We start from the raw sequence: 144,179 nt of genomic DNA, 5'->3' as shown, positions 1-144,179 counted from the left end.
TGCATTTTCCCCTAATTGCTCAATTTAATTTTGCATTTTATGCACTGAGTTAAAAAGCTTGTTTTTTTTTTTTAGTTCAATTTGTTCCCCCGCTGTATTGTATGTGGTTCAGTTTGTGATTCAAACATTTAAAAATTGACTTCTTCAAATGTGATATTACTTTTGCAGGGGGTATGAACATAAATCAAACATTTTCTAGGGGTGTGGGGCAGAAAAAAGGTTGGGAGCCACTGCATTAGAATTTTTAATACATCTCATCATACCATGGAAGACTGCAATCTGTGTGCCTTGCTCACGCTGCTGCCCAGGGGCTATTGATGAGTGACCTCAAGGCTGAGCTCTTTCTCCTAATTGTACTATTTCTCAATACTGGACTTGGACTGGGCAACCTTTCAAACATCAGACACCTTCAAAAGGGAATACACTGGCAGCTCGTCAAACAGAGGACTGTCCTGTGCAACTAGGCCTCCCAGAGGGAAACCCTGCCTATGCAGAATCATTTCAGACTGCAGGTGGACTCCCAAATGACTTCTGCTTGGTTGTGGGATTGGAGGGACAATCTGCACAGAGAAAGTTAGCATGTCATGAAGAAGACTTCTAAACCAGCTTCTCTAAACAGCAATTGAGTAATTAATGTATAGATTTTTTTTTTTTTTGGTGAGGTTTTTTTGTGGGGGATGCGGAGTGGGGGGATAGATTATGTAAATCTCTCACCTACAGCCAGGCAGTTAGGCTATTGTCAATGTATGGATGCAAAGAAATTATTCCACAACATATGGAATTATGCACTTCTCTTCAATCAGGCTTCTAGGAAGCAGTGCAAAGAGAGGGCAGAAGGATGGAGGTGGAGATTTTTCTCTGATAATTAAAGCGAACGTGTGAAGGTGGAAAGCACTGCACCCTAAATGGCACTGGGCTTCTCTACAAGTGGCATTTAGCCCAGCATGAAACCCAAATATCTTCTTTCATTTGCTTGTAGGAAGAAGCTCACTTCCATTAAACAGTGTGTTTCTCAGGGTTTCTCCTTCTTTGCCTTCCCATATGGTCCTATATATTTCATGACACAATCTGACATTGAACAGAATTGTAAATATACATTAGGCTTCAGAGAATCAATCATGGCAGACGGTACTGCTTTTTCTTTGCTCTAAAAAAAGGCCTGGAAATGGCTGGAAACCACCGGAGAGGCCCTGGAGGAGGGGGGCATCATGAGAGGCAGCAGCAAACATCTGAGAAAAAGGGACCACAATAGCGGCCTCTTGTAGAGAAGCCCTCCACAAAAACAGCTGTGGAAATGTTTTTGTGGAAATCCCTCAGTTATGGAGGGATAAAAGTATTTTACAGTCAGGCAGTAAAAGGAATGGGAGTCATGGCTGTCATTCCACCAGCAGAGGGAGGGCTTGAGGGGAAGGTTTTCTGCTTAGCACAGTCTTTATTTTGCTGGAGATTTTCGTGAGGAGAAACTAGAATCTGCCTGCCCCTGTTGTCTGCACAGAGTGGCAGCTGCAGAGCGCAGTTTTGGGGAAAGCCTTGCAACTTACCAGGGGAGCTTGAATGATCACGAACGGTTCCACTTTCCTTTGTATTGTCTGTAATTTGAGACACGCTGAGAGGTCAGAATGCCTCTCTGGGGCAGAAGGCCATGGATCTGAGCCAGCTGGGGCTTATGAGCTGCACTGGCTCTCACTGAGAGGGGAGTCTGAATACACCCACGTAGCATTAAGAACCGCATGAGATTTTGGCCATTTTTCATTCCCACTGTGAGGGTTTGCGGGGCCACACTCTTGTTGAAAGGGGCAGGCAAGCTTGTTCTGCGGGGCCTCCTCCACAGCAGTCCCAGAAAAAGGTGCCCCCCACTCCAGATGGTGAGGACTCTTCAGGAGGGGGGAGTGAAGGCAGCCCAGCCCCTACTTGCCATTCCCACATGCAAAGCAGGCAGAGCCACCCTCAGTCCCGCTTGTGAGGAGCCCTTGCAGGGCCGAGTGTGTGTGTGTGGGGGGGGTCCTGCCATGCAGCCCCTCCCCAAGCCTCCAGTGCCTCCCTGCCTTTTGCCACAAACAAAAAGCAACCTTGTGGCACCTTGCAAACAGTGTTTTGGAGGCACCTGACAATAATGGTGGTGCAGGTGTGGGAAGCAGCCTTGGCAGCAAAACCTTCAAGGGTCGTTGAGGTGGCCCTGGGCTGCCTTCTGCCCGGCGAGGGTAGAAACCCAGACCCAAGGATCCAGATGGGAGGTGTGTTTGGGGGGACAACCCCTCAGTTCCCCCACCCTTCCAAGCAGAATCCCTGGGGTATGGGCTTGATCACAGGTGATCCCTCCGATGGGCTGCTCTCTCTGAGCTCCTCATAGTTTGGGGAGTGGCAAAACCGGGGTGTGGGGGTCCACTGCAGGGCAGGCTTTTTGACAAACATCATACGAAGCCCTGCCTCCCGTCACTGGGATTGCACTCCAGTTTTGCAGGGGTCCTATCTCTGCTAGCAGGGGGGACCTGCAAAACTGGTGGGTAATTCAAGACACCTGATTCCCCCCCAACCAAAAAAAAAAAAAAATGAGATGAGTGCAGTGCAGAAGAGGTGAAAAAGGCCCCTTTTGGCCAAGCAGGATCACATGAAGCAGATGAGCCCTGACTTCGGGCAAAACAGGAGAGGGAGCAAATACTTGCCCACAGCCCACACTGCCAGGCCCTGCAGAGCATGGGTGACTGCTGGTTTTGGCCGATTACTACACCAAGGTCTCCTTTTTAAACCCAACTGCTCCACTCATGCAAACTGGGCATTTCAGGTGCACAAAAAATTACTCTGAGTGCAGCTATTTGCACACATAATTGCATGAAAGGGAAAAATAAATTAGCGAAGGAAGTGACCCTGGGCAGTTCCGCCAAAGTACTGCTGGGACTCCTCAGGAAGCAGCTTTGGCTGCCCAAAAAAGGGATTGTGAGAAGCAGCTTTGCTTTCTCAATGGAATAAAATATATAATGATAAGATAAAAATATAAAATATAATAAAATATATAATGATACAATAAAATAAAATGACAAGGCATGGCATGGCATGGCATGGCAAGACCAAGCAGCTTGTGACAGCTGGGGAGTTGAGGGGCCGGAATGGTCAGTGCTCCTGCAGGTTCTGCTGGGATACCTGTGGGAGGGTGGAGGGGGAACAAGAGGCAGAGGTGTCTGATGAGTATATCACGGTGCCTGGGGCAAACAAGTTGCATTGTTTTCTCATTCCAGGAAGAAAACACATTGCCTCCCAGAATGCCTCCAGGATGTCACTTCTGTTTTGCCATCCAATTTCCTTTTGAGAAGTCTTTGGCATGAGCCCCTGGTTGCCTCACAGCATCGACACCAAAGTATGTGCAACCAGTATGAGAGCATTTTCTTTATATTTATCTTGCCTCCATTTTCCTCCCTTCCTCAGCTCTCTCCTTTATATCTGTTTCCGGTCTGTAAGCTCCCCAGGGGGCACAGACCTCTTCCCTCATTCTTTAAAAGTGACAACACATTTGGATCATCACCAATGCTGCTGCCACTACCACCTGCAAGAGTTCCAAACATTAAAACATTACTGTAAGCTGCCCAGAGAATCTTCAGGTTATGGGGCAGCATAGAAATCTAATTAATTAATTAAAGGATTGGACAAAAAGGCTGAGTCTGTTTACTTGCTTTCCAGTGATTAAGCTCTAAAAACATAATGTTCTATAAAGCCAGAAATTTGCTTATAAAAATGATGCATGGTTCCACCTCACAATTTCAGCTTTATGGAAAAAGAAAACATTGCAAGGTTTCAGAAGGAAGGGAAGGGAAGGTGCTTCCTTTCCCCCACCTCCATATTTATTCCAGGAATGATGAACATGAAACAAAAGTGAGCAAGGAAAGTGGGGCATTGTATATTTTTCCCAGGGAGTATGGAATGATGGGGATGTTCAATGGCAGATGAAGTTTTGACTCATACTGGAAATCATAAGCATGCAAATATGGAGAGGTAGGAGGAACCATTCTTTTATTTGTAGGACACAAGGAACGATGGAGACATTGTAAGACAGGAAGCTAAATATCAAAGAATGGGAGGGATGCTGCACCCAACTCCATCTTTATGGAAAGGATGCCAAATCACAGCCTGTGGTTCTGGAAAGCCCTCTTTGGATCCTGCAATATTTTGAAAATGCAAACCACGCAAGAGAAATTAGCATTAGTCATTGCAGTGATTTCTGAGAAGTGTATTATCTCCACTGAGCAGACAACTGGCAGAAGAGGAAGGAAAAGGCAGAGGAAGCTAATCGCCTAATACCTCCCCCCCCCACTGGATTTTTTTATTTGCCCCATAAGTTTGTATGCTGTCCTTCTATGTAAAAAGGCAACAGCATTTCAATAACCGTTCCAATTTGATTCCAAGAAAATCAAAACTATAAACCAGAAGAAGAAGTATAAAAAGTAAATTATCACAACAGTGGCAAAATGAGGACTATCATGTCAAAGACCAAAAACCTGGGGAAATCCAAAGAGTTTTGCCAGGTGCCCCCAAGACACCGACTTCCTGCATTCGTACATGTAAAGGCCACACTGACCTTGTCAGACATGAATTATCTGATTCCTACTGATGATCACAAACGACTTGTGCAACTGTGGCTGCCTTAACAAAAGTACTTGACCTTGAAGGACCTCTCATCTTCAGGCCTCTCTCTCTTAGTGCCCAGCCAGGCCAGGATATGACCGCTGCTGCTGCTTTGTGATAAACATCTGTCCACATGTCCACCTCACTTTTTTAACTCTTCTTCCTTCCAGTCACCTTTGATATCTAGGAATGGAATCTCTAGAATAGGTACACACACACGCACACACAGAGGAGGAGTGGGGGGGGGGGGAGAGATTGATTTTATCCTCTCTGACTTTTTGATCTCCTCAATCTTGGCTGGAAGCTGAATGACCCCTAAAGTTTAGCCATCTAGCTCACTTCCTACCTCACTCCTATTCTGGAACTTTCTAGGTTTGACAAGTGGGCCTGCTCAGAACATCAAGACTTGAATGACATTGGTGCCCTTTCACTCACTGGACTGGCCATGACTGCCTTGGTTTTTGAGAGCACCTACAGAGAGCAACATTTCTTCTGGCAGTGCCCAGATGGAAGACTACCAGGGAAGCCTGTATTTATGCCCCCTCAAGTCCCACTATGGAGGAAAGCAGCACATTTTCAACAAATAAATACACCGCCCCATTCTGTTTGGAAGGGGTTGCAAAAGGGCCGGGCATCTTCAGGGCAGTGCGGATGGCAGGACTGTTGCGGGGCGCCTGCCACACATAGCTGATTGGGCACAGGCGTTGTCAGTGGATGACGTTGTCATGGGCATGTGGCAATTTAGTTTCTGGGGATTCTGGTGGGGGGGGCTGTCATGACTTACTTGGCGGCTGGGGCTACACAAGGTGCTGGTTTAGTTGCACCGCTGTGAGCCCTGCTGTAATGGGGAGCGGAGATGATCTTTGTTGAATGGGACCGGCTGACCCTGTTACAGTGCGAGTGGAGAAATTCCCATACTAATGCTGCTAGAAACAGTATCCTGTTAGAGGTTTATAAAAGTATGCATTGTGTGGAGAAAGTTGATAAAAAGAATATTTTCTCCCACAACATATTTGGACTCAAGTGTCAACAAATGAAATTTGAGGGGCTGGATATACAAAAAACAAAAACAAAACCCCTGCCATTGCACAAGATCCATAATAGATTCATGGGACTGATTGCCACACAGCGGTGAGGACCAGGGATCTAAGTGGCTTTAAAGAGGATTTCTTGAAGGATAAAGGCTATTTGTGACAACGGCTAGTCATGACGACCCCTCTACACACAGCTGCCTTCATGCCCTGCCTGAAGAGACCTCTGGACTAGATGATTTAATCAGACTCAGATCTTGTAGTCCTTGTAATCAGGACATATTTCTCAAAGTTTCAACAACTAGTTAGAAGCTGAAGGCTATTTAATGTGTCCACAGAACTATGAATTATGGTGGAATTTGATAAGGACTGTCCACTTCTGGGTTTGTGCCACCCTTCTCGGTATTGTGATTATTTGAGAAATGGAGATCTCATAATCTCTCACTGACCTAAGGGCATTTTCCAGTTTCTGCCCCTTAGAGGCACAAACTGTCCCCAGAAAACAGAGAACAAACATATTGACCCTCCTGCCCTCTTCATTCTTAAAGGCTGTGATCCTAAACATGCTTCCTGAGGAGTAAGTCCCACTGAAAGCAGTAGGTCAGAGTAGGCATCATCCTATAAATCTTTTAAAAGTTAATATGTATGCTGGTGAATATCGCAGGCTTGACACAAGCTGAAGATAGGCAGTTTCTGTTTATTACCAACAATTGAGGCCCACTGGGGCCTGATATTTAGACAGAACTCTACAGTTACCCAAATCAACTCCCAGGAACATGTCTATGATCTGACCTCAAAAGTGTCCATACCTGTTTGCTACTGGTGCCAATTTCTCCTGTTCTGCCTCTTGGTTCTTATATTTATGACATTCATATCCCACCTTGCTCCCACGGTGGAACTCAAGCTGAGCCCTCCAAGCACCAACAAAACCCAGACCTCCTTGGCTTAAATATGCCTGTAGACCATACCCTGGAACTAACAATACTTAATACTGGCCAGCCAGTATGTCCTACAGGTTGAGTACAAAAGACCCCAGATGGTTATGCGAATGAACCCACAAAGAATGACAAATTAACTCATATCACCTGTCAAGCCCAGAGCAGAATGGGTTTAGCTGTGCCGCTTGAGTCCTTTATGCCTCTCTGGAGTCTAGTTTAGCCATGCCAAGCATTCCCTGGCTAGACTGTCATAGACTACCACAGAGGAGTCGTTGAACAGCAAACCTGGCAGAGCCTACTGGTCCCCCAGCAGAGCTGTACAGGGACCATACACCGTGTGGAGAAAGGAAAGCACGAGCTGCAGAATTACAAAGGCATTTTTTAGCAGGCACTCATCCAATGCAGCGATGATCTTCTAGGCTGTTGCTGAGAATTGGGGTAGCTGCATCTGCAATGCAGAAGGAAATGAAAATGAAAGAATGAAGACAAAAGAGAGGAGGTCTTCTGATAGAACCTCTCCAAACTTGCAGCTATGCAAAACCAATTTAAAGGGTTGCCAAGTCCAAGGTTTCAGCTGCAAATGTCAAGGTTTTAGCCTTCTTTCCCCAAGGGGAAGCTGCCAGAAGTAACTGGAACCAGGAATTATGTATGGCTGTGACTATCCCTCAGACTTCAAGGAGGTCAAATTAAGTTCTAGGTTCAAATTATCTTATGATTTTTGCCAGGCTTTAAGGTGTGCGGCATTTGGGTGCTGAGGGTCCAGAAAGGTCTGGAATGCGTTGCTCTGAGTGTTGTTGTAATACACCAGGTCACGGAGCCTGCACGCCTCTCCTCTCTTGCTGCCCTTGTTCAGTCCACTTGTAAGTACAGCCTGAATGGAGATTGCAGCGCCAGACCACATCCTGCTGCAAGCAAAACATCTGCCTCTCCAGCTGCTGGTCCCGGATCAGATTCTAAAGATTAGCTCTTCAGAGTGATGGGAACTGTGGTAGGCCTTGCCTAATGGCAGGAGGAAGGAACACCCCAAGAGTCCTGTGAGCAGTGCCAGAGTTACAGCCCAGGTCCTTTTAATCTGGGGGGGGAGGGGGGCTTGGCCTCTTGCCAATTTATTTTTAGGATATCATGAATTTTCTTTCAGTTGAAACAATAAAAACTGTACCTTGGCAAATAATGATTTTCTAGATGCAAAAGAATAAAGAATTATCTGTGTTCAACAATGTCTCATGATTGGTTGTCTGATCTAAGCATTCTGTACATAGAAAATGATGTAACTTGCTGATTTTAACAATGTAATTCATAAGTTTGCTCCACAGAAACTGTTCTGACTTTGTATATAGGGTAATGTTAAAAACATAGCTATGATTCCTCTAAGAATGTTCTGTCTGAATGTGTTCATTAATTCCATACTTTTGTACACTTATTAAAGGTTATATATGTATACACAATCTTGTGATACTTGCATTGAGTAGATAAAGAAGAGAATGAGGTTCTGTTTCTCGTGATCAGATGCTATTGAATTTGGACCTCCCAAGGTCTCCTAGCCCAGCGGCTCCAGTTGCTTCAGTCCCGCACTGCCTTTGAAACACTTGAAGCCCCCTTTCCAGAGTAAGGCAGCCTGTGGGGGGATCCTCTCCTTCACACTTTAATGAGCATTCTCATGAACTACCACTTACGCTGAGCCTCTTATCTGGGCCTGAAAGTACACCAAGACATCACATATCTCACTATTATTTCTATATCACCACACATATCTGTGAAAGCTAGTTCATCGGTTGCATTGCAAGACAGAGCTCCAATTTCAATTTTTGCTAGCACCTGGGGTGAAAGGAGAAGGGAACAGAAAATATGTTAACAGGAAACATGTAACTTTCTTGTTGAACCAGCTGTACTTGTTACTGATTTGCTCCAGGAGCAAGTCAAGAGTTGGTAATGACCGATAAAGCCCCAGATGGTTTAGGATGGAGATACCTGTATAAGTTCACCTATTCAGATCCTCATCAGAGTCCATTTTGTATGTCCCAACAACAATCCCAGAGATACATTTAGCTGGGGTTAATAAGAGGCCATTTTTGGTGTTTTCCCCTGCCTCTGGATTTTCCCTCAAAGGGGGTGGGGCATTTCTCATGACATTCCAGAAACTGGTAAAGGCCTTCCTCTTGGACTTGGACTCAGGGTCACCACAAACTGGACCAGAGTGAGTCCAGGGAACTGAGGGCAGGGAATCCAACAGACTGCCTCCTCCAAAACAGATTCCTGACACATCCCTCATTTGTCTACCTTCTTGTGTAGGTTCCTATTTCTGTTGTCTTAGTGCATGTGTCATTTGGGTTCTAACTAAAGTTAATTGCAAACTTATCATGTCTGGTGTATGGATGCTACTTCCTTACCATGAGCATCAACCTATCTCTTAGGCTTCCTCCTCGATCCTATGATAAGCTTGCCTTGCTGGGCCACCCTTCCAGGCTGGCACAATAGGTCCAACAACTGGAAAAGAGGATTGCAGGGCCTCTGTTCTTTAGTACCTTGCAAGAGGGGGAATTCAGAAGAAATAAGAAAAGCTTTTCCTTTGTTGAAAGTTCCATTTCTACACAACTCACTTTCCAGTGGGCATTATAGCAGAGAAAGGGGCCATGTCCCAGCCAGATTCAGGTTTTGCTAGCATAGTCTCAAACCACAAAGGAGAGGAGTTCCTGCACTGTTCATAGTGGTTTAAAATAGCACCGAAGAGGGAAATGGAGAGAGTTCAGCAGTGCTCAGTGATGTTCATGCCTGTTCACTTGGAAGATACTCCTGCTGTGCTCAGTGGCACTTACTGCCCAGTAGTCCTGCACAAAGTTTGCACCTGAAATCACCAAACTGGGTGATGGATTTGTTCAACCCAAGGATAGCCTCTTTGTATTTCATTTCACTGATTAAAGCTGAAATGTTGCTGTACATTTGTATTCATTATTTTTTAAAAGCTCAAGGGTGGTTTCCAGTGCTATCGCATACATGTCTCCTCAGAAGTAAGTCCCAGGGTAAACGTGTATTGGAATGCAACCCTACCTAATCTCATAAAAATCTCATTTGCTGGTGTATCGTTACAATAAAAACACACTTGGGTGGATCTGATCTCATTTTGTATTTTCATTGCCTGTAACTGTATTTACGTTCAGTTACGTTGGTTATGGTTGATTAGGCTTTATGAGCAGCATCACCCAAGGGCACTGGCCCTCTGATGGGACCCAGTTCTGTATCCTGGAATCTAAGGGGTGGATGTGGCTTTTAGGGGTTCAGTTTTCTTTACTGCACCGACCACTGAAATAAGTTGATCTACAGTAATGTGCAGGTTAGCTCAAAGAAGAGAAATCTCTGGAGAATCTGTAGGATGTGGATGAGGTTATTTATACAGAGGGCATATGCCTAACCTCTTCTAAGTTGGGCACTATCCTCCCTGTGTGTTCTGTGTTTACTAAAAACAAGCAACTCATCAATCATAGCTTCAAGATGTTGTATAAACACGACACTAGCAAAATAAAAATGACCTGTTCCTCAGCCTATCTCCACCAGCCATTTTCTTGCTGTCCCTCTCATTCCTTTTCCCGTCCTTCCCTTTTCATTTATTTAGCTTAATCTGTACCTCCATCTTTCTCATTAATTCCACTAATTCCATCATCTTAAGACTATGCGTGCCATTGCTTGTGGAACCAAAACAACACCTCCCCCCACCCCCCAAACACATAGTGACGGGTGAGTATAGTGAATCTGTAGGCTTGGGGGAAGATTTGCAGACAAACACAACCTCTTTAGGGAGGGGAAAAGCAGGAGGGGCCAAAATTCTCTCTGATACAGCCCAATGAGCACCACATGTGCTCAGTGGCCACAAAATGCTGACCATTTAGAGGGATGTGGAAACTCAGAGATGACAACCGCGGAATGGAAAAAGAAGCTGAAAACATGAACTGCTGCACTCTGCACTTCAACCTTTTTTCACGGGTTTCACTTCAGAGTTCTGAAGAATTATTTTTTCATCTTTCATCAGTGCTTTTCTTTTAAATGCATTGCTTTGGCTCTGCCCTAGATCAGCTCATTAGATGGTATTCTTGCTCCCACTTTCACTCCCCCAGTCTTGAAGGTTGCAAGGTTTGTGGCTTTGGTCTGGAGACGACATGCTGGCCTCTCAGCCCAGAAGTCTGGCATCAGGTGTCATCACAGGTGGGCAGCAGGTGGGCTCAGGAGGGCTCATCCTTGCCGTTGATGCCATCCTCGTTGCCCTCATCCACCCAACCAGTCCCATCAGCACAAGAAAGTGCTGGACAGAGTCCACAGCGGCCAGGAAGGGCTATGTTGTTGTTTGTTGTTTCGGCTTTGACCCAGTCGCTTCATTTTTTTTGGCGCTACTAGTACCAGCCCTCTGCTCATCCTCAGTAGCACATTGGACACATTCCGACCTGAGGGGCTCATCTTCTGGCGTCATATCTTTTTGCCTTTTGGTACTGTCCATGGGGTTTTCATGGCAAAGATACTGGAGTGGGTTGCCATTTCCTTGTCCAGTGGATCCTGTTTTGTCAGAGCTCTCTGCTATGACCTGTCCATCTTGCGTGGCCCTGCACGGCATAGCTCATAGCTTCATTGAGCTACGCAAGCCCCTTCACCACGACAAGGCAGTGATCCATGAAGGGGAGGAACAGCTTATGCTAGGCTAAATCAGACTTTAAAACTCTTGCTGGTTTTGCTAAATGAAAACTGAGGGGGTAAGCTTTATCACGAGAAGATATTCTGAAGAAATATCTCTGTGGCAACAGTATGGGACACTTGTTAAGCTTATATGAGAGGAAAACTAATAGCCATAACTTCAAAGAAGAAAATAGAATAACTGGAACAAACTAAGAAAATACTTGAAAGAATTCAAATAATAGAAGAATATCATAAAAATTGTTAACTAAATCAATTTTAATCAAGCTTAGACAATTAAGAAATCAACTGGACATGCTTGAAATGGAAGAGGTTCATAAGAAATTAAGATTTTTAAAACAGAAACATTATGAATGTGCAAATAAACCCAGAAGATCCCTAGCAATGAAACCAAAAGGAGAATGATCACAGGAGTGAAGAATAATAATGGAATTACTCATATAGAAAAAGAAATGCATGAGCAGTTCGCCCTTTTCTTCTTAAATTTGTATAAAAAAGATCCAGTTCTAGAGGATGGGGTTAAGCAATATCTAGAAAAAGCACATGTTGAAAAATTTGCATCTGAACATAGAGTTCTATTGAATGGCACTATTACCGTTCAAGAAATATCACAGGCTATAAAGAAATTTTTAAAAGACAAAGCACCTCGCTCAGATGGTTTTACATCAGTGTATTATAAAGGTTTTGAAGAAAAATTAATGGTGCCACTTCAGACAGTAATGAATGAAATTAATAAAGAAAAATAATTGCTTTCATCGTGACAAGAAACTTGTATAATATTGTTACACAAAGAAGGCAATGACCCTACTTTGCCACAATCTTATTGATTTATTTCACTATTAAATGTGGACTAAAAATTCTTCACATTAACAATGTTGGAAAGACTAAGAAAATGCATAGTAAAACATTCATCCAGATCAGACAGGCTTCATGCCAAAGAGTTTTATAGAAGTAAGTGCCTGTTTTGTGATCAATGCAATTGAATTTGTCAGGAAGAAGAAATCCACATTTATGTTTTTAGATGCTGGAAAAGCATTTGTCAATGTATCTTGGACCTTTTTATTAAAACCCTTCAATTTTTAAATTGTGGTTCAAGATTCATGAACTGGATACATGCAATTTATACAAAAGAGCTGTCAAAGATTTTAATAAATGGAGTATTAATGGATGGTTTTCAAATGGAAAAGGGAACACACCAAGGATGTCCCTTACCACCGCTTTAATTCATTCCTATACTGGGAGTCGTAACAACAAAAATAAGAAAAGAGCCACAAAGGTTTGAAAGTAGATGGAGAAGAATATAAAATGAAGAGTTATGCTGACAATATAGTGCTGATGATTTTAAATCCACATCTATCCATGTAATATATAATAGATCAAATTGAAAATTATAGGCTGGCTTAAAAATTCTGATGAAAGATTAATAAAATTGGAGACAGAAGATTTGGAAGGCGTACATAATTATTTGTGGGCTAAGGAATCAATTAAAAAAGATTTACCACATGATAAAAACCATGTAGTCAGAAATGCAGAGGATTCTGAAATTTTTTTTTCCTATGAGTGCTAAGAATATGTTATTGAGTATTGTGCCAGAAACTCTTCCAAGAAATAGGGAAAATATTTAAATATATGATAACAGGAGATAGAGTTATAGTTGCAACAAAATGGAAAGCAGAAGATTCTTCAACTAGTGAAGGCTGGAAAAATAAATTAGTGGAATATGCAATAATGGTACAATTAACCAGCTATATAAATAGAAAAGTGGCCAAAGAACTTATTATACTAATTTTACCTAATAATTGAGAGAGAAAAGTAGAATATATGTAATGATGACCTAGCTGATACATTTACTAATTAAATTAGCTGATTCATTTACTAATTCTATATATAGAAGACAAGTTAAAGAATTTTATGTTAAATGGAAAGCCTACTATATGTACTTTATTTAGCAACTGAGAGAAAAAAACAGAACCTACAGACATGGTAATGAATTATAATTACCAGATAAATGCTTTTTTGCCACTTAAAATAAATCTAAAAAGAATGAAAAGTATGTTATTATTCAGTAATATATATACAATGATCAAATTAATTTATGAATCTAATTTTTATTATGATATTTTATCTGGGGAAAATCAATTAATAATTTCTAGTGGGTTTCTGGATATGTTATAAAGTGAATTACTACTGACTAGATACCCATGTTAATTTTTTCTTTTTAAATAATCAAGTATTATTAAATCAAAACTCTAGTTATAAAATTGATATAATAATAATTATTGACTTTTTGTGTAACTTCTCATGCTTAGTGTTATATGTAATTTTTGTGCAAGTATCTTTTTTCATTTTCATATTACTTTTTTCTTTTTTTCCTCTCTTTTATTTATAACAATAATTACATATACTGTATATAGAAAAAGGGTCATAGTCCTATGTACGTTTAGGCAAAAAAAGGTCTATGCTGGGGGCTGTAGGCCTTTCTCCATCTGAATATACATAAGATTACACCTTAAGTGCTGGAATTGAAAAATCCAAAAGGATACTGAGAAAAACTAGATTTTCAAGTGAAATAGGTACAACCAAACAATTTTGCTAGAGGGGTTGTACCAATGTTTAACTCATTTTGTACAGGGGTTGATAACTGAACGACATTTTGACAAGGACACAATGGCTTTGATCATCAGCCCCAATATAAAGTGTAAACTGTTCCCAGTGTCTAGCACAGGGATTAAGTGTAGCCACAGAAAATGGTTAGGCTTAGCTGCTGTGAGATACTTGTAGGGCCTCAGTGACAAGATAAGATCACCAGGGACCAGGTGTTGTGAACGCCTCATCTCATCCTTAAGATATGGATGTTCACACACCCTTTTGCTGTAGTTGGTTGGGTTCGCTGGGCATTCTCTTCTCTCTTCCCCCTTGTCTCCCAGGAAGAGAAGGTAGCGTGTATGTGGACAGCCTGAATCAGAGGGAGAGAGCATCTGTATAAAATCCATGACAAGGGGCATAAATCTATGACTTTCCACTGGGAATCAGGAACATGCACAATGTCCAAGTAACTAGTACCCGAGGAGCCCAAGGAGCAACATCTGTCTAATTGGGAATACCTGTGACTAAGCTTTTCTGTTGCTTGTGTACTGACAATCTGCACTCATATTTCGCCACTCTATGCATTCGATAAACTATTTAAACTTTGTTAAACAAAACAAAAAACAAAACAAAACAAAACAAGGTGGCAAGCCATTGCACATGCCTGCGTTTTTCTAATGCAGTTCTGACATGCCCATGAGCTATCAGACTGTTCTTGACTCAGAGGAATGTTGGGAGCCATGGAGGCAGGAGCCCAATTATGAGTGTCCAGGCAAAGGAGTAGAATAGCCTTTGGAATTTTCAAGATATTAAACTTCATCTGACACTCAGCGTTGATCTAATCCTATTTGCCATTGCTGATGGCACCAACTTTTTTTTTTAAAATACTTTTTATTTAAATACCATACAAGCCAGCACAGCATCATCCATCACAAATTTCCATTTTAAATGAATGGAATTCCTGACAGCTTTCCTTCACTCATATGCAAGTATAAAATAAAACCCAGACTTAAAGGAAGATAGCTGACACTCAACAAATGTTAAGTGAAAGAAAATCAAAATGTATCCCAAGAAATTCATATTGTTATTGCTCAAAAAGACAGTCAGATTTGTGTCATACATTTCTAGGTTCCCACATGGTAATGCTTTTCTTTGGGCTGTACCATGTCGGTGTGAAGATAGGTGATCTCCAGGCTGAATGTTCCTCCATACAAAGAACATGCCCCATTAAAAAAAAATCTGTGCACAGGCAACAGGAAGGCAAGAAACATAGCTTTCTGTGTGGAGCAAAGCACTGTAGCAGAGGAGTCTACAGCAGTTTATAAGAAAACTGTGTCCAGCGAGTCTCCACCTGAAGTCTGAAGTGGTGCAACATAGAGCACATAGTCAATCTGATTTCTGTGTTGACCGTCTGGTGATGTCCATGTGTAGACTCGTCTCTTGGGTTGTTGGAAAAGAGTTTGCTATGGCCATCGTATTGTCTTGACAAAATTCTACTAGCCTGTGCCCTGCTTCATTTTGTACTCCAAGGCCAAACTTGCCTGTTATTCTGGTTATCTTTTGGCTTCCTACTTTAGCATTCCAATCGCCCATGATAATAAGGACATCATTTTTTGGAGTTAATTCTAGAAGGTGTTGTAGGCCTTCATAGAACCGGTCAACTTCAGCCTCTTCAGTACCAGTGGTTGGGGCATAGACTTGGACTACTGTGATGTTGAATAGCTTGCTTTGGATTTGAACTGAGATCATTCTGCCATTTTGGAGATTGTATTCCAGTACTGCTTTTCCTACTCTTTTACTGACTATGAAGGCTACTCCATTTCTTCTGAGGGATTCTTGCCTGCAGTAGTATACCTGATGGTCATCTGAATTAAATTCACCCATTCCTGTCCATTTTAGTTCACTGATTCCTAAGATGTTGATGTTCAGTCTTGTCATCTCTTGTTTGACCACATCCAGCTTGCCTTGATTCATGGATCTTACATTCCAGGTTCCTATGGAGTATAGATCTTTGCAGCATTGGACTTTCCTTTCACCACAAGATACATCTGCAACTGAGTGTCCTTTCGGCTTTGACCCAGTCGCTTCATTCTTTCTGGCACTACTAGTACTAGCCCTCTGCTCTTCCCCAGTAGCATATTGGGCACCTTCCAACCTGAGGGACTCATCTTCCGGTGTCATATCTTTTTGCCTTTTGGTACTGTCCATGGGGTTTTCATGGCAAAGATACTGGAGTGGGTTGCCATTTCCTTCTCCAGTGGATCACATTTTGTCAGAGCTCTCTGCTATGACCTGTCCGTCTTGGGTGGCCCTGCATGGCATAGCTCATAGCTTCATTGAGCTACACAAGCCCCTTCGCCACGACAAGGCAGTGATCCATGAAGAAGATTACTTTATTATTGTATCACAAAAGAAGCTATTATTTCCTGCATCAGATGCCAGAACAGCTTGAGCTAGCCGTGTTTTGTTGTGGCTGTTCTTTCTGGCTTTCCTTTTTGAAATCTCTTTCAGAATCAGCTCACATTGTAATGCTGACATACCCATTGTTAACAACATCATTTCTTTCTCACTTTTAAGTCATGGATCCATCACACAGAAAGTCTTGGGTGTCTGAGGCTCAGGTCAGGAACTCTGAAGAGCACAGTGGCTCCCTGTGCCATGGGGCCTATTAGCTGATGGTAAGAACTGCAGGCAATTTGAACTGAACACCATTATGACATCCCGGAAAGGGCACTATGAGCAAGCTGCACTTGTGCTATTTCCTCTTGTAAACATCGGCCTCATAGCCTCAGTCTGGAGAGCCTGCTGAGTGAGATTGCTTGACTCGTTCTGTGTCCCAGATACTTGCCAACTATCTCAGGTATCTGCCAGCCTGTCTGAATCCCTGACAGGTGTGATAGATGAGTCTGATCAACCCCAGCTCTCCCAAAGGTCATGATATGGCCTAGAACCAGGATCAGGGATGGTTGATCTCTCACTTCTCCTAGGTCTGTTCCATCCCTTGGGAAAGTGGAAAAGTTAGTGCAATAAGGGCATGCTTTTTTCATTTGCCAGAAACTAAAGCATCATCCCACTAACTCCCTGTGCCCAATGAGGTTTTCTCAGACTGCACTACCGAGGCTTCATGGCAAATTGCTTTTGAAATGAAGGAAAGTGTCCAAAGCGTTGTGTGACAACTCAGGTGAAAAAACTGTTGTTCAAGGAAAAAGCACAATGTGAACATTCTGAGGATACCTAAAGTAGTTCTCCAGTTAACTTCTGATTCAGGGTACTTACTGCAAATGCTGATATGCAATTTTTGCAAAGCAGTTACAAACCAATATTCAGCCATTGCTTGCATGTATGTAACTGGCTCAGTTGCCAAACATTTACACCGTTCAAGCATATTGCCAGCACTGCAGTGCAGATCTGAATAACAGCTGAGCATTGCATGTGAAACAGTTGAATTGTACAGCAGCTTGGATGCAACCACGGTGCTTCTCAAACCCTGCCACACACCCCACCCTGTACCCCACATAGATGCCTCTGTAATATAATGTTAGATCTGCTGCCAGTGCAGGAGGCTTAACTATGTATAACCATCAATATGTGTGCTTTGCACCTTGATGTTTGTGGAAACCCTGAAGTTCTCTTCAATCACATCAAAAAGTCTGCACATGGCTTGCAGTACCTTGGGGGTTTCTTTTTCTTTCCTGCTTGAAAAACTGAGTGGTAAATATTTGCTGCAAAGTAGCACTTCTGTGTTTCTTTACCTGTTTGTCATGTGCAAAAAGTGTAGGCAGTTGACCTGTAATCATTTGAGTAAACTGAAGTCTGACCTGCAAAATTTTTATTAGTGGGAGGGTTGCATAAGATGGAAGATATTCTGTTTGTTTCTCATGTGTAAAACTGATTTGGTGCGGAGTGACGTACTGCATGGACTGGGATTGGGAGAAGAAAAGAGGTAAGTAAGTTCAACTCTCCCTCCAGTCACTGAGTTCACAAGAAACAGCTATTTGTTTTTTCCAAAGCAAAGCTCTCAAAATGAGCAACCCGAATCTCATCTCTAAATGCTGCAATGTATATCTGTGTCTAAATGCTGTGTTCAACAAGTTTTTAAAAATGTTTTAAACTACTGCTTACTGTATGATTTTATTTGATGTGTTGGATGTACGCTGCCCAGAGGGTCTCATTGGAGACCATTTCCTGTGGTTTTGTAAATCAAATAAAGCAAATCAAATCAAATTCCTGTCTAAAAATGCACAGCATCCCATCTTCATTTCCTACATAGAGCTTCTTAACTGTTTTGATGTACATGCAGAACATCTTCAGTTTGGGCCTGAAGATGGGACAGTTTCAGGTGCACAGCCCTACTGCAAGCGCAGATTGTTCCCTCCCTCCCCAAGGATCTTTTAGCTTGATCATAAATGTCCTGGAATGAGGAGTGGGTTTGCTAATGATACCAAACTATTTAGAGTGGTTAAAAGAAAGAGATAGTAAAGAACTCCAAAAAGATCCCACTAGCATGGGAAAGGGTGTATATGAAAGTATGTACAGTGTGGAAAGAATGGATGGGGGGAAAACCTCCCCTATCCTACTACAAGTATTTGGAGTCATCCAGTACAGTGACATTGTGGGGATTCATGGCAGATAAAAGCACATCTTTCTTCATATAGCTATCCTTAAACTGTGGAACTCCCTACCAAGATAGTACCAAACTGGATGGCTTTATTAAATACAATAAATAAACTGATGAAGCAACATGCTATCAGTGTGTAGTAGGCATGCTAGATATATCTCACCACCAGCATCACAGGCGGTCAGCTTCTCAAATTATGCATGTTCCTCGACAACTAGAGTGGTGCTCAAATCCTGCTTATGGGCTTCCCATAGGCATCTGTTTGGCCTCTGTGACTAGACCAAGTCTTTGTCATGGTTCATCAAAACTCTTCTTATGTGCTTATGCTCACTTTTGTACCATTTACCTTTTTTTTTTTGAGATTCTAATATCTAACATCCTCAAAATACAGTAGACTCTTAATTAACTAGAACTCAAGCAGCTGGCAAAAAAAAAAATCAAAGAACTAATACTTTAAATAAAAATTAAAATAAAATCAATTTCCAGCAGAAATTTAAGTTTAAACTTGGTTCATTGGGTGATGCACCGTGAGTAAGCCCATGGTTCATGCACCATGTTTGTCTCCCACTCCCTTCAGTTACCATGTGTAAACATACCAGTTGATTGGGATCTATTGTTATTCAAATTTTGTGCTCTCACCCAACCCCAAGTACACTGAAAAGGCCCCAAGTAAGTATAAACACATAGTGCTTACCTTCAAAGAGAAGATGGAAATATGTAAGAGGCTTGACAAAGGTGCAGTCCTAATGGAGGAATTTAATGACAGCTCATCAACGATCTATGACATTAAGGCTCAGTCTCAGAAGATAAAAGTTTGTCATTATTTGTCTTAATATGTTTTTAATTACTGTGTTTCAATATTAATATCAATACAGAGTTTATGATATGGTGGGGGTACAGTATTAGTTAGGCCTATTTTTAATAGCAACTCTCAAGCAACCAGAAACTACATTTATCTGACATCTACCAATCACCATGGGCACCAGTTAACTGAGAGTCTACTGTACTTGGCAGATATCAGACTTTTCTACACAAGACATTTAGCTTACCTTTCCCTGCTAACAAGTGTTTACAGGTTCTTTACACAAAGTTGTGATCTTCTAATTTCACTTCTGTGTTTACTCAGCACTTTTCACTTTTTAAAGAGTAGGGAAAGCACAGCATTTAATTGTGAAAGAGAAAGAAAGTGTTATTTCTTCTTGTGTATTTGTGCTTCTTGCTACACCACAGTGCCCCCTAGAGCTTCAGCAGCAGAAAGGCAGGAATGCAAATATTCATATTGTAGGATGAAACCTGTACTAGATACAGTGAATTAACAGCTGTACTAGAAAAGCTCATTAACTGGCTCTCACCCCAAAGTAAACAGTTGCAGCTGAATGATATCTATCACTGCTTAAAATGGTAGCAATCACTGCACTGGAAAGAAAAGGTTGATTCCTTGTTTAATGTGATGTTCATTCACCTTCAGCATTACAGGATAGTTTCCTGTTCCAAACGGGTTATGAGAAACATTGTGGCAGTTTTTCTTTGTGTGTGTTTTGTAGAAATAGGAAGGCAATCACCTGGTAATAGTTGCCAGTACTGAATATTTCTGAGTAGTGTTACGATACTTAATTTAGCAAATAAACAAACAGGGCCTGCCCTCCTTCCTCAGAGTTCACAGAGCAACACAGTTGGTAGACATTAAAATTATGTCTGCTTGACCAATTTTTGGTATCTCTTCACTGTCTCTCTATCATGACTACTACCAAGAAATAGCTTATGAAATGTGAGGTATTCTAAATTGCACTTGTATGTAGGCTGGAAGGGAGACTTAACAAACAACCTTGGTTTGCAAATTAAACATTAGCCTTGGAAGTAGGAATCCCCTCTTCTTTTTCCTCCACACTCTGGAGCCATGCTCCGTTCCCAGCACTAACCATAGGTATGCTACACGGTTCTCTCTTAAACAGACATTCAGGCAGACCTTTGGCATGTAACATGGTCTGTTGCTGAAGGGGGTTTAATAGGAATGTTGTCCGTGGGGTTGCGATGGGTCAGACAAAACTTCACGACTAACGACAACAACAATCTGTTTCTTTTAATGCTTTGTTTTAAGTATCTGTTTTTATGTTAAGTTTTAATCAGTAGGCGGGGAAGTTAACCTGAATTTTATCATTCTTAGATACTCTGAGCACCATTTTTGGCAGGAAGTTGGGCTGTAATTTAAATCAGTAATGCAGATGAAATTTTCACAGAACTATAGATTGCTCTTTCCAGGTGTGCCACTTCTCTTGAATTTGCATTTTCTTGATTTTGCTGCAGCTTCTTCTCTGTTCACCAGTATGAGGGCCATATGCCTGCCTTCACCACTTTAATATACCTTAATATACCTTTCTGCCCAACTCCTGTGCAGTGAAAGAGCTAAGTAATTTTCAGTTCAAGCAGATCATTTGTCCAAGAGTCATGATAGAGTATCAGGAGACTGACAAGCACCAAAAATGTGTGCATGGTTTATTACAGGTATGAGCAGTCAGCTTACAAAATGTTTGTTATTATGAAGAAGGGATAATGAGTTGCATCCTGCTAACAATTACTTTTGACTTTGGTTGAGGAAGTTTGTCCTGGGTGGTAACTAGCATGGAGAGAAAAGAGAAAAAGCACAGTGGGAGGAAAGAAAACTTTAATTGTGGCTGGAGAAAATTGATACCGGATTCTTTGGAAACACTGGAAATTCGTATGGATGAAGTGTTTTAGTGGAAGTTGACTGGTTTATATAGTGTTCTTGACTCAGAGGAAAGTTTAAATCAGGATTCTGGTCTGGCGATGGTAAGAAGTGGCTACTTTATAGGGAAATGCTGCTAGGTTACTTGGGATGACCTGCCTTAACTGGATGGTGTCCTCTGTAACCCTCTAAAGTCTACATTGTTTAGAGACTTAATGTTTTGTTCCTTGTGAAAGGACCCTTCAGACCAAGGCAAGAAAGGGGACAACAAGGTCTACTTCCTTTAACTTTGGCGCCTCCTACTGGAATGTGCTGATATTACTTGACAACACATGGACAGTCCATGCTGGCCAACCAAAAGCCCCTGTTGCTTGCCCTCAGCAATGAGCCACAAAAGGTACACTGCCTCTGTTAATGGAGGTCAACTGCTGTGGCCCATGGCCACGAATGGACTCATTTTCCATGACTTTGCTTAGGTACCACATGACCATCAAATGTCATCTGAGAAGTATGAACTACTTGGAATTAGCACTCTTCCTGGTTTGGGCTTACCTGAATCTATGTACGGCTAATCAGTTTCACTTATGGAACCTGTTCTTCTGTTTTTCCTCAGAAGAAAATCTCATAGTTTTCCCAAATTGCCATTTGGGAGATTTTGTTGTCATTGCCATTTTGCTCAGAGTATGATGGTAGAGGAAAGCAAAATTGGGATTGTCAGTTGCCAACATGCTGGAGTTGTTCTTTCTGTTGTTGAGTTATCTGAATGGGGCACAGCCAGTGCTGGCTCCAGGACTTGGGGACTGGTTCCTTCAGTGTTGGGAAGCATGCCATGCAAGCAGAAACTTTAGACTTCATGTACTCTTCTTGGATACTCTGTGCACAGTGGAAATGGTAGCACAGCTAGGACAGTGGGCCTGTGTTCAGTCCTAGTATCCATACTTCTGGAGCTGGCCAAGAGGGTCCTGGAAAGATCTCTCTCACTGAAAGTGAGATACTGTATCTCAGTTGGTCAGCATTCCTAGGCCAAGAAAGATTTGCTCAATGCTTCAAAACTTGACAGATCAAAATACATTACTATTTCACATTAAGAGTATTTTTATGTAATTCATACACCTTAAATTGGGCCAGGCCTGTTTTTGAGATTACCCATGCTGATTGAGTTTGGATATCACCATATAAGCTAAGCCAAGTTAAATCCTTGGCTTAACCTTTTTGGTTAAATCTTTTGGTTTATTAATTTTCTGCATACCCTGTCTTTCTATTAAAAATTGCACTGAAGGCAGGGTGATCTGTCACCCTGGCTGGTGACAGATCACAGTTGTTTTAGCAGTCCTGACCCTGACCCCACTCCCACTGAGATGGACAGAGACAGTCCAAGTTCAAAGAACACGAGCACATTATTACATTTCTGCTTCTGCTAAGTAGGCACTGCGGCTTTTAATATGGTTTCATACTCCCACAAACCTTGTTTGTTCATCAGAGCTGACCAAAACAAATGTGTGCAACTTGCGAAGTGCACAAACTATTTTCTTCCTGCCCTTTTAAAAATGGCCTGTCTCTAACCTCCAGTTGTTTGTAACAGGCTGTCTTTGGGCTTTGGGATAGCAAAATGTTTGGTAGGCACACTCATTGCACAATTCTGTGTTTCAAGTTTGAACAGTAGCTTAAACCACATACATTGCGTTATGTTAGGTGTGGGAGGACAGATGGCAAACCCACTGCAGTGTATGACTACTCTGAAGATGAATTGGTATGCAAATTTAGGACATAATTTTATGTTTTAGGTTTGTTCCCATTTGCCCCTGCATCCATTTTGAACCAGGGAGGAAAAGATGAAACACGTACTTTAATGTGCTGTCAGCCTTGAGTACTGAAGGCTGAATCCACTAAAATAGATGGGAATTAAAGGAAGGCATGCCTAACCTGTCTGATCCATTCCAATGAGATCTAAATTTTACTAGCAGTAGATCCAACCCTCTGTAATCTGTCTTCTAAAGGAGGACATCCTACACATTGTGATTTACTTGACATATTAATGTTAGTTTTGTGGTCTTATTACGGGCATAGGCTTTCAGGAACTCAAATGATACTGATATGCCTCTACATTAATATTGAGAAAATGTTTCCACAGAAAGATTCTTTAGCCAACACCCACAGAATAGCTGTTATCTCTTCCCCATCTCCTGAAAACAGAGGTTGTAGGCAACGGAACACCACAAATAACTCATTCGGTAGTATGGATGGCTTTCCATTTAATCTGCACCCACTCACCCTGTCATATGCCCAGAAATGAGAGGCAGTAACACTTTACACAGGGATGTATTTTCCAATCATTATCCCACTTATATGTTTGTACAAGTGCAGTTCTTACTGCCTTATTGGCCTTGGGAGGAAAAAGTGGCTTATGATTTCTGTCACCCTGAGCAATCATGCCTACCCTGGATAATAAACAAGACCAAAACGGCTTCTATGTAACAAAAACAAAAACCTGCTTCCATCTGCTGAACTCTATAAAATACACTTTATTATCCACAGAAGTTCACAGGGTTTATTTTGAGAGAAAGAACTGGAAAGCAGGAGGGGTGGTGGTGAGAATGCCTTGGGTTTTCAAGAATGTCTGCCACAGACAGGATAGCCCCCTTCATTCACAGGGATGGCTTAATTCTAATGGGGATGGTAAGCAACTCTCTGTGGAGATTTCTAGCATTGCCCTCTCCCCCATGAAAGAATTCCCCTCCCACAGAAGGCTAGCATGTCACAGCAACGCTGTAGGGAGGAAAAGAGAGGGACCGAAGTGGAGGAATTTCCAATGTCAGAAGCATTGTGTGCGTGTATGCTTTTGCTTGTTTTCAGCCATTTTCTTTCTCCCAGCATGCCCCGCCCTGGTGCTTCTGCTCCCAGGGATTTCAACATGAGAGAAATGAATGCCTGTTCCAGGGCTGGTGCAGCCTGAAGGTGTGCTGGTGACCCGGGAGGTCCCGGCACCCTCACAGAACCCCTCTTCTTTGTGTTGACTGATTCTGGTGTTTTGACATCAAGGTGGCACAACATGATGACTTTTGCAGCTTCACAGAAGAAGCGTGAAAGGCAGGGCTCTCTGTCTGATAGTGGACCTCTCTCTTTGGCCTCAGAGCTGAAAAATCCTATGGCCACTGGGATGCCACTTCAAGGGTCATAGGGATACAGCATTCATTTTCTATATGGGGGGACTTATTCGATTGTGTGTGTGTGTGTGTGTGTGTGTAGGGGGGTAAGGAACAGTATTCAGGCCTATGACATGAGCTTTCAACTGCAAGACTCAACATAAAATTTCTGCTTAGCAACATTCTTGCATCCCCAAGGCTCCAATTCCTGTGCTGCCTATTTATATGTCAGTGGCATGATACCCTCTCTCTCTCTCTCTCTGTGCATGTGTGTGAATGCGCTCTCTCTCTCTCTCTCTCTCTCTCTCTCTCTCTCTCTCACACACACACACACACACACACACACACACACACACAGAGGGAGAGAGGGAGAGAGTCAGTGGCATGACTGTATACATGCTAGGAACACCACTGCATTTCTGCAGCTTAGCTTGCTCTTAAAGGCAGGATAGGTAGAGTAATTAGCAGCCTACCAACAACTGACAGTCATGAAAATGGTAAGGAACGAATCAGTATGGAGTGCTAGAAGAACATTGTGAAGTATCTGACAACCAGTTAATCACACATTTATCATTAAACTTAGGCTTTTGCTATAATAGTCTGGGAGTTCCATCAGAACATGTAAGCCACTCTACAAACACTGGGAGTGTTTTCTGTAGTCACAGAAATCTCTGCAGTTACCCGAGTTTCAACATATTTTGTGCAGCCCTTTAATGCTGGCAGCCTTCTCAACATTTTGTGGCCATGAATTCCCGAGGCTAATTATGCATTGCACAAATGCCTGCTTTTTGGTTGTTCTGCCTGAACCTGCTGCCAGCCTGGTCCATGCAACTGTTTTTCCGAGTGCACGTTTGTGGAAAACAGGTGAAAAAAAAGCTTGAGGCCATGGCTGGACCACCCTTCAGACAGGATGATTATAATGAGACCTTTACACTCTATGCTTCCCTATCAATGATGAAATTACAATTTCATCTTACAACAAGCAGGCTTATAGAAAAATATCATGGGGTGGGGGCTTAAAATTATTCTCTTTTGACCCAGTTCATTTCCCACTCAATATGCCGCAACATTCCCACGTCTGTAAAAGCTCAGCTATTGGAATTGTCATCCCCAGCCCTCAGATAACTTGCCCAACAGTAATAAAATGAAAATCCCAGGACAACTGGGGGTGTGTGCATCGTGACCTTCCTTGCACGTTACTGGATGCAAATTTGAAAACTTGCTTCTGTTTGCAATGTTGATGAAAGCAAAGCCAGTTTTCTTCCATGTGAAATATTAGGCAGGCTGTGGATAGGGAGAAATACAGTGAAGTATACTTAAAAGCCTAAAGAAAGTACTGAAGGGGAAAGTGTGATTTCACATCCCTTAATTTCTCAAATGCTGGGAAATTCAGGCTAATCTCTTACAACATCCGTTTATCTGGATAAATTTGGTGGCTCAGGTATCAATGTGGCAGTGCAGAGATAAAACCAGGGAGATACCTAAATGTTTCCTATTCAATTTATTCTTAGTCCCAGTTTATTACATCAATATCAATATTACATCAATATATCACATCAATTTAGGACCTCCAACATGATGACCGTCAAGTAGGCATTAGGTTTTGTTCTGTTTTTGAACTAGGAAGGCTGGCATGTTGCAAAGTGACACCCTCCCCTACAGCTCTCTCTTTATCTACAGTAATACCATCAGTTCCCACGTGGGCCCCAGAGGCATTTTTAGAAATAGAAATGGTGGACAGCCGCAACCCTGCACTTCATTCCAAAACATGGCCAGAAAAAATACAGGTAAGCAGTGCGGGAGCATCCAGGGGAAGGGGGGGGGGGCTCCAGTGGTGGCAGGAAGCGAAATGGGGTGCTTTGTCTGAGGGTGGGTGTGCGTTCTTTTTTGTGGAATAGCACAAGCTGGTTTGTTTGCATGGTTACTTTAAGGGAGACATGTGCTTTGCTTGGTGTGGGTGTATGTTTTGTCTGCGGGTGTATTTCTCTGAGCATTATCAGTTTGCATGCAGTGAACAGGTATTTGGTTGTGCTTTGTGATTTGGGATCTGGGGCTCAGACCCCATTCCTGTCTTGTTTTCACATTCATCCTCAGGTTACTAGTCTCTGAACCTAACCCACTGCCTTCCTTAAAACGGGTGTTGAGCACAAAACAGTGGGTCCAAATGAATGGTTTTGTGTTATGGTCTCAGCTTCCACCTCTGCCTTATACTCAGGTCCTTGGTTGAGTTATTTTTCAGGGAAGTGGGTGACAGACTACACTCATTTTTAAAAAAAATTGAGTTGCACCTACTGGCCCAGAAAGACTGGGGACATGGATACACACAAGGCATTGCACAAATTGGATGCTCTTCATCTTGAAAGTAGGGATGTTCATCTGACACTATTTTAGAATTTAAAGTAAGTTACTTCTCAACTTATCTGCAAATCTTGACATTGAATTTTCTCCTGATAAATTCCTCCTGCCATGTGAATATATTTGATTTGGTATTTCACAATATCTGACAGTAGAAGTGCAATGGTACTTAGCATGTCATATCATCTGATAAATAACATAGAAAAAATTGAGAGATAAGAATTTGAATTTTGTAGGAAATATTTGTTTGGAAAGGAAGCATTCTCAGTGACATCTCACATTTAAAATATGAATAGCAAAATTAAGATGTGGGATAGATTTTTTTTTAGTATTTCTAGTTCTAAGCTGAAATGAATACTATGTGGGGGCGGGGGGGGAGAGCAGTTTCATGTAATATTCCTTCTATTTTTTATGGCTTGAGGGTTGTTTGCCAGAATTTGCCTGTACTGAAGCCTTGTTCCTATTTTGAATTGCTTATTTGCCTCAGGATGTCAATAGAAAACAAATTGAACTGGTTACATGCTGTTGTGATAGTTTTTCTCTTCTTTATGTGGTCCTCAACTGTTGTTCCAGGAAGCAGTGGCCTCATTTTCAGCCAGCTTCAGTCGTTTACCATGAGGGATGTCCCCACACAGCCAAATCTGATCTGCTTGGCTGTGTATTATGAATTTATGATGTCACCCGGTTCCTTGTGTGATCCTTGACAGGCTGAGATCACCCACAGAACATGCTGGAAGAACAGGAAGCTAGGTGATGATTATCTTTGCATTCCACCCTTTTTCCTCTCGAGAGGTACCCAAGGTGTCTTATACAGTCCTCCTCCACTCCATTTTGTGCTCTGCAGAAGTCAGTGAGACAGGTCAAGCTAACAAGCTATGACTGGCCCCAAGTCATCCAGTGAGCTTCATGACCAAGTAGAGACTAGAACCTGGATCTTCCGAGTCTCAGTCTAGCAGCCTAACCAGTATACCACTCTGCCATAAAACAAAACATGGCACTGAAGCAGCAGATTAGGGGTTGGTACATAAGAATAATAATTCACAACTGATAGGATTTGGAGGAAATATTTCTAATCCCTTATCCCAACATTTGAAAAATCAAACTGGAAGAAAGTTCCAGTTACTGTAATTTGCAGCAATAAACAGATAATTGTAACAATGCTATGCTTGTCTGCTTGGAACTCGGTGGGACTTACTTCTAGTAAGTTTGAGTGAAATTGCAGCTTGGCTGTGGCCTCACTTTCTGACCAATGGGCAATAATGTCCTCTACCAAGTAAACCCATGAAATAACATTGGTGTTTATTCTAGAATTATAGTTAACTAGAAGAGGGCATCCTCCAGGTGCCCTTGCCAAATAGCTCTACCTTTTCAATCCTGCTATCCTGGCTGTGGAACACCTTCCCCAGAGAGGCTCACCTGGCACCTTCATACGTCCGTTGTGACAATTTTCTCAGGAGCTGCTGAGGGACTTTTAATTCTCCTAGCCATTTTAGTTCTACAGTTTTGTTTTTCCAAGTGTTGTTGAGTTACTGCAGTATAATGGTTAATACTGGAACTCGGGAAATCTGGGTTTTGGTCTCCATGAAACCCACTGGGTGAATTTTGGCCAATCACTGCCTGTCAGCCTAACATTCCTCACAGGGTTGTTGCTGTCAGGATAAAATAGAACTTTGTAAGCTGCCTTAAGTTCCTTGCAAGAGGAATACTTTAGAGACTTAATTTGCTGCTGGCTTTTATTTTTGTTTTATATTTATTTATTTAAAACATTTCTATGCCGCCCCCATCGCAACAAAGCCTCGGGGTGGCTCACAAATTATAGTTTTAAATGCTTTATAGTAAATAGTTTCATATTTTGTTGTACTTTGGCTGGTTCACTACAGCTGAGAAAGTTATGGAGCTTTGGCTATTCTATTTCTATATGGTACAAATATGGAATAGATAAATGCGTAAATAAATATAATAATGTATTTTGCCATGTATTTCAGAGTGGAAAATGTTTTAAAATATTTTATCTCCTATGCAACTGCCTAAGCAGCTCAAAAGATTTATTTATTTACTTGATTCACATCTCACTTTTTTCTTACATAGAACTCAAAGCAGGGTGACTGGAGCTGCCACGCAAGGTCTAAATTTTCAAATCAACTTGTTTGCAAGCGAATATTTACCATTCATAGCAGGCCTGGATGCCATCTTAACATATTTTATTTACTACATTTGTTAAATTACATCACTGCAAGTGACCCAAGGAGACTTATATGATCCTCTTTTACATTTTATTTTCATTTTTTAAAATAATATCCCTGTTTTTGGTACAAGGGGGATATTTTTGGTACAGGTCTGTGCAAAATCCGGGAGGAAAAACTGCCCCTTGAACCTTCCCCCTGAATTAAGGTATTTTTATCCCACTTCTCAGGCAAAAAGTCTTCCAGAATTATGTACATGCAATCAGTAAAGCAAGCCAGCCCCTGCATGCAGGGCCTCCTAATCTAAAAAGATATTACACACAAGGAAAAGAGGATGGGAAGGGAAGAGGAAAAAGTACGTTCAGTAGGTCTGCTAGAATGATCCTGCATCATCTCTCTTCTATCTCTATATATACTAGAATAGATCACCTATGAAGGATTCAGGATCCATAGGGCTGCAGCTTCCAAGTTATGATTCCATTCCTTCACTGATCTGAAACCTTTCATAAATTAATGTATGCTTTTCCAACTATAGGCTTATCACTTTGTTGAGTTTGTAGCCATAAAGACTTCAGATATTTCCTTTTCTTTTCCTTCCCCTAGTTTATTGTCATCTGTTATACTACTGTAAAGCTGTTAGTTTTAAAATCTTCTCCTCCAGCAGTACCATCTCTCTGTTTGTGTGTGTTTCCATTCTTTCCTTTAGCTTTTGTAAATTTCTTAGATTCCCCAACACACATGGAAAGGCACAGATAACTGTAGCCCCATTCAGGCATTCAGGACCTGCATAGAATTATTTATGGAAGTAAACTGGACTAGCTCTGCCCCTGGGGCCATAATGTTGATTGCCGTCAGAGCTTGTGGAGAGCCTCCATGGAGTGCCTTACAGAAATCTTTGCTTGGGCTTTTCCACCCTTCCTTGTGTCACAAGATGCAATTGAAACGATACAATTGGCACAGTTACCACTTGAAGTACATGAGATACTCAACACTGGGAAGGTGCAAAAGATCTTTATGTGCATCCAGCATTAAGTAAATGAAAACTGGCACTGGCACCAGTGTTCACCCCTTTGTTGCAGCGTGCCTGAATAAGCTCTGGTGCAAGGTGCTGCCTCCAGAACTCACACAAGCTGTTGAATGTGCAAGTCCAGTGCCACATGTTCTCAGATAAATTACACCCATTTCTAGAAGGACCCAGAGTTTGCTGGAGAGCATATCTAAACAAACAGCATCATTAAAAACAAGGTATTAAAAAAAACAACAACTTTGGGCTAAAGTTCTATGGAAGCACCAATCCAGGCTGGCTTATAGGACAAGTCCCAAATGGAGAACATCCATTGTTCCAAAATGGAAAGAATATTGCTCAGCCTCAAATCTGAAGTAACAAAACTGAGACAAATCCAGTGTTAAAGCCCGAGTTTGCGAAAAGGCCCATGGGTGACAGCAGACACGGAGAAAAAGTTTATCTGGCTTGATGAGACCAAAACTGCAGTGTTATGTTTGGCGCAAAGGCAACCGTGTTCCTTGTCTGGAGAACACCATCCCAAGGGTGAAGCAGGGTGTAGCAGCCTCACACTGTGAGGGCGCTTTTCCTCAGCAGGACTGGGAAATACGTCAGGATTTAGGGCAAGGTGGTGCTAAATGCAAGGCTGTTCTAGAGGAAGACCAGTTTCAGTCTGTGAAGGGCTGAGTAGGTCAACCCTAAATACACAGTCATAGTGGCATTGGAGCACTGTAATATCTTAGAATTGTTCAGTCAAAACACAGATCTTAGTCTGACTGAGAACTGGTGGTAACAGTGCCCATGCCACCTGACAAAGCTGGAGCAGTTTTAGCAAGGAAAGATGGGCTAACAGTGCAGGATCCAGATATGCAACACTGAAAGAAACTTACCCAAAAAGACTTGCAGCTGTAATTGCTGCCAAAGGTGCTTCTAGCAGGTATTGACTCAGGCAGGTGAATACCGATGCAACTGACTGCTGCTGGATTGATTTATTTTGCTTAACCTTTGTGCCACAATAAAATGTTTGCACCTTCCCAGCACTGAGTATCCTAGGTGCATCAAGTTGAAACAAGGACAGTTAAATACATTTCAATTCCAGGTCGCTGGACAAAAAGAAATGTGGAAAAGCCCAAGGGGGGAAAACACTTCTGCACAATTCCTCTACATGCAGGGCTCCCAAGAAGGTTGCAGAAATACCTCTTGTTTGAGACCATAGGTAAAATGAGGGTTCCTTCATATGCGCTTCTCCTGCTGCTACCAATGAAAAAGCACCATGTGATATTCCATCTTTCCCTCAACTGATTTTTTTAAATAAAAGAAAGAAGACAAAATATGAGAAAACATAAGGTTCCAAGCAGATGATGACATTGCCTTGACTTCCTGTAAACTTCCATCAATGAGTCAGGTAAAATTCTTAGCTGAAAAACCACAAGACTGCTTTAAAGCAGTTTGCTGTGTGCACTTGCTCTTAATCTGTTTCCCTGGGCCAGGCTAGAAGATTGTTTCTAATGCCCAGAATTTACCACTGAAAAGAAAATACTAAAATATGCAGGGCAAGTTCTATATATCATTTTTAGAGGTTTAATTTTATGAAGTGCTTTGAAATCTTTCTTGTGCTTGTTCTCCTTCAAATCCTGTGAGTTCTGCTGCACAAATGAGTAACAGAATGAGACTTCCAGCTCAACAGCCTGGAACCTGGATACCTGAAGGAGTGCTTGCTTCCGTATTTGCCCTCTCGCCCCTTGAGATCGGCAGCAGAGGCTCTCCTCCAGGAACCCTCCATGAAAGACATTAGGAGGCAAAGTCCCCAGAAGAGGGCTTTCTCTGCGGTGGTGCACCGCCTGTGGAATGCGCTCCTTAGAGAGGTCTGCCTGGCGCCGTTATTTGTTTTTCGGTGCCAGGCCAAGAACTTTTTATTTAAACAATATTTTAACAACTTGTAATATTATCTCTTGGTTTTAATCCTACAGCCAGGGTGAATCTAGATTTTATGTATACTATTTTTATGTTTATTTATTGTATGGAAGCCGTCCCGAGGCTTATGCAAATGGGACGGCATACAAAAACTCCAAATAAATAAATAATAAATAAATAAACCCTCTGGATGTTTGGACAGAAAAAATGTTCTACAAATCCCAGCATTCCCCAAGTAGCTGCACAGGTAGGCCCAGCATATATGAATGACCTGCCTATGTAGAAGACATTATAGCATAGCTGCCTTTTCCTGCAAGGCTCTCTTAACAGGGCATGCAGAAAGCCTTCTGGGCTGAATTTCTACCAATCACACAGCTGTTAAAAAAGCTGACTAAAAATGTGTCAAATGTTCATGGAGAGCAAACATGCAAATATTTTTAAATTAAAGAAAAAAAGAAGGCAAATGCCCATGCTGGTTTAGCCAACCTCACTCCTTCATGCTATGCAATCAAGCAATTTACTAAAGGTATCCATCACAACTGTCTTACATGGAACTCAGTGGACTTCCTAGTAAACTCATTCATTTCCCCTGCAGGGCTCCTTTTCTGTGCCTTCAACAACCATAGGACAAATGGAAATTCAAGTGTAATCTGATGTTTTTATAACTGTATTTGGCTATGCAAATGAGCTGTGACCAAGGTGATTTTGGATTTTGCCTCCTTGCACAAGCCCACTGGGTGGCTTGAAGCAAGCCACCGCTCTTACATGGCCTTCTTTATGCAACATGGAAGTGGTTAAGGATATTTTCCTGGAGACCAAGGCCAATTTCATCCAAGCCAAACCATTGTATTCCCAATCATAATCTATGGGTGTTAAAACTGGACAGCAAAGAAAGCTGGCAGGGAGAAAATGGTGCCTTGGGAACATGGTGCTGGAGGAAGTGCTGTGATAAGGGCGAGAAATACTGTCTACTCAGATCCTAGCTTGGCTAGCCTGGCCTACAACAGGGATCCCAAAAGGTTGGTGGTGGGGGGGGGAGCCCGATTCCCCCAGGAAACCTCGCATGATAGAAGACATCTCTCCATACACCTCCCACGAATAAATGTAAAGTATGTTATCTCTGGCCTACATTACAGGGCTGCTCAGTAGATCGAACCATTTTTTTATGCTTGTCACGTAGCGCCTTAAAGGTGCAGGATACTTTTAAGTTTGTACGCGTGGCAACTCTAGGAGTGGCGGCGGATGAGCTCGCCTGCAGAAATGCAACTCTATTCAGAAAAAAGAAAGGAGCTAAGAAGGCTGCTAGGAAGGAGACGACCACCTCCCTGACCCCTCAAGACCTCCGAGCTCTTCGCTGTGTTTGCCCAAACTCCAGCGCTGCCACGCTTCGCCTCGCCTCGCCTCGCCTCTCCTCCGCGAGAGGCCTTCGCGGCCTGGTGGTGTCCCTTTAAATCAGCAGGTGCCCGGCGAGGCACCGGGGCGGATCTTCGCTGCGCCCGCCTCCTCCCGAGCAGGTTCTCCGATCCTGTTCCTGGGACTCCGCCAGGTACCGGCCTGGCTCAGCGGCCAGATGTTGCAACCGCCACCCCGCGCTGCTGGCTCGCGCGGCGGGCTCCTCCGTCTCCAGCCCAGAGCGGAGCGGGCTTCCAGCAGCCCGCGCGAAGGAGGACGGGCCCCTCGGGGATGCGCTGCTGAGGCCGGGCGAGGTGATGGGGATGCTGCTGCTGCCTGGGGATCGCGGCGTTCTCCGGGGACTCTGGACGGCGCTCCTGCGCAGGCTGCAGGGCGAGAAGTCCTGGGCTAGGAAGCTCGACGAGATCAACCTGTTGCAGCAGAAGAGGTGAGTGCCCGCTCCCGAAGCTTTGACTCGGCCCAGGAGAGGTGCTTGGAATGTGAGGCGAGGTGTCGCCGAGCATGTGCAGAGTGCCTTTATGTTAAAATTAGTCGCTACAGCTGCAAGCATTTGGAGACTTGGGGGACATCGTGTCCTGACCGCGGCATGTGACTGGCCGCTGCTGGAGACACTTAGCCGGCGAGGCAATTGGCAAGTTCTCAGTTTTTGACAGAATCCGCTGAACGAGCTCCTGCGTTCGCAGCCCGTTTCAGTTCCTTGACATGCCCAGGTGGGGGCTTGTGTGCCATCCCTGGAGCGCAGCACTAAGAGAGCCCTGTCCTCCGGGGCAGGGAGAGTGCCCCCCAGTTCGCGAGCTGTATCCAGATCCCTGGACGGGAGGGGCGAGCTGTTCACCTGCAGACACTGCTGTATTCTGTGCCGTTTGCTCTCCAGGCGCCCTGAAAAAGCGGGACTCTCCTCTGTCATGCGGGAGGATCGGAGCAGAGGGCAACCGAATGCCGAAACGCTGGGGATAGATAGAGCGTGTGCATGTGTGACTTTCTCTCCACTTCCTCTATTTCTTTTTGAGTTTGTAGCAACTAAAAGTCCTTAGGAATTACACATATTGACACCTGTAGCTTTATCCAAAGTTCCTTAAAAGGCTTAGGGTGCAATTCTGTACATGCCTAGAAAGAAAAAAAGGTCTGCATTGGAGTTGTGGAACTTTTTTTTTCTTGTCTAAATATAGATTGCACTTAGTGACTGAGCCCTGGAACCTAGTTTTGATGCCAAGTACTCAGGGCTGGCATGTGTGAATTAGTAATGAAGATATGCCTCTGAGCATGTGCAGGTTGCATAGCCCTCACCTTTGAGTCACCATAAATAATAGCTCTTCCACATCTGAGGTTGGGATGTGAAGTGTGGCCCAGGCAAGATAGCTTGCACAGTAGCCTAATAAACTACTGGTGTAGATCAGCAGTGGTTCAAGTTATACTATTACTGCAGGATCTAGTCACTCAAAGGCTTATTGAAAGAGATAGTACTACACAGAACATATCCTGATAACAGCACTTCTCACTGTCAGTGGGGTGAACAGCTGAAGTAAGTACCAAAACTGAGATAGAAAAGCAGGGATTCAATAGGAATTCTGCTTGCAGCTGTCTGGATCTTTCTGCCCCTGTGATATCCTTCACCTCTAGTCTTAGACTAGTGCAGACCAGTGAGGATGTGTGCGCTTAGTTATGGCCATGCATGGAGTGGGGTGAAGATTTGCTGCCTTTTTCTGGAAAGCACACCTGTCCCCTTTGGGACTGCCCTGAGAGACACATCTTTAGCAAGGCCATGGAAATGTCTCAGCTGATGGTGCAGATCATGCCTTGTGGGGTGATGCAGTAAGATGCTGCTCATTGTACGGGATAAGAAAGAAAATTAAGGAGAATCATGCACAGTGACTTGTGAGTGGAATGAGTTATAACTTGAAAAGGTGCAATTTTGCATTGACTTTGCTGGGCCAAGCCATGGTACCATTGTCAGCAAGACAGCATGAAAGCATGCGCTTGGCAGCATTGAAAGTGTTATTGCTAAAGTTTAGAAGTGTTGGTGGTAGATCCAGGAGCTGCCCCTATGGATTGAGTAGACATTTCAATGGGTGTAGGGTGGGAGGAGAAAGTACCAGAAACTGCAGCAGGGCCGGAATGGATCCTTTAACTGCTTCTTACAAAGTCCAGACTGAGGAGAGGCAAAAGAATGTGGGCTAATCTCTACATCAGCATGCCTGTTTCAGCTCCAGCCTGTCAGAGCCAGCTGCTGGAGTTGCCAGGTCTCCTGAGGCTCAGACTCTAGGATTAGAGTGTAGAACCTGGGAGTTAAACTGGAGTGTGCAGCAGATCAGGGGCAGCCCGGTCCAGCACTGATGGTGACACTTTGCACCTCAGGATGGAGCTTGGTGGCCACAGCAGTTAAAATAATGTTACTACCACTGCTACTACAACCATAACAACTCCTCTAATTCTGACACCTACAGCTACTCTAGCCGAAGAATGGCTGCTGACCATTCAAGGAAGGACTCTCTCCTTATTAGGGTAGGGCGGCTTGTGGCCCTCCAGGTGTTTTGGCCTGCCACTCCTGCACTCCTGGCTCTACTGACTGGGGCTGATGGGGATGGTAGCCCAAAGCATCTGGAAAGGCCACATGTAATCTACCCGCCCCCCCCCCCACTGCATTGGGAGGACTGTCCATTCCAAGCCCATTGAAGGGAAGAGGGGCAACTATGAAGTTCCCCAGTTATCCCCTGGGCAGCAAGTGGCTCAGTTGCTTGGATTCTTAATAATGTTTTCCTGTTTGAGTAACAGTAATTATGTCCACATTTGCATCTACAGGTACACATCAGCACGTGGAGATTTGATGCAAATATGTGCCATGTTTTGGTGATGTTCAAATGGCCGCCCTTGGCCTCGGCCTAATATACTTATTCAGGCTGTGCTCAGGTGTAGAGGCTTCAGCTTAAAGCAGGTGGAGCCAAAGCATTTATGCACACACACTGCCCCCATTTGTCACATTTGCACAGGATGGAGTGCCCTTTGAAATATCTCATGAAGAGACACAGAGGATATAAAACCTCAGTTTATTATATTTATATCCTGCCCTTTCCTTTCAGGGAACTTGAGGTGGCTTACATAATCCTCCCCTACTTCTCAGTCTTCTCCTCACAACAATCCTGTGAGGTGGCCAGGCTGAGAGTCTGTGACTGTCTCAAAGTGATGAGCTTCATTGCTGACGACGGGACTAGATGACAAGTCTCAGTCCCACGACACCACCCTAGCTCACTGAGACAGGGAGGCCATCTGTCTTCTTCCACAGAGGACAGTCCTCTATTTGAAGGGCTGCCCTTGAACAACTGAGTGAACAGGCAAGCACAGATTTCACCTAGTCATTTTTTACATTGTGGTGATATGTTGCTGTGTTTCCTGTTGCATATATTTTTTTCTAAATTTGTGTTTATACATAAGCATTAGTGTATGCAAAGTTTACACAAATCACTAGCCTCTTTGTCTCCTCTTCCTTCTTGTGTCATTTGTGACACTCCAACTGAAGGTCCATGAGCTGCCATGTTGTGGCTTCTTGGACACTGGCCACACCCCTCCACCATTTTTGCCCTCAGCAGACATGGCAACTCGGAAGACTGAGATCCTGGTGGGATATATTTGGCTTAGGGAGTTTCAGACTGTGTGGGTTATTACTTTTAGGAGCAGTTGCCAAAGCACCGTATTCTCTTTATTTTAAGAGTCACTGCCTACCTGCATTTATTGTGTGTGTTTTCACAGTTGGGGACTGTGTGATCGATGTGCATCGGGAGCTGGTTTGGTGAAGTAGGCAGAGTGTTGGCATTACACACAGAAACTTTAGTCATTAAGCTTATTGTATGGCCTTAGGCAATACCTAGTTTGCCACTTTGATTTATCTCACTTGCTTGCTCTTAATGAAACTCCAGCACCATCAATGCATTGTGACCAAGATTTATTCTGTGCATTTTGTGCAGCTGAGAATATGGAGTGAAATAAGGGACAAGGTTGTTTCTTAAAGAAAATTGCTAAGAAAATGAGATCTCCATAACTTTATACTAATCAAATATTACTAGGACCAACTGCTTGACTTCTTAGAGGTATTGGATAGCTAATGTTCATATCAATCTGGCTATACATATCAAACATATCAATTAATGTACTTACCAAACCTTGAAAGCTTTGACACCCCCCCCCCAAATAAATACTGCTCTTCAGTACCAATGGATCTGTTTTGCTCATATTTAGTACCAGTGGCTTTTCTATATGGAGAATGGTGACCCTGTTTCCTTTTAGCTGCTTCTAGTACCCACTGAAGACTGTAAAGACATCAGCCAGAAAGGACAGAAATAACTGCTTATCTTTTTACAAGGAGGATGCAAGAAACCCTTGTGCTGTCTTTCCTCAGACTTCTTAATAAAGAAAGCTGGGGAATGCTGAGACACTGGGACAGAATGCAGCAGCAGGAAGAAAAATTCTGTTCACCTGAGCTCAGAAAGTGTGGGGAGTGCAAAGAGACAGCAGCTGTTTGCTTCTGCAGTGCCCCCAAGTTCTTTGGGTCTGTGCCCAACTGTGTGGAAATACGTGCTCTTCCCTACAAGGTGCTAGAACATGTGTCTAACTTTACTAAGTCAGCTGAAGATTTCCATGCAAGATTTGGCCTGTGGACCCCACATCAGCACTTCAGCAGGGGGGCAGAAGCTTCTTGATTATCATCCCACATTTTGGACTGACAGAGAGTTCTCAAACCAGATTTCTTGCCTATGCTGACAGATGCTGTCTCTGTGGCCAGAGAGCTGCTGGCATCTTCAGCTGTGTTCAGTGCTCCTTTTGGGCCATAGCTGCAGGTTCACCAACACCTAGAAAGTACTGCTTTCATCCTCATAGTTTGCAAGACTTTGGCATACATTTTGTTAGTTCTGGTTGGGTCTATAATGCCATCTCATCTCAGGGTCAGCACTGCCAGCATGAGACATTTTCTGTCCCTTTCTACAATGCATTGCATCAAGTACATGTGTCTTTTGGACTGTGATTGATACATTTAGAATCTGGTTTCCTCACTCCCCATAACCTGACACTCCACCAGGTGCAGCTCTTTTGGCCACTCCAACAACATTGTGAGCTTCATGGATTTTCTCCTGATTGTTGGCAGGGTCAGAGGCATGGGAGAGTATTGCTGGTGCCTCAGGAAGCATCAGCAAACAAGTTCACCAGCAGACACACAGCTTAACTGTAAGTGATATGTTAGTAAGTGGTACGGCTAACAAAGTTGCTGTGCATGGTGGTGGCAGTGCTGCACTGTTGGACAATACAAGGCAGCTTTGCAGAGACCTTGGTTTTGCAGTCTCTGGTTTTGTACTAATAGCTTTCATTCTAGTACAACTGATTTCCCCCCAAAAATTGCCTATGCAGGAAGGAGATAAAGGGGATTAACAATTGCCAGATTGCATGGGCTAAAAGAAAGCCACATAAAAGCTTTTTGTCTTCTGTCTGAATCTTTTCCTACAGATATTTCCCTTGTGCCTATTCTAGCCAGCAAGACCCTCTTTCTAAAGGCAAAATAGTTTAATGAAGGCTGGGCTGCATTCTGGTGTGTGTTCCGACAATTGCCTCCTCCAGCTACAGTTCTCCTTCTCTTAGCTCTTGAACGGACTTCTTCCTGCTCAGCATTTCAGCAAAATGTAGCTTTGGCTGCGTTTGTGTAAGGTTTCTTGACCCCTTCCTCCAACTCCTTCTCTTTTATCTGCACTCAGGTATGCAAGACACACATTTCTACTCTAGTCTACAGGATCGTTGGGATTTTGTTTTTTCTGTTTGTCAGTATTAGTTTCTCACGCTTTTGAAGAACTCTGGAATCCTCAAGGAACACTCATATCACACAACTGTGCTTCCAGGAGGTTCAGTTCAACAAAGACTCTTCAGGAGGCAAGATTTCTTAGAAAAATTTTCAAACTGTGACAAGATTCTAGTGCATCCCAGCGGATTGCCAGGCCTTACAGACTGAGCTTGCCAAAAAGCTGGACAAATTTAAGACCAGTGTGTTTGCATATAATGAATATATTTGTGTCTTTCCAGAGAGCTTTGTGAATAAGACACAAGAGTTTTGGTGTACCACAGCAAGATTTGTCTTTTGTGTTCCTCTAACAGAAGAAATTAACTGGTCTTCTCAGAACACCTAACTCCCCATAACCTTGCTTTAATAGTAAATTTCTGGCTTCTCAAAGGTTCTCCACCAATTCCCAGATTTTTATCGTGTAACAGGACAGTTACATCTCTTTGTGTTACAACATGATCTGATTGTCCTGTTGCACCCATTGCTGCCAAGGTCTTACAACAGATGTGCAGGTTAAGTGTAGCTGTGCAGCTATGCAATTTTTGAGCTGCCATTTTGTGAAGAGTTTCATTCTGGGGCAACTTTAGAACTGGTTACTGCTAGTATCCTATGCATAACTTTCAACATAATTTGCAGGAAAACCACCAATCTTGTGAAAGGATAAATTTGAGTCATCACAGTAATAATCAGAGGAGTGGGTTCTCAGTCCCTCGAATATACTTTTTGTTGGGAGGGAGTCTCAGTCCTCTGTTATAGTTTAGGGAGAGAAGATAATCTCACCCATTCTTTGCAAGGGACCTTACTTTTCTCTTCTGTTATCATAGAATAGTAGAGTTCATTTCCTCCCTCCCTCCCTCTCTCTTTCTGTCTTTCTGTGTGTGTCTCTCTCTCTCTCTCAACTTTGCTAAGCGTTCTCATTTACTCTCCCCCTTTCACAATTTATATTTTCCCATTAGAATCATTTTGGAAGAGATGGAGTGGGGGCTGCCCCATCTCTTGTGGAGTTGCAAAAATACTCAGAATAAATCCTGCATTTGACTTGAAGAAAAGTTAATGTGACGAAAAGCACGCATGGCAGGAGTGCCAAATCCCTAGCTCTTATTTTTGTTCTAAAAATCACCCCCTTCCAATTATTGGGGCATATTCAAGTTTAAACAAAGAGGTCTGTGCATTTTCTATCTTATTTGGCTCTAAATTATTTTAGTATAAGTTTTTTCTCTTTAACTTTATTTTGGTAGGTTAATATGCTCTTCTATGCAAAAAAAAAATGTTCTTAGCATGAAGCTGACTTCTGCTGGCTGTGTGATGCTGCAACCTTTGGTATTTAATCAAAGTGAAGTGGGTAGCTCGCTGTTATGACAGATAATGTAAGGTCACTCATTTCTGAGTTACATTAATGTTAAAGATGTCAATGCATATAGAGCTATTTATTATTCATGTGAAAATTTGCTTTGAGTGCCTTGGCAGAAGCCATGACTGGTTCATCTTATAAATAATTGTAATGTATTGGGAGTGGGACTACATTCCGCTTCACTCACACACTTGCCTCAGGCTTTGTGCAGTGTCATGATGTGTCTACCCTCCTAAGCATGTTGCAGACATTCTGAGAATTCACAATACTTATAGAACTGGGCATGTTTTGTGTTACAGAGATAGTCTCAGAGAAAGGCCTTGTTGTGATCCTTTTTCACAGAGTCATAGAATAGAGTTGGAAGGGACCATGAAGGCCATCGGATCCAACCCCTTGCTGTTTTCTTCTCTCTTTCATTCTCTCTCTCTTGAAACTACTGGTGTCCAATTAAGCAGCTTCCTGCAGCTTCATGCCCTCCAGATGTGCTGAGCGAGACCCCCTATCATGCCCACCAACTTCTTGTGCTTTATCAGAACTTGCCCCAGACTGTCACTTGAGGGATAGCACTGTATGTCCAGCTGAAAACATTCCTTGCTTTGATGATAGCGTGATGACGTGGTAAATAGTGTGTGTTCTCAGATGCAGCAGTAGCAGCAGATTTACTGGTTTATGCTTAGTCTGCTGCTTCAAGCATGACACACTCACAAATAGGCTTGTCAGTGTGTGTGTGTGTGTGTGTGTGCGCGCGCGCGCGTGCGTGCGTGCATGCGTATGCAACAGGGAGCCACCGCCGGTTCCACCTCCATGTATGACACACCTGCCAGGAATAAATACATCCTTGCTATGTGCACCATTGTTTTTACAAGTGCCTGAAAGATGCTTGCAGGTTCCTATTAGACAACACTGTCACATGAGTTTTGCTCTAAGTGTCAGATTCCTGAAACCCTAGAGGTGTGAAAACATTTTGGTTTGATGGGGGATCAGTGGTTCCCCTGAGCCTCGGCAGCTGGTTGAACGTTCCCTAGACAGTACAGAAGACTGGTGAAAAATGCAGGGAAGTGATGCAAAATCCTAGGCTATATGGTGTTACCAGAGAGCTCCAATGTTTTTGCATGTTGTTTGCCTTCTCTCCATATGATTCACATGGAGCTCTCCAATGTCCTTTTTCCCCCTTAACTAGTGAGGTTCCCAGTTATGTGGGAAGAATTCATATGCCATAACTTGGATCTCATCCTTTTGGGATCTTAGAGAGGTTTGTTTGGGAAATTTCCTGCCTTATCCTTGTGGTATTGTTTAGGCCAAGAGGCAGTGACTCTCCAAACATCACAAAGTGAGCTTTGTGGCTGAGGCCTTTGCCCCTTCTCCCAGCCTTCCCTGACCTGGTTCCCTCCAGATGTTTGGACTGCAGCTCCCATTAGCCTCAGCCAGCGTAGCTAATCACCAGGAATTCAGGGGGAGGGGTGTACTTGAAAGCATCTGGAGCACATCAGCTGGGAGAAGGCTGCCTCACATGTGCTGGCCAATAGCACTGGAAGTACGTCAACAGTATCTGATCCTTTGGCCAGCTTTTAAAGTAAGGAACTGAATGCAGCAGCTCAGCTTCATCCCCACTTTCTTCTAGGAGGAGAGCCTTGTTGTTTCTGTAGGGATAATGGGGCAAAGGAGATGACGGGTGTGTGTTTATATGCAGGGTGTTGCCTTCTGTTACTGGTCTCTGCAGCATTATAAACGAGATGCTGGATTGAAGAGATAATTTCTATGATTGTGTTTGGCAGCTCAAGTAATAATTGCCATAATAATACTCCTACTTGAGGATATGGAAGAGTTTCATTAACACCCTGGGAGGTGTGTAAGTATCTGTCATTATATCCCATGATGGTTTGAGGAGACTGAAAGGAGGAATGGCAAGGCCAGGAACATGCCTCACAAGTTGTGTGACTTGGCTTGTATTTCTTTCTACAGCCAGTAAATAGTATTCCTTCATCCTGAACCTTCTTATAGAATTAAGGGAATTAAATTGGGTTTGGGTGAAGAAGAAAGGCTCATGTGAAACAGCTGGAGGACACAGCAAATGAAGCCAGCAAAGAATCCCTGGGCTCCTAGCTGAAGCGCCCTTTGCTCCAGCTTGACGTGGCAGAGAACCCCGCACAACCAAACACCCCATGTGTAGTTAGTCTTGCTCTATGCAGCACAGTTAGTTTCTTTTATGAACTTAGTGTTCTAAGTGCTACTTTTTAAAAAGCTCCATCGCTCCCCTGCTAGTTCGTGTATGGTCCTTTCACCAATGCAACTTTGTGGTTTATGTCCCTTTGTATGACTTACAAACATCTCTCTCTTTCAGACATTTCTACCAGTCAGCATGTCACAAATTGTGTGTTTGCCTAATTTAAGCTTCTGGGAGGTTCACTTTGATGCGCTGGCTTTGAAGGAGTCAAAAACATGCAATTTTTACAATCTATGTTTTTTAATCTCTGTCTCTGCCTCTAACACACACACACACACACACACACACACACACACACACACAATGACCAACACTTCACCTGTTGTATAAGAATGTAGGAAAAGCCATACTGGATCAGGCTGATGAGCCACTCAGTGCAGCACCCCAGAGTGAACTAGAGTGGCAAACCAGCTGCCCATAATATTAATATCGATACTGATATTTATTATAAAATTATAATATACATATTAAAAATATTAACAATATTAAAAACTATCAAAGTATTGCAGCACAACTTTAGCTAATGTTTTTTGGTTTTTTATTTCTCTGTCCTCTAAATGAATCTGTCTCTGGAAAGTTCAATTTAATCCTGTGGCTTATACTACCCACTGACACCTATAATACTTAAACTTGCTTCCTTAGATCGTTTGAAGAATTCATGGGATATTTTTATATCTCTAGTACAATCCCTTGCACTGGGGACATAAAATACCCAGAATTATTAGATTAGATACCACAATTAAGATTTTTTTCCAGAAAGAAAACAATAAGAAGTAAGAGATGGAAGTGTATATAAAGGTGATTTATTTATTTGTTTGCTTCAGGATAGAAGACATACTATAGTTTAGATTTCCTCCCGTCTGAATTGTATAAAGAAAAGTCCATTGGGATACTCTTTTAGGCCACTCTGTTTTAGAAGGGTTAATAACGATATATTTAAAATGCATATGTTGGTATAGCAATGTTTATTTTTTAATTTTTATGAGTTTCAGTAAAAAAACTCAATAAGAAAAATGAATGTGTTTACATAGATTTTAATGTATTAACTTTTACAAAGGGAGAGCAAATATCTATGCATGTGTGCACAGAGACACATACTCGTTTTTATGTGGTATTATTTGCCATCTGTTTAAATATTGAAAGCATTGTTAGGTCCTCAGTCCATATTAGTCTTTGAGTTGTCTGAAAGGCATGGAAAATCCATTTACATTAACCATGTATTAACTTCTATGAAGATGGTAGAAATTTTTAAAAAACATACACTGTAAACATTGACAAGTGTTCCAATATAATTTTTATCCATATTATAACTCCTCGCAAAGGAAGGTGACTACTGGATGCCACAAAAACATATACAGAAGGACCCCCATATCTACCACAGGAATCGGTTCCAGGTCCCTGAGCAGATATCAGAAACCGCTGGGGTTAGGGGTACAGAACCCCTGGAAAGTGGAAAAACTGCTAATATCTCTAGGGAAAAAAACTACGAATATCTCTAGAGTCTTCATGCCCACTGAGACACAAAACATTTGAGTGAGGCTGGCTCGAACCGAGACAAAGAGCATGAGGTCCCCAAACAGAGTGTGTAGTTCCTTAGAGATATTAGCATTTTTTCTCTAGAGGTACTTGCAGTTTTTCCACTTTTGCAGGGGACCTGCACCCTTAACCCCATGAATGTGAGGGCTGATGATCAACTGTGGTTAAGTGAAACCATGGTAACTGAGACAGTGGATATTTATTTATTTATTTATTTATTTATTTATTTATTTATTTATTTATTTATTTATTTATGGCTTGTATAGACCGTACATCAACTGGTGTCTCGGGATGGATATGGGGTCCTGATGTAATTAAAGGAAGCATTTGTTGTATTGCACTTCCAGCACTTAGTCAACTGAGGCAACACTTATTAAAGAGTGATTGTGGCATCCAATCAATACAAACATTTTTGCTGGGTAGGTTGCAACCTGAGATCCATTGAAACTGCAGCTATAGGTACTAAAGTGAAAAGATATTGCTTGGACTTAACAGGACATTTTGATTGCCTATTCTATTCCTGCTTTAAACCCTCTCTCTCACATTCATTCAGCAGTAACAGATATTTATAAACATGGATTATGGGGCAGTATAACTCAATAAGTGATTTCAGTAGTGAAGGAGACTCTTGAAGGTATAAAGACTGCAGGACCAAACCAAGATCCCCTACCAAATGTTGCAGCTGCAAGTACTGCCATTTAGTTGCAGCCAACAAATCCTATTTGGCATGTCGGGCCAAAAATGGCAGAAACTCATAATCGTGTCCTAATAATTGATCCAAAGTATAAATCAACTTATCTATCTGAATCTACCATAAAAACATTGTGATTGGTTTCTAAATATGGCTTTCACTGTATGATATAGCATGTAAAAATGTAATTGATGTGATATATTCCACAGCGCATCTCTGGCAACAGTGAGAGGAGTGGTATGTGTTTTATAGCCTTCCAGGTAAGTGATTTTAGCCCTGTCCTGGACGAGGCGGCCCTCCCCCTAAAGGACAGGTTGTGCAGTTTGGGAGCACTCCCTGACTAAGAGCTGGCCCTGGAACTCCAGGTGGCTGCCGTGGCGAGGAGTGCTTTCCTTCAGCTTCGGCTGCTTCATCAACTGCACCTTACCTGGATGAGCAGAGCCTAGCAATGGTGACCCATGCTCCGGTAACTTCCCAATCAGACTATATTAGCACACTCTGCATGGGGCTGCCCTTGAAGACGGTCTGGATACTTCAGTTGGTGCAGAACAGAGCAGCCATGATGTTAACAGCGACTGGCAGGTATGTTTAATGCCGGCCCTTCACCATCTACACTGGCTACCAACTGAAGTCCAGGCCCAATTTAAGGTGCTGGCGATGACCTATAAAGCCCTAACAGCTTAGGACCTGGTTATCTGAAGGAGTGTCCCCTATGTGCCTGCCGGCCTCCTAAGATCTGGGTTAGAGGTCCTTCTCCAGGAGGAGATTAGGAGGGTAGCTACCTGGAGAAGGGTCTTCTCTGTGGTGGTGCCCTAGTTATGGAATATGCTCCCCAGAGATTCTCCTAGCACTGATACTTTATTCTTCTCGACACCAGGCCAAAACCTTTTTATTTTCCCAGTATTTTATGGTTTAGATTGAGATTGAAAATTGTGTTTTATTGTATAGAATGGATGCTGTGCTCCACTTTGTTTTATTGGAAGACCATCCTGAGACCAGTTGGTAGTGGATGGTATAGGAACATTTTAATTAATTAATTAATTAATTAATAATAAATGCTAGGAGCCTAACGTTCATCCCTCTGAAAAGGGAATACTAGCAAGAAGATTATGTAAACTGTCCAGAATGCCAAAAGGCTATTGCGACAGTATATGAAAGTGTTAAATGACTAAGACTCTAGAATTGAGCAAGGTGGGAAATTTAATCTAAGTGAGATAGACCAAACTTTAGTATGAGTCAGCAAATAGCCCCAATGATAAAACAAAAGATCCAGAAAGTCAAATCCATCTTCCTTTTCAAAGATACCTGTGGCAGAGGAATTCCAGAAATTTTTACAAAACAGATAATTTAATGCGTTGGACATAGATAGAGAAATTCTATGTATAATATAGATAATTCAACGTATAGTATTAATCTTAACTGTATTAACATTACCCACACACTCAAGTGATGCCCATTTGTCCATATCGCATGAAATCTCATTAGTTAATTCATTTGAGCTTATTTTAGTGTCAGAGATATGTCACTGGAGATAACTGTTCTCCAGTAAGTGATGAAATCAAGGCACCACAGAAATTTGTAAACCGTTGCTTGTAAACCATCCTGAGATGCCTGTAGTGGATGGTATATAAGAACTTTAAATAAATAAATTGCCAGCTAATTAATACGCTATGTGATATATTGGCATTGGTTCTGACATTGATCCCTCTGTTGAACAGCCAGAAATTTCAATCAAAGTATTAACTGCATCAAAATTGGAATAGATGCCTGAAGTTGTTAAAAGATTGTCTGCATTAATGATAATTTTAAATTCTAACTTGTTGTACACAAAGCTGTTAGGTGCAGCTGTTCTGTCTCATAGCACTCACCAGGGGTATAATGTAACATTTATATACTGTGCAGTAAAAGGAGACTAGGATGCAGATGATAAAAAGAATGCAAGTATTTGCTCTAGAAAAGGAGACAGTAATGATGTTCATGGACAATTCAGTAAAAGTAGATAAGCAAAATCCAGGCCTGTATTTAATAATACACAGTTGTACTAGATAGATAAGTTTTACCTTCTGAATCTGTGTGTTTTATTATGCATGTGCATGCACATATATACACTCATAAATCTATTTATTTTTAGAAATTGCATGTTTTGTTTAGTTTTAATTGTTGTTTAACAATTAAGTACCACTGCCCTAAGTAGAACTTAATATAAGAAAAGTGGGACCCAAGTTTTATACATAGACTGTTTTTAAATGCCATGTACAAGATAATGAGGAACACTTGGAAGGTGTACAGGCAGCACACTGCTAAAAAGAAATAAATGTGTATAATTCAAATGCATTTTGTTCTTATTCAGTGTAGGAGAATACCTGTAGAGATGTCCCCATATTCACTACTGAGATCTAGAGAGCCACAACTAGAACCCGAGTTCATACAAACATGTTTTGAAGTGGAAGTATCCTGTGATCCTTGTCTTCATGTCAGTGGTCTCTGTATGAAATGTTCACATCATGCTCTGGCCACATCACAGCCAAACCAGTGGCCAGCAAGCACCTTGTTCTCGTGTGCTCTCTCCTCACTTTGCACACTTCTGTGTTTCTTGTTTCAGGACAACTATGTTGTGGTATCTGGAGTGATCAAATTGCAGCTACCACAAACTATTGTTTGCCTCCCTACCCCAACTGGAAACCACGTGGCAGCTAAACCAGGCCATTATCCTATGTACTAATAGTAAATTCATTCTTCAGGTGTGAATCATTATATAATTGAATGGCACTATCCATGCAGAAGAGGAAAGTATCAGCAGACATCGGCAAAGCCCAGGGTTTGTAGAAGCACAGGAAAGGGAGCCCAGCACATTCCAGTGAAATGTGTGTATGCTTTGTGGGCACAGAATGCTAATGGGCTGCTACGGGGGTCATAGCGCAGTGGGATGGGGGAAGTAAGCCAAGGTAGAGGGGGGTGGGGTGGGATAGAATATCCCGAGAGGGGACATGGCTGGTTGTACATAACGCCGAAGAACAGCCTACACAGCAACAGCTTGTTCCAGGTCCCACTGGTGCTGCTGTGTTGCACGGATGCTTTGGGGTTCAAATGAAACTGCCCTTTAGTAACCCCTTGAAGCTTTGAAGGAGTTCTTCTGTGTGCTCTTTGATCTTCAGAAGAGTCCCCATTCAGGATTGCCACATTTGTGGAGGCGCGAAGGAGAACAAGGCGTTCTCAGGACTTCTTTATGCCGATACCTCTGGAGCATTCTCCATGTTCTTGGCAGCCTTTCAGTTTGTAAAGGGACTTATGGTCTCTCCCCTTTTAATCAATATAACATTCTGTTTAATACTTTTGTATTTGCCATGCTTCAATATTTTGTATTCCTTTACTTACGTGAACAATTTCATTCATTTTAATGGCTTGTACTTGCCATGATTTTTGTACTTGCCATGTTTTAAGTTGCACCTTTTCGTAGTTGCTCTCTTTAATTTTGGAGGTGTTGTTGCTCCTTCTCTTCTCAGCATCACAGAACTATTCAAACTAAATATAAGTCCTTGCTAGAGAGGTGGAGGCTCCACCAGCTCCTCCTCAATGATGAGCTCCAGGGTCTGGCTCATGTCACTGCTGTGCTCCATCATTGCATGGCCAGTTGGTGCATTTTCATATTACTCCATTCAAACATATAAAGCAGGGTAATGTGGACCTGAATCATGGTTACTTCCCTGGAGTGTTCCTACCAGTCTAAAGTCATCATGCAGTTCTTCAATCTTTTCCTCCTTAATGAGGCAAGGAGAAGCTGTTGCTAGTCATGGGTGGGCAGAACTCCTTAGATACAGGAACAGGGTCAGTTAATGATGGAAGGCTTTATTCTAAAAAAAAAAAAAACCCTTAATGAGCTTCACTTCCTGGGCCTGATTGGAGCACCCAGGATTGTTCCACAACCTTCCACAGTGTGGTGCTGTCCTGATGTGTTGGACTACACCCCTCATCATCCCAGTCAGCATGGCCTTTGGTTAGGCATGATGGGACATGATCAAACTTCTGGAGGGTATCTGCTTGGGGGAAGGCTGGTTTTCAGGGAAAAGAGAGACTAGAAACACATGAATCAGAAACTCCCTCAGTGGCTGCTTGTACCTATTACAACAAGGCTTATAAAATGCAAATGGTATCACCTGTAACGTTCTGTGAATGAGGTTGGGTAATCATACAACAAAGGCATGGCCTGGAAGTAACCTAACAGCATTATCTTAATTGTGCATCATGTTTCCTGTTCAAAAGCCATGTTTCAGCAAAGTAATGCTGATAGGAACCCTCATGCATGTGCGCTGGACTTAATGGCTCAGCAATTTGTGTTTCTCCCCCTACCTCTGTTCTGAATATCTAATGTTGCTATTGGCACCCTTAGCATCTCTGTCCACTTTCTCAAATACCACCCACCTCCATCTCCATCTCCTTGATCCCTTGCTAACTCTTATGCCAGCACTGAAAACCAGTCTTTGATGTCTATCAAATTCTCTGCCCTGATTCTAGTTATTCAGACCATCAGACTGGTCACTATTTTTATCTTATGGGTGCGTAGCGATGAAGACAAACCTGCTAGTTCTCATCACCTTGTGACATTCTAGTTTTCTTGGCTGTGTTGACCTGGTCATCACTGGCCTGACTATTCAGCCAAAATGGGGTAGCTTCCTCTACAGATTTTGGGTGACTCAGAAAATGGCAAATGGTTACTTTTATTTATATATGTAATTATCTTACATATGTTTGTTATTTGTGGGGTTGAGAGAGCCAATGTGGCATACTGTTTATGAGAGCAGGACTAGGACTCAGGAGATCTGGGTTATAGTCTCCACTCAGCCATGGACCTCGCTGTGTGACTTTGGGCCAGGCAGACTCTCACCCCAACCTACCTCACAGGCTGTTGTGAGGATAAGACTGAGAGGAGGAGGAGAGTTATGTAAGCTGCCTTGTGTTCCTTGGAAGGAAAAAAAGTGAGATTCAAATATAATAAATAAATATGGGTGTTTTGCATTGAGTGCCAAAAAGTTCTCCTGATGATCCCGAAATCTCCTCTGCAGGTGCATGCCCCTGTCTGCATACCTTCCCTCCCCATGCCCTCTCCCACTGTCACTTATCTTTCCAAGCAGTTACCCTTCATGAGCCTGACTGCTACCTTGGCTGATGCATACAAGAAAATGGATATTTTGATAAGGTGCCTTTGAGTGAAGTAACTTCAGTATCAGTAGCAGGTCAATCAGTGTCTCAAATCATGCCAAGCTCAGGGGGCAGGAGGCATTCAGTTTTGACCAGAACCTGCTGCTGGCATGTTTACTGCAAACCGAATGCCGAGCTTTAAAACATGCTCACTGGTTTGCGCAATAATCTCACCACAGTACAGAGCAAAAAACTTCAGCAATCATTTGATGGTCTTGCTTTCTGTTAATGTTCTTAAATGCTATTTTTATAAAATGTCATAAGAATTAGATCCAGTAAGTACTCCAGTATATGTCAACTCAATTTCATCACATTGTCTTTCTAGGGTAGTATGATTTTTATTGTTTTTGTTTTATTATAATAAATATAATTTATTGATAGTATGATACCATGGTGAGAGTTTTCCCCAGGACATTTGACATTTAGATAACAGTCTCTATCTAAAGAAAGCAGTCTTTTTGGCAATATCATTTTCTTGGGTTTCTAGGTTTTTGGTTATTACTAAATAAACCAAAAACTCAGAGCCAAAGTACCCTTAGGGTTGAGAACGCACCTCTAGTCCACATGAACCTCAACCTTCTATTGGGATAGCCTGTGTTTCCCTGTGTTTCAAACCCTTGTTAGAAAGGGATCAAACTAAGAGCTGTAGTTCAGATGTAACCCTAAGTTTTAGTATCCTGGTTAGTTTCTTGTGAGTTTGGCCACTCCTGATGGTGAGAGAACCCAAGTGGGAGTAATTGTGCAGTGTGCACTAGCATAATACTTATACATTGTAAGCCAGAATTCTCTGTAATTCTGGCAACATGACGTGTGCATGTGGCTAGTGACTGGCTCAGGGTCACTCAGTGAACTTTACGGCTAACAAGGATAGGAGCCTAGTTATATTTGACCCCAGACCAACAGTTTAGCCATCACCATGCCACACTGACTTGTTTTGCATGACATGACAATGGATTGTGGGTTTGTAGCCATGATCGGTTTTCACATCGGCTAAATCAAGACAGCTTCCTGCAGGCTGGCTTTTCTTCTTCAGATAAGGCACCCTGACAACCCATGGGCCGTTGTATAGTTTGTTTTACTCATGGTGGGTTGTCATGTCATCTAAACCCAGACAGCTGATCCCACTGTAAGTAAAGGGAAGTGGAGAGCGAAGTGCAGAGCAAGAGTGGAAAATACCTTTGCCAGTCTTAACAATCTTGCTTTGCTACTACTAGTAACAGCCCCTCCAAAGTACCCACCTGACACACTGGAGGAGGTATCACTGGTAGGAGTCTCCTAGTGGGTTTGCTTTTTACTTTACTTTCCCCTGTCTGCTGTCAAACAGGTGAGTTGTGAAGGGAAAACTAAGCTGCAAGTGTTCTTTGGTCAGGAAAGGGTTTTGTGTGGCATCTTTCTTCACCCTTTGCAACAAGATGCTTGGGTCTTTAGTAGGGTAGTGGAAAAATGCAGCCCACTCCCTTTTTGCTGACATTTGACTGTGACACTGTTCAAAGTAGACCTTTTTCTTTCAAAAGCAGGGATTTAAGCAGGGCAAAACAGGTAGCTTGGAAAGGGAAGTATACATATAAAATATGTGTTCTGGTGATAGCCCCTACATTGTGTCCTTTGGACACTTTGGAGGGACTGTCACTGCCTGAGATCAAAGGAAGGAAGGAAGCCCGCCCAGGGGACTCCACGATGTGGGGGATTGAATTGTAAAATCCATCAGGAGCCTGGGATGGCTTACCTTCTAAAGTAAGGCCTCATAGCTGACAGGCCATGTGGAGACTCTCAAGGGATCATATATTATAAGGGTTTTGTAAGATCTGTCTTAGCTGAAATTGACATTTGACCATTTTAAATTCATATTTTATTTTTTACTGATTGTGTGTGGTGTTAAGAGTTGGTAGACGTTTATTCCTAAAATATTGCTGTTTGACACTGCTCTCGGAAAGTGCAAGTTCTAAATAGTGGAAGTCTATTTGAACAATCTCAAAGTAGAGCCCCTTGACTGCAGATCTAGAAAATATTTTGTCTAATTTTATTACTTTTAAAAATATTATTTAATGGAAATGCATGGAACTTTCCACAAATCGGAATAATAATTATTTGGTTGCTTCTAGACTATTTTTGAGAGCCATATAGAAATGGCCTAGCATTTACCATGAACCTCTCTGCCTTTTGCTTAACTTTCTCTGCACAGTGTGAGATATTCCCTTTCTTCTGCCATTTGTTATGATCAAACCAGCTTGGAACAAAGACTCTGCAGAAGGGTAATAGGTGCTGCTGAGCATTATTCATTTAATAAATGTCTGAGGTATTTATGGATCCATTGCTCAACTTTTCAGCCAGTAATTTATTATCTTAAATTCTTTGGATTGTATTTCTTTAATACATAGTTTTGAACATTCCTGATGTAAATGTGACTAAATGCCACTGCAAAGATGAATGTAGTTTATCTTAGATTGCAAAGGCAGGAATGTACCTTTTTAACTGGATACATTTCACAGGGCCCAACTTTATGCATATTTACTTAGAAGTAAGTCTTTTTCAGTTTGTTGGCCCTGCTCCCAAGTAACGGGTACATAGCTCAGCAGCCAAATTAACACTATTCTGTCTCAGAAGGCTTTTATAACGACATCTCCATTCTATTCTAAACTATTTAAAACTGAAAACCTTGACTTTCTATCATATCCCAATTCTATCATATCCACCATCCCAATTTTTGTTTTTGCCTTTTCTTATCCAGCTGAGTAGAATTTGGTAAAATGTATGGTAAATTGATCCAAACAAATTGATCTGTCAGGTAGGTGATAGCAATAAGGAGAGTTGGAGGTGGGGTGATACTGGGCAGAAAGGTGGGGGGGAACCCATCATTTTGCAACAGGTGCCAAACAAACTCATGTGAGCATCCTTCCCTGCGTTAAGTGTGGGTGAAGGTTGTTTTCTCAGCAGGCATAATACATTTATGCAGTGCTTTGTATATGTTGTATCAACAGAACTTCAAGGTGAGAGACTGCAGCTTGTGTCTGCCCCTAGCAGAGTTCATGCAAGAGGTGCAATTTGAACTGTGAACTTGCTCATTAGGCTAGGAGTTTGAACCCAAGCAAAATGATGGTCACAATGGTAGTGTTGGTCCTGACGTGGCGTCACAATATGTTTGTGCCTGGTTAATGGCTGGGGCAGCACTTCTGCATGTCCTCGGAGTGCCGCTTGTCACCACAGTCGGTTTTGGCCTGCCTTATGGATCTGTCCTTTTGGTGCTGTTTTCTCACAGGCCTGCTCAAGTGTTGATGGCTCACAGTAAGCTTGAAAAGCCGCCGGGCCAGTCGGCTTTCTTCTCTGCAGTTATGTTGAACGGTCTGTCGGCAGACGTGTTTTTTAGCCTGAAGTGCCCATTGCGGAATGCAACACTGTCTTCTCCATGTCTCAGCAGTGTTTACTGAGGGTTGACACAACAGTCCAACAACTGTGAATCGTTCAGACCATGGTCTGATGCTTTTATCTTCTCCTGTCATCTTCTTTTGATAAACATCTAGGGCTTAATTATAGAGCTGAAACAGCACAAAGCCGATGTATTTTAGGGAACAAACATTGCTGTTGGTGAAGCTGTTCAAACCCAATGACCTGAGGTTGTTTGAATGTTGAGTGCAAACACTGAGCAAAGAGGGAGACAAGACTATTTTCCAGATTTGCGTAATTTTGTGTTGTGCTGCATGTGGGTCAGTGCTGGGGGAAGGCAATCCGGTCCCTCACCACACCTTTGCCTCCTGCCTGTGTTATTCTGTGTACAAGATTATCCTATATCAGCCCCAGTCCCTCAGCCCACCTCTTGGATGCAGAGAGCCGTGCTTGAGCAGAGAAGGGACCTTACCCAAAGTTTTCGTTTTCATGCCTTCTAATGCCAAGCAGAGTCTAGCAAAGAAACTGGTGGCATCCATAGGCTGCACTGATGGGGTGGCCAGATCATTAGGCAAAGTGAAGCAGTAACCTCAAGTGGCATGTTGAACCACATGTTGGGGATTACATGAGTGAAGCCGGCGGGATCCAGGGGTCAGACTAGATGTCCTGGGTGGCCTCTTATGACTCACTTTTTTCCATGTTTCTATATGCTGGGAGATGGCAGCAAGGTGTTGGGGGAGGGACCTGTGTGTGCTCTGTAGCCTGCTCTGCACCCTCTAAGTTAGATCGGTGCCTTAGGTGGAGTGGCGGATGCAGACCCATCTTCAGTGCTGAAGACAGATTAATCTGCCAGAGCAGTCTGCTTCTGTAGACTGGGGGAGCTCATCAGCTTGTTCTGCACTTCTGGCTATGTGTACAGATTCTGGTGGCTTTGTGTTGCAAAGGTACCTGGGCTGTACGCACATACTGCTAGAAATATAACTGTGAAGCCATGGGGGCAAAACATTGGGGGTGGGGGTACAGAAAAAATGAGAAAATGGAAACATGTGCAATTCTTATTTTATCTAAATGTATCTTACAGCTATAGGACTATAGGTTGTACTATTCTGTGTACTTTAGCACTTAATTCTTACTGTGTGTTACATTAACTGCATTTAAAGGTATAAGCACCTTTAATTCAAAGCACTGCAAATTATTGCAGAATGTTAGTACAGAACGAAAGAGTTAGAAAGCTCAGCAGAGTATTGTACTTGTGTCAAATGACCCGCGTTGGCAGCCCATTAGCTTCGAAGCCCTGTTTAAGGATTTGTTGTTGACACACAAACCCCTAAGCAGCATGGGACCAAGATACCTAGCCGTCTGCTTTCTCCTATGTACAGTTTGCCCCGAGGCCTTCCAAAGCTGCATCACTTGTGGTTCCACAATCCGTTATCATGTCACTGGATAACACCATGGAGGCAGGCCTTCCCAACAGCAACACCCACCCTCCAACAAGAGTAGAAACTCTGCTTAGCTTTAAACACATATTGACAACATACTTGTTCACACATATGACTTGTAGCACATTATGATGATGCTCTGTTTCATTGTTTGAAACATGTTCTTGTAATTTTTATGCACATTTGTTATTTTATATCATTCTTATATTGCTTTTACATCAGTTCTATACTGTATTATATATGATTGCAAAAAGCTTAGAGATTGTAAGATACTAAGGGTACATGTTCAGACAGAAAAATGGTTTACGACTGGCTGAGGCATGCTGGAAAGTGTAGGCCTTTCAGCTGTCTAAATTTGCATAGGACTGTGCCTTGAGAAGTATAAAAATAGTATAAATGGATAAATAGATAAAACCAGTGTTGGAGATGCAGCAGGAAACCTCTGAACCAGAATGAACCAGAATGTTATACGTGTTGTCAGCTGGGAAAATAGGGGTGGGGTACAGTGAGGAATGAGAGTTGACAATTCATTCACTCAGCGCACACACAGGCAACATTGTAGTGAATAAAGCATTTTTTATTTCCTGAATCTAGAACAGAATCTCCTTGCCACACAATCAACATTGTCCAGAAATGAAACATAATCTACAGAAAAACCGCTGTACCTATTGACTAGAAAGGAAAGTGGAAGATATTTTTACACTATGGGTATCAAACCCTTGCTCTTCCAATTCTCAGAGGAGGGACCCCTACTATCTACCTCCAGTCCTACTGATCACACCAGTAACACTTATCAGTTGCTCACTATATTGAGAGAAATTTTATAACAACCCAGTCCTCTTGGACTAATAAGAGTACTCCTGTTCAAGCCAGCCAGCCAGCCAGCCAGCCAGCCAGGGCTTTCTCTAGAATATGATAAATGGTTAGGGGCTCAGTCAAGTTATTTCATTCTCTCATAATCTCCTCTTCCCACAGATTTTTATTAGTTTCTGCCCTTTTCCAACTGGCAGTCAGCATTCCATGGTTCCTGCTGATCACTGATTATGCTTAGTCTTGATCGCACTACTCAGAGTGGACTGTGTGTGTTATTTTTGGTACACTTAATAGATACTTTTGTGTGTAGTTCTGCAAACCTCCAGGTTTCTTACCACATGTTCTGCTGCAGCTGTTAGGTGAGAAATTAAAACAGCATGTAGCCAAAGCTGTAGGATGGGACCCAATACTAGCTCCCCCTGGAAAAAAAATATTGGAGGGGGTAAGGTGAGAGTGGCCTGACATGGATTGGTGCCGCAACATGATTCCTGCACGCTTTGCTCTTCTCCCCATGCTGATTTCCCATGTGCACCACAGTTCAGATCCCTGAAGTGATTTAACTTCCCAAGACTTGAAGGGAAGGATTGAAACCTGGAACTATCTAATCTACATCGACAGTATTTCAAAGGCATCTTCAAAATGTCTCCTTCAGAGAACTGAGGAACAAGGCAGGTTATGTCCCTGATGAATATGAAAAAATGGAGCCTATACAAAAGAAAACAAATAAGAATTATATAAATTTTGATAATTCAGGAGTTTTTAGTGACTCAGCTATTGCATAGTTTTCAACCAAACTGCTGGTAGCTCTTCATATGGATTTTTTTATGACTGGATTGGATAAACTACTATAATGAATGATATATTTTTATGGGCACATTGCCTCACTCCCACATTTATAGCCGCGGCAATAAGTTAGTATATCTATTTTTTCTTTATAGCTTCTCCTTGGAATGGCTATCAAATAAGAAAAAGGACTACAGAAAAGATGGGAGAACAGTCCAGATAACGAGGATATTTGCTTTGAATGTACAAGTATTACAAATCAAGTTAGAAAGTGGAACTCTTTTCCTCATGAGTATGACCAGACCAGTGCTTACCACACATCATTTTTTAGCTGTTGATTCTGTTGCCAGTGTTTGTGTGAACCACTGGGCCGCAAAAGTTGATGCCTGAGAGAGAAAGTCAAGTAGACACTTGTTCTGTATGTTGGGCATGATCTAATAACTAGGACATTTTCTGCACAAGCCCTGTTGACATTTCCCATTGATTGTGGCCTTAGGTGCTCTTAACCTTCTCTCATTATCCAGCCTATAATGTCATTCATATAATCAACTACATGAGGTCACATGAACTTTCCAACATTCTGGGCATTTAGAAATCAAATCTGGAAAGTCTGTGTTGAATTCTGTCAGATAATGTTGTGAGCCGCCCCGAGGCTTCGACGAATGGGGCGGCATAGAAATGTTTTAAATAAATGAATGAATGAATGAATGAATGAATGAATGAATGAATGTAGCATCATGGAGATTTTTCTAGATGACTTTTAAAATGCACAATCCCATGTTTTTTCAGCAATTGCATAATATATCCATATGGGCAGCCTTAACAGGGTTGCCAGGTTTCAGGAACTGACCTGATGTTTCAGGGATTTAACATTCTTCAGAGTCTCAAAAGGAAGAAGGAAATCCTGAAGGCGAGGTCAAGGTGCCAGAAGTAAGGCCAAGTTTTGTTTAAGAGTATCTCCTATTCAATACATCCTCTTTTCAAGTCTCTCAAGCCCATCCCTGAGGGACCAGGTGTAGCCAGCTTTTCTATTTGCTTCTCAGTAAGAACAATCCAGAAATAGTTGGATGTACACACAACTTCAGCTTATTTCTAAACCCTGCTTTCCTTCTCCCTCTCACTCTTTGTCTGTCCACCGCTTGTTCTTGTCGCTGCTCTACCAAGGCTCTCTAGAAACAAACATGGATCAAACCTTAACTCAAAACAGGAAGTACCAATAATTATTAGATTACAACACCAGCCCATTCCCATGGCCCTCCAGGCATTAACTTGTGCCCTTAAGCTCATTCCTTCCCCCTAGCAACTTTCAGTTCCCCTTACCTGTAATTCTGAAGCTCCACCTCTGAGTCCTACAATCTGACATTCAGGAGGACTGGAAATTTCACTATTCTGGGAACAGTACTTCTTGCAGTACTGTTGCAAGGGACAAGCACTCTTTTTCAGTGCTCAGGCAGTGTGTGTTTGTCTATTTTAAGTAACTTTGAAAATAGCCTTTCAATAATTGCAGTCATTACACTCATTTGTGTAATATGTCATTGCACACCTAAAGTGTTCATACTAACCAGTCCATTCAGCATTCAGATCTAAATCCTACAAAGCGAGACATTGATACTCAAATTGTGGGTGGCAGATTTTATTTTGGACTGACCCAGGCATTTAACTGTCTGTAATTTGCCCTGAAAATATTATTAGATGCATTCAAAATTTAATTCCTATTTATTTAAAACTTTTCTATACCATCCTTTACCAAAGTCTTGGGACGGTTTAACAATAAAAATATAAAATAAAACACAGCATCCTAAAAATTCAACTAACAATAAAACCCCAATTAAAACAATCAGATCTTAAAATATTGGGAAAATAAAAATGGTTAGCCTGGCACTGAAAAAAATAAAGTGAATTATTTTTTAATAAATCTATAAATAAGGGAGAAGTTAGTAAATCTAATCCCCTGAAGGGAGACATTTCTATCCCCTCTCTGTTTGCCAGTAGAGAGGTAAACATGGAATTGTGACGGACTGGCAAAACATCTTCCTCCTCTCCTAGGAAGAGAAGGAAAAGAGCTGTAGTTCTTGCTGTGCCTAGCATATTGTTCTTGCATTAGAAATGTAAAATAATAGTGGAAGATCTCTCACCCAGTAATACTTGGCACATATAGACTAATTTAGGGTGTCCAAAGCATGGTACATACTTTATTTCAGTAAGCATTACAAATAACTGATGAGAGAGGCAAGTTGTGTTATCCCCACATTGCAATTGGTGATATGGGGAGGCAGCTGTCATTTATTATCTTGCTTCAGAAATATCCATCTAGTGAGCTTTCCGCTGAGATGAAATTTGAACCAGGGACCTTCTGGCTCTTACTGCAAGATGGGATGCTTTCCCAACTTTTAAGCACATGCTGTGTTTCTGAGACACATTCAATGGAACAATTTGACCAGATCCTAACTTGGGGACTCAGGTACATCCTGTGCTTGGAACAAGGTGTGGCTGTGCCGAATGTTGTCGGGCATTTTCTGCAGATGTTTGCTTTTGCAGACACACACACACACTTCTTACTGCCTACTGCCACTGTGGCTTACCTTTCCTACTAGGAGCTGCTCTTAAAGATACACGAAGCATACATTTATTTTATTATATTGGTGTCCAAAATGGAGGCAAAATACATCAGGGAAGCTGACCCATTGAAAATTGTAGTTTGGTTCTGGTTCAGCATTGTTTTGAAATGGAAACTGTTATAGATTGGTTTGTAGTGCAAACTGTTGTTGTTGTTGTGTGCTGTCAAGTCATCTCCGACTTATGGCAACTTCATGATGAAAGCCCTCCAAATGTCCTGCTCATGACAGTCCCACTCAGCTATCCTAATTTCAAGGCTGTGGCTTCATTTACCGAATCAATTCATCTCATATTTGGTCTTCCCTTTTGTCTTCCTTCAGCCTTCCCTAGCAGCATTGTCTCCTCCAGTGAGTCTTTCCTTTTCATGATGTATCCGAAGGACGACAGCCTCAATTTTTTCATTGTTGTTTCTAAGGGAAGCTCTGGGATGATTTGATTTATGACCCCCTTGTTTATCCTTCTGTCCATCCAGCTCTCCTCCAGCATCATGTTTTGAATGCATCAATTTTCTTCCAGTCAACTTTCCTCACTGCCCAGTTTTCACACCCATACATTGGGATTGGGAATATGAGTATAGATTATCTTGGCCTTGGTCTCCAGTAAAAAAGTCCTTACACATGATGATCTTTTCTACTTCCTTTTTTGCTGCCCTTCCAAGTCTCAGTCTTCAAATTCCTTATCTGCAGTTTCCCATTGAATTGATGACTGAGTTGAGGTATGTGAAATCTTTCACAATTTCTATTTCTTCATTATTAACAGTAATGTTCTGTAATTCTTCTGTGGACATGGTTTTTATTTTCTTAATATTCAGCTGCAGTCCTGCTTTTGCACTTTTTTCTTTCATGAGTCCTTTCAATTCACTGCAGCTTCCTGCCAGTAGTATGGTGTTATTTGCCTGTCTTAAACTATTGATGTTTCATCTGCCAATTTTCACTCCTTCCTTTGATTCTGATCCAGTTTTCCTTATATGTTCTGTGTACAGATTGAACAGAGAAGGAGGTAAAATACACCCTTGTCTGACTGCTTTGCTTAAGGGGAAACCATTCTGTTTCTCTGTATTCCATCTTAACTGTAGCTTCTTGTCCATGATACAGGTTTCATATCAGGACAGTCAGGTGCTGAGACACACCCTTTTCTTTGAGGACCATCCATAGCTTCTCATGATCCACACAGTCAAAGGCTGTAGTCTATAAAGCATAGACCGATCTTTAAAAAATACATATAGTGCACTCTGGTAGCCAGTGTATATTTGCAATATGATCTTTAGTGCCTCTTACTTTTCAAAATCCAGCTTCAACATCAGGCATTTCTCACTCCATATAGGGTGTTCTGTTTGTATCACTTTGAGTATCACTTTGCTTACATGGGAAATTAATGTAATGGCCCTATGGTTGCTAGACTCTTTTGCCTCTCCTTTCTTTGGGATTGGAATGTTGAGTAGTTCACATTAGTAAAATTTAAATATCATTGCATTATGGTTTCAGTTTGCTTATGTGATAAGGCGATTAGAATCATTTCCTAATCATGACATGTATCACACAAGACAGAAAAGTGTGTAATACGTACAGGTAGTGGGAATGTAGGAACAGTAGAAAGGAAATGTAGTATTACAGGGCAATTACATCTTGATTCTAGATTACTGTTTGACAGTGAAAAATATGGCCCAAACACATGTAAAAGCTTGTCTTTTTAAAGTGCTGTTCTCTTCCTCCTCTCCTACAGCCCTTTTAAGCTACTTATCTGAGAATTTAGGTACAGGGGAGCAGCTTGTATGGCCCTGGGAACTTTTGTTTAATAAATGGTTGCATATATGCATCCCTTTAGGCCAAAGGTAAGAGGGCAGGGGACAGAGAAATTTTCTAAACAAACAAACAAAATGGAGAGCTGCAAGGACTACAGCTGGTGGAAGTGTTCTAGCATTTGCAAAGAAAACTGCCTGCTCCCAATTTCCTCAGCATACTGCTGGTCATGTCCCTGTCTAAAACAGCTGAAAATTCAGCCCACCCTTTCTGGCAGAAAAGGAGGGTCATGGATTGAACTGATAAATCAGAAAAAAGTATTTTCAAGGGACTGGGAGTTAAGCTTTACCCTACAATGCAGGCTTTCACGTGGCCCTTAAGGATCTCTTCAAGGTACTCTTTATGGAGCTGAATTTATGTGATTCTGAGCTCTTTATTTATTGGAATCCTTATGGCATCATTCATGATATAGAAGTTTTCTCATAGGGATAAATACCAATTTGATGTACCTAATATATCTGCAGCACTTTCTTTGTATATGCTCGTGTGTGTGTGTGTGTGTGTGTGTGTGTGTGTGTGTGTGGGGAGGGAGAGGGAGAGGGAGAGGGAGAGGGACTCTTACTGACTGAGACTTTTAGCATTTTCTGAGATGGGAGCACTGACTGCTGGAAAAACAGCAGCAGCTGCAACTTCCTTCTTTAAAAATAAATGCATAATAGCAACACGGTTGCAGGAGTTGATGATGCAGCAGCTCCATGCCCAGCCGCATTCCCTCTAGTCAAACAATTCTTGTGCAGTTAAGACCGCCATATTTTCTTCTTCTCTGATACATCCAGAATGTCACACAACACCATGTCTGACTCTTTTTCAGGCAGAGACAACATGCTGGACTCCGCTTGTAGTGTGAGACCAGGGATGGTTTAGTAACAAATAGAAGTCAGGGGAAAAAACCATTTTTCTCGTTGTCAGTCCATTAAAAGCCCTCTGCCATTTAAAAAATTACAGATTTCTTACACCTCTCCAAATATAAATAAATAAATATATATATATATATATATATATATATATACTTTCAAAGCTTGTTGAAGGGAACACAAAAGTGAAGCAAGGAAGCATTTTCAGTTCAGAAGATGGAAGACCAAAATATATTAAATGCCTTCCCATACCTTGGTTGGTATGTACTCAAGTTTAGTCTGCTTGCAGCCAGTGACTACATTTCAACACTTACCCCACTTTTTTAAAGTCAAAAGTAGAGCTGTTAAGGATGGAAGAAAAAGATTCCCCCCACCAAGCTGCTAAATTCTAGAATATTCATCATTTCCTATTCTTGTTTGTTGCCATTGTCTTCCTAACATATTTTCTCTGCCCATTAAACAATACGGGAGTATATGAAGAGGAGTATTCCTTTAGTCTGCAGAAGTCTTCCCTGCACTGGTTTCAGAAGCATGGCATGCTTAATGAACAGTTTCATTAGGGTTCAGCTACAACAGCTGCAACTCAATACATTCAGCAACATTTATTGGCTTTTTAAAATATTTTGGATTTACAATCATACCTTTTTTATATTCAAGGAACTCTAGGCAACCCCTCTTAATCTTATCTTCACAACAACCCTGTAAGGTATGTTAGACTGAGAGTCAGTGACAGGGCCAAAATCACCCAACAAGTTTGAATCACACAGCACTGAGAGATGATTGGAATCACTCTGCTAGTGCTTGTGGTTCACTTTCTTATCAAAGTATCACTGCATTTGTGCCAGACCTTTGTTTCACTCTTAACTCTTCCTATCTTTTAAATGAGATTGACATGCTACTTTTCACTGCCGTTTTAATTTTCACTTTTAATTAACTGTCTAAATGAAAGAAATCTGTTGTGAGAGTAGAAATCTGTAACTTCTCAGCCACAGTTCAGCATATCAATAGCTTTCTCCTAAAACAATTGACTGGATTCATAGCCAGATGAGTAACAGTAGTAGCATCTCACCGGAATAACTTGCTAATTAAAGAAAGGAAGAGAGAGAGGAGGAGGAGTTAAGCCCTAGATGTGGCCAAGCTTCTTTGCAAATTCCTTGTGACTCCTAACATCAGCACAAGAGATACACATCTGCAGGTGGCTGTACTTGATATACCCCCTTCCCAGCACACACAAGGCAGCAGTTCTTGCGCATCTTCCTCTGTGCATCTGATTCAAAGGTGAGGGCTGTGTGTCGCACTCACAAAAAGAGCACTGAAATAGACCCAAGGCCCTCCTTCAATTTTCCTGCTTTTGGTGTAATCCTCTGGGCTTACAGAAATGGCTGAGGGTGAATTCTCTCTCTGTGTGTGTGTCCTTGTTTTAAAGAAACACTTTGAAAACGTTGGGTATGTGGGCAGTTCTAAGAGGAATTGACGCTGCTGTTATATTTGGTTTCTGTTACTGATGGTTTCATTGGCTCACATTTTTAGGGTTTCACAGTAACTTACACCACATTTATGTCAGCTGCCTATTGAATCTCTGTGAGGAAGACAATGTATAAATATTTTAAACAAGTAAATGGATATCTGTTCTGTATGGATGGCAGGTGACACAGAAGACATTAAAGTCAAATATACTATCTATAAAATCACTTTGTATGCAAAAGACATGTTACTATTTTTAACAAACACCAGGACAAAACAGCATGCTTGTGCTTATTAGCTGAAGTTAGGGTAAAAAGATTAAAAGACAGGTGCAGCAACAGGTGCATACTTTTTGCTATACAGGTGTTGCTGATGCAAGAGCAACACCTGCCTACTCCTGAAAATCTGGAAAGGGAACATTTGGGGTTTTCTCCTTGACCTTAAAGCCTGCATTCATGACTCAGCTTCTTCAGCAATGATAGAAGCAGAGTGGTAGATAAATATATGTTGTAATGCTGGCTTAAATAAGTGGTTTTGATGGCAGTGCTGATGTTGTCTCTGGCAATGATTAACTGAGCTGTCCTAACATCATGCAGTGGATGGGTCAGGAAAATTCTCTGGCAACAGCTGACTGAGTAGGTGCTAGAGGGAGGGTAGGCAGAAGCATAGGTCCAAGAAGTCAACAAGAATGTTGAAAGAAAGGATGTGGGTAGAAAGAAGATGAGGGCTGGACTATGGAATGGTCCAAAGGAACTGGGTCAAGAAGAGAAGCCTAGAAAGCAGAAGAGAAAGGAAAAATGGAGTAAAGAACATGGTAAGGAACTGCAAGGGCCCGGAAGTATGAAGTTTATATATTGATCTGATATAAACAGTCACATATTTTAGGTGCAGGCATTAGTTTAGAATTTATGGAGCTGGAAGGAAACTCAGGGATAATAAAGCCTAAGGTACTGCTGGAAGCAATACTCAGATATCTGTCAAAGGTATCTGAGTACCCGAATTTCCACTGAGAGTTGCCTTTCAATGTACAGAAATAAGTGAATTTAAGAGATTCTTCTGTGCTGTGTTGCTGCGTGAAATCTGCCTAAATGCTTGTTTGATCCACTCATAAACACTGGGGAGACATCATGTGTGGGTCTGTGCCCAGGCAAGCCTTCTGGCAAGCTTTCTTTAGCCTTCTAAACCCTAACCATTATCGTGTTTAGAAATTCCTTCCTGTCTCCAGGCTCTATTAGCGTGTTCTGGAAGCACAAGCACATGCTGAAATAATGTCAGGAGGTACATGATAAGCTGTGCTCTGTTATGAAAATGTTGAATAGCATGGGGTGGAGAGGGCAGATGGCATTGGAAAGGGGGTGGAAACCTTTCACTGAATGCCACGGAGGGTGGAATTCGTTTCACTGGTCAGATGCCAGCCCTCACAGTGGGCAGGAGGGACGTCAGCAGCAGTAATTGTGAGGGAGGGGAGGTGGTTCCTTGGTCGGCCCACCACCTTGGCAGAATGCATGGGGTGGAGAGGGTACAGCTGGCTTCACTGCCTGTTCTGGGAACCTATTAATCAGCAACAGCATGTGGAACAGCTCACTGGTGGGTGCCCTTAGCTGTTGCTGTGGGGCGACTGCGAGGAGAAAGGCAAATCAGGCCCTTTAACCAGCAACTCTCAGGAAGAGGGAGTGGAAGTGGAGGCAGCTCATTCAGAGCTGTGCTGCTGGTTGGCTTTCCTGGGAAATGAGGACAGGAATCAGGCCATCAAGGGTCCATCTAGGCCAGCATTCTGTCACACAGTAGCCTATCAGCTGCCTGTGGGAAACCCACACTAGTGAAATAAGCTCCCTCCTGCTTGTGTTTGCAGCAACTGGGGTTCAGAGACACACTGTCCTTGTGGGCCTTGAAGGTCACTGCTGGCCCAGTCAGTAGCACTGTTTCCACAGAGCAGACTGAGCTGCCCTTTGCCTTTGCAGCCTCCAGCTCCTGCTTGCCGGTAAGGATCTGCATTCGGCCCACCCCTGTTCTGTAATGTTGCCTGGGAATCCCTGCACCACTGCTTCTATCTCACCTCACCCAAGGGACAAAATGTTACAGGACAGCATTACAGTTTCCTGGAAAGGAGAAAGTGCTGGAGGCTGGTAGTGTTCTTGCAAACTCTTTGTCCACAACGGCGTGGGTAGACTGGATGTGAGGTGGGGGGGGTGCATGTAGGCATGCAAGCAGCCCCATCCAGACCATCATTTCCCCACTCAGAGCAGTGACATACTCCTGCAGCTTCCCAAGGCTGCTTCTTGGGAATGTTTTCTTCTGTGTGCAAAGTCCAGACTGCCCCATCCTCAAATCAGCACCCAAATGTTTCTGCTTCATCTAGACAGGTGGGTGTGCCATCCCTGAAATTCCACTCATTGGCATTGGTGCCCAAGCCATGCCAAAGCTAAAGCGAGACTTTGAATGGGATTGCATCATGGCGTATAGCAATATTCACATGGGTTGTCTTTTGTTCTGTCAAGCAAGGAAACACTTCCCTCTGGTTCTGAGTTGACTAATTTCTAAAGAGGTTTTTTTTACTGGACATTAATAGGTGGAAGTGAGGTCAGCAATAGCTCTGGCTGGGGGCTTCTTGTTCCAGGAATTTCTGATGCACTCCCCCTGCTTGTGTGGGGGTTTGAGAGCATCAGGTATGTAAATAAATAATTAGGAAAGGAGATGGATGCTTGAATCTTGGCACCTGTGTGGACAGCTCTAAAGTCACATCGCTTGTTTTGGGGGAACTGCTGTTGCTGTGGAGACTAGCATGGGTCAAACTATATAGTATTATATAAGGAAATATTTCAGTAACTCCACAAGGCTCCAGTGTTCTCTTTTCACAGAAAATTTGCCTTCATTAAGAGCTGCTCCTCTCAAGCATCTTACTACATCAGAGACTTTGGGGTGTGCAACTCTGTACATATATACATACCCGTTTAATTATTTTCTTGGTGTGTTTTCAGTAACATCTTTTATGCCTTTCTGTAAACTTAATTTCTTTTTGTACGTGGCTTGCTTCTGGTGGAAACACTTGTACCTCCTGGCAGGGTTCATGCAGTGCTATTAGGTTTCCTCTGAGTGTGGCTTGTGTGAGACGTGATTGAAACATTACATGTGAACTACATCCTGTATTTCAAAGAGATGCAGCCGGAAGGTCAGTGTCGAGTTGGCTCTCTGAGTGGAGAGGGAACTGCAAAATGCTTGTCCTGAAAGGAAGAAGCAAAAAGCCTGTAACTTGATTGTTGCAAAAGGTATTAAATTGCTGGTGGATAGATTAACACTGTTCGGATTAGCTTTGTTTGTAAGATAGCGATCAATACAGTGTTTGGTATCTCATTGGCACAGATACATTGCTGCAGTCATGAATTATAGCACAACCTGGTAGGACTTCCTGAAAGAGAGTTAAAACATTTTGCTTTTGAGAAGTTCTCCTCTGTAAATGTTGATACCAGATCATTGGGTAATCTGTGAATACTTTGAAAGTTTGTCTAATATTATTCATCTGCATTTGACACCCAATGATATTTGACCTTGTAATTTGATTTTGGTATTTGACAGTTGGTATGCAATAGCATTTAGCATTTGAAAAATAGCCTGTAATGGTATTTTGTATTTAACATTGGGCAGGATGTTCATATTTAATACCTGCCTAAATCAAAGCATCAAGAGATCTCAGAATTTGGAGTTTTGAGAGAGAATTTCACAATCACATATGGATTTTAAAATTTGAAGTTTTGTTCAAATTCAGGTTTTGACAGTGAGGCTGTCTCGCATGCCTTTTCCGATATGAATCTCTCATCTCCTGAACTGGAGATCCTGAAGTAATACCATGAAATCCTACTTTGAAGCTCATGACTAGCATAACAGCTACAAGAACCTCCAAACCTTCATTTTCAAACTCGTTATGCAAAGAGGTCAGCCAAACAACTCATTTCTTTTTTTTAAAAAAAATCTTATCTGACCTTCTTTTTCCATTATAGGAAGCTAGCAAACAGCATAGAGATACAAATAATCAAGACGATAACCAATTAAGAATAAAATGCAAACAGATCATACTATTGAGTTTTCTGTCCTGTTAGGCCTCATGATAGAACCACTAGGACCTTTGCCAGGACCTGATGGGCATCTAGTAGAAGGTTTATGGGCTTCCTTAGGAAGGACATTCCCTGGCGTTGGCACAACAACCCTTGTTGTGTTAATTAGCTAACTGCCATGTTCTTATTTGGGAAAAAATGGGAGGCATTAAATCCTATGATCTTTTGGGATGTGACTGTTGGACTCTTTTTATAGTTTAATAGATTTCATGCTGATTTTATTGCTCATATGATCTTTACAAGCTGATTAGAAGACTTCTTTGATGAAAGAAGATGGAAGAAAGAGTGAATACACTGAACCAAGTTGAGTGTTTAGAGTCAGGTTGCAGGGGCTTTTGTCAAGAGGGAAAAACAAATGTTCCTTTAATTCTCAGTAGTCCTCTGCAACTTTAAAATCACTTTCACCGGTATAAATGGGCCTTTGTGAATTAATCAGCTAAAACTTTTGCTTGATTAACCTACTGATTTTTAACCTACTACTTTTTTATAGAGTCCCTGTGGTTGTCAGTGCAGAAGAAGGAAATTCAAGCTGCAATGTTAGGCACATCACTTTTTAATAAATCCCACGGAACTCACTGGAACTTACTTTGCAATTTCATGCTGTGGGTAAAACTCTATCTCAGTAAACTTTTTGTTTCAAGAGATGACTGTGCGGTAACTTTTTTTTACTTTACTGGCATTTCGAATGGTGTCTGAAGTGTCCTCGACTAAAGTAAAAAGCTCTCATTTCATTGTCAACTTTGCACTGGAGTTTTATCAAAAAGGAACACAAGGGACGACATGTTCACATAAAGTGTTCCACTCATGTCAAGGCATCTACAGGCTAAAACTATGACTGGGAATTGCTTACTACTGACCACATGCCTGACTGCTGAGAGCTGTCTGTAAATGCACAGAAGTAGCACTGTCAGGGGAAAAAAGTTGATGATGCCATCTGCCACTGATCCCCTGACATTTGGAAACAAGCAATCTGGTTTACATGGCATGAGGATGGTTAATAAGCCATGTGCCATTCACATTTTGGCTCATTTCCCTGATACGCTCACCAGGTATAGCTTGTCATTGGGTTTGTACCCAGTAAGGGTGAGTGGTTGGGATGGTTAATAATCTCCCGTGATCCATTCTCTGTTTCAGGCATCCTGAGTGGCTTATTAACCACCTTCCTCTCATGTGAATCAGGTCACTATAAATCACTCTGGAATGATCTCTCTGTGTTGGGGCTGCAGAGCGTGAGCATTTCAGACTTTGATTATGTCCAAAGGTGGCTAGTCTTTCCTGCCCCCAACCACTGGTGGGTCTTCATATGTAAAGAACAGGATGACCCAGTGCCAAGGATGGAAAGGGCTGACGTACCTTAATAGTCATCTAGTACAGTTATCCAACTGGATGCCAGCAATTGTGGCTCTTCTTATAACTGAATGTCAAATGGCACCAAGGAGATCTGGCAGCTCTGGATTCTTCATTAGGCTGGGAAAATTTGCTGTTGTTGTGGCTGGTAGTTCTGTTCAAAATGTCATCCAGTTCAAAATGCTGGGAGCAATTTTTTTTTTCAGATGGCATGTAATTCTCATGGTGAACCATTTTCACTGGCTTCCAGTCATTCAGAACTCAGTTCAATTGTTTAGTGCCCTGAAGCAGCCCTTCCTAATTCGACTACCTCCAGATAGAGATGTCAGAGGACTCTGCAGTGGATTCTAATGAGTTTGGTTTTCCAAGAGTTCAACTGAGGATTTCACAGCAAACCATCTTTTTCCAAGTTGCAAAGATTCTGAGGACTTGCAGACTAGTTTGTGTGGGGTGGGAATGCATGAAATGAGCACTTGATGCCTGACAGTCCACAAAACACAGACAGAAAGGATGAAATAAAATCCATATATCTCTACCTCCAGAGAAGTTAGATTATGCATTTTTATTATTTATTTCAGTTCTATACTGCCCAGTATTAAAGTTCCCTGGGCAGTTTACAACAGTACATAAAAACAACACAATAAAATATGATGAAAATGCGTAAAATCCGTGTAGCATTTGGAGGTCACCAGGCTGAGGGAAGCTGTTTCTGGTAAAAATTATCTGGCAACTTTGTGTGTGGGCATTTATATCTGGTTGTCTGGAGGAGTAGGGCAAACTGGAGTTGACTCTAGCAAGTACCACATTTTTTAGCTTCATTATAACTGGTGTTGAAATAAAGTTATAGTCATGTTGTAAATCAGGGCATGGAAGAGACAAGCTTGCTCAGAAGGGAAATATGTGAATCCATGTTTGCTTTTGTTTCTTAATTATATGTGCATCCTGCCTTTCCTTCAAGGTCTTCAGCCAGGTGCAAATAGAATATTTTGTTCTGGGCAAATATTCATTTATTAATTATCTGTTGAATCATGCCGAAAGGCTTGTGAATAGATGGGTAAACCACGTTCAGTTTTCACCCAAATCTGGAAATGCCTGATTTCTAAGCCAAATTTAACCACTGTTTTCATAGGAACTTGTGATTTTTAAAAATTCTGTACTGCAATTCACTTTTTTTGGTTAATTTTTTTCCATACATGTTTTAATGTGCATTTTTATTCATACACATTTTCCCAAATATTTACATTGATATAATTTTATTTTGCATGTCATGCATGTTTCTCACGTGTATGATTTTCATGTGAACTTTACCAAATATGCACTTTTTTGGTACCTGTTTTTGTCAAGTTGAGCTGCACTGGGAAGTTCGCAAACACACATAGTTTAGGATCACATAAAGGTTCAGAAGGATCTATACTTTTTAGGAGTGCAACAGAGTGATTTTCTAATCATTCTGCCCATTTGTGCTGCCCCATTTGACAATAAAGAATCTCTTGCTGATAAATCATTGCTTATTTTCAATTTATTTATTGAGAATATTTATATACTGCTTTTCAGTGCTTTTTTTATTTAAAAAAATGCCGGAACTCATGCCTTGTTAATCTTTTATTTAAAAAAAAATATTCAGTTTTAACATAAATTTAATTTATTGTATTTAAGTTTTGTCCAATTCTCATCCGACAAATCTTCTCGAGAAATTAGTAATTTTTTTCATTTTTAAATTTCGGGTCACACTTTTACACTAAAAAGGATTTTCAATTCACCAACCTTTTTTGAAATAAAGAACTTATTTACCTTTTGCACGTAGCCAGTCACTCTATGCACACATAAACATAATGGTCGCCGCCGGCAGTAAGCACTCAGCGCGCGACCACACGACCGATCCCAAGCCGAGCAGTGTCCCAAGCCGAGCAGCACCCTCACAATCAGCGCAGACACACAAGCAGCCCACAGGCACTATGTTAATGATTTTTGCCACCAACCTACTATGCCCGACAGGGCAATTCACAATCACTTGGAAAAATCTGTCAAAAAAAGGTGCCGGAACACCGTTCTATGACTAAAAAAGCCCTGCTGCTATTTCATTTGAAATAAATCCCCAGAATGACAGTTCTGTGCAGCCAAGAGAGGTTTCTCCTTGCCATGAAAATCATTTGAAATTGGCTGCATCCTGAAATGTCTCTAAGTGAGGGGAAACCTACCCACCCTTTGTGGTAAGGGTCCCCCTTTTTTTTCTGCCTCCCTTTCTCCCCTGGCTTTCATGCATGGAACTTCCTTAAATCTCTACCCTATCAATCTAATGGGGCAAATGGACTCCCATAGACTGAATACAGTGTGATTTAAAGAGGGTGCATGAAAGAGAACCACTGGTGATGGTGAAGGGAAGAAGGACCACTGTTGAAGATTCCAAGGACCACCTTCACTGGTTAGATTTCTCCCAACATCAGTGGAAATTTTTACAAATTCAGCTATTAGAGATCGATGGGCCAGGTGTGCTTGTGAACCTTTCCAGTTCTTGGTTACTTTTGGGAAACTCTGATGTAGGGCTAAGTAGCTTAAAAGTGTTTGTGCTGAGGATTTTTTCCTGGCTGAGATTTTAATTCAGAGTTTTGCAATGTTCACCTCTTCTTTGAAGCAATCGTTATGAGCTCTTGAAGCCGATATCTTGGTCCACACCTGGCGAGCGCTCTCGAGTGAACGTTTCTCAATGTCTGTTGGCTCTGCACATGCAATTAGCACCATTGTTTTTTGCATTTTGGAGTGGATGCTGAAAGGCCAGTAGAGGCTGAGGGAGAAGCTAGCAGGCGTGATTCTGGTTGCATATTTTTATCTCATCATATCAAATGAAAATCCACACGAGCTCACGAGCTGTAAGAGAAAAACTAAAAGCCATATATGCTTAGTGCTAGAAGGGATGTGGAACACGGAAGTCTGGGTTTTTTGTACCTGATGGGGCTTTGCAGCATTTCTAGCCTAGCATCAGAAATTTGTGGGGGAGGGAGTGTTCTGAAAATATGCACAAAATAGTTGTGCCACATGGAGAACTTAGATTTGTGTATTTGTAGCATCATTTGTACAAATCAGATCAGAATTGTTAAATTTGAGTAAAAGGCTTTGTGCTGTTAGATCATTTATTGGATTCACAAGTCCATTATGTAACATGAAGCACAGCACATTCCAATTTGTAAATATCCTTGCCAGTTTCATCCTCTCCCTACTTCCTCATTAGCTCATTATATTCCCTATTTCACAAAGAACTTGTCAGATGTGTCTACTTCAGCACTGGCACTGTGGTTTTCTGCTGGAGTTACAGGGTTTCCTTATATCAAGCAGGAACATTTTAAATTATTATTTTCAGCTGTTGTTTTTGAGCTCTCACATGCAAATGAGGTTGCAGTTCTTCAGTCTTTTTTCCAGCCCCTCATTCTTCCCACCAATTTTCTGCATACAGTGCTGTGTTTCTTTTGATAATATATTTGTTCTTCACTTGTTCATGGTTGTACTTGCAAAGGCCTGGATATGGGCGGCAGCTGAGACAGGCAGAACGCTGGGACCAGGGCACCTGTGCAAGGTGAGGTCTCACAACCAGCTAGGGGCCGGAGGCAAAGAGCAAGTTACCAATCAAGGTCAACGCCGGAGGAGACATTCATTTGGAGCAAGGCGGGAACAAACCAGGGTCAGGCAGGAACAAACTGGATTAGGGCAGGAGCCAGGCAGGAACAACTGGAGCAAAGCTGAGAAATGCAGGGACCAGAGCACAAGGAGTCACCAAGACAACTTGCATTGCTGTGGCAAAGAGGCCCTGTGAGATGCTCACACAGGAATAGCTTTCAGGCTCTACACAATGTGGAAATTTTTTGAACTTTAAAAAAATGTGCAAATTTCAGCCTGCTTTAAATCAGAAATCTGCATGTTGGCTCAATCCACATGAGATCAATTCAGTGCCACCATGAGAGAAATGGGACAGAATCTGGAGGGCCAAACTGGCAACTCCTGCAAGATTTTCACTTCCAAAACAGATTCCCCGCATATTCCAAAATGTTAGTTCCAATAGGTATATGCTGAGCATTTTGGTGCCACTCTGACTTAGTGTGGAGATTTCAAGGTTTCAGCTGAACTGGATTGGGAACTATTTGGGTGAAGTAGTCTTGAGTTTGGATATACTTAATTTACCAAGTGTGACTAAATTTTCTTGATCTCTCCAAAACAATAAACTTCACAATATGCCGGCATTTTCTAAGTGGCAGTTACAAACTGTGTTGAGCAGGTGTGCATTTCTCCTGTTTGCTGAGCAGAATTTGGCTGTGTATGTATTTATGGCCATACTGTATACCCAGTAATGGTGCCACTTGCCTAAATCCCTGAATGGAATTGCTTGTTGTGATGTCGCCACGAAAACAAATGACTTGCAATCATCTTTTTGGCTTAGCGTGTAAATATTAGCAAGACAAATCCCTTGTCTCACGGGATGGCACTGGTGATCCCTCAGCGTGTCCCTCTCTTTGTGCCCCTGGTATCTGTCCGTAGCCAAGGAGGAGTGCTGCCTGAACAGAGGAGCGGCACCAGGATCTGTGGGGCCTGGTGGTGGAGGCAGCATCCTGCAGAGAAAAGGTAGTCGCCCTCTCCAGCCATTGCTTCCCTCCACCCTACCCATGCCTTACATGGTTTCCGTGTGTAAATATGCTGCTGTGTGTTGGGTACATAGCTTTATCTGTGTGCAACATAAAATGTTTGTTACTTCGTTTGACCTAAGATAGCCACCACCCAATGGGTGGAATTTGTGTTGGGAGGGATGGAGAGAGACAGGAAGAGCATGCAGAATATTCTTGTTTGCCAAGCGCACCATGTTTAGTAAAATGAGGGCATCACATTCTCTACATCTTATCGATTTCATTCTGTTGAACTTGACCCAGAGCTGAGAGTGGGTAAATGTCATTCAACAGACTGATTCTCTGCTTCCTCAGGACCGGTCCAGATAAGCAGGCTGCTGCATTTCCTAGGCCAGGCCCGCATCTCCTGTGGCCTTCCAGTGCCTGGTGCCCCCCTGGCCGTGTTATTTCCTGGGGGCCCTGGTGTGTTGCCGCGTGAGGCAGATTGGCTGCATTTGTCTTGTCGGGTGCCACATGCTGCGGAAGCGGAAGCTGGTCCTTCTGAAGTGATTTCGCTGCTCCAGTCGGGTTGACTTTTTGGTGCACAAATGTTGGAGAGGTGTGCAGCCGGCACAGGATTCACATCCTTGCTTTAATATATGAGCATGTTGCAAAAGCAGGCAGTGCTGTGTATTATTTGCTGACATTCCCTGAGCTTCGCATTTGGCACGGGCTGGTGGACAGCTGAGAGTGGAAGCCACGGACAGCTGCAATGAGCATATTTGTGAGTGTGGATGATGTGGCGCATGATGCTTTTGCACGATATTCATTTGCTAGAAGGAGAAAGTGTGTGTGTGTGTGTGGAGTAAATTCCATATTTTATAATGAACTGGTACAGAGAGGTAAAGCATATCATATCTCCCCACCAGTCTGGCTAGAGGAATGTCTGATTAAGCAAGTGAAATTCTTTGTCAGGCAGGTAGGGAAACTGGACTGGGTGTGTGAGAAATGTCTCGATCTCAGACAGATTTTGTTTTGGTGGATTTTTTTTGGATAAGAAATAGAAAAGAGCAATCTAGTCCTCAAAGCACCCAGCTTAATTTCCATAGCCTTTTAAATAATCCTTAGGTAGTATGAGAATATGAGCAAGCCAAGAGAGAAACCAAAGTTGGAAGAGTCATTCTTTCCTATCTGGATGCAAAGTGAGTCTAAAAGAATCTTAAGGACAAGCATTTCTCTTGGTACCATAGACCAGCAGTTTTCAAATTGTGTTTGAGGAACCTACAAGTATATCATGTACATGGGTCATAGGTACATGCAATGACAAATCAGAGGTTGTCTGAATTCGTGGGTTGTTGTTGTTGAACTGTGATTTGTGGTTATTCATGAACCCTGCACTCTGGTTTCATAGCCCAATAACTATGAGTTGTTTTCCTGAGTTGTTTGTGTTTTTGTTTGTTCATTTGTTTAGTTGCTAAGTCATATCCAACCCTTCACATTCCTCCAGGCTCTCCTGTCCTCCATCATCCCACGGAATCCACCCAAGCCCACACTGACTGCCCCAGTGACCCCATCTAGCCACTTCAACCTCTGCTGTCCCCTTCTCCTTTTGCCATCAATCCTTCCCAGGATCAGGGTCTTCTCCAGTGAGTTGTGTCTTCTCATTAGGTGGCCAAAGTATTTGAGTTCATCTTCAGTATCTGTCCTTCTAAAGAACAGTCAGGGTTGATTGCCTTTAAGATTGACTGATTTGTTTTATTTGCAGTCCAAGGGACTCTTAAAAGTCTTCTCCAGCACCACAATTAAAAGGCGTCAGTTCTTCGGCACTCAGTTTTCTTTATGGTCCAACACACACAGCCATACATTGCAACTGGAAAAACCAGAGCGTTGACTATACACACTTTTGTTGGTAGGGTGATGTCTTTGTTTTTTAGTATGCTGTCTAGATTTGCCATAGCTTTCCTCCCAAGGAGCAAGCGTCTTTTAATTTCTTGGCTGCTGCCACCGTCTACAGTGATCTTGGAACCCAAGAAAATAAAATCTGTCACTACCTCCATTTCTTCCCCATCTATTTGCCAAGAAGTGATAGGACCGGATGCCATGATCTTAGTTTTCTTAACGCTGAGTTTCAAACCAACTTTTGTGCTCTCCTCTTTAACCTGCATCAAGAGGCTCTTTAGTTCCTCTTCACTTTTTGCTATTAGAGTGGTATCGTCTGCCTATCTGAGGTTGTTGATATTTCTTCCGGCAATCTTACGAATTCCTACTCATGATTCATCTAGCTTAGCCTTTCGCATGATAAGTTAAATAGGCAGGGCGACAGTGTACAGCCTTGCCATACTCCTTTCCCAATTTTGAAGCAATCAGTAGTTCCATGTCCAGTTCTCACTGTTGCTTCTTGACCCACATAAAGGTTTCTCAAGAGACAAATAAGATGTTCTGCTACTCCCATCTCTTTAAGAACTTGCCACAATTTGTTGTGATCCACACAATCAAAGACTTTAGCAGTCATTGAAGCAGAAGTAGATGTTTGATTAACAACCCATTAATTAAACCATAGGGCAGGGTTCACATGTAACAACAACCCACAGTTCAATGAAAACCCATACTCTAGGTCATCATAACATGCAAAACAGGCCAATAAGAATTTCATTAATGGAGAGCAAATTTGTCTAAGACAGAATTTGCCCACAACTACCAACCTTCCTTGTGCCACAACTGAAGCCACTGGGAACACCAAGCCATTTCTAGGAAGCACTCAGTTCATGTCAAAAAAGATGCAATGCATCACCAAAGAGTTGGACAAAAGGGGCACAGATTTGCATATTGTGTGTATAGATGCCATTTCAGAAATAGTTCCTATTACTTAAATAGAAATGAAAGCATCTCATGTGTGGTAGACTGACCAGGTGAACTTGTGTCTGTTCACTTTGTTCTGTAGGTACAAAGTTGTTCTGTTGAGCAACTTCAAGGCCCCTGCTTGTTCTCTCTTCTTAGGGATCTTTCTCTTTAAATTGATCATCCACTGGATGATGCAGACAAAGGATGCCTTCGAACAGAGGACTCTCCTCTGTAAAGTAGGTCACATCCCCCATTCCCAGTCCAGCAAGTGTAGCTGGCATAGGGGAAAACCTGGTATTTAGTGTTACTGCTGAGCCTGGAGCAAGTACACTTTCCAAGGAAATAATATCTGTGCTTGCTCAGAGTTTTAGGGAATGAATAGCCACTAGCGGTATGTCTAGCAGAACAGCCAGTATTGCAGAATTTTCTGTGAAAATACATCATTATGACATTTTCCTTCAGGGACCTTCTGAAGCCTCATGTCTGTCAAACAAAATGGCTGGTATCAGTGCAGGGGGAGGCTTATCATGTGGGTGTCACTACCCTTGAATGATTCCTCACTTCTGTTTTAATCTTGCCTTCTACCTTCTGTTTAAAACTTATGGGTTTATATTATATTTGATTATGTTGGAATAGTTTGGGATTGTAAGTTTTGTTTAGTGAACTGGCCAGCAGTGCCAGCTCCAGGAGCTTGAGGGCCCCTTGACAGGGCAACCTCAATGGAACGCCTTCTTCTCTCTGCTTCTGGTACCGGCCACTGCTGCTCCTCAGCCCTTTCTCATCAGAGCTACCCTGTGTTTCTTTGAAAGGTGGGAGCAAGTGCCCAGTGGCATCTATTGGCCTTCTGCTTCACCAGCACCTGTACTGGGAGACAGGTGAATGAGCAGGTGGCAGTGGTGAAAATGGGGTGCAGCTCTTGTCTGTGGACCCCTGCTAGGACATGTACCTGCTTTGGATGTGGACTCTGTCCCCCAGAAAGCGTTACCTAATGGGCAATACAGGAATGCAAGCACTAGAGGAATCAACTGAATTGAAAATAGCAGTAGCAAGTTAAGTGGCTTTATTTACAGAGTTTGAAAGCAGGTTTGCAGAAATACACTCCTCCCACACACACACATGCACAAAGGGGGGGTATCCCAAAGTTGTATTTACATATTTCTAGTTATGGCAAGCCTCCTGAACAAAGTGACAGACTTCCCAAAAAGGGAGGGAAATGTTATTTTATTTATTTTAGGGTAAATTTTATTTTACAATTGAGGCAGTTGCTGGGGAAGATCCTCTGAGAAGCTGCCCTCTGCCAATGATATAATAAGCTAGTCATGAATTGGAACGGGCAATGAAGCCCGCATGCCAAGGAGCATATTAACCATTTGAAAAGTGCTATCCTTAGAAAAACGGCATGGATTTAAAATTGTTGGATAATTTTTCTAAACATGCAGTGACCTGTTTTGGTAGAGCAAAAGGATATGTGAAAACGATAGAGAAGGTTTTGCAAATCTCTGCTTGGAAGGCAAGCATACTTTTCAAGTGTCGCGTGTCAGCCAGGAGACCCTGTTGCCTTGGCAAAGACTTTATGCAGGAAGCAGTAAAAGAAACAGGAGGTTTTGCAGTTCATGCGAGCTGGAATCACACCGTGCATTAGCACAGAACACAAGGTCATAAGTCTGAAACTGCAGCAGATGCGACAGTGGCAGTAAGCTCTGCAGGTTATAATTAAATGCGTGGGAGTTTGGGTAGGTCACCTCTGTTGATGTACCGCAAACAAAGGTATCTTTTATTGCCATGTGTTTACGCAAGTGTAGAATTTAGAGTGGATTGCACAGTGATGATGGGACATATTTATGGCCATTCAAAACTAAATGCTGTTGTTTGTGTAGAAACATTGCAGTTAGTGTTCAGCGTCTTCAGTTCTGGAAGAGAGCTGGCAGGAAGCAAGCATGAAGCAAGAAGGTGAGGCAGCAGTGGGCTGACTTGCTCTCCCTCACACACACTACATGTCAACATGTAGTCCCACTCCGCTCTGTATTTCACATACTGATTTAAATTAACCGGCCAATCCGTGCCGGAGATAATTCACGTAGATTAATCATTCATAGCTTCTGCTATCTGGAACTCTTCAGATGTCTTACACCTCAACTCCCATCAACCACAGTCAGCATGGCCGATGATTAGGAATGCTGGGAAGTGGTTGGAGGGGGATTGCAGGTGAGGAAAGGCTGTGATTGTCCAGCTCCCCTGGCAGGGCTTCTGCATCGGAAGGATGGCTCTTTCATAGAGGCTGAAGATTCTATGAAACCAGTTGCAATGGAGGGCTATAATTCCAGGCTCATATCCTTGGGAACTTACAGGTTGATGTCTGGCATGCACACAGCACATGATTCCAGTGAGTAACTCTGGTGTAACTCCAATCTACCCACTTGCAAATCTGGTTGTTGTGTGCAGCCACTTTGAGGAAGTCTTCAGAGGCTTCTCTTCGGTTTTCCTCTAGCTTCAGCTACAGAGTGGTAGGAGGACTTGCTCAGGCCTCTGCTGCCACCATTCGGTCGTATAATGTGGCTGCATTAAAAATTTATTCTTTGCACGAGTTGCCATCAGGAGTAATAGCCCTACAGAGACTGCATTTGTGAATACCACAAGACTAGTAGTGGAATCCAAGAACACAGTTTTTCAGTGGCAGTAAATGTGGCCACAGTACCTTACTGCAGAAGAAATAAAAATACCTCCAAAGTGCAATAACCCAAAACTAGTGCAAACAAATTGATTAATAATGACAATATATGAAAAGATTGGAGGACATAAGTCACGGGTGCCAAAAGTGTGGCTCACAGGCCACAGGAAGCCCTTCAGACTGCAGGAAAAGGAAGGGAAGGCATAGGCTTCCCATGGTATAAACCACCTTCGTAGAGTTTGGGGCAGTTCCAGACTCTGGGCTCTTGCCACAGTGCTGCCGCTGGACCACCCCCACCAACTCAGCCCCTGTCCCTTGCTGCAGAAGGTCTTGCTCACCTTCAGAAGGCCCCCACCAAGCACCTGCCTGCCTCCTCTTTCTGTGCACCCACAAGAGCCCACTACCTCCCACACCAGAAGACCCATCCATCAAAGCCCCTGGCAGGGGAATAACTACAGAACAGGTAGTAGGGTGGAGGTCACATTCTATTTTCTTGTCAAAGTTTTAGTTTTTTTTTATTTCTGCTGCTTTCAATTCATTATAACCTGCCAGAACATCTGAGACAGTGTGGGCTAAAACAGATTTTAAGAATCCAAATAAATATGAATTCTCAGCTTGGATTCTAACAAGCCAGCTTCCCCCATGGCTGTCAAGAATAATCTCCAGGTTATCATACAGGAAAGGGTTCTAGATATTTGTTTCAGTGAGGCCATACATGATTAATAATGTATAGGACAGCAGACAGACTTGGCAAAATTTATGCAGACTTATTTACACTGTTGGCCGAAGGATTAGGTTGTACTTTTCTTGTCTTGAGTTTGGGGAGGAAGTCTGTTTCAAGCATCCAGGAAATTGTGAAGTTGTGTCAGAAGCTTTGCAACTCCTTTCTGTGCATGCTGAATTTTGATGCCTAGGATTATGATAATGGATACTTGTTTTAGTCTTCTCTAATCTGATTTTAATTTGGCATTTTTATGTATAGCATTATCCATCAATTGCTGATATGTTCTTAGAAAGCCATTGCAAAATGAAAAAGAGAAAGAATAATCAGTTTTTTAAAACCCCAAAATAAAACAGTGCTAGTTAAAACTCAGCAAAGGACTTATTAGCCTTTTGTTTCATACTGGATATTAATTGGAAGCACAGTAAAGAATGCAGATGCTACTACCTTGAACATACTAGCCTAGGGAAAAGTCCCACTGAATATAGTGGGGCTTACTTCGAAGTAGTCATGCATTTTGCATTGCCCAGCTGTAATTTTTTGTGGGAACAAACCTGTTTGAAGCCAGTGGCATTTCAGACTCAACATATATAGACCTGAGCTTTCAGAGGAACAAAACAGATTCTTAATTTCTGTATGGCATTCTACATATACATAATATTTGATAATTTGAAGGAATTAGTAATGAGGATGGAAATGAATACACACAGAGAGAGATACACATATTATGGTTTGAATGTTCCAAGCTGGCATTGCATGAAAGGAAACTGGGGGAGAACCTTTGGCAGAGCATAAAAGCATGATATTAAAATTATTGTTATTATTAATAATATCCTTTCTGCTGTGTTTCTGTTTTCTGGGCCATTTGTACACTTACCTTTTTAAGTGACATTTAAAACATAAAATTTAGTGGTTCCTGCTGTGCCAGGATGCAGCTAAAATCCCTTAATTAAAAGCAGACACTGTACATTTCCTTCTCTTTCCATTAAATGTTAATTAATACAGGCGAAATGTGTTGCCTTTTTTCACCCTTAAGATGTTCAGCAGACTCTAAAAGATCAGAAGCAGGAGTGAGAGAGGGGGAGAAGCTGCTTTTTTAAAGGGCCCGTGGGAAAACCGTTCTAGGCTTTTTCGGCAGAGCCAGGCAGAACAGTGGCTGCTCAGAAGCAAAGCCAGGCAGGCACCTGTGGGGCTGGGAGGAGCCGGGGAGGGGGGCAGTCTGGAAAAGGGTGAATTGTGGGGAACTCCACACAGATCTGGGACACAGCCACAGCAGCTCTGTGGATCCTTGGCAGATTCAGGAATGTGCTGTCCTTTCAGGCTGTTGTACTAGTTGCCAGGCAGGCAAAACCTAACATGGCTGATCAGCCCAGTGAACCAGAAGAAGCTGGTTGGAAGCCCATGTACATGGCTCCAGGGTTAACAGACGAAGCTCAGACATAAAACAGACATAAAACTGGCTGCATGAAATACTGGTACTGATGTAAACTGGCGAGGACTGAACTGAAACAAGGGGGCACAGATGCTTCCACACTGCGCGAGGGTCTTTCTGGTTTTGCAGTCTTTCAGGAATACCTGAACAAAACGAAAACATCCTACACCTTTAAAAAGCAGCTGCTCTGTGTGGGCCACTTGCCCAGAGAGGCAAACAGGCTACAGGCTATGGATCCCCTCCCTTAAAGTGAATGCTGTCCGTTAAAGGGGGCAACCTGTAGCACATACACCTTATGTGGTCTGCTTTTTACCCAAAGAAGTAAGGAGCACAATTTCACATCTAAGGGGACTCTCTCAGTTTGTGCACATGTGTTTGTCTATGTGGGTAACTTTATGAATTTGATAGAGCACTTTTGTGAATGCCACAAAAATTTAGCACACCCCTGAAACTGGCCTGCAAGTAGTCCCTGCTGGAGATGAGGATTCTACTGCTATAATAACTTCTTTCATAAAAGTAAATTGAGTATTCTAGGTCTCGCCAAACAATACAACCCAACCAGCTTTCTCACAAGTCCTTCACCTTACCTTTGTGGATTTTTACATGCACGACTTATATCAGAGTCTGCATTATAAGTAAAACCTACATTTGACAGGAGTGTATGTTGGATTAGGATCAATATCAGTTTGATGTCAATTTTGTTTTGTTTGCATACAAGTACTTGTAATAAAACAATCATTAGCACTTGCAAACAGTACTTAAAGCATTATGCATGGTTGATATGGCCAATTTCCTATTATGTGTGTGTGCATGTGCACACGTGCACATATGTTTAAATATTTCTATACCATTTGACATTGTAGAACCATACAATAGTAGAGTTGAAAGGTGCCAGTAAGGCCACCGAGTCCAATCCCTACTCCATGCAGCATTTTGAATCTGAAGAAAATAGTGCTGGGGGCTAGCACTTCACTAGGCAGCATTGTAGCCTCCTGGAGGAGGAGGAGGAGGAGGAATAATAAAGTAAAAATCAGGAAGGGCAGGGAGTTCCTATGCCACACAGAAGTGCCCGAGAGAACATTGGTGCTTGTGTGGTCACACTTTTTGGTTTAGCTGTGGTCTTCTCAATCACAAAAATAAACCAAAGTCAAGATCTTATACTAAGTACAGAAAGGGTTAAAAACACACACATGTGCACAAAGAGTGTGTGAGAGAGACCCAGAGCAGGAAGAAAAGAAAGATGCCAGGCATTTGTGCCAAGCTGTCTTCTGTTAGCGCCAGACTGGTATCCTGCTTCCTCATTTTGAGGGCATTTCTTTTCTTGGAGCTGGGCCCAAGGCTTTTTGTTCTGTTTTTGTTTTAATTAAAAAGGACTGCAGTGTGGCAACTGGGGATGTGGTCTCTTTCTTCTTGCAGATCTGCTCTCCTCTGCAGGTCTGGTTTTCCTTAACTGAGGTAATCCCTGAGTCAGTGTGAACACAAGAGCACCTCCCTGCTGGGCTTTTGGTCAGTCCCACACTCCAAGAAATGGTAGGCTGGCATTTTCCCCTTGGAAAACCCTGTGTGGGAAAGAGGTCTATTTTTTCATGAATGATAGTCAAGAGTGAAGTTAAATAAGCTCTCATGTTTTTAATACTTGTAAAAAGGTTGATTGGTGCCAAGTACTATTTGCCAGATGTCCCTTAATTTGAGGGTTGTCCCTCAGTTTAAACTCTCCTCTTTCTATTGTTAGGCTTTAGCAGAAAGCACTTGTGAGGAAAACATGCAGCCAGTCAGTGCTGATACTATTTCAGTGTGTATGCTACCAAGTAAGCATCAGCAGTTATAAATGCTAGATAGAAATAAATGCACATATCTGAAACAAACAGTTCAGCTTCTTGTAGTGGTCCCTTAATAATATAATAGCAAATATATAATTGGCCTTTAGTTATCCCCAGATCTAAGGTGGGTTGCCTCATCCTGCACAACAGATGTGCTGACTCTAATTGCTTTACCTCTCCACAAAAGAAAGCTGAACTACACTGGGGATTCCTCCCCACACAGAACACCTTAGAACTGTTAAGGGATGCCAAAGAAGGAAGGAAGGAAGGAACGAACAATGAAATAAGTTTAAATAACATAAGTCCAGTGGACTTTTGTGGGTGACTTGGGGCTTGTTTGTCACTGGATGTTGCCTCAAATCCAAATCCAAATCCAATTCAGAAATTTTCCTTTTGAAGGAAGGGAAAGAGCAGCAGCGGTTGTTTCACATCCTTAGAATCTATCCCATGCGTAAGCATTGTGGGTGGCTGCCGGTGTGATCCAGGCTTGCCTAGGACTGTGTATCTGCCATTTCTTGTTGAAGCAGAATGTGAGACCACATGACAACATTCCCTGCCTGATCCTTCCAGCCCCAGCCTGGTCCTCAGGACACCAGGACTGCATGTTAAGAAGGGGATGGAAGTGAACTGGCCAGAGCTTCAGCTATGAGTAGTATAAAAATGTAATGAATAAAACAAGAAGGCACAGCAGCCTCATCTTCTCCTCCTGTGTGTGGTTTCAGGCTCTGTGTGTGTCCTCTGGTGAATCCTGGACTGTAAGCACGTCCATTTCAGTGAAGGAAAATGCTAACATGTTTGCTTTCCTGTGTTTTTCTCCAATGTCTTGTGCAAACTCTGTGCTATTAGTATATTTTTGTTTAGGTTTTTGTTGAAATTTAAGTTCTGGTTGGTGTGAACTCCATGGGTACAAGCACCCTGATTTGGCTCCAAGGGCACATTCATTTGAAAGGAATGCAACACTGATGATGACACTTGGATGCACCTCAAATTTCTGTCTTTCCTGATTCTGCAAGTAACTCTGGGAAACTACATACAAATATAGATCACCTTTGCATCAGATAAGTTTGCATAGGGCATGTACCTACTGGAATGTCTTGCCCAGCCTTCTACTGCCCTGGTACCTTTACCATGGAGTGCTTGCTACTTATCTACATACCCAATCAGCTGTGGAACGATGCCCATGCATGAGTTTCTTTAAAACTTGTAAGCAGCAGCCTGAAAAGGACTGGACCATCCACAGATATACAGAGTAGGGATGCGTTGAACCTATCAGTCATGGTTGCTCTCTATTTCACTCAGGTTCTCAATTTTCAAATCTTAAAAGTTGTTTCTGACTCATTTGCTCACCAGTATGTGTGCACATTTAGAAGCCCACATAAAATTTGTATGCATTTTCATGCACATTTCTGCTAATATACCTGTAATTGTGTGCAATTTCACTTTATATGCATTTTCTCACATTACTTGCAGTCACATACACATGTTTGTGCATAATTCCCCTAAGTATATATACTTCCTAAATATATGTTGATTGAAGAAATTAATCCCAACATTTGAAGAAGTGCAAGTACCAAAGAAGAGAGGTTTCAGTACACAGGTTGGTCTGGAAAGTGTTACTTACATAGGTTCACATTTAAAATGTGAAATGAACTAAGGTACCCCCTATCTATAAAACACTTTACTCACAAAATACTGGAGTCAAAATGGGTCACAAACCATAGGGCTTAAACATGAAGTTTACAATTACCTCAGCTTAATTTACAAATTTGAAAGCATATTAAGGAGGACTATTTATAGTTCAGGGTAACCTACTCTACAGAGCTGGTATTTGGAGTAATTCACAGAGTAACTATAGCCTTTATTGCAGGAGAACGAGTAGAACTGGGGAGGAAGTTTGCATTTCCCCCTCTGTGTTCATCACATCACTTTACACTTACTTACACTAAACTGCATTTGCCATTCCGTAGCTCATTTGCCAAGTCTGAAGAAATCCTTTTGGAGCTCTTTGCAGTATGAAGAGATGAAAGCACCATGCAAAAAGGAAACCTCCCAATGTCATTGTTCAATCACATCACGGTTGCATGCTGCTTTAATTAATGAATAAATATGCTGGTACACATCAATATCCTGCACAGGAAGTGAAGAGGCATGAACTGAACGCTAGCAAGCTGCTTGTGTGCTAATTACAAAATTAAGTTTAGAAATTCTTGAATTTAAATTAGAAGGCAGGTGAAGTGGAACTCCAGGAAGAGCTAGCCAGAGAACAACAACACAGTGAAGGAGCAGACATCTGCTGATCCCGGCGAATTGGTGGTCTCCTTTTTATCTTCCAATCTGGCACAGTGAGTGTTGGCAGGCTTCCATCACACACAAGAATGCCACAGGTGTGAAAGGAACACTGCACCTCTCTGTCTCTCTCTCAGACAGGGAAAAGGTCATGTTTTTCAAAGGCACCACGAAGGCACTGTGAAAGCAAAGATGGAAGAGGGGTCTTACGATAGGATGTCTCTGACAGGCATCAATCTCTCCCTTAGATTGTATTTTGGAGACTACCTTGGGGAGCCCATCAATTCCCCACTGGAGACTCCTCACCTCATTTTCTGGTGGGGGGATGTAAATTTTTGTACCTGGTTCCATGTTTCACACAGACTCTGTTTGATAAAAGAAGGGTGAAGACCATCACCATCTTCTGTGCCCTCCCTTTTGAAATAAATGGGAGCTATGCAAAAGTGTTGCAGTAGTCTTGTGAATGCCTGTTCATTTCAAGGGGGCTTGCACAGGAGAACTTGCTAGTATTTTGATCCTTAAGAGGATGCTGATGTGCACCTTTCTCCTTGGCATGGTCCAGATAACATCCTGGCCATCTTCTGCTGGCTTCAAACGAGGTCACACCCTCCTTTGGAGGCAAATTATTCCATAAGGATATTGGAGCATGCCTTTGTTGTGACTCTTCTTTTCCTGCAGTTTTGTGTGTCCAAAGCATGTTGGGAGAGGGTTTATTAGATATCTAAGCCAGGAGTTCAGCCGTGCTGAGTAGGTTTCTTGGCCAGACTTGAACAAGGCACAGATGAAAATTGTGCATGATTCCGCCTGAATGTGACTATCCATTGACCTAGTTTGCATGACACAAGAGCCCACCCTTGTGGGCACCCTTGTTTGTTTCAGGATGGCTTGTTAAGAGCATAAGAATGTAAGAAAAGCCATGCAGGATAAGACCCAAGGTCCATCCAGTCCAGCACACCATTTACACTGTGGCAAACCAGCTGCCCACACAATTCCTCAAGCAGGATGGGTGTAAGAGCTCCTCCTGCCCAACCTCCTCAGCAACTGGTGTGTGCAGGCATGAAACAGAGGTAGGACATAGCCTGCAAGGCTAGTAGTCACTGAAAGCCTCCTCTTCCTCCATGATTTTGTCCAATCACTTTTTAAAGCCTTCCAAATTGGCGGCCAACATTACCTCCTGTTGCAGTGAATTCCGTAGTTTAACTATGTAATCTGTTCCTTTTATTTGTCCTAAACTTCCTACACTCAGCTTCATGGAATGACCCTGAGTTCTAGTATTTTGCGGGGGGGGGATGCCTCCTCCTCCACCATCTCCACACCATGCAAAATTTTAAACACCTTTTGTCATGTCTCCCCTTTTTGCAGCATTCAGAGCTGGCATAGTTTCCCCAGCATAGACAACCACACACAAGCAACCCTGAGAACCTTGATAGGCTCGTCAGGTTGACTTGTTTTCAGAGTGCTTTGTTGTGATAGGCAGGCTCACAGGGCCAGTCATTTACTCACAGCCTAGCCTGCCTCACAGGATTGTTGTTGTGAGAATAAAATGGAGCTCTCATAAGATGTGGTTTACCTGGATCTCAGCAAGGCCTTTGACAAAGTGCCACAGGATAGCCTAGTTGAGAAATAGTTGAGCTTCAGGATAGATTGATATACTGTCCGATGGATTAGGCATGGCTAACAGACCACAAGCAGAGGGTGACTGTGCACAATCAGTGGGGACTAACAGACCACAATCAGTGTGGAATCATCACGATGGCAGCCAGTGACAAGCAGAGTTCCTCGGGGCTCAGTTCTGGGACCAATTCTGTTCAACCTTTTTATCAGTGACATGGAGAAGGGGATACCCAGTCTGCTGACTAAATTCGTGGATGACACCAAAGTGGGGGCAGTGGCCACAACTGAGGAGCAGGTGAAGGATCTGGACAGATGGTAGAAGTGGGCAGGGGACAACAGGATGGCATCCAATATAAATAAGTGCAAGGTCTTGCACAGAAAGAGGTGTCGCAGGTACAGGATGGGGGACAGGTGACTGGAGAGCACTTGTGAAAGGGATCTCAGGGTACTTGTTGACAGCAGGCTGAACATGATCCAGCAGTATGACACAGCAGTTAAAAAGGTGAATGCCACCCTTGGCTATATAGCCAGAAGCATGGCTTCCAGATCTAGGGAGGTGTTGATGCCACTGTACATGATTCTGATGTGCCCACAGCTGGAGTACTGCATCCAGTTCTGGGCTCTACATTATAGGAGAAACACAGGGTGGAAATCGGTTCAGCGCAGGGCCATAAGAATGGTAGCCGGGTTGGCAGGGATGACGTATGAGGAGAGATTGAGGGAACTGGGTCTTCTCGGGCTGGAAAAGAGGAGACTCTGAGGGGATGTTTTAGTGACTTCTTGGTATGTGAGGGGATGTCATGTGAAGGAGGGCCATGACCTGTTCTTCCCTGTAGTGGAAGACAAGACGCATTCCAGTGGGGCAAAGCTCGAGGAACCAGGCTTCAGGTTGGGTGTCAGGAAGTACTTCCTGATGGTTAGGACCCCTAGGATATGGAATCGGCTACCAAGGGAGGTGCTGGAGGCCCCATCAGTGAGGGTGTTAAAGGAAAGATGTAGGGGATTACATGAACGGAGTGGCTGGAACCCAGGAGGCCCCTTCTGACTCACTTTTTTTCTACGTTTCTATGCAACTTTATCTTACTTTCGGGGAGATTTGCACAAATATTTATTAAATGTACACACATCTCCCCTAATTTTTTAAAGAACAGATTTGTGCAAATCTGCCCAAAGGTAGTGATGGGGAAATACTGTAAAAGAAATTCCCAAAAGTGGTAGTGGGGGGTAAGAATTCTACAAAGTAGCCTACTCTACTAATAAGCATATTTGCAGAGTAGGCTGTTGGGGTTATGCCACAAATATGCATAGGATAGATACCGGGAGGACTAAGGTGGAAACAAGTCCTAGCAAGCATCAGGCTATCTGATCGCCTGTTGGGAGTAACATGGGTTAGCAGGCAAGCCACCATCCCATTGTGGCTTATTTTCAGGATGAAAAGTCTTCTGGTCTTTGGCTGAGATGGTCTACTGAATTGGGAACCTCTTGCATTGTGTTCCTGCATCTCATGGGCATTTGTGAGTTGCTGACAAAAGTGATTCTTGCTGATAAAAGCAATTGCCCTAGTTCTGAAAGACAAACCTGCTGATGTGATGAGAAAACCTTCCTCTGTTGATCAGGCAAATTGTAATTTAAAGTATTCTATTAATGTTCATATCCTTTTTGCTTGTTTCAGGATCTGGGAATCTCCTCTCCTCTCAGCTGCAAAGGAAAACGATGTTCCCGCCATCCAGAAGCTGCTTGCCAGCCATACCTGTGACCTTCAAGAGCGAGGTACTGACCCATGCTGCTCCTTATGGCCACACTGCCCAAGTTATTTGGGGAGTCAGATAAAAGGGTGATAGCGGTAGAGGTGTGCCTCTGCTTGTAGTATGCTAAAGGCTGTTTCAGAAATGCTGGAAGGAGTGGGAAGCTTATTTGTCCTCCTAAATCCCAAACAGAATATTGGGATCTTCTGTGCTGGGGACACATACACCTCTTTTTGGGGAGGAGAGGCACACACTAAGAGGAGCAATGGGCACTGTTCCCAATTCGTGCTTACTGTTCGGTAGGCAGGCTTGGCTGTCCCTGTAGTGGAATGCTATGTGGCATCTTCTGTGCATTTGGCGCATCTTCTCTGTAGGTGCCGTTGGGGAGACAGCTCTCCATGTTGCTGCCCTGTACAATAGTTTGGAAGCTGCCCAGCTCCTGATGGACACAGCTCCGGAACTGGTGAATGAAGCGATGACATCTGAGCTATACACAGGTAATTAGGATGGTGAGCATTTGCATCTTTATCCTACCTTTTGGTTCTGCAGTGGACACCCCACAGATGCCCAATTAAATCAGTGCTGATGAAGCTTAAACCGCAGAAAAACAAGTCTAAAATACCCCTCCACAACACAAATGAGTGACTTGGGGCATATTCTGACTGCTGTTTACCAAGTAATACATGGCCATGATATGAATGTGAACATTTAGGTCTGAATTTCCCCTGTAATGAGTGGCCACATACTCAGCATATTGGTTGTGTTAATCATACTCCTATTTGGTGCACATTAGGAGTCAAGAGGCTTGGCCTGCTCTGTTCCACTTTCCCACAGGCCTTTGGTCTGGTCCAGCAGTGCTTTCTTTATGCTGTTATGACTTTGCTATACACAGGGGATCTTCTGTAGACAGAGAGAGAGAGAGATTTGATTGATTGGTTGATTCAAGTTAAAATCAGAGGGGAAACTGAGGGAATACCTTGTCTTCTAGGAGGGCGATGATGCCCAAGCAATGATTAGGTGAGCAAGAAACATTTGTTATGTACTTGGAAATGCCCAAACGGACTCCCATCTTTTCTGCAAAGAGCTCAGCAGCTATTCCCTTGTTGCCTTGCAAAATCCTATAGTGCAACTCGCCTTGGCCTGAGAGAACCACTGTTGAAGTCTGCATGATTGCTGCAGCTCCTCTTGGCTGATTTAAGTCACAACAAGCCTGCAGGTGCCATCCTGAATATTCAAGCTGCAGCTTCAGCTAAACCCAGGGAACATAGGTTATGCAAGGGTTAAACAACCCCTGCAGAAACCATGGGTTGTTTAACCGTTGCAATAACCCACTGTCTCTGAGTATGGATGACATGAAAAGCCACTTCTTGAATATTCAAACTGGCTGCCTGTGTGCACCCCAGCCATCTGTTTCTTAAATAAAAAATAAGCCATGGTGAGCTATTTGATCACACAGACCAGTTCAGTGTCTCAAGGTCAGTGCCAGCTCCATGATCTGGAGCTCCCTTTGGCATGACACCCTCAATGGGCCCCTTCCCTCAGTGAGCTTCCCTTCTCTCCACCACAAAGATGTTTTGTTAAGCAAGAGGATCAGTGAACAGTAAGTAGTGGCACCTCCTCCTCCTTATTCTCAACACAGCAAGAAGCTGGGAGACAGGAAGGTTGCAGTGATGAAGAGGAAGAGCCAGTGTTGTTGTTGGTGGGACCCTGCTAGGACGTGTCCCTTGGTACATGCTGAATCTTGATGCAAGGCCCTCCCTGTGCACATCATGGCTTGGCTGGGATTTGAAACTGGAGTTCCCGCTTCCAAATCCAGCACTTTTCATTATATGTCATTGACACCTGTGTAATCATAATTATAGTGTGTTGCATTTATATACCAAGTTAGAGTGTTCAACGTGCTTCAGTTTTAATCGTTGCAGTAATATTTGCAAAGACTTTTTGGAAAAGTTTGCGGACTGAGGCAATATATGTGAAGCACCTTAAGTACTCCTCAAGTGCAGTCCTGTATGTTTCTACTCTAAAAGAAGTCTTATCACATTCAGTAGGGCTTGCTTCCAATTATGGGGACATAAAATTTCAGCCTGTGTCATTGTACTGTATAATTAGAATAGATCTACACTGTAAGCATGGAATGGGAGAGTGTATGAACTATAGTCACTTTGGGGGTCCCTGACAAGATTTAAATCAGCTTGGATTCTTAGCTGCTGCATCATCCCAGGTCTTTGAGAAATAACATAGAAACAGAGCGAGTCAGAAGGGGTCTCCCGGGCCATCTAGTCTGACCTCTGGCACCAGCTGGCTCCGCTCATGACATGCCCACCATGTGCATGTCCAGCCTATCTTTGAACACCCTCACCGATGGGGCCTCAACGACCTCTTGTGAAAGCCCATTCCACACCCTCGGGGTCCTAACTGTCAGGAAGTGCTTCCTGGCATCTGAATAACATCTGAGATATTCAAGTTGGAATATTAAGCAGCAGAGAGACAGTCAAGAAAGCACTGGAACTCTTGAATGACAATCTGAGCTATTCATTTTAATAGCAATTAATTTTGCATTTGCATTAGTAATTAAAATCAGCATCCATGTCAATGCTGTATCACATTCTGAATTCCTTTCTTCTCCAGTTAACCCATGTGGGTTTTCGGAAAATGCATGAAACTGACATAAATTACAAGTGACCTAAAGTGTACATTAGTGCTGGCCATGAGTTATTCACCCACAAACCAGATGCAATTTTTTTAACAGAATTGACTCCGTCCACAGTGAGCCTTGTGTATGAATCCATTTATGTATTTCAGGGGAAACGGCCCTTCACATCGCTGTGGTGAACAAAAACCTGAACCTGGTGAAAGCTTTGCTTGAGAAAGGTGCAGATATTAATGGCCCGCGAGCCACTGGGTATGTCTTCAGGCACAGAAGTGACAACCTCATCTATTTCGGTACGTCTGAAATCTGCCGCTTGCTTCCAGCATGCTCGTTTTACCACATCTTACTTTCCTGTGTGCAGAGATGTTTTCAGTATGGAAGGCCACCACATCTTTTCAGTTATGGGTCATAACTACAGTATTTAATTTACTTACAAGATTTAGAAGTCACCTTTTCAGGTAAATTCTTCCAAGGCAGTGTTCCACGAAATGTAATAAACATAATAAAAATGGGCAATAATAGAAGCAGTGTTAAAATCAAAATTAACCATTAAATTCAGGTGATATCATATGCATGATGGCCCCAGGACAGCCTTAACACAATTATGGGCCATGGCATGCAAATGACTCTTCAGGGCCTGATGGACAACAATAATGGCACATGACACAGATCAGCCGGCACAGAAGGCTTTTGAGAAAGCCCCGCTCCCTGTGCCCATCAGTCTTATTGCTCTTACAGGCAAGCACATGAGTAGGGCCTCCGGGGACTGGCATCAGGCAGGTTGGCATGGTGAAGCAGTCCTTCAGGTAACCTGCACCCAAACCCAAAGCAGTTGGGGCCTTCAAAGTGAATGCCAGCATTTTAAAGTACACCCAGAAACACGTTGGCAACCAGTGTGGTTGGAATAATGTAATCCAGTTGGAATAATATAATGTAGTCAATATGATTCAGTTCTGTAATACCGGTTGGTACTTGGGCAGCTGCATTTTCTCTCAGTTCAGGGTTGTGAATGATTTTTAAAGGCCACTCCACTGGTTTTCAAGAGAGGAGGGGGGCCACCCTTTAAACCATTGTGTGTGTTTTGGTCTGACCATGGCAGTTCTCTTTGTAGTGTACAATACATGTGTTACACTTTTCCCTTCTCCTTTCTTCATCCTCACCTTTCCCATTATTCTCCTTGAAAACAGCAACAAGAACTTTAAATGGTGTTTGTCCATGTTGGCTGTGAGGCTATGGGCATTGTAGTCCAACATATCTGAACGGCATGAGCTCGGGGAAGACTGGCATAAGGAATTTTATCTTTACTAGGGTTCCTTCCATACTTCAACCTCATGTACAAGTACCTTCAACTTCATTGGCTGGCTGGATGATAGAACAGAAAAGGCCTTTTCCTAGATGGGACCTGTCATCCAAATTCCTTCCACTTATGGGGAAGGAAAGCCTTTACCCCACAAGGATATTAATAAGAATTAGTTTCTTGTAGCTATTTATTTATTTATTTAAAACATTTTTATACTGCCCCTATCGCTACAAAGCCTCGGGGCAGCTCACAACAAGAACAAAATATACAAATATAACAAATTGTACAATAAAAATATTAGAACCCGGTGCATCTCGGCTTAAAAGATTTAAAATCCTATAAATCCTATAAATTGACAATTAAAATAAGTTTCAAATAAAAAGGTCTTAGCCTGGTGCAGAAAAATAAATAACGACGGTGCCAGGCAGACCTCTCTGGGGAGCGCATTCCATAGATGGGGCGTCACTGCGAGAAAGCCCTCCTCCGGGTACTCACCTTCCTAATACCATTCACAGAGGGTTCCCGGAGAAGGGCATCTGTTGCTGATCTCAAGGGGTGGGAGGGCATATATGGACACAAGTGTTCCTTTAGATATCCAGGTTCCAAGCCGTTTAGGGCTTTATAGGTCATAACCAACACCTTGAAGTGGGCCCGGACTTCAGTCGGGAGCCAGTGGAGCTGACGGAGAACTGGGGTTATATGAGAAAAACGCTCAGTCCCTGTCAGCAGCCTGGCAGCTCTATTCTGCACCAATTGAAGTATCTGTACCGTCTTCAAGGGTAGCCCCACGTAGAGCGCGTTGCAGAAATCTAATTGGGAAGTTACCAATGCGTGTGTCACTGTCGCCAGGCGGTTGTTCTCCAGGAAGGGACGCAGCTGATGGATCAGCCGAAGCTGAAGGAAAGCGCTCCTCGCCACCGCCGTCACCTGAGCTTCTAAAGACAGCTCAGAGTCGAGGAGCACTCCTAAGCTGTGAACCCTGTCCCTCAGAGGGAGTGCAACCCCATTTAGGACAAGGCCCAAGTCCCCCATCCCGAGGCCTGAACCACCGACCAATAGGACCTCTGTCTTGTCTGGATTGAGCTTCAATTTATTGGCCCTCATCCAGCCCATTACCTCGGCCAGGCTCCAGTTCAGCCTCACCTGGATTGGTGGAAAATGAGAGGTAGAGCTGGGTATCATCAGTGTACTGATGATTCCGCAGCCCACACCTCCTGATGACCTCTCCCAGCGGTTTCATGTAGATGTTGAATAGCAAGGGGGACAAGATGGACCCCTGCAGAACTCCATGGCATAACTGCCATGGCGCAGAGCCATAGTCCCCCTGCACCACTTTCTGAAATTGGCCATTGAGATAGGAGTGGAACCACCACAATGCGGTGCCTCCAACTCCCAATCCCGCTAGCCTATTCAGAAGGATACCATGGTTGATGGTATTGAAAGCCGCTGAGAGGTCCAGGAGAACTAACAGGGATGCACTCCCCCTGTCTCTCTCCCTGCACAGGTCATCGTACAGGGTGACCAAGGCAGATTCAGTGCCGTGCCTGGGTCTGAAGCCGGACTGAAATGGGTCCAGATAATCAGTTTTGATTAATGCAGGTCAGGGAATACATGGCTCAACAGAACTAAAAAAGAAAAAGATATTGGTGTAATGTGGACAGCAGACTAAATATGTGATGCAGCCGCCAAAAGGGCAAATGCTCTTTTGGGATGCATTAACAGAAGTATTACTTCCAAATTGTGAGAAGTAGTAGTTCCTCTATACTCCTCACTCGTCAGACCTCACCTGGAATACCGTGTCCAGTTCTGGGCACCAAGATTGAAGAAAGATGCAAAAAAATTGAAAGGGTTCAGAGGAGGGCAACAGAAATGATCCAGGGTTCGGAAACACTGCCCTTTGAGGAGAGACTGAGAGAACTGGGCATGTTCAGCCTTGAACAGAGAAGACTGAGGGGGGACGTAATATCCCTCTGTAAGTACCTCAAAGACTGTCACAAAGAGGAAGGTCAAGATCTCTTCTCACTGATACCAGAGTATGGGACACGGAATAATCAGTTCAAGCTGCAACAACCCAGGTTCAGGCTGGATATCAGGAAAAGTTTCCTCACTGTCAGAGCAATGCGACAGCTCCCTAGAGAGGTGGTGGGCTCTCCCACACCAGAGACATTCAGAAAGACACTGGACAGCCATCTGAGTGGGATGGTGTAACTTGGTGTCCTGCAACAGCAGGGGGTTGGACTTGATGGCCTTCATGGCCCCATCCAACTCTACTATTCTATGTTTCTGTGTAATTTGAAGCGGAGACTCCTTGGTGAAGATGCTTGGGTCATATTTGCATTGTAGACCGAAAGTGTTCTTTTTGGTCATTCCTTTGCCCTAGCAAACTATCCTTTTGAGGATTGGGTAAGGATCTCTGGCAGGCTTCTCAGTACCTTTGCTAAAGCCCCAGTAGCTTGGAGGAAGCGACAGCAGTTAAACTGGAATGAAACTGGTAAAGAGAGACGCTTTAGGAAATTAACCTTTGTACATTCTAACTTGAAATTCCTGCACTAGTGTCTAGATTAGTCATCTAACAGCTGTTACATTTCCTGAATGTTCTGATGCGGATCCCGGATGAACAAATTCATCAAAATCTGTTTTAAATTGTGTTTTTTTTTAGAGATGCACATTTTGAGAGAACTATTTTAAAATAAAAGTGTAAATACATATTGAAATGAAGCTGTTCAGGCTGATTTTTAAAAAAATGCTGAGAAAAAAAAGACTCCTGGATGAACACAGGCAAAAGCAAAACACCAAGGAGAGACAGATTGAGCTGCTTATCCCCTGATATAGGTTTGTTGTGTAAATATGCCCTCAGCCTTCTCACTGCCCCAAAATGAAGTGCTCTTTTTGCATTCCTCTGCAATTCATATAACAGGTTGCTGCAGGCCTTTACCAAATTATTTCATCTCTGTATCCCCAGTCTATTTTTATTCAGAGGCTTACTTTTCCTTCAAGAGCTAAATCTCCATCCAATGCAAATCAGAATTTCCCAGCTGACTTCACTGGAGCTGAGGATTTGCCCTGCTGCGTTTAGACTGATCCCCTGTTACCTGTTTCAGGCAGTAATTAAACCATGCTTAGCAGATCAATTTTCAAGCATTTTGGTAATGAGCCTTCATTAATTTTCACTCGGAATAAATTGTAACACTCCAGAGAGAGCGCATGAAGAAATGGCAGGTGTTTGTGAAACCTGCCTTCTGCATATAGCTGCTCCTACCCAAATCAAGTCCCATTCCTGTTGGTGGGAAATGTACAGTCTCAGAGAGCTGTAAACCCTCTACCTCACATTGGATAACTTATGTTGAAATGTCTTTCTTTGAACTCCTATATACCATAATTTAATTCAAGTGAAGAATGGAGTAAAGGGCATTTGACATGTGGTACAGCTGATTTTGTAATCTCTTGGAAGTGCAAGTAATTATTTTATTATTATTTTTTTATCCCACCCTTTACAGTGTCTTAGTTTCTTAAATTTTTTGACTTTTAAAAATGAGATTATATGTTGCAGGTGCACTTCTACAGATACAGACTCCAATTTCCATCAGTCCCAGCCAGTGTGGCCATAGTCAAGTATGATAGTGTCAAACAACATCTGGAGGAACAAGGTTCCCCATCCTAGATCCAAACCAGGCATTACTTTACAACAAAGTAAGTGCAAGGAGCCCAATCTGGATTGGACCCACAGACATGGAAAAGGGTTTAATCCCCCTCATCCTCTCTGTTTTAAATCAGAATTGGGAGCTCTGTACTAGCTCTGGAGTTAAATGCAGCAGCAGCAGGAAAAAATTGCAAATGAGGTCTGCACTGGCCTTCATGTTTCACTGATAAAATTACTAAAGCACATGGCAGATCTACATGTTACACCCATTATGGTAGTTGCCCCATACCATATTTAGGTGTGTTATAATGTCATTGTATTATGCATTTTCACATCTGCATCTGCAATGTATGGAGCAAACTGTTCTAGCAACTCTTTCTTCCCCACAAGAAACCCTGGGACTGCAGTTCTGCGAAAGAACACAGTTTGTGACTTCCACCAGAGAATCCTGAGCAAATTTTTGACCCTGACAGTGCTAAGGTGGAGAAATGTACAAGGCTCTGGTCTCAGAAGTTTGATGTGGTAGCAGAAACAATTAAATAGGTCTCTGTATGAGTTATGCTTGTGAATTAAGAAGGCACACGTGCTTTCCCTTAAAAGAAATGTGTGCTGCTGGTATTAATCAACTTGTCTTGATAATATTGCTTTAGGTGTTATGAGATATACAAATCTAAACAGCTTAGATGCTCTTAAAAGTGTGCACACACACACTGTTTTCATCTTGGGTTTATTATGTAGCAGTGCATCCAAGTTCATGAATCTGGTCCATTGTGATGAAGTCTGAAATTGTACCTCTGGTTTTAAAAGTCTGTCTATCTTTTTTCCCTCCCTCCCTCCCTCCCTCCCTTCCTTTTGCCTCCTCAGGGGAACACGTTTTATCTTTTGCAGCCTGTGCAGGAAATGAGGCCATTGTGCAGCTGCTCATTGAACATGGCGCCAACATCCGCGTGCAAGACTCCTTGGGTACGACATCTTCAGAGGGATCCACAAACCTTGAAGGAGGCACAGCAGGGGAGAGTGTGGTCCTAGGGCCCCCTCCCACATTTCTGGGACAGCAAGAGACTGGAGGGAGGGATGCTAAGCATCAGAAGCCAGTGTGATCTTCCTTGTCTGGGAAACCAAGGGACAGCTTTCATTATGGTGATGTAACCTGTAGAATCCCATGACAAAGCTGCTCTGGGATTGCACCACATGCACAAACTCAACACCCTGCCCGTGAAGAACCAACATGTCAGGGAGAAATTTGCCTAGCCTTCTTCCAGGCATGCTGTTTCTTATCAATGCAAGGAAGTTATTTTGTGTGGGAAAATGTTGGAACACCATCTGCATCCCATAGGCCAAGAAATCCTTTACCCTTTGGCCCTTTTCAGGCATTCACAAAGGGGTTAAATCAGCATGTGAGGAGAAGCAGTGCTCCAGTCCCATCTCCTTCCATCTCCCTCGCTGTGTTTGCTGCTCTCAACTTGTGAAGGGCCACAACCTGAAGAAGAGAACCCTCTGGAGTCATGCAGGTTCCCTGTGTGGCTCAAACCATGGATTTTTCAGCCTCTTGCTACACAGGGGGAGCCTGCATGGATGTGGAAAGCTCCCTGGTTCACACTGTTGCCCTCCATGAGTTGAGGGCAACGAACACAACAAGGGAGGGGTAGGGTGGTGCCCCGCTTCTTCATCGTGGTCTCCGGGCATCACACATTATGGGTGCTGCGCCTGCACAGTACTTGTTGCCAGGATGATTTAAGAGTTTAACGGGTTTTGGTGGAATCTCTGCCCCCACCACCCCCCATAGCATAAATGGTTGGAGTGCCTGCTCTTTCCCCAGTCTGCTTGTGACCGCCGTTCACCGTGCCTCTGGCCTTTTTCTCTTCACTTGTACTTCTCAATCATAATCCTTTAAATCTTGAACTTGTCTTTTTCTTTCTACTTTACAACTTACAGCCTTTATCCCAGTTTGCCCCTTACCGAACCCCTACCTTTAATTTCTTGTTCCTTCCCCTTCCCCTTACCCCTTCCAAATAATAATAAAATGATTATTATTATTATTTTAAAAAACCCTCTATCATCCTTCTCTTCCATAAACTCTCTCCATTCACTATTTCTCTCTTCTTTCTTCCTTGATGGCACAGCGGGCAGCCTTCCGTAAGTGCTCTCAGTGTGGAGCGAAAATATCTCCCACTGATCCTCATGAGCTGTGTCTTCTCTGCCTTGGAGAAGGGCACAGGACCGTTAAATGCAGCCACTGCCAGTCGTTCACCAGGCAGGCTTGCAGAAATCATGAGAATAGCCTGCAATTGTTATGGGACCAAGCACTGGTTGCCATGAAGCAGGTCTCAGCTGAGGCCAGCTCCTCCATGGCTTTGAGACCGCCGAAATCCATCCCCCGCTCGCCCATCTTAAAGCGCTCCTCTAATTCTCCTCCTCGTAAACATAAGGAGAAGAGGAAGCATGTCGGGTCCGAGGAGTCATCGAAGCCTAAGCATCCTAAGAAGGACAAACGTGACAAATCGTAACATCAGCACAAAAAGCATGACATGGTGCCTCACCGACTGCCACACCAATCTTGGTCCCAGTCTTGGTCCCGACCCCGGCCAAAACTCCAAGCTGCCACTCAGTTATGCAGGTGACAACTCCATCGTCATCTCCATGGATTACAACTTCGCCGCACTCCAGTCCCAATCCTTTGGCAAGAGCTTCGATCTCTGATGGAGAGATCTGTGAATCTCCTCCCCAGACAGGACCAACACGTCCACTCCTACGCCTGCGGCCCAGTCATCTCCAGAGGTATCTCTGAGGGTACCTCAATGCCCTTTTACCACCTCAGCCTTCTGCACCACAACCTTCACAGTACTAGGTTCCTCTGCCGTACAGAGAATTCAACACCGACCACTTCGATCAGCCTTATCTGTGAGATAACTATCCCCCATATGGATATTACCCACAACCACCAATGCGTCCCCATCACTCCACCCCTCACTCGGTGTCGAGGGACACCCTGCCAACTTCTGCTGCATTGCTCACCCATCCACCCACCAATGTCTCCTGACAGGTCCTCATCCAGTCCTCCTTACATACCAGATTCAGATTTGGAGGATTCTCAGCAAGCCCTCCACATCTCCCGATGATGTTATCTCTACTCAAGGTCCTGGATCTAACCAAGTGCCTCCCAGGGCACCTTCTCCAAGCTACTCTACTGGATGACAAAATCACTAGAGAGAGACATCCAACAGCCAATAGATGCCAAACAGGACAACATTTATGACATAGTTTGTAAAGAGGATTCATTGTCCATCGCTCTGCCTTTTATTACCACTCTTCAACAGACGATGACCAATACTTGGCAGCTCTCAAACCACCCACATCCCACCTCCAGGCATCTAGAGGCAATGTATAAGGTTCGAGAGCAAGACATCCCATTCCTCCTCAAACATCCTCAGCCGAATTCGATAGTGATTGAGTCGTCCCGAGGCAGACAAACCAAGGAACACTCAACTCTGGCTGACAAGGAGGGCAGAAAAAGTGACATGATGTCTCATCACATCTACGCTGCAATAGGACTCGGTCTTTGGATCTCCAACTACGAGGCCACCATGGCCTGTTATCAATTCTTTCTGTGGCAGAAGATCGAATCCCTCACTGCATTCTTCCGAGACCAGCAAAGGGAACTGGCCCACTTATTCACTGGGGAGACAATGCAGCTTTCCAGACAACAGCTGAACATGGCAATACATCATGTTGATTGTGACTCCAGGGCTCTCGTCGGTGCTGTTGCACTTTCTCACCATGCCTGGCTGAGATCCAGTAATCTGCCACAGGAGACCAAACAGCGTGTTGAGAACATGCCATTTGATGGCTCTGGATTGTTTAATGCAAAGATGGATAACAAGCTCGAGAACATCCAGAAAGCTCATCTGACCACACATCGCATGGAAAATCCTTCCCGGCAGAGACGTAAGTGGCCATGGAACAGATCCCAATACTGGTACCAGCCCTACCATCAACCGTATCCTACAGGATGTCATCAGTATGGCCAAAGACAACAACGGAATCAAAGGCAAAATGCACCTTGATACCAACAACCCAGGCGCCAACCAGAGGCAAATAAACATCAGTGCTGATGGGATGCGCGAACCATTCCTCGTTCCTCCAGTCCACCTTCCCCTCTCCCTTTTGGGGACTGGCTGCAAAGCCAACTCCCCATCTGGGAATCCATCACATCTGATAGGTGGATTCTTACCATCGTAAAGCACAGATATAAAAGTGAGTTTGAGACTGTGCCACCTTCTGGCCCGATCCACTATACAGCAGCCTCTCCAACCCTCCTGGAAGAAGTCATCAAGCTGCTTTGTAAGGGAACAATTCATAAACTTCATCGCTCTGAAAGACTGCATGGTTTCTACTCCAAGTACTCTATGGTACCAAAATGAGACGGTGGACTGTGCCCCATTTTGGACTTACGTGGGGTCAATAAATATATTAAAACAAAAAAATTCAGAATGACCACACTCCAAAATATACATCCATTGCTCAGGAAAGAAGATTGGTTCGCATCCCTGGATTTGAAACACTCCTACTTTCACATCAGCATCCATCCTATTCGCAGGTGCCTCTTTCAGTTAATTGTTGGTACCGATGCCTTTGAATATAATGTGCTCCCCTTTGGGCTCGCTACCACTCTGAGAGTCTTCACCAAGTGTATGGCTCCTGCTTTGCCCACCTCCAGCTTCAGGGCATCCACATCTCTCCATACCTGGATGATTGGCTTATCATCTCCTCCTCCAGGGTTGACCTTTTTGCCTCCATCAATACTACCTGTTCCTTGCTAGATTGTCTTGGACTCTGTGTTAATACTGAAAAATCATGCCTCGTTCCTTCTCAGGTCATCAATTTCATTGGAGCACGCCTGGTCTCTCTATGTACATGAGCCTTCCTTCCTCGGGACCGACAGGAAAGACTGATTTCTTCCATCCAATGGATCACTGCCCAATGGACTGTCCCTGCACACTCAATCCAACAAGTGCTCGGTCATATGGCAGCCATGATTTCGGTGCTGCTGAATGCAAGACTGTGAATGAGGCCTTTGCAGCTCTGGTTCAATTGCAATTTCCACCCAAACCGCGATCAACCAAACCAGATACTACAACCTCCACACTCAGTCCTGCAGACCTTGTCCTGGTGGACTAGCAATACCAATCTCTCCTGCGGAGTCCCATTCCGTGCACTGGAACCGACAGTGACTCTTTATACCGACGCTTCCCTGACTGGAAGGATGCCCACTGTACGTCTCTTTAGACCCAAGGCACCTGGCATGGATACAAGACCACCAGTCATATCAACTACCTGGAATTGCTAGTGGTCTTCAAAGCACTACGTTCCTTCCAGACCATCCTACAAGACCACATGTTGCAGATAGCGTCGGAAAACATTGTGACCATGTTCTACATAAACAAACATGGCGGTACGAAGTCGGTACCATTGGCACACCTCGCCCTCTGCATGTGGAACTGGTGCATCACGCACAGGATTACTCCTCAAGCTGTCCATCTCACAGGCACTGGTGAGGAAGCCGACTCCCTCAGCAGACACATGTCAATGATGCACAAGTGGGAGCTAGATCGACAAGTTTGTCAACATGTTTCAACTTTGGGGAACACTGGACATAGACTTGTTTGCGACTCATGACAACTCCGTCTGCAGGACATACTGCTCCCAAGCAGGCATTGGCCCAAATTCGATTGGGATGCACTCATGGTTTTGTTGGAGAACAAATTCTTCTATGTGTTCCTACTGATACCGCTAATAACAAGGACCATAGCCAAAATCTGACGAGATGACACTCATGGAATTCTCATCATCCCTTGGTGGTCCCATCAGTTGTGCTTCCCCACTCTTCTCCTACTTTCATACAACACATTTCTTCACCTACCTCAAGTTCCTCATCTTCTCACTCAGGAACACAGTGCCATACAATATCCAGACCTACATTCTTTAAATCTCACTGCCTGGCTCGTTCACTGTCTGTTTCTCCTGCATCGATACCAACAGTTTCTTCGGATTTGATATATGCACCTTCTTCGGGATTGACACCTGTTTCTTCTACAGCTGTATCCATAGCATCACAGCTTTCCAGACCGGTATTGCCTTTGGTATCAACGTTAGTACTGACATATTCCTTGAATCCAACCAACTTTCTTCCTGATATACAGTTTATTCTCCAATCTGCACTACAACCGACCACACGGCACTCCTATAAAATGCTTCACCTCCTTTGCTGCTGCTAACCAATTTCTACCTCAATCTGCTACCATTGAGAACTTCCTACAATTTCTGCTCTCATTACACCATGGGGGTCCTATCTCGCATCATCGAGGATGCATTGGAAGTTCATCTGTTTTCTCGCATTACCTTGTGCATTGATTCCCATGAGGACTACAAAACCTTCAACCACAAACCCGATTGGTAGTTCCTATGTGGAGCCTCTCTATTGTCCTACAGGCTCTCATGAAGCCTCCATTTGAACCACTAGCTACAATGGATCTCTGCCTTCTCACTTTGGAAAACAGCTTTTTTTAGCAGTGATTACTTCAGCCAGAAGAGCCAGTGAACTGTGTGCCTGTTGCATCGACCCTCCATACCTAAATTTCCACAAGGAGAAATTTGTTCTACGCACCGATCCAGCCTTCTTGCCCAAGGTTGCAACTCCTTTTCACCTTAATCAGGACATTGTGCTACCAGCCTATTTCCCTATTTCGTTGACACCGATCGAGCATTTCCTACATAGCCTAGATGTCTGGCCATGCTTAGCCTTCTATCGATCCCGAATTGAGTCATTTAGGAAAACCAAATGGCTTTTTGTCAAATACTAGGAACACGACAAGGGAGCTTCTGTTAGTACTCAAAGACTTTCAAAATGGATCATCAGGACAATTGAACTGGCTTATCACCTTTCAAAACTGGACTTGCCTGTTACTCCAAAAGGACACTCCACAAGAGCTGTCGTTGCTTCTTCTGCCCTTCGTACGAGCATCCCCTTGCAAGATATCTGCAAAGTGGCCACATGGTCTACTCCGTGCACTTTCACGAAGTATTACCACGTGGATGTCAAGACCAGACAGGACTGCTCCTTCGGCCACACCGTCCTCTCCACAGTTCTCCAGTGACAACACCGTCCTGCCTTCGGGTGTGGTAAGCTTATCACCCACAATGTGTAACGCACGGAGACCACGATGAAGGAAGGCAGGTTGCTTACCTGTAACTGTCTTTCTTCAGGTGGTTATCCGTGCATTCACACAACCCGCCCACCAGCCCCACTCAGTGTCGGTGACTGGGTATACTGCATGACAGCTCGAACCTGGCTCATCAGGATGAAAAAAAGACAGACAGACACACACACACACCTGTGAATATATATATATTCACAGGTGTGTGTGTGTGTCTGTGTGTGTGTGTGTGTGTGTGTGTGTGTATATATATATATATATATATAGAGAGAGAGAGAGAGAGAGAGATCTTTTTTTCATCTTTATGAGTCGGGTTCGATACCAGCCAGCTCCACTTGGGGGTGAACAGACAGTCTTAAGCTGACTGGCAAAGGGCGGGCACTCCGACCATTTATACTACGGCGGGAGAGAGGGAGTGGAGTTCCTGCCAAAAACCATTAAAGCCATTAAATCTTCCAGGCAACAGACACTATGCAGGCGCAGCACCCATAATGTGTGAATGCATGGATGACCACTCGAAGAACGACAATTACAGGTAAGCAGCCTGCCTTTCCTCCTCGCACATTGATTTTAACCTCCTGCTCAGTGCCTGCCTGGAGTATCTGCTTCTGCTGATTGGATAAACTAGCTTTAAGAGCCAAACTACGCAGTCAGAAGAACCACGCTGCATACTTTGGCTGAACTCCCACTTCACAATGCATGTGGGGGATGGAAGACACACCAGGTTGCTTTCCTGTATATTAAAAGGAAAATGTCCTCCTTCTCTCTCTTGTTTGTTCCTGAATGAGAAGGGAGTGTGTGTGTTGTTGTGTTTATTCCAGCAGTCCCTCAGCTGCAGTCCAGCTAGAGCTGCTTCATTTGGTTCCGCTGTTTATGCTGCTGGGCTCTACATCTTTTCATTGAAAAAGTAAGAAAGGCATCCACACTCAAGGCCAGCAATGTGCTTTATTGACAGAGGTATTCAGGGCATGAAAGCACCATTGCTTGGCTGTTCGTGCTGGGCTCTTCTTTCAGCATTGCCACATAGTGACAGATCAGGGACCATCCGTTGCCTCTCAGATGCTCCACAGGCTACAGGAACTGTTCTCATTTTTCTTTTGCACTTGCACAGGTAACACTGTCCTTCACATCTTAGTGCTGCAACCTAACAAAGCATCTGCGTGTCAAATGTACAATCTATTTCTCTGCTACAACAAGGAAGACAAGGAACTGGGTGATCTGGACTCGATTCCCAACAATGAGGGGCTTACTCCGTTTAAGCTGGCTGGTGTGGAGGGCAACACTGTGGTGAGGAAATCAGGAGATAGCCAACTTGTTCTGCAATTGCAGACATCACTTTTGTTCCTCGCTTTTATATCTAACTCCCATCAAAATAATTTCAAGGATTCCTCATCTGCTTGGCATTGTTGTTGTTAGTCGCATAGTTGTGTCCAACCCATTGCGACCCCATGGACAACATTCCTCCAGGCCTTCCTGTCCTCCACCATCCCCCAGAGTCCACTTAAGCTCATGCCAACTGCTTCAGTGACTCCATCCAGCCACCTCATCCTCTGCCATCCCCTCCTTCTTTTGCCTTCAATTGTTCCCAGCATTAGGCTCTTCTCCAGGGAGTCCTTCCTTCTCATTAGGTGGCCAAAGTATTTGAGTTTCTTCAGTATCTGGCCTAAAGAGCAGTCAGGGTTGATCTCCTCTAGGACTGACTGGTTTGATTGCCTTGCAGTCCAAGGGACTCACAGAAGGCATACTGTAAAGCAAAACAACAACAGTCATGTATGCACAACAAACAACCCTTTATTCCTTTAAGATTTTAAAGCAAAAAAGCCACCCCACAACTTGTATTCCACAACTCATGGGTGGTTCAAACACAATGGGTTTCCCATATCTGAATACTCCACATTTCTGGGGGCAGCAGAATCACTGTCGCCTGCCACCCCCCACCACCATCCTGTCTGTTCTTCTGAGCTCCCTGCATTCTCCAAGCGTGCCTTAGCAAGCATGCAAATGATCCACGAACTGACTGAGTGCCCCCACATTGGAAGCCCTCAGCTCAGCCACCTTCCACCTCTCCCTCTGCAGCTGTTTTTCACTGAAGTGGATAATTCCTCACATGCCTTAAACCTTGGCGGGAAGACTACAAAGCAGCTCCTCATGAAACCATAGGAGGAAGTGTGGCAGAGTTGGCAATAAGTGCTACAAAGAAGAAAACAATAACAGCTATCCGTAGAGAGTTTCCATTTTCCATCTTTCAGCATTTGTTCTTCTACTATTTGTATTAACAGTTTTATTGTTTTAGGTGGCAATCCTATGCATGTTTAGACAGAAAAGAGACTTGGCTGGGTGGGGCAGCTGGAAGTTGAGGGCTTTTTTTGTCTGAATGTGCATAGGATTGGGCCCTTAGAAGTTTTTGGTCTTTGATTAAGTGGTTTTACTATTTCAGGGACTTGTTGCCAAAATGTAGGTTTTATATACATGCACCCTGGTATAACATCTTGAATGGTACAAAGAAATTCTGTCAGGATAAACTTTTATGGGTATAAAAGAACAAAAAAGGAAGCTGAAATTTTCAGTATATTGAAAATTTGCTATTACAATAGAACAAAGTCCTGAGAACAGGTGCAATTGGAAATATATGTAGTGTGATTTGAAAAAGAAATTCAGTCTGGTGAGACTTCTGCCACTGTAATTGAGTATTGATGTTTATGGTAAGCTTAAGTTTTCTTTTCCATGGTTTTGTATTTTTCTAAATACTAGCATGTATATGTATTTATATATGTATGTATGTATACATATTTTATGAATTTTATATTCATTTTATACATAATATTAAAAATAAATTTAAATATTAATTTAAAACTTCTATATACTGTTCAGTCAGCCACAGGCTCTTTGAATGGTGTACAGCAGAGAAGACCACATAAAAGCATTACGTGGTATAAATCAATTTGGTATCAGTAAAGACACCAACAGTATTCACCCAAATTAAATAGATAACAAATTTGGGTTAAGAATAATAATAAACATCACCAAAATAGTTAATCCACAGTAGCATCAACAGTAATATGAATAAAACCAGTATAAAATACGATAATCATATTTAGCAGTTAAAATACCAGGAAAATAAAAAAGATTTTAGCCTGGTGCAAGAATGCATAGAGAGTCAGCACCAGCCACTCCTCTCTGGAGAGCTGATTCCACAGTTGGGGTGCCACAACTGAAAAGGCCATTCCTGTCATGGCCAGCTTCCCTGCATTTAAAGGTGGCTCCCAGAGAAGGAAGGGGACTGCAGGTGGCGCAGTGGTTTAAACCGCTGTGCTGCTGGGCTGGTTGATTGAAAGGTCGCTGGTTTGAAACTGCACAACAGGGTGAGTTCCCGTTGCTCCATCCCAGCTCCTGCCAACCTTGCAGTTCGAAAACATGTAAATGCAAGTAGATAAAAAGGTACCACTTCGGTGGGCAGGTAACAGCGTTCCGTGCACTTCGGTGTTTAGTCATGCCGGCCACATGACCACAGAGACTGTCTGCGGACAAACACTGGCTCCCTCGGCTAGGAAACGGAGATGAGCACCGCCCCCTAGAGTCAGGCATGACTGGACTTAATGTCAAGGGGAAACCTTTACCTTGGAAGGACCACCGTAGATGAACTTAAGGTCTGGGTAGGTGTATCTGGAATGACCAGGTCCTAAGCCGTTTAGGGCTTTATATGGTAGTGTAAACATCTTAAAGAGGGCCTGGGCTTTTTGCATCAGAAAGGGGTCATGGGGGCAACTGTCACATGTGAGACTAGTGTAACTACACTGCTTTACTTCCTTATGACCAGATGTTCCAGCACCTCATGCAAAGAAGGAAGCACATCCTGTGGACTTGGGGGCCTTTGACATCCACCTTGTATGACCTCACAGAAATTGATTCGTGGGGCGATGACCAATCACTCCTGGAGCTCATTGTCACCTCCAAAAAGAGAGAGGTATTTACTGGGAATTGCTCTACAAACTTCAATAATCTCAGTTTTCTGGTATTGTTTGGGAGCCCTGTATCAGAGGCAGATCAGCTGTTGTGTGTGGGGAGGGGGGGGGGGCAAAGAATGTAAAAATAAAAAAACTCACAGTGCTAAGCTGCCAGCAGAACAACAGCAACAAAAGATATACAGGAGCATTTAAACAGAATGTTCAACAAACTTCTTGTACCTTCTCTTGGTTATCACAACAACCCTTTAAATTAGGCCAGATTTATTATTCCACTGTTGCAAACTAAGGGAATTTTGTGACATTCACTTGCTCAGATGGTGCAAAACGTTGGAGAGGTTCTCAGTAACTCTTACTCTGGAAATTACAAAGAGCAATCTCCAGTGGGGGGTGGCATGGGGCAGGGGGAGCCACAGCAACCCAAGAAGGATGACATTCCAAGAAGGGAGAGGAGGCAAGACAAGGCTGCCCAGGCCCCTGAGATCCCTGCAGAAGGACTGAAGGAGTGGCAGATATCCCACAGCAACTCTGGTTGTCTGCGAGGTGCACCAAGGTTCATTCAGTGAACTCACACTGAAGACCTCATTCTCGCGGGGGGCGGGGGAGGGCTGTGTCAGGGAAACTCACCCTTTTCCACTCTTCCTGTCCTTTCTCTTTTGATTACAAAAAGGATGGGTTGTGAAGGCAGCAAGCAGGCTATTTGTGCGTACAAGCTGTGTGGGGCCCACCTTGTAGTGGCAACGTACACAGCCACCATGTTCATGTGATTATTGGGTCATGTTGCATGTTTCCACTCTCGGTCTCTATTAGAACTGTGTGCTTTTCAAAAGTGGTTGTCATCCGGCCACACCAGAGAGGTCAGAGGAAGGAATGCCACTTACTGTATTTAATGCATGACTTGCTTCTGAGGTTTGCACTTTAGTTCCCGTCATGGGCACCTGTTACAAAATTGTATAGTTTTGAAAGCGGTGCCACTCATCCAGTCTTCCTTTTCTAAATATCAGAAGCAACTACCATAGGCAACATGGCTGCCCTGGGGATGCTGGGAGTTGTAGGACTTTTTTCTGCATGAACATGTATATCATGGTACACTTGGTCTTTAAATTCATGTGCTAATGTGGTGCTACCGCTTTAATGTCATTCAGGTTACATCCCCCTTCATTTTTAGTGCCTCAGCACTATTTGCTGTTGGGTTGGGTTCCTTTTTGGGAAGGAAGCTGAATAAAGGCTACTTGACATCCTACAGGCACGGCGGATCCTAGACCTTACCCCTGTGAACGAGCTCGTAAGCCTGAAGTGGAATAAATATGGCAGGCCATATTTCTGTATCTTGGCCTTATTCTATGTCCTGTACATGATTTGCTTCACAATGTGCTGTGTCTACCGGCCTCTGAAAAAGCGAAACTGCAACAAAACCCATGAAAGGGACAACACCATATACATTCAGAAACTTTTGCAGGTAAGTACCCTAAGCATTCTAGGCATTAAAAAAAAATCTGTGATTTCCATTTCCGGTAGAAGAAAACCTGCATAGAAGCAGCTGTAGGTAGATGTCTCCAACAACAACAGGTTCCTGAAGATCAGGGTAGGTGGAGAAGATGCTCCATAATTCAAAAAATCACATGGAAGGCTGTCAATACCAAGATACTGCTCTTTATGGAGCAATCCTATGCATGTGAGTCTGTGTCCCATGGCAGTTACTTTTGTATTTGTGCATAAGGCTGCATTGTGAATGGAGAATTATGATGAGCCTGGCAGCATACATGGGAGACGCATGTTCAGTGTGGAGTAGAAAAGCAAGAGAGCAGGTCAGAGCAGGCAGACATGGATTGCCTGGAAGTTGCCGCTTGCCATGGCAGCCCAGTGTCCTGTGCTTATTGGCAGAGAAGCACGTTGTCTTCATGTTTTATAGGAATCTCCTGGAGGCACAAGAGTGCCTGCTGTATAAATCGTGAAGCAGTCTTTAGGCTGAGGAACGTCGTCTGCTGATTTTTCCCAAGGAGACTTCTTCCGCCTGAGAAGAATTAAGATGCTGAATCCATCATGTCTTTCCCTTTATTTTTCTAGATTTTACCGAGCAAGCAATTCATTTAGGGCAGGGGTCCTCAAACTTTTCCACCAGGGGGCCAGTTGAAAGGTGTCGGTGCTGGGCGCGGGCCGGAAAGGTGGTGCCAGCGGTGTGTGTGGGCCGGCACTGCGAGGCGGGCGCACGAGGCAGCAGCTTGCTTGCTTGGAGATCGTTTTCTCCAAGGGAGCAAACAGCTGCCTGCCCACACATGGGGCAAGGTGGGCAGCAGTGGTCGCGCGCATGGCGGGTCCAAATGAGCATGGCGGGCTGGATCCAGCCCCCAGGCCGTAGTTTGAGGACCCATGATTTAGGGGAATTGGTGTGTGTGTGTGTGTGGCATTTTATCTGCTTGTCTAATTGGACTCAGGGTTTCAGAATGGGTACCAATATGCTTATTATTCTATCCTGTGCATTCAAATAAAAAAAATTAAAAACCCTTCATCGGCTTCTGGAAGATGCAAAGGTTCTGACCTTGGTGGGTCTCCAAACAGAAAAGAAGGTTGACGAGTCACCACTGGCAATGTGCCTCCTTACAGACCAAGTCTGATGCACTGATGGTGTGTGTCACAGACCACCCCTGGTGGTAGCTGGGCACAAAGGTGGGGGCATGCTGAATCCAGGTTCTTTTAGGGCACCGCTAACACCTTAACCTGACCCTGGAAGGCAATAGATGTTCTCCATTGAACGCTTACCTCTTGGCTTATGTGCTATTTCTAACAACGCTGGATCACATCTTCTTTTCAGGAGTCCTACCTCACTCCTCAAGATGACCTCAGACTTGTTGGTGAGCTCATCACTGTTATTGGAGCCTTGGTGATACTGATTCTGGAGGTAAGAGGAATGGCTTCTCCTTTTCAGTCACTGTGTAAAATGAGAAGGCATAAATATTCCAAGATCTGAGGGGTGGGAAAAGTCATCCAAATGAGCAATATTGCTCCATATAAGTCATTTCTAACCCCAGTGATCTTTGTGAGATAAAGTCAGACAGAAAGTGCAGGTGTTCATGGCTAAGTGAATCTTTTCAGCCAGAATTTGGTTGCAAAGGGGAAGTAAGGAAGGACCTCTGATTGAAGAGTGGCTGAAACAAATTTGGAAGGCACTGAGAGTGATCCAAGATTCCGACAGGGAAGGGGCCAGCACTGCTTCCACTGCAATTTGCCACCCCTTTCCTAAATGTCCTGCAATGGGATGGATGCCTTGCATCCCGAGAGAGAAGTGGTATGTGGACGCAGCAAGTGCTTTGAGCCCCCTAGGCATCAGTGGGGCCGGCTAGTTGGTCACATGGGTGGAAGTCTCACTAATGCCAATGAGACTTCCACCTGATCAGCCTATTTAACCATAATTAAATGCAATGGTTAATTCAACCAGAATTAAATACATTTGTAATTGAATCTTGTGCAGTTCTGGTCTACATTTTGGCAAGGCTTAATTTTGAAATGCCTGGGCTCTACCCTGCCAAGAGGTTATGCTCTTTGAGGTAGGTCCCCTACCTGCCATGAATGATTTCTCAACAGAGAATCTCTGGGCTTTTGGGTACTTATCTTGTAATAATTAACTCTTTGCTGTACCATTGAAAAGGTTTTGGGGTCTTGAGGATGTGAGCTGCCAGCTTACTGTCTGGACATCCTAGCGTGTTTTATTTAGTGGATGGATGGATGGATGGATGGATAATTAAAGGAATTTTTCCTTAAAAAATGCATTGCACATAACTGATCCACAGATATTTCTTAGATTCCAGATATTTTCCGTGTTGGAATCACCAAGTATTTTGGACAGACAATCCTTGGAGGACCTTTCCATGTCATCATGTAAGGTGTCTTCCTAGTGGGCTTGTGTTTGTGGGTACATGTAGAGACTAGAAATCTCCTAACTGGAAGGCTGCAATAAGTGTGCAGGGCTAATGTGCAATTCTTACTGTCGCTTCTGCCTGTGCAGCATCACATATGCCTGTATGATCCTGGTGACCATGGTGATGCGTCTCACTAGCACCAACGGAGAGGTGGTCCCCATGTCCTTTGCTCTGGTGCTGGGCTGGTGCAACGTCATGTACTTTGCACGAGGATTTCAGATGCTGGGGCCCTTCACCATCATGATCCAAAAAGTGAGTAATATCTAAGCAATCCACTTAGGAAGTGAGAATAATAGAATAGTAGAGTTGGAAGAGGCCATGAAAGCCATCAAGTCCAACCCCCTGCTGTTGCAGGACACCAAGTTACACCATCCCACTCAGATGGCTGTCCAGTGTCTTTTTGAATGTCTCTGATGTGGAGAGCCCACCACCCCTCTAGGAAGCTGGTTCCACTGTCGTATTGCTCTGACAGTACGGAAACTTTTCCTGATGTCCAGCCTGAACCTGGGTTGTTGCAGCATGAATTGATTATTCCATGTCCCACACTTTGGTATCAGTGAGAAGAGATCTTGACCTTTCTCTTTGTGACAGTCTTTGAGGTACTTATAGAGGGATATCATGTCCCCCCTCAGTCTTCTCTGTTCATGGCTGAAAATGCCCAGTTCTCAGTCTCTCCTCGAAGGGTAGTGTTTCCGAACCCTGGATCATTTCTGTTGTCCTCCTCTGGACCCTTTCAATTTTTTTGCATCTTTCTTCAATCTTGGTGCCCAGAACTGGACACAGTATTCCAGGTGAGGTCTGACTAGTGAGGAGTATAGGGGAACTACTACTTCTCACGATTTGGAAGTAATACTTCTGTTAATGCATCCCAAAAGAGCATTTGCCCTTTTGGCAGCTGCATCACATATTTAGTCTGCTGTCCACATTACACCAAGATCTTTTTCTTTTTCAGTTCTGTTGAGCCATGTATCCCTGGCCTGCATTAATGCTTTTGGTTTCTTTCTCCTAGTTGGAGGACTTGGCACTTGTCCTTATTGAATCTCATTCTGTTGCTTTCAGTCCAGTGTTCAAGTTTATCAAGATTGTGCTGGATCTTCATTCTGTCTTCTAGGGTGTTTGCTATTCTGCCCAGTTTTGTGTAATCTGCAAATTTGATTAGCTTTTCTTGTACTTCCTCATCTAAATCATTAATAAAGATGTTAAAGAGCACTGGGCCCAGGAGTGAGCCCTGTGGCACCCCACTGGTTACCTCCATGCAATTTGAGAAGGTGCCATTGGTGAGCACTCTTTCTGTCTGATTTAGCAACCAATTTTGGATACACCTAATAGTTTTTCCATCTAGTCCAGTTTTTTGCTAGTTTGCTAATCAGAATGTCATGTCAAAAGCTTTGCTATATTCTAGGTAGATTATGTCCACAGTGTTTCCTCTGTTCTTTTGGGAGGTTACCCAGTCAAAAAGTGAGATTAAATTTGTCTGACAGGATTTATTTTTAATAAATCCATGTTGGCTTCTATTAAGCACTGCATTTTCTTCAACATGCTTGCAGACTGATTTTTTAATAATTTGCTCCAAAATTTTCCCAAGGATTGATGTCAGCCTAACTTGTCTGCAGTCCCCAGGTTCATCTTATTTCCCTTTTTTAAAGGTAGGGACAACAATAGCCCTTTTCCAGTCATCTGGCACTTCTCCTGTTTTCCAAGGTTTATCGAAGATAATGGCCTGTGGTTCTGAGAGTTCCTCCATTAGCTCTTTTATGATTCTGGGATGGAGTTCATCAGACCCTAGAGATTTAGCAACTTAGAAACAGAGCCAGTCAGAAGGGGCCTCCCATGGGTATGTCCAGCCTATCCTTGTACACCCTCATCAATGGGGCTTCAACCACTTCCCATGGAAGCCCATTCCATACCCTTGGGGTCCTAACTGTCAGGAAGTACTTCCTTGCATCCAAATTGAACCTTGGTTCCCTGAGACTTGCTCCATTGGAACACGTCCTGCCCTCCTCTGCAGGAGAAAACAGGTCTCTACCCACCTCCGCATGGCACCCCCTCGTGAATTGAAGGTGTTTATTCCATCTAGATATTCCTTAACCATTTGTCTATCAATCTTGGGCTACCATCTCTCACTTTCAGCTTGTAGATCTTCTTGTGGGAGAAAACTGAGGAGAAGTAAGAATTGAACAACCCTTCCTTTTCCTTGTCATCTGTTATCACTCTGTCATCCACTTTAGTAGCTGGACACTCTTCTTTTTCTCATGATTTTTGTTCTGGATGGATCAGAAGAAGGCTTTCTTGTTTTTCTTAGCATCCCTTGCTCCTTTATAATTGAGAATTCAAGTATTGCATGGTCACTTCCCCCCCAGAGTTCCCATGGTTGTTCTTTTGTCCACCAGGCCATCCTTTTAAGTTAGTACCTTCCTCTACTTTCTGCTGGAGATAGTTGTCGGCAGCACATATCGGGAATCTCTTGGAGGGACCATGCATGGCAGAATTTGTCCCCAAGCACACGTCAGGGAAATTGAAATCCCCCATGATGACTACATCATTCTTCTTGGAAATGCTGGCAAGCTGCTTTTAGAAGGTGCATCCTTGTCCTCTTTTTGACTGGGAGGTCGGTAATAGACACCAATAACTATTTTTTTCTTATTTTTTGGTCCCTTTAAATTAAGCCAGATGCTTTCAGTGGGGCTACTAAGTTCCTCTTCTTGTATTTCTTTTACATATGTGTGTCTTTTACATATAGTGCAACTCCACCTCCCTTTTTGTCCTTTCTATTTTTCTTGAACAGGTTGTATCCACCAATTATAGAGTTCCAGTCATGTGAGTCATCCCACCAAGTTTCTGTTATTCCTATAAGATCATAATTGCCCTCATGTACTATGAGCTCAAGTTCGTGTTGTTTGCTTCCCATACTGTGGACATTGGTGTAGAGACACTGAAGTTCTTGCTCACTGTGCCCTGGTTTTCTTCCTGTGCTTTTTGGGAGACTGGTGTTGGGCCCTGCTTGATGTTTTTTCTCTGTTGAAATATATAAGTCCTTGGCAGGTGATGGTACACCATGCTGCACAACTCCCTATATATTCTAGTTTAAAGCTCTACTGATGAACTTTTTCATGTAGTGGCCAAACATCTGCTTCCCGTTCTTTGTGAGGTGCAGCCCATCATTTACCAATAGTCCATCTTCCAGGAACCTTAGCTTGTGGTCCCAGAATCCAAATCTCACTTCATGGCACCACCATCGTAGCCAGTCTTTCACTTAACAGATTGTTCTTTCCCTAAATACTGTGGAAGTGTGATGTCTTTGCTACTCAGAGTCATGTGAGATCACATGAAAGAGAAACTCTTAAATGTGCTAACTGCCCCTTGATTTCCCTGGATAGATGGGCATTTTGCAAAGCAGATGTGAATTGTTATTTTATGACTTGCAATTAGCTTAATTGAGCAAAGCCAACCTATGTTAGATGTACTTTGGGGCCTCCCTCCATCGGGGATGCTCACACAGGGAGAACCATCTCAGATTCTTCGGAGCAGAATTGGACCAGTCCCAGTCTGTATGAGCAGCACAGCCTTCTTCAATTCTGCTTGCACCCCATGTGACTTCATGCCTGCCACCCCACTCCTGACCCCAAGGGGAAGAAAGTCCTGCTAGGAGACAATGAGAGAGTAGCAGATGGCGGAGGGTTCCTTGGAGGGAAACATGGGGCGCTCTGACCACTGTGACATGCCCCCACTGGGCTGGGGATGGGAAGGAGCACGAGGCGCTACTGTGCACAACGGTGGAGTGTAGTGGAGGGCAAGCTGCCGCCATGTGCCGCTGGGCTGGCTGGCTGCATTGCCCTCAGTGCCTTACTTTGCAAATCCTTTCTCAAGTGAAGCCTTGGAGGGCAGCCAGCCCTGAAGGCCGTCTGTTCTGAGCCAGCACAGCAGGCGTCCTGCATGGCTACCACCCTACCAATGCTTACTCTCGAGAAGGCCACTCAGCATGCTGCTTTGGGATGGGCAGGCTCTGCAGAGAGCTGCATTGGGCACACTCTTGCTTTGCGGAGGAGGCTTCTGCTTGCACCCTGCTCAGGGTGAGGCATCGGCTGCATTTGTACACCACACTTAGCCCCTCCATGAATCAGCCACCATGGGTCAATTGCTCGTTGAAAACTCACCATACACCCAACAAACATTCCAGTGTCTTTTGTGGCAGAACCTGGCTTGTTCTCTTCTTTTTGGTTCAACATTCCACTCACCACTTCAGAACCTCAAGAAGCAAAGTTGAATTTCTACTCTTTCTTCGTCATGGCCTCTGTACATCACACATATGGGTTCTGCGCCTGCGCAGTGCCTTTGGCCGGAAGATTAACAGCTAACGGTTTTTGGCGGGAACTCCATTCCCCCTCCCTCCTAGCATTATATAAGGAGCGGAGTGTCCGCCATTTTCCAGTCTTTGCGAAGGAGCGGAGTGTCCGCCATTTTCCAGTTTTTGCGACCGCCGTTCGTTGTGCCTCGTGCTGCTTCGCTCTCGCTTAGATCATTACTTACCTCTTGCTTGTTGAAAAACTTCCCTTTTTCTTACCAAGTTAGTATTCCCTCGTTCCTGTTACTGTTAGTGTTTTCACTTAGTTCTTGCTTTTCACCTTTTTTCTCTCTTGTTCCTATAAACCTCCCCCCCCCAAAATATTACTTTCCCGCTTTACTATCTCCTCTTCTATTTCTACGATGGCGCAATGGGTGGCGTTCTGCAAGTGCGGCTCCAAAATGCCCGCCGCAAAGGGCACAGGACAGATAAATGCGGCCACTGCTTGGCCTTCTCCAAACAGGCGAGGAAGAATCGGGAGAACCGCCTCCACAAGCTCTTGTGGGACCAGGCTCTCCTCCAATCGGACCGGCTGGTGGCTAAGCCTCCCACAACTGTGGCTCCACCCGAAGGCCGTCCAACTTCAGCCGACCTCCCGCAACGCCTCGCCTCTTCCTCCATTGCTCCGCCCTCACGCCCTTCTGAAGAAGGTGCTCCTACCATGGCCGATCAGCCCATTTCCCTACCAAGGAAACAAAACAAAAGGAGAAGAGGAAGCACAGTGATCTGGACAAACATCCTGTGCATAAGAAGGCCAAAAAAGATAAGGCGGGCAAGCCGGTTAAAAAGCCAAGGAATCCCGAGCATGCAAAGCATCGCCACTCAGGTTCGGCGACCTCCTCAACCCTGACTCCAGCCACGGAACCGACCCCGTTGGTCCTGACCATCCAGGCGGCTATGAGGGTTACTCCACCAGGCTCACTGCGCCGACCGGCAGCCGAACCCGTTCTGGATCCACGGCGTGGCTCCATCTCAGATGGTGAAATAAGAGATTCTCCACCAAGAGCTCGGTCGCCAGTGCCAATGCCGCATGTCCCTCTGAATACAGACATCGCCATCTCTCCGCCGAGAAGCCACAGGAGCCATTCTTCGGATGCTAGATTCGATGACTGGTACAATTCCAGATACTCCTCCGCTCCGAGATGGGAAGAGTACCAATCCGTGGCCTATTACCTGGTTTCCAGGGGACGATCCTCGCCGCCAGCTCTTCGGGATCGTTTCCATTCAACACCCAGAGACGCCCCGAGGGCTCCATCTAGAGAGAGCAGCAGATCGGAGTTGCCAGGAGATTACTCTTCCAGTGTACCACCTCCTTACTGGATGGAATCTGATGAGTCTGAGACTGACTCGACCTCGCCAGATGCAGCGGTTACTTCGCAAGGCCCGGGGTCACCTGAAGAACGGTACATCTCTTTCAATGAATTAATGGCCAGGCTGGTGAGGTCGCTCGACATCGAAGTCCACCAACAACCGGGACCGAGCACTGACCGTTTTTATGATGTGGTCAGGGGCGAATGATCCACCTCTATTGCCTTACCATTCATTACGACTCTGCGGCAGGCAATGACTCAGCCATGGGACCTCCCGGCCCACCCACAACTGACTTCACGTAAATATGAATCTATGTATTGGGTTTGGGAGGAAGACATCCCATTCCTCCTCCGTCACCCCAAGCCGAACTCGGTTGTTGTGGAATCTTCTCAGGGCCAGGAAGCACGTGGACACACCTCGCCTCGCTATAAGGAGGGAAAAAAGTTGACTCCCTCGCCCGCCAGGTATACGCAGCTTCAGGCCTTGGATTATGAATTTCCAATTATGAGGCGACCCTGGCGCGCTATCAATATTTTCTTATGCAGTGCCTAGATGCCATCATTGACACCTTTCCAGGAAACCAGGGTGAACTTGCAAAAACCTATGTTAAGGAAGCTATGCAAGTGGCGGTGCAACAGCTTTCCACAGCAAGGCACCATGTTGACTCCGATTCGAGGTCGCTTGTCGGTGCCATTTCCCTCTGCAGACACGCCTGGTTGCGTAATTGCAATTTTCCAGAAGAAATGAAGCGGAGAATTGAGGAGATGCCATTTGACGGATCTGGTCTTTTCAATGCGAAGATGGATAGTAAACTGAAAAAGATCCATGAATCCAGAATGACGGCCCATCGTATGGAACTGCAATCCCAGCCTTGACGTAAGTGGTCATGGTCACGCCTGCAATACCGCCAACAATTCCAACCTCTGCAACAACAACCACATCAACGCCAGCAATGTCGCAGGCAACAACCATCCCAGCGCTTCCAGCAGGGCCGCCGCCGCTTCGACACGGACAGACGACAGCGCTGATGCAACGAGCGAGCCTTTCCTCTCCTCCCAACTTCACCCTCCCCTCTCTCATTTGGGGACCGGCTGAAAAGTCAGCTCTCCACTTGGGAGTCCATTACATCTGATGGGTGGGTGTTATCCATCATCCAGTATGGCTATAGAATTGAATTCGATGTTCCATCACTAAATCCTATCCATTTTACACCGAACTCGTTGGTACTGTTGGACGAGATTCACCAACTCCTTACTAAAGGAGCTGTTCGTCGCTTATCATTATCGGAAGGACTCCACGGATTCTATTCCAGATATTTTATGGTCCTGAAACGAGATGGGGGTCTCCGACCCATATTGGACTTGAGAGCTCTCAATAGATTCATAACACCAAAGAAGTTTCGGATGACCATGCTCCAAAATATACTTCCTTTGCTGGGGAGAGGGGATTGGTTTGCCTCGCTGGATTTGAAGGATGCCTATTTTCATATTTCAATACATCCACGTCATAGGCGCTTCCTTGGTTTTGCAGTAGACTCTGCAATCTATGAATTCAAGGTGTTACCATTTGGATTAGTCACTGCACCAAGAGTTTTTTCGAAGTGTACGGCCCCTGTCTGCGCACACCTTCGTCTACGTGGAATTCGGATATACCCATACCTTGATGATTGGTTGTTGGTTTCTGACACAAAAGCAGGACTTTTGTCTGCTGTTGATATTACTTGTGCTCTATTACAAGACCTTGGACTCTGTATTAATCAACAGAAGTCTTCTCTTCTCCCTACACAGATGATCAACTTTTTCGGAGCCCGGCTGGATTTGACGTTGACAAGAGCCTTTCTTCCTCAAGGCAGACAGCATGCTATTGCTCGGTGCATCTCTCGGATTCGACGAGAAAGAACTGACCCTGCCCGGTCTATCCAGAGCCTGTTGGGACACATGTCTGCATCCATCGCCGTGGTTCTGCATGCAAAACTCAGGCTACGCCCTCTCCAGTTATTCTTCAACAGGATGTTTCGACCACAGAGAGATCCACCTACCAAATGGATTTGCCTCCTGGCCTCCATTTTTCAGTCCCTGTTATGGTGGATAGAATCAGCCAATTTAAATGTCGGTGTCCTCTTTCGACCTCGGTATCCTACAGTGACTCTCGGTACTGACGCGTCTCTTCTCAGATGGGGAGCCATTTGCTCCGACCTAAGTACCCAAGGGGTGTGGAGTCCCCGGGATTCCAGGAACCACATCAACTTCCTGGAACTTCTTGCTGTTTTCAAAGCCCTGCAATCGTTCGAGGATGTACTTCTTCACCAGGTTGTCCAGGTGACCTCAGACAACATGGCTATGGTCTTTTATTTGAACAAACAAGGGGGAACCCGGTCCCCGAAACTAGCCCGCCTGTCGATACAAATTTGGGACTGGTGCATACCGAGAGGTATCACTCTTCTAGCAGTACATCTTGCGGGCACGAACAATGTAGAAGCAGATCTCTTGAGCAGACATATGTCGTGGTCACACGAATGGGAACTAGACCATCGGGTTCGCGACAGACTGCTTCACCGCTGGGGTCCGCCAGACATAGACCTGTTTGACACACAACAGAACAGGGTGTGCACGAACTATTGTTCCAGAGTGGGGATAGGACAGGGGTCGTCTGGGGACGCCTTCATGATCCCCTGGAACGACATGGCCTTTTATGCTTTCCCACCGATCCCCCTCATCATGAGAGTCTTGGCAAAGATCATTCACGAAGGGGCCACAGGGCTACTAATAACCCACTGGTGGCCACGCCAACCATGGTTCTCAACTCTCCTTCACATCTCTTGGGAGGATTTTCTCCAACTCCCTCTTCTTCCTTATCTCATTACCCAAAGGGAGGGCACGATCCGACACCCAGACCTGTTGTCGCTGAAACTGACTGCCTGGAGGATCCGATAACCATGTGTGCTGCACCGGTGTCGACACCACTGGCAATCCCTACTACCTCTTCTTCACAAACTTTACATCCAGATCTGCGATATATTCTCGAATCTGCATTAAGGCCATCCACTAGAAAATCGTATGCAGCAAAATGGCGTAGATTCTCCAGCTTTGCAGAATCCCACTCATTTCCAGTGTCCTCGGCGTCCATTCAGCAGATTCTTCAATTCCTCTTCGAATTGCACCAGTCTGGACTTAAACCTTCTTCCATAAAAGTATATACAGCGGCGATTTCTTACTACCGTGGAACTGTCCACAGTTTCTCCATTTTTTCTCAACCTTTGATTAAAAGATTTTTGAGAGGATTGGGTAACCTGCATCCAACAATAAGGCCCCTGATGCCCACTTGGAGTCTTTCAGAAGTTTTACAAGCACTGACTTGGCCACCTTTCAAACCCATGGCGACGATCTACGCCTTGTCTCATGGAAGACTGTTTTCCTCGTAGCAGTTACTTCAGCCCGTAGATCTTCTGAGCTTTGTGCCCTTAGGGTAGACCCCGCTTTTCTGAATTTTCATAAGGAAAAGGTAGTTCTATGGCTGGATCCGTCCTTTCTTCCAAAAATCACTACTTCGTTTCACATGCAGCAAGAGATCGTTTTCCAGCCTTCTTTCCAACTCCTTCGAATCCGATAGAGAGATCTCTGCATATGCTGGATGTTTGTCATTGCTCAGCCTTTTATAGGTCCAGGACTGAGTCTGTTCGACACTCCAGTAGACTTTTTGTGAAATACTTGGAACATGACCGGGGCTATCCGGTCACTTCCCAACAACTTTCCAAATGGATAGTGAAAACAATTGTTCTGTCTTACCAGTTGGCTAAATTGGACTTACCATCTACTCCAAGTGGTCATTCTACAAGGGCTGTTGCTGCTTCTTTGGCCTTTGCATCGGGAGTCCCGATGGAAGACGTCTGCAGAGCTGCCACTTGGGCTACCCTGTGTACCTTCGCCAGATACTATAGATTGATGTTCGTGCCAGACAAGATTGCTCTTTTGGCAGGGCTGTTTTTTCTTCTGTTCTTCGTTGATGACACCTCCCTCCTCCAGTTTGGGTAAGCTTGTTATTCTACCTATATGTGTGATGCACAGAGGCTACGGCGAAGAAGAGCAGGTTGCTTACCTGTAACTGATGTTCTTCGAGTGGCCATCTGTGCAGTCACACAACCCACCTCCGACCCCGCTTGGTGTCATGGGTGGTCCGACTTCCTTCTCTTTGATGCTAGGATCTCTTTAGATATTTGTCGTACCACTGAAGTTTTGGTTTTTTGTCATGATGACAATAACTTTATTAAGGGAGCGAACGTCGGTCTTTCAAAGACTGGAAAATGGCAGACACTCTGCTCCTTTATACTGTATTTTTGTATTTTTAATTTAATGTTTATATTTATTGTAATTTATATTATAATTACTTTTAATTTATTGTTGTAAGCCACCCCGAGGCTTCGGCGAATGGGGCGGCATAAAAACGTTTTAATAAATAAATAAATAATGCTGGGGGGAGGGGGAGTGGAGTTCCCGCCAAAAACCGTTAGCTGTTAATCTTCCGGCCAAAGGCACTGCACAGGCGCAGAACCCATATGTGTGACTGCACAGATGGCCACTCGAAGAACATCAGGTACAGGTAAGCAACCTGCTCTTCTTGTTGTGGTTGGGGGTTAGCCCCTGAACACTGCATAATAATCTTCATTATTGTTGTGTGCATGTTTGTTTTGTATTTTGGTCAGACTTTTGGAAGTACTCTGTGACAGTGGAGGGGAAATTTGCACACTTGTTAGTTGCACACATTTCTGCACACATTTCTCTAATATTTTGATACTTTGTCAGACAATCTCAGTAAAGGCAGCAAGAAATGAGCTACAAAAAAGTAATGTCTCTTTTTTCTAGAATAGCTGCAGAATCAGGGAATTTCTGAGAAGACACTGAGAAGTGTCAGTACATGACTTTAAGGCAGGAGGGATCCTGTTCCCCTCCCCACGCCTTTTGCACATGTACTTCCTCGGCTTCCCCCCAAGTGCCCTCAGCGCTTCTCACTTGCACTCCAGGGTCTCGCCTTTGTCTCTCCTTTGTTATTTTCCCTTGTCCCCTGCAACTGGGCTCAAGTGAACCTGATAGGCAGCCTAGTCAACATTTGCATCAGAGAGCCTGATGCACACCCTGGCTATCAAAATAAAAAGTACATCCCAAATTGCACATTCCTGAGGTGCCTGAAATCAAAAAACTGGTGGATGGGCCACGACTGGGGAGATCTTGAAAAGCAGGTGGCAGCTGATCACTGCAACACAGTCAGGTTGGCTTCCTGGGTTCAAATAGCCCATTGAGGGCATGAGCAACCCTGCCTTGTTCCTTGGCTTGTCCTGCCAGAGGGAGTCAGCCCACCCTCTGGGTTCAGAGGACATGACAAGCCACCATGGCTGGCTGCCCATGGTGGGCTGTTGTGAGATGAGAGCCAGTCTTTGGGGGGCGGCAGTGGCTGCCGCTGCTCCGGAGAGCTGCCATGGAGGCTTCCTGGCTGCAGTCCCTGGAACAGGTGCTCCCCAGACCTCCCCTTGGGAATGCCAGGGGTGGCAGCATGGGGCCACCCAGAGGAAGGCATGCAGCAAGGGATGCCCTTCCTGAGGCACCGCTTGTGAGAAGGGGTTCAGCCTCCCTCACGGAGAGTCAGCCCAGTTCCCTTGTCCCTCCCTGCCGAGATCTTTTCTTCCCTCCCAGGAGGGGCAAGGGGCAGCAAATGGCAGGATGAATCACACCCTCTGAGCATCCTTTTGAACACTGAGCACCAGGCCGTGTGCCCATTTCTAATCGGCATTGATTGGCAGTAGATTTAGGACAAACAAAGGAAGTCCTTTGTTGAAGAATGCATGAAATGGACTCCCACAAAATGTGGTGAGGGCCAGTGGCTTAGATGGCACTGAGAAGGGAGCTGGCCAATTCAGGGACAAGAGCAAAGAAGCAGGTTTCGTACCTGTAGCACAAGAAAGCTTAATGGGATCTTAATGTCATAGAATGAGCTTAACTGGGGGGCTTGTGTGCTTCCCTGAACTAGGTTGACCTTTCTATTTGTACTGATTTCTTTGAATGATTTTATATCTTGCCTTTCCAAAAGGTTATCCTCAAGACAGCTAGCAACAGTAGTTAAAAACAATCAACAAAAGCAAGAATAAAGCAAAGTAGTAATGGCAAGAGAAGAGGTAGCCAAAACTCCAGATTTGATTTTAACCAATTCATTTAATCTTTCATTAAGAAAGAGTTTGAGCTGGACCAAAGGACCAGCTTATTCTGGATGACAAGGAAGCAGCAAAGATGAGGCCTCTTCAGAGATGCCATCTCACCATTTATGTGCCACAGTCAAGAAGCCCCATCCCTACGCAGGCTCCCTACCTGATGAGGAGGGCTGGAATAGCATGCTCTGATCTTGTGGGTTCCCTTTTATGTGAAGCTGTGTGGGGGACAAGCCTTGCTTACTGTCACAATGTGCTTTTTTGTGTGTTTCCCTGTGCAGATGATCTTTGGAGACCTTCTCAGATTCTGCTGGCTAATGGCAGTGGTGATACTTGGGTTTGCATCTGGTAGGTGACACATTCTAGGCTTTTGTGAAAAGCTTCACTGAAGCACTAGTGTTACTCTTGCACAGGTGAATGGTGGCTGGGCCATTACCTGGGCTGAGGCCAGAGATGGTCGTGGACGGTGGCCATCTTTTTTTTTAAATTGTTATATTGTTATTTATGTATTTATGTACTTTGTATCCTGTTGTGAGCCACCCCGGGGCTTCGTTGCGATGGGAGCGGCATAAAAATATTTTAAATAAATAAATAAATAAATCTTAGCAGCTTTGCCTGCTAACTTTAGGCTAATGGACGCAGACTGGGCTAGGCCAAGAGTGTTGCGGGGAGAGTGTTTTTGAGGAGGGGCTCTACTGAGGAGGGTGCCGCCATGTGCATGTTCCAGAGGGGCTTCCATGCACACACAGGGTGCAAGGGTGGATGATGGAGAGGCATCACACGCACCCTTGCCCAGAGAGGGAATAGGCAGATGTCCCAAAGGTGCTGTTGGGGTGAAGAGCCCCACCAAGCAGGACAAAAGTCCAGCACAAGCCAGCATTGAAGCAGGTGATTGCCTTCTCACCCTCTTCTGTTTTCTTTGCCAGCGTTCTACATCATCTTTCAAACAGAGGACCCTGATGAGTTGGGCCATTTCTACGATTACCCCATGGCGCTCTTCAGTACGTTTGAGCTCTTCCTCACCATCATTGATGGACCAGCCAACTATGAAGTCGACTTGCCTTTCATGTATGGCGTCACCTACTCTGCCTTTGCCGTCATTGCCACCCTCCTGATGCTCAACCTGCTGATTGCCATGATGGGTGATACCCACTGGCGTGTGGCCCATGAGCGGGACGAGCTTTGGCGAGCACAGGTGAGCGAGCGGTTTCGTCCTGGTTGACTGGTTGACTGGTGGTACACAAGAGAGGGAGGGAAATGAGGCACGAGAGAAGGGTGCTGTTAAGGGCAGCTTCTTGCTAATCAAAGCTAGTACACCATGTTGGCCGGAAAACTATGACAGTGGCTGTAGCTGCTGCTTGGAGGGGGCTCACATGCAGCCCACATCCTCTAAAATCTCTGCTAAGGGATCCATAATTTGCCATCAGATGCCACCTTCGAACACAACTAATAAATTATGTGTGAAATGGTCAATGGGTGACTCTGACATCTTTTCACCCCCAGTTTCTTTACATCGCAGGAAAAGAATACCTGGTTCAAAATACTTCTTAGTGTGCATTTCGTTCACTATTCTTCTGCATTCTTGCTGGGGATTTCTTTTCTGCTTTCATTGATTTTTGGAATGTCTGGGTCCCCTTTCCATTCTGCAGCGCTCTCAAGACAGCATGTCACCACCAGCACTCTCTGCCTATTTTTACTCCCCTTCTGACTTGAAAAGCCCTCCAAGCGAGTCACAAAGCAACGTTCAAGTGAGGCTTGGCTCTGTGCTGCTGGCACTCTCTGCCAGCCACCGACCAGGTGGAGGGAGGAGCTGAAGGCCCAGGGAGGGAGCCCTGCTGTTCTTGCTCGCTCTCTGCTGAAGTGTTTTGACCACCTGCCTGTTTTTGGCTGTGTTTCAGGTTGTTGCCACCACGGTGATGCTGGAGCGCAAGCTCCCACGCTGCCTCTGGCCTCGTTCTGGGATCAGGGGAAGGGAGTACGGGCTGGGTGACCAGTGGTATCTCAGGTATGTGCCACGTGTCTGGACCATGAGTGCTGCAGACCTGCGTCAAGGGAGAGCGCACCAGCATTATGCATGTACTTAACAGATGCACAAATGGCAGCGCCTGGAATATTCTTATGGGCGAAGAGCATTAGTGGGCAGGACTGAGGAGCAATGAAGTGACAGCTCAGAGGTGTTCATCCGGAGGAGGCCCCATGTGGGAGCAGCTTCAGTTGCTACGGTGGAAAGCAAGCATGCTGCCCCTCCAGACTCCCTCTGCTTCTCTGGTCCATATTGAGAATGTGCAGAGAACTGTTTCCTGGTTTGGATGCCCCCTGTTGGAGGGGTGTGGAAGCAACCAAGAAACAGTGCAATTGTTGCATGCGCAAAATTCAATGCTGCTGCCCTGTAGGTGTGTGTAGGATTGCACACTTTTGAGTTCCTATCCTATATGTCTGTGCAACTTAGACCACTGTATTGCTTTTAAAACATTCAATCTCCCAAGTTCATTCTGAAGTGGTAACAATCCAGGAAATGTATACATGAATTTGCTACCATCATTGATTGCATCTAAACCCTGTGCATTTACACTCACTCTTTAATTTCTCTGTTTCCCACATGGACCACAGAAGCACCTCTTGTTCTGCCAGCAGACAAGAGCTTAATAGTCCCTGGGCAACCATTTTCTGGATTGGTCTGTAAAGTAGTGATTTGGGATGCAGCTGTTCTACCCGCTGTTCCCCCCACCCAGCCCTGTGATGCACTGGCCATTTTTCTCTCTGTTCCCTCATACACTTCAGGGGATTCTGTACTAAATGGGATTGCATCATATTGTGCTGTGCCCAGTCAGACGTAGCTGCATGCTGACAACATTAAGAGCATGCAAATCTCCTTAGAGTGAGGGTGGTTCTTCCTGTATTGTCCACACAGGTGATCACAATCCAGGATTACACTCAGAAATGAGCAGTTCCTTTGCCATTATCTCTGCAAAACTGCTGAGCAGGGGCTCCCTTGTCAATTCAGAGGATAATCTTTTGCAAAACTGTCTCTTAGCACCCCCATCCAGGTGCATTTCAGCTCAGCTATACTTCCTATTGTGTTGGGACAACAGGAAGCCCCCACCTTGAACCATGCAATTTCAAAACTCTGGCAGCCCTAACATTTTCTTGCAAATTTTGACCAAGCAGGATCTCCCATGTGCCCCTCAAAATGTTGCTTTAGGTGACGCTTTCTGGGAACACCAGCTGTAACTCGCAGTGCTGGCCTACCTGCACTCGGGCTGTAGGCTCCGAGCTGCCAGCTGCGAAAGTGTGAAGGTGGTAGCACCAGCGTGTTGCTGCAGTCAGTGTCCGTCTACTGCACGTCGGTTCCCGCATGAAACAAACACATTTCCCTTTGTGGACAATTTGTTCTTGGTGTAAAAGTAGATTTCTGCAACTCCATATGCATACAATCTTCCTCAAGGTCCTGTGCATAAGCAGGCATGGCGTTCGCTGTTGTGCAGTTCGTTTACATCTGATCCACTCTTAACCTCTGTGTATTATTAAAATGAATAGCTTTGCCCAGTCAGCTGTCAGGGCAGCCTGTGACTGCCACATCTGCAGCTCCAATGATTCCTGCAGCTCTTTTCAAAAGGAGGCCGCTCCATTCATTTTCTCCCCTGGCAGGCTGAGAGCACAGGGCTGTTCATTTGTTAGTAATGGGTAGCATTTTTCCACATGCTGCATGCAGACTTTCCAAAACAACCCTAATTTCCTTCATGAATTTGGAAAACTGCCAGGACAATGAAGGTGATACTTCTGGAGAATGAGGGTCTCAGATGAATGTACGGAGCAGCCTTGCTCCTGCCAGGAGCCATAGGGTTGGATTGCAGGTCCCCCAGCTCGACTGCAGCCTTGCTTTCCAGATGGAGGGGAGGCCATGGGCTGCCCCACAGAAGGCTTGACTTGGAGTCCAGCACTGAGCAGGAGGTTGCACCCAGTGGCTTCTCCCAGCTCTAGCGGTCTTTGGTTCCCTCCTCGAAGTGAGCCAGGCTGACTTTCTGAGAATCTGGACAGGATGGCTGCTGTAGCCACAGGCAACTGCCCTGGCCACAGATGCCTGCCCAACTCTAGCACCTTCTGCGCATGGTGGTGCTGCTTCCCCTAAGGCAGGAATGTGGGCAGGTGCCAGGCACTGAGGCATCCTGAGAGGACCTCAGCCCTTCGAGGAGCAACCGAGCAAGAGAGACCTACCCCAAAAGAGCTCCTGGCATGCTGGTTTCATGAGCCCCCTCTGCACCAGTAATGGTGTTGCAAAGTGGGAAATGGCCACAGCGACAGCTTTACGGTGCCAGCCCTCTCCAGCAGCCTCCCTGCCAAAAGGCACCCTGGCACTCCCTGCACTGCATCAGCATCAGCATTAGCATCAGCTGCAAACATGAGTCAGGGAAATGTTCGCACTCTGGAACCATCTGCAATTGTTCCAGGCATATGCAGGCAAGCAGCTGGTGCAGGCAGCAGGCCATCACTCTAATCGCACCATGTAATTTAATTAGTTTTGTTTGGGGGAGGGTCTGCCTGCCCCTTTGACGTCTGGCGCCGTCTACGGCTGGTGATGGGCCACAGCCAAGATCACTGCATTGTAGTCCTCTTGCTTTTCTGCTCTGCATCATCCCTGCAAGGACACAAGTGGGAAGCCTTTCTGTTTCTAGCACCCAGAGGCTACGTGGACACAGGGTCTTGTGCCATGGCCCAATCTTCATACCACAAGTAATGCTGCACTGAAGTGGATTGGCTTTCTTAGCAAAAGGGCTGTGCCTTCCCTGCTCGTAACCCTGAGTTGGGTTAGGAGGAAGGACCCTTCCTTTGCCTCTCAAGCACACAGTTGCAGAGGATTTCTCTGGGGCTGCACAAGTGTTGCCTGCAGCCCTGGACACAAAAGTACCTGCTGCATCAAGCCTGCAGGTAATTGATCACCTTCTAAAGTTGGAAGCAAACATCTCTTTATCTGCTAAAGGGAGGCACGGACAGACAAACACCAGAGCAAACCATTGTCAGGAAGTGAAGTGAAAAAATGAAAAAGCCAACACAAAACCTCACAACTACAAACCAAGTATGCCAGTGAACTGAGCTTGCAGTTCTGCCCACCTGGCAGCCAGCAGGAATCCCTCCTTGTCCCCCTCTCCCAGCTCCAGTAATGCAGCTGTGGGAGGGGGCAGTGATTCCCCACAGCCCAACAGTTATTCCCTAATTTTGGTTTTGCTTGCTCTGTCCTGGAGCTGGCATCGTGTCCTTTCAGTCACAGAGAGTATCTCAGCTCCTTGTCCAAAAGCTCTGGGCTTCAGGCATTCTAGAGTTCTGCTACCAGCTCGAGTGGAAGTAGCCCGATATTTTGGAGTGTGTGTTTCTTGGGCTCCTTGTATGTTGCATTTTTCAGATAGTGTCTCTCACTAGAGATGCAGCACTTGAACCTCCACAAAGGATATTTGTGGAGCCCATAGTTTTGTGGGAGGAATGTGCAAACTGGCTTTCTCTGGTAGTCAGGACCGCTTCGATTGCACACACAGCAAGAGTCGGGCCAGACAGTCAAACTGAAGTACCTGAGCAGTCCTGACACTGCAGCAAGTTGGGGAATCAGACTTTTTTATATACAAAATTTTGTAAATGGCTCTGCCAAAAAGTAAACATATGACACAGCATTCCAGAGCAAAGTCACTGTATCATGAAAGTCACTGTTCAAGTTAAAAAACAACAACAATGTTGACTCTTCCATTTCAGAGGTGACCCAAGTCAAAGGAAGGGGACTGGTCCAGATCTCCCCTAGTCTCAACTTTTGTCAAGAAAGGAGCACCTAAGGCCTGCCCAGCTCCACTCACCTTTGCCTTGCTTGGCTGCATCGGTACCCTTTGGGCTCCCTTGGCTGTGTTGCTGCCTGGTCCTTACCCTCACTGCCCCCGGCTGCAAGGAGCCAACAGGTTGTGGCGCCCCGTGGAGCTCTTCCCAGAGCCCACCATCTTATGTGGAATGTGGCTTTGTGACAGCCTTGCACAGGTTGCCACAGCCAAGAGAGCTTCAGAAATGGAAAAATGCACAGACCATGTAATCAGCATAGTGAGTGTGTGAGGCGGTCCCAGAGTAGTCCTGTGGCTGCTGAGCCTGGTCCAGACAGACAAAGAATTTTTTGGGTTCCCATCTATGAGGTTGGAGCACTTCCCCAGCTCCATAGCTGGGAATCAGGCCTTTCTTCCATGGCCCAGCTGGTGCATGGCTGCTTCTACAAGGGTATAACAGCTGACCTTGGAGGGGGGCTTGGGTGGAGCAGAGGGGCCACGAGAGGAAGAGACCGATGTCACACTGTTGCCTTGGCCTCTTTCCCTTCTGCTCTGAAGCATCACACCAGGCAGCTGAAATTGGCCGTCAAAGTGCTTGGTTGAGTGAGAGGAGTGCAGAACTAGCTTCCGCGCCCCTCCCACCTTCCCGAGCCTGCCCCTAATCCTCTGAGTTGGAGCGTTACAGGCATCCCCATAGAAGCATGCCCAAAAGTTGTAAGGAAAGAAGAAAAAAACAAGGACTGCAAAGAACAGCACGGAGTGAATGCTGTTAGGTGTGAGTTAGGCTGTTAGGCATGAGTGCGCCATCCATGTGGCGTGTCTTGCGGCTTATGAACAAACGCTTGTCAAACATAAAATTCTGCCGAGAAGACAGTGCAGGGTTGTCCTGGCCTGTATGCCTCTCCTGCGTGGCGGCAGCACTTGGTCCCACCCGCTGGGGAGACGCTTGCAAGGGATGACTTGCATGGAGAATTCTGCATCGATGCTGCGAATGCGCTCTTAGGGGCAGGGATCTGACTCTCTGCACCTCTGTGCTTGTAGGGAAAGCAAAGTAACCCGCCAGCAGGGTCAGCAGCTTTTTGCCCTGCCATACAGTAGAATCATATCCTGATTGGATTCCTTCTAAACTGCATGGACCTTTCTGCTGCATCATGCATTCCTGCTTCTTTTCCTTTCAGAAAATCCGGTGCAAATGATTCCAACAGGTTGCATTTATGCACAATACCTGATGACGGAAAGGAAAATGGCCACTGCTGCTATGCTAGCAGGCTTAGAGTGGGAAAAGGGGTTTTCTTGCTCCTGCTTTGGAATTCAGGCAAAAGCAGGGATGTCGTGACACTGCTGGGAATGAGTGGATTTGGGCAGTGCTCAAATTACTGGGGGAAAGTGGGCCTTAATGCAGTCCGCATACAAGCCATGTATTCAGTACAAACCCCAATCACTAAGTCTCCAGCATGCCCAGTAGCTGTATCAAAACGGTAGGTTAAGGAGCTTCCATTTACAAAAGGGGTCTGGAGCAATTTTGGACCTCCCAATTTGTTTTCCCTGGTTTTCAGCTTTTATGTGAAAAATTAAAGTTAACATCGCTTTTACTGAAGGAAGAGTAAAGAAAACAATGCAGGAGGAATTTTACATGGTTGTTGATCTAAAAGTCAGCTTTTGTGCCCATTAATAATGGCCCCTGCCTCCCGCTGCACTGGATCATCATCATCATCATCAGCTCCTCCCCTTCTGGGTCCTCATTCCATCATCGCAAGCAGACCCCTTGGGGAAGGGCACAGCTCCTCTCCCCAGTCACCCTCTCTCACTGCTCTGAGGTTCCCCAAAGGTGCTGCATCCAAGCCCAGATATTTCCAGCAATGGATGGGGCAGGAATCACGGTAGTGTAAATGAAGCTACATACCTGATTTCCTTCCAAACCCCTTGATTCAGGTGTTTGAGAAATTTTAATGTGTGAGCAGTCGTGTTGATGCTTGCGGCAGTTCAGCTTCTGTCTGCAGGTTTGAAAAAGGAGGGGTGGCACCAAACCACATGCTCTTGATGACTTTGGTAACAATCTCTCCTGCAGGGTTGAAGGTCGGTGTGAAATGCGGCAGCAGAAGCAGCAGCTGGGTGCGAGGAACTGTGAGCCTCACCGAAGAGATGCCTTCCAAAAGTACTTGAAGGCCAAAGTGGTTCTGCATACAGAAGATGGTGAACAGGCTTATTCAAGCAAGCAGCTGGCCTTTAGCACTTCCCCTGACACTCCAAATTTATCACGGAAGAGTTCAAATTGTGCCTGGAACATCTTAAGGCACAACACGCTGAGCCATCTACAGGGATATACAAATTATGCCATGGAAGAGGAGATCTACCATGTGTAAGCTCAGGAAGAATTATTGCCTCCGGGCCCACGGATTGTGCCAGCTTAAATTTTTGGCACTGGTTATTGTTAAATGGTTGTAGAAGGTTTGCAACATTTGCTGTGGGCAGACTCAGGAAAGATTGTTGTTGATGTAAAAGTGCAAGAAAGTACACCAAAGGTTTAGCACCGAGAGAAATCCAGGGAATTCGGGGGAGATGGCCTGGATTGTGGCATCCACTTTTATTTCACAAACTTTCTTATGTATTTGCAAATCTTAGGCTTTCAGTGGGTGGCCTAGAGAAGACTGGTCTACATTTGCTGGTGGTACTGGAGAACACGGTTCTTCTCCTTTGCTCAAAGCTCTGTATATTTCACAAAACTCCCGAGTGGTGTCAAGAGGAGGGAATGACCATTCTGTTATCTGCACCTTCTCAGAGCAAGAAGAACGTCTGAAGGAGCATTCGACATTTCCCCATCTCTATCTAGCAGGGACAGGGCTGTCCCAAGGCTGAACAACAGATGCAGGAACTGACTTGGGGGCTGCTGCTCACCTGGGAGCTACTGCCTGGCCTGAATGTGGCACAGCGTCTGGGAGCTTCCAAGCACCGGCCTGCCCTTGCCTGGCTGCTTGGGCTGCCTGAGCTGGGTCAGGCGAGAGAACCCTGCAGAACCATTTGGCCCTCGAGGCAGAGAGGCTAGTGAGCAACCACCATTGCTGGTGAAATAATGGTATAACACAAATGGGTGTAGATTATCTGGCTAATAAGATAATCCAAGAACCCCTGGTTCAAATGAAATACCTTTCTTGAGCAACTAGGAGAAGCATTTTCCTGCATTATGACACTTGGAGTCAAACTTGTTTGTTAATGCCTAGAAAGTACTGGCTATTGGGCAATAAAAATGAAATAAATAGATATCTTTTTTAAAAAATCTGTAGCACTGGTAGGTTCTATGGGACTACTTGCTTCCTGGTGAACATTGCAAATCGCAGTGTACCTAACCCAACATACAAAATGAACTTTTTATCACCAATCTTATTACACCAGTATGAGTATGTATAATAGGCTTTGTTGCGATGGGGGCGGCATAGAAGTGTTTTAAATAAATAAATCAATAAATATAATAAGAAGAAAATACTACAACCCCTGCACGCAAGTCACTGGCAACAACACTAATACCAATAAAACTGACTGTAGAGCCACAAAGTTCAAAAGTCCTTTTGAATCCAGTTCAAACAAAGGAATCTAAATTGTCCTCTTCAACCGTCTGAACACAGGAGAGGTGGCTGCATGTGTGGAATCCTCAAAACTCTGGAAAAAATGTCAATTTAATTGCATATCCTTGAATGCATTATGTGGACTTGCTCCCCCCCCCCCCAACATGTAGGAGTGTTACTGAAAGCAAGCGGGCAAGCCTTGGTGGCTACAGGAGCTCCTGCCCCTTCAGCTCTCCTTTTTATCTGAATTTCTCACAGCCTGCTCTTTTCTTAGTCCCGCCCCCTTGGGCTGTACCATTATTTCATGGGGGTTGCACTAGCATTCCTTGAAGCCAGCCCAGCAGAGGCTTCCTCCCAGTCCGATCGTGTACTTCTGGGCTCACCGCGACTTCTCTGCTTTTTCAGAAGACTTCCTTTTTTCCTTTTCTAATTGCAGAAGCCCTGCTTTGCAGTCCCAACCTTTGTACCTGCAGGCTGCCCCTCCAAGGCCCTCAGTATGCTCTCAAGGCAGTTGGATATGGAGGGGCTACCTGCCCCCCCCCCACTTTGTCAGAGTGGATGAGATGCCCTGAGAGGAGGCAGGCTGCTCGGCAGGGTCAGGCAGCTGGGCTCTCTGTGGGGAACCCCGGAGCTTCCCATTCCCCAAATGCCAGGAACTCGGGGTCAGAGGCCACTGGAGGGGCTCCATGGCCCCCGTAATTCTGCACACAAACCCTTGAGAGCCTGTGGCAAGGGGGAAGATGGGATGAATCCCTGTGTGGCCTGGGCTTTGCTCTTGTCACGGGACACTTGCGTCTCCTGGTCACCCACACCTGGGACAGCTCAGGCAACCCAAGGCCACACCTTCCCACCCCACACCAAGCAAAGCTGCTGCTGCTGCTTACCACACCCCACCACCTGGTTTTGTCAGGTGCTTGCAAAGGGCTGTTGCATTTGCTTTGCTTTTCAGAACATGCATCCTGTGTGGCCCCTAAGAAAGAGGAGATCGCACAGCAAAGCAGATGGAAGGAAAAGCCCTTCTGGTGCCACACATGGCTGTGTGCAAAGAGCTGCCTGCCTCGAGTCCCTGAAAAGTGGCGGGGAGTCCCTGGCAGCCCTGCACGAAGCCCTGGCACATGTGGGGCTGCTGGTTCTGGCCCACAGCTCCCACCTCCCCAGCCTTTACCTTTGCCTGCCCTGGTTGTGCCAAGGGGGCAGTTTGGGGGGATGGAAAGAGACACTTTTCTGCATAAAGCAGCTCAGTAAAAAGGTCTTTCTCTCTCTCTCTCTCTTTTTTTTAAAGGGGAGGCCTTGGGTGTCTCTTCCAAGATACTGTAGGGGTCCTTGGAGGAGCATCTTGTGGGTGCTCCCTTGGAGATTCCAAAGAGAGTTTGCCAGTCGGCTTTCACGGCCACAGAAACCTCCCTCCCCCACTTCCGTGTTGACTGAAAAAGTTTTCAGGACTGTAGCAGGGAGTGGGGACCCCCTCGGTGTTTCCTCAGTGCCCTCCAGCTTCCCTGCAGGAAGACTGATCCGGGAGCCATGTTTTGGCTTTTGGGGCAAGACAAGATCCCACTCTGTGTGGTGCAGTGAGCCAGAGGTTTAAATTCCTGTGCAAACTCTCCCAGTCTGAAACAGCAGGCATCATGCGTGACTTCCCTCCATCCCAGATGTATTGCACTATTTGTTCCGCACACTTTAGACTCACTAAGTCTCAGTGAAGGACTTTACAAACTCTCTTAGAAAATGTGTTGCACTGCCCAGCTGAGCTGAACAGTAAAACATTTTTATGTTAGGAATTTCTTAGGAAATTTAATCTATACCCTTGCAGTTAAAATGGCGCCCTGCTTGATCTGCACCTGGATTGCAGAAGGCAAGCGTTTGGCCTTATTAGAGCAACTTTCTAAGTTTAGGAACATTGTTCTTTCTCATGGCTGTTCCTTCAGATCAAAAGTCTCTTATCTTCAGAACAGGGTTGGCAGAAACTTTTCCCTCATTCTCTTTATCTCCATTATTTGTGGATCTTGCTCACCCACTCTACTTTGCCTCACTTTGCCCTTTCTTACCATATCCTCTCTCCCCTTCTTTCCTCCTCCTCTCTGTGCTGTCTTGCCGAGGGGTCATGGAAACACACATGGATGTGTCATCCATCATATTTACTGTGTGTTACCAAGGGCAAGAAGAGGAAGCAGGCTGCTAAGCTTCTGTTTTTGACTAGAGTTGTCACCAAGAAGAAAATGGGCTCTTTGTTTGCAAGTGCTAATACAATTGCATGCATTTTGAAACTACCTTTGGGATGGAGAGTTCTAAAAGTTGGGTAAGAAAAGGAACCTGGAGCGAGCAACCAAGTCCTGTCACTCATGTTCTAAGTCTCTTCAGCACTCCCACAATGTAACCCTATTTTTTCTGCTTGTACTTGTAAATTTTCACTTGTTGTTTTGTCTTTGTTGGATTAAACTTCCTTTTCTGCCCAGACCCATAATTTCTTGTGTTTAATGTTGATGTCAAAGGATAATTTTGGAAGAGGCTTCACTCCGTGTTCAGTGGGTTGTGTGGAGAAATTTCAAGCCATTTTGTTCCTTCATTGAGGAAACAAGTCCAGGGGATGCTTGCAAAGCTGGTCTTGCAGGATCGTGGGCATCCAGTGCCAAGGGTGAGAGCAGTGCATGCAGCTTTCCCTTCCCACGCCTCCTGCTCTTGCATTTTGTGAGATGGTTTTCTTGGGCCATCGAGTGATGCCATTTCGGAGGGGCAGAGAAAGAGGTGGAGCGTCTTTGGGTACCTTCTGGCCTCCCCAGTCCAGTCTCCTCGCGTCGCATCTCCCTTTGCCGCCTGATCCCAGCTCCAGTTCAGAGCTCCACTTCCTAGCTCTGAGGTCAGAGTGCTGCGTTCAGCCTGAGCACTAGACATCGGATCTGTTCTCTGGCCCACAGGCAGTGGGCTCTGGGATCAACCCTCCCATGCAATTAGTCTTCTTTTCTTGTATTTCTTGATCCCAATACATGAGATCTCTTCCCAGCACCACAGCGTTTCACTCTATCACTGCATTCACCTTGCCAAAGCAATGCTGCACCATCCATTCAGCAAGCAGATCATCTTAGCACAGCTACCACCTAAGGAAGCTTATGAAGTTGGTGTACTTCTCCATTCACTCTGATGGATGGACAGAGAAGACCTCCTACCTGACCAGTGGAAACAGGTTGCCCTGTGCATGTCATATTGCCATTTATCAGCTGGTCGTATGTATCATCCTGCCAAGCAGTGCACCCCACAAAACTGTACCCCACTTTTGCCTCAAAGCAGAAATCGATGTGACACGGCCAATAGTGATGACAAAAGGATGAACCTCGTGAACTGGGCAAACAGCCATCATAAGAAGCATGGCATACCTTCACTACTCCCCCCACCTGCGTCAAGATGTATTACATGTATTATAATGTTTTTGGGGTGAGCTGAAGGGTCTGAACTGGAGTGGTGAATTTTATTTTAGAGCATTCCATTTAAAAGGCCATTTAAAAGGAGGTCATGTCCCCAAGGGAAAAGCTACCCAGGGAAACACTTAGATAAGTGATGTCCCACTCGTTCCGCATGAGGGAATGTTTTCACATTTGAGGTTCAGGGAGCCGTGGAAATCCAGCAAACATTTTTTGTGGCAGTGGGGAAGAGGCAGAGACACACGTCCCCAAATGCACTGAGGTGAGGAGGGCCGTGGGGGGGGGCGGGATGCCAAGCGCTCCCCCAAAGAAGCGACTGCCCCGCATGGCTTGCCAAGCTACACTAACCTACAACCAGCACCTCTGCAAGCCATCCAGGAATGTCTCGTAAAGGATGGGGTATACATATTGTAGATATTAAATAAATTTTAAAAGATGGTATTTAGTCATAGAACACCCTCACATAGTGCTGAAGAAGAGCTCACACTCCTGGGGAACTCAGAAGACCAACTCAGACTATTAACTGCTGGCCAGAGGGGTTTGGTGTCGCAGTTGCATTGTGGGGGGAAACCTATGCTGAAGCTGAGCCTGGCAGTATGCATGGGAGAACTGTGTTCAGGGTGCAGCGCAAAAGCCCCTGACCTCTACAGCTTCACGCCCACTGTCCTATGTCACAATGCTGCTTCGAGCAGCCTAGGATGCTTGGTCTGCAGTGCTGACCTGCCAGCACAACTGTCAGGAGACAGACGGGACTGGCATCACCTTCACTTTCTGGCATGGACAGACTGAGAAGTGCACAGAGAGGCGGAGAAATGTTCCCAGACAGGATGGTAAGCGGCTCACTCAGCTTGCAGCCAGGATTGAGTCAGATGATCTGGTTTTGGACGCAAGTGGAAGACATTCTCATATCAGTCCAACGAACTGCCAGTAATTCAGAGGCAAAGCTGTCTACCGAATCCAGCTTGCCTTTCCCTTTCTTTTCCAGATTTTACTAGAGGGGAATATATATTCCAAGCTGTGGGGGTTGGGAAAGTCACCAAAATGAACAATGTTGATCCATAGGAGTCATTACTAAACTCAGGGATTTTTCAACAGAATTTGTGGTAGATACAGTCAAAATGAGTGCTTCAAGTGCTTCAAGAACCGTAGACATCAGAGGGGATGGCTAATTGATTACATTAGTGGAAGTCTCACTCATGCTGATGAGACTTCAGCCTGATCACCCGTCTCTGGACCCGGGCTCTCATGGTTTGAGAAAAAGGATGCCATCTCTTCCCTTCTCCAGAGTAATGAAAGTATTCTAAAGGAACACCGCAATGTCTGTGTCAGACTATGCATGCATTTAAATTAATGTTTAGAACTTGGTAAACCAGACACTACCATGAGAATACTGAGAATGCCCCAAACCGGGGCATGTAAGAGGGACAGCCATCCAAAATGTGAAGTCCCCATGTCTTAGGCATTTGCTGCAAAATATATGCCTAAATTTCCCTACTTGCCAGAATTAACCATAGTTAACCATAATTAAATGCAATGATTAAATTAACCAGAATTAAAAACATTTCTAATTGAATCTGGTACAGTTGAAGTCTGCATTTAGGCAAGGTTTAATTGTGAAATGCCTGGGCTCCTCTTTGACGTAGGTGCCCTTCCTGCCACAAATGCTCTCTCGACAGAGAGCCTCTGTGCTTTTAAGTATCATCTTGTGAAAACTGACTCTTAGCTGTATCATTGAAAAGGTTTTGAGGTCTTCAGGAAGTGAGCTGCCAGCTTACAGTCTGGACATCTAGTGTGATCCATCGAGAAGAAGGATGCATCAGAGGGAGGGAGAGACAGAGGGAGGGATCCAAAGCAATGGTTTTAGAAAAGCAGAGCACACAACTGAGCTATAGATATCTCTTAGACTCCAGAGTATTTCCAGGTGGAAAGATCCAGCTCATGTGGGATGATCAGGAAGCAGCAAAGAGTGGGCATCCGTCAATTTAGGCACCAGTCAAGAAGCCCCATCCCCATCCAGGCTCTCTACCTATTGAGGAGCATTGGAATAGCATGTTCTGATCTAGCGGGTTCCCTTTTATGTGAAGCTGTGTGAGAAATAAGCCTTGGTTACTGTCACAATGTGCATTTGTGTGTGTGTTTCCCTCTGCAGATGATCTTTTCAGGCCTTCTGAAGGAGCTGGCAATGCTTCTGCTTGCATCTGGTAGGTGACACATTGCTATGAAAAGCTTGTGTTACCGTCGTACAGGGGAATGGCAGCTGGACCATTGCCTGGGCTGAGGCCAGAGATGGTCCTGCATGATGGACTGTCCAAAACCTAGAAGCACTGAGCAGATGCAGGGGTTAGGGAACTGGGGTTAGGGGTTTTTCAGTTCCCACTTTCTAAACTGTTTAAAATGAAGATTGCAGATGGTACTTGGATAATTTAAGTACATTGAAATGCTGTAGAAATGGTACCAGTACATCCATTCTTGCTCATTCCTTTGTATCCCTAGTAAGGAGTTAAACTGGAGTGTAGCAAGCATCCTGTTTTGTGCCTCTTCTGCTGCAGCAGGAAGACTCCTGCCCAAGCCCAGATGTCCCTTAGGCTGGGTGTGATAACTGCCCCTGTGGTCCTTTGCCAGAAGCCCCAGAATATGGGAGCTCTGCCAGCTGAGATCTCTCAAGCCCCTGAATTCACAGGACAGGGGAATCGAGATTACTCACTTTTATCCCCCCTTCCCTCCCTTCTTAGCTGCCTTCCCTGCTCCCTTTGTTCCAGTTCCCCTGGGCAAAATTAGCCTCGGGGAGTCAGTGGGGATGCCTCCTGCTGGACATGGACAGGGCTAGGCCATGAGCATTGCAGGGAGAGTGCTTTGGGGAGGGGGCTCAACTGAGGAGGCTGCCCCCACATGCATGTTCTGGGAGGGGCTTCACGCACACGGAGAGTGCAGAGGTACTTGATGAAGGGCCTCACGTGCACCCTGGCTCAACAAGGGAACAGGCAGGTGTTTCCATGGTGCTGTTGGGCTGAAGAGCCCCCCACACAGGACATAAGTTCGACGCAAGTGAGTGTTCAAGCAGTTAGTTTCGCTGCCAACCCCTTCTGTATTTTTGCCCCAGGTTACTTGCTTCTACACCTCGAGGAGCTGGTGGAGTTGGGCCACTTTGTTGATGACCGCGTGGAGCTCTTCAGTACTTTGGAGCTTTTCCCCACCTTCGATGATGGGTCAGCCAGCTATGAATTGAACTGGCCTTTACTCTACGGGGTCGCCTGCACCGCCTCCGCCACCATGGCCACCCTCCTGGTGCTCAAAGTGCTGCGTGCGAGGCTGGGAGCTATCTGCAGGCGTGTGGCCCGTGAATTGGACAGGCTTCGGAGAGCACAGGTGAGTGGCTGGTTTTGTCCTGGTTCACTGGTGGCACGTGAGAGAGGGAGAGAAATGAGGGTTGAGAGGAATGTGCAGTTAAGGGCAGCTTCTTGCCAATCAAAGTGAGCACACAATTTTGGCAGAAAAGAACTTCAGGAAACAGAGTGCCTCTGGCCAGGGAGCAATTTCATACACGGATAATCTGGGACGAAGCTTTCCAGGCTTAAGCAGTAACAGAAAATGAGCAATATTGCTCCATTAAGTCATTTCTAACGCCAGTGATCTTTCAAGCAGGATCTATGCGTGATGCAGACAGAAAGAAAGAGTAGATGTTTGTGGCTAACTGAATCTTTTCAGTTAGTAAAAAAGGACCTCTGATTGAAGAGTGGCTGAAACAAATTAGGAAGGCACTGAGAGGGATCCAAGATACCAACAGGGAAGGGCCAGTACTCCTTCCATTGCATATTGCCCCCACTTTCCTAAACATCCTGCAATGTGATGGATGCCTTGTATCCTGAGGGAGAAGTGGTATGTGGACGCAACAAGTGCTTCGAGCCCCCTAGGCATCAGTGGGGCCTGCTTTTTGGTCACAAGGATGGAAGTCTCACTAATGCCAATGAGACTTCAGCCTGACTTGCCTTCCCTGCATGGGGCCCTTGCCTTTGGTGAAAAAAGACACTGTCTTTTCTCCCTTCCACAGTAATAAAAATATTCTAAATCAGACTGTAATGTCTGTGTTAGACTACGCATGTACTCAAATTAGTGTTTGGAATTGGGTAAAGCAGACACTCCCAGGTGAATATTGAGAATGCCCAAAACCCCGGGGTACCTAAGAAAGACAGCCATCCAAAATATGAAGTCCCCTCATTTGAGGCATTCACTGTAGATATACACCTTAATTTCCATAATTAAGCCTAATAAAATGCAATCATTGATTTAACCACTATTAGATACATTTTAATGGAATCTGGTGCAGTTCTGGTCTACATTTTGGCAAGGCTTAATTGCAACTTGCCTGGGCTCAGACCTGGCTAAAGAGTCTGCAGGCTTTCAGGTATTAACGAACTCTTAGTGGCAGAAATGAAAAGATTTTGAGGTTTTTCAGGATGTGAGCGGCCAACTTATCACCTTGATATCTTCTGTGATGCATTTAGGAGAAGGATGCTTCAGGTGCAGGCAGGGAGGGAGGGATGAATGGATGGATGTCTAAAGCAATGATTTTCAAAATTGGAGCTTGCAAGTGAACTATTGATGCCTGTTAAAGTCCAGATAATGTCTTGATGAAAAGATCCAGCTTATGCTGGATGACGAGGAAGCTGCAAAGACAAGGCCTCTTCACAGAGGGCATCCCTCAATTTAGGTGCCACAGACAGGAAACCTCATCCCTACCCAGGCTCCCTCCCTGTTGAAGAGTGCTGGAATAGAATGGTCTCATCTGGTGGGTTCCCTTTTAGGTGAAGGTGTGTGGGAGAAAAGCCTTGTTTACTGTCACAATATGTGTTTCCCTTTGTGTGTGTTTCCCTGTGCAGGTGATCCTTGCAGGCCTTGGCAGATTCTGCTGGCTGGAGGGAGTGGTGATACTTGGGCTTGCATCTGGTAGGTGACAAATTCTAGGCCTTTCTGAAAAGCTCCACTGAAAAGCTTGTGTTTCTCTCGTGCAGGGAAATGGTCGCTGGGCCATTGCCTGGACTGAGGCCATGAGTGGTGGGGAAGTTGATGAAGAGGGCTTGCGTGAACCCTTTTTATATATATATATATATTATTAAAAGTTTCAAACTAACACTAATAAAAACATCAAATATCACATACATCGGATTCACTGGGTCAACCCCCTACTACATATATATATATGCACACACATTTTTTAAACATTCTAAAATCAAATTCAAATTACGCCAAGTCCCGTTTCTCCAGCCAATTATAGAAAGAGTCCCAAGTTCAATAGAAGTCAGTATCCTCTTTCTCCTTCAATGATAAAATCAATCTATCCATTTCTGCACAGTCCAAGATCTTTCTTACAATCAGTTCATCGGTGGGTAGCTCCTCATTTTTCCAATATTGAGCAAATGCAATTCTCGCCGCTGTGATTAAGTGCAACATCAAGTACATTTCCTGTCTGTTGACGTCTTCCGGTATAATGCCTAACAAGAAAACCTCAGGTTTAAAAGCACAGGGTTTCTGTAATATCTCCTCCATCCATCTATGTATTTTAATCCAATACTTTTTCACATTTATCACAAGTCCACCACATGTGATAGAAAGGACCCACTTTATGTTTACATTTCCAACATCTATTTGACATATTTGGAAACATCTTAGCTAATCAGCTTGGCGACAAATACCATCTATAGAACATTTTATGTAACTTCATGAAGTTGCTAATGTTATCCTGATGTTTCTTTCCCATAATTTTTGCCACTTTTCTAATTCAACATTAAACCCATAGTTTTGTGCCCATATTATCATAGTTTCCTTAACCTGTTCCCCTTCCATTTTCCTGTCGGGTAAAAAATCATATAGTCTTTTAATAATTTTCTCATCTGTTTTAAGCATCACTTGATCAAACTCTGTTAAGTTTTTATAAAACCCCCATGTTTTACAATCTTTAGCATACCTTGATTGCATCTGTACCTTATACCACCAGGAAATATTAAGTTCCTGTTCTTGTATTTCTTGCTCCAGTTTCAAGCCACCATCCTTATCCAAGATATCATCATATCTTATGATCTTTTCAAAGTTCAATACATTTGGATATACAAAAGCTTCCATAGGTGAAAGCCATCTTGGTAATTTATTATACACTTTTGGCTTTAGTTTTTCCCACACTGACATTAGAGATCTTCTAACAAAATGTCTCAGAAAAGACCCATGTGACTTAGCTTTTTCATACCATATATAAGTATGCCAACCCATCTGCAAGTCATGACCTTCAAGATACAAAACTCTTTTATTTCGTAAAGTTATCCATTCTTTTAACCACATTAAAACAGACGCTTGATAATATAACATCCAGTCGGGAAGACCAAAACCTCCATTCTTTTTAGCCTCCTGAAGCATTTTTAATTTAATCCTTGGTTTCTTTTTTCTCCAGATAAATCTCGAAATTTGAAAGTTTAGATCATCAAAGAATTTTTTATCAATTTTTATGGGAATCATTTGAAACAGAAACAAAAACTTAGGTAATATATTCATTTTAACAAGTACTATTCTTCCCATCAAAGATAATTGCAATTTGGCCCATCTTTCCAAATCCCCTTTAGTATCCTTCAATAATTTATCATAATTATCTTCTTTCAAAGTAGTACATTTGGCTGTAAGATAGATTCCCAAGTATTTAACCTTTTTAACAATCTGCAAATCTACCTGTTCCTGGAGTCTTTCTTTTTGTTCCCACGTAAGGTTTTTAACTAGCAGTTTCGCTTTTACTCTATTTATTTTCATTCCCGTAACCTCACCATATTCTTCAATCCGTTGTAAAAGTTTAGGCATTGTTCCAAAGGGTTCCTCCGTTATGAAGACCAAATCATCTGCGAATGCTTGTAGTTTATAACTTTCATCCCTAATTCTAGTGCCTTTGATGTCCTCGTCATCCCTAACACTTCTATTCAGTACCTCTAAAGTCATAATAAACAGCAGGGGTGATAATGGACATCCTTTTCTAGTACCCTTTTGGATCTCTATGGGGTTTGAAAGTTCTCCATTAATTAAAATCCTGGCCGACTGTTTTTGATAAATACTTGATATCACATTCATAAACTTTTCACCAAACTCCATTTGAATCATCTGTTGTTTCATAAATTGCCAATTGACATTATCAAATGCTTTTTGGGTGTCCATGAACAGTAAAGCCATTGGTTTTTCAGTATGCATCTCAAAATACTCTAAAATATCCAAGTTAGTTCTCAAGTTATTCTTCATTTGTCTTTTTGGCAAAAAGCCATTTTGGTCTGGTTGAATAAAATCTATTAGTAATTTCTTTAGTCTTTCTGCCAAGATGGAAGCAAAAATTTTGTAATCCACATTTAATAATGATATGGGTCGATAGTTTTGAATCTGCGCTATGTCCATATCTTCTTTCGGTATTAATGTAATATTTGCCTCAGTCCAAGTAGTTGGTATTTTAGCATTTAACAGTGCTTCATTGGATATATGTTTTAAAAGTGTAGCAAAAATTGCTTCAAAAGATTTATAAAACTCAGCTGGTAGTCCAGCCGGGCCAGGAGGTTTGTCATTCTTCTGTCACTTAATTGCTTCTATTACTTCTGTAGTTGTAACTTCTTGATTTAATAGTTCCTGATATTTTTCTGGTATTTTTGGTAATTCTCTCTTTCGAGTGTATTCTTTAACTTTCTTGATTGAGATCTCCTCCTTCTGATATAACTTTGTAAAAAAGTCTTCCACTATTTTCTTGATTTGTGCACTCTGTTAATGTAGTCATCCTTCTCCATCTTTCAGTTTCACAATCAATCTCTTCTCTTTTTCTTTCTTGACTTTATGTGCTAACCATCTCCCTGGTTTATTAGCATTTTTGAAGAAGTTTTGTTTAGTCAACTTCATTTGTTTAGTAAGCTCATTTGTATCCAAGAGGTTTAGTTTATGCTTTAAAATATCCAGTTGAGGCTTAAGACTTCGTTTTGATGGGTCTTCCTGCAATACTTGTTCCAGTTTCATCAACTCCTCTATTATCACTGCTCTCATTTTTTCTTTTTATTTATTTTTGCTGAATATGTTATTATCACTCCTCTGACATAAGCTTTAGCTGTACCCCAGACATTCTGTAAAGAAGTTTCTTCTGGTTTATTTATTTGAAAGAATACTTGCATTTCTTTATGTATCTTTTCTATAAAGTTTTTATCTTTTAACAATGCTTTATCTAGGCTCCATCTGGGCGTCCTTAGAGTACCTTTTAATGATAGAAATACCGGGTTATGATCTGCCCAAACATTTGCCTCTATTTCAGCTTCTATCAGATCTGGTACTAAGTCTGGCATTATCCAAACCATATCAATTCTAGACCACGACCTATGTCTATTTGAATAAAAAGAGTATTTGGCAGAAGATGGGTTTTTGTGTCTCCAAGCATCTGTCAGTCTAAATTCTTCAATCATGTTAGAGCAAGACTTTGGGAGTATCCTCCTACCCTTTTTTCCTTTACTAACATTCTCATAGTCCATTTCCTTATTCACAATCACATTAAGATCTCCCATCACACACATAGTCTGGAAATCCA

General features: G+C 44.0%; 1 protein-coding gene across 1 annotated transcript; it reads left to right on the top strand.

Moving 5' to 3' along the window:
* The first annotated feature begins 33,472 nt into the window (after positions 1-33,472).
* On the top strand, positions 33,473-132,276 carry LOC123028094 (transient receptor potential cation channel subfamily V member 6-like). The gene is made up of 15 exons (XM_044439607.1): positions 33,473-33,603; positions 88,235-88,332; positions 88,682-88,804; positions 91,110-91,250; positions 96,762-96,860; positions 104,223-104,398; positions 106,929-107,075; positions 108,320-108,532; positions 109,886-109,972; positions 110,873-110,949; positions 111,077-111,242; positions 123,118-123,184; positions 123,763-124,031; positions 124,735-124,841; positions 130,697-132,276. The coding sequence occupies exons 1-15, from the start codon at positions 33,473-33,475 to the stop codon at positions 130,989-130,991; spliced, it is 2,196 nt and encodes a 731-aa protein (XP_044295542.1). The 3' UTR covers positions 130,992-132,276.
* The last annotated feature ends 11,903 nt before the right edge of the window (positions 132,277-144,179 follow it).

Source organism: Varanus komodoensis, unplaced genomic scaffold (genome assembly GCF_004798865.1).
Source record: "Varanus komodoensis strain SLA01 unplaced genomic scaffold, ASM479886v1 scaffold35, whole genome shotgun sequence".
Lineage (NCBI taxonomy): Eukaryota > Metazoa > Chordata > Lepidosauria > Squamata > Varanidae > Varanus > Varanus komodoensis.
This window is presented reverse-complemented; position numbering and strand designations above follow the sequence as displayed.

Coding starts and splice junctions, on each gene's coding strand:
- LOC123028094 (XM_044439607.1), top strand. CDS start 33,473: ATGGGGATGCTGCTGCTGCCTGGGGATCGCGGCGTTCTCCGGGGACTC. Junction 88,333..88,681: donor CTGTGACCTTCAAGAGCGAG/GTACTGACCCAT, acceptor TCTTCTCTGTAG/GTGCCGTTGGGGAGACAGCT. Junction 108,533..109,885: donor ACATTCAGAAACTTTTGCAG/GTAAGTACCCTA, acceptor TCTTCTTTTCAG/GAGTCCTACCTCACTCCTCA.